General features: G+C 42.2%; 1 protein-coding gene across 13 annotated transcripts; it reads right to left on the reverse strand.

The window, feature by feature from the left end:
• Positions 1-12,570: 12,570 nt before the first annotated feature.
• SHLD1 (shieldin complex subunit 1) lies at positions 12,571-108,280 on the reverse strand. Of its 13 annotated transcripts, none has more exons than XM_078444247.2 (6): positions 100,096-100,134; positions 94,099-94,154; positions 92,829-92,894; positions 91,443-91,617; positions 90,327-90,511; positions 12,571-15,239 (listed from the first exon to the last, which is right to left on the reverse strand). In XM_078444247.2, exons 5-6 carry the CDS (start codon positions 90,502-90,504, stop codon positions 14,797-14,799), a joined length of 621 nt encoding a protein of 206 aa, XP_078300373.1. In that variant the 5' UTR covers positions 90,505-90,511; positions 91,443-91,617; positions 92,829-92,894; positions 94,099-94,154; positions 100,096-100,134; the 3' UTR covers positions 12,571-14,796. The 13 variants fall into 13 exon arrangements, 12 of the variants coding, with proteins under 12 accessions (XP_078300373.1, XP_060468632.1, XP_060468641.1 ...); XM_060612649.3 differs by having other exon boundaries at positions 92,795-92,894; XM_060612658.3 differs by lacking the exon at positions 92,829-92,894 and having other exon boundaries at positions 100,096-100,142.
• Between the last annotated feature and the right edge of the window lie 26,614 nt (positions 108,281-134,894).

Genomic DNA, 134,894 nt, shown 5'->3' on the forward strand with positions numbered 1-134,894 from the left:
GGTAGAGGTTCGCAGGGAAGCAAAGTTATTTGGTAAATGTCACAGGCTACAGAAGCCACAGGGATTTGCTGTTGTTTGTCTTATCCCCCATGTTCTCGATTTCACCTAGAAACATCATTTCACTTTTGTCTTAGCTGACAAGTCCACTTATATGCCTAAGGAGGCTTAAATGAATGTGGCAACCTGAGGTGCAGTTTGGTAGTTTGGTCCAGAATCCGAGGTCTTTTAACTATTTAGCTATAGGTAAAGCACTCAACCACATAGCATCAGCCGTTTCCCTTGTCCCAACTGCTTGTGTTCCAACCAAGATCAGTTCAGGTTGAACCAGATGTGATCAAACCATGTCAAGTTATCGGCACTGATTGCTCTTTTGAGAAGTTATTCTGTATCACGCTGTTATAGACAATAGTGTCTGTACCAGATGAACCTCTGATTCTGGAGACTGGCAAGCAAAGAGAGGGCATGGATGAAATTCATCAGGCACAAGCTTAACTTCTCATTTCAGTCCAACTCAAAATGGAAGCCTCTTTGACTTCTACTAGCAGAAATCAAAGTTGTCCTTTGAAGCCAGGACAAAGCCAGTAAAGAGCTCATGCCTCTTATACTTTAAGGAGTGTGATCAGTAATGGTCGACCTCTGTTCCACTCACATTTTTGTATGTGGCCAGAGGAGGGGAGAATTAAAATTCTCATTCTGATGTAACAAATAAGCTCTGAGCTGCTAGTTAGATATACAGGTACGTGTAGAAGTAAAAGATGTACGTCACATAGATGTAGATGTTGTATATGTTCAAGTAGGTGATGTTGATGTAGATATTGCAGATGCTGTGATGTGATGTAGCTGTCAGTGACACAGATATAAATGCAGATGTAGCTGATGTCAATATAAATATAGATGTACATAGAGTAGATGTCAATATAGATGTAGATGTGATTGGCATAGCTGTAAACATGGATGTAGTTGATGTGGATAATGTGGATTAGGGTTTCTCAACCTCAGCACTATTGTCATTTGGGGCTGAATAATTCTTTATTTTCAGGGACTGTCTTGTGCATCATAGGATGATTAGCAGCATCTCTGGCCTCTACTCACTAGATTCCAGGGGCACGCCTTTCCCGCCCAGAGTTGTGACAATCAAAAATGTTTCTGGATGTTGCCAAATGTCCCCTGGGTACAAAGTGGCTCTGGTTGAGAACCACCAATTTAGACAACGTAGATGTAAATCGAGGTAGACATTGATGTGGATGTGAGCATAGATGTAGATGATGTAGACGATGAACAAGAAAGTGTAGCTGTAGGTAATATAGACACAAACATAGATGTTGGTAAAGAATATGTAAACACAGACAGAGGAGATGATGTAAGAGGAAATATAAATGCTATTGGTCTAAACATAGGTGTGGATGACATATTTGATATAGCTAATGTTGATGGTCTAAATGTAAATTTTATGATCTGGGCAGAAAAATGCTGGTGTTGATGATGCAGATGACATAGATTAGGTATAATGAAGAGTTTAGGTATATGAGATACATATCTAGATAGATCAATATAAAAAGAATGTTCCCAACATGAATTTAAAATTTTGAAGATGGGAATCATATCTATATATTCATATCTCCCAGAGTAATTTGGAGGTACTCATTAACGATCTGTTGATTGTTTCATTAGTTCTACCCCTTAGGAGCCATTGAAGTTATCTCTTATATTCAAGTATATTTTCAATTGTGAAAACAGATTGTCTTCAGGAAAGTTTGTGGTTATTTAAATCTCCAAGTTATAAATAAAAGTACGTGGGTAGACACTTAAATACTCAAAATATATCCTGCATATATTTTCCTAACATTTTGTTGTGAAAAATTTCAAACATACAGAAGACTTGATAAAAACTTACAATTAAGACCTTTATACCCACTGTTTAGACTTTACCATTAACATTTACTATACCATTAACATTTACTTTACTATACATATAACATTTACCATACATTTGCTCTACTATGTCTTGTGTCTTCTGTCTGTCCATCTATCCATCCATCATTCCATCTTATTTGTTGATGCATTTCAAAGCAAATCCTACATGTTTTTCACTGATTCTCTAGAAGACTAAATTTCCCCCAAATACCACTTTTGACTTCCTATAATTATATACTGTCATTAGCGTAGGATGCTCATAGGTCACTGGGATGTTTTGCAGAATATCTCTTTGTAGGATTTAGGAGATCATCATGACATTTATTAAAAACATGAAGCAAAAGTTCAAACAAAGATAAGCCCAGAGTTTATTAAGGAGAGACATTGAGAACAGGCGGCTGTGGCATTTCTCCCACTTTTCTTTCAAGAGAGTTTTCAGACCACACAGAAGCAGCATCCTGTCAGGAATCGTTTAAGTGTGATGTTGCCTGAAGGCAGAGAAACTGCCTCGTGATCTTTTAAGGTCCTTTCGATAGAGCCAGCTGATTCTGAGATCTCTCATTCTCTACCAAAGACTGATACTCAGATTGAAAAAAGAAAAAAAATGATGAAAACCAGAAAGCCGTTACTTCAAGATATAGGTAGCTTCATTAGTACAAGATCACATGACAAGCCTCAGATGGTCTTACAACTCAACTCATTCAGTAAACCACAGTAGGATGTTCATACACCAGACAACAAGTGAGTAAATGTTTCTGCTTTCCCGACGTCTTTGCCTTTCTCACAGACATTTCCAAGTTGCCAGCTCACAGCTGGCTGAACCACAGTTGAAGCAAGTGCTATTCATAGTCCTGAGGAACCTGACCTCTTTCCCTAGAAACGAGCAACATATATTCTTTAGAATCACAGTTCTTTTTTTTTTAATTTTTTTAAAAAATGTTTTTATTTATTTTTGAAGGAGAGAGAGACCGAGCGTGAGCAGGGAGGAGCAGAGAGAGAGGGAGACACAGAATTTGAAGCAGGCTCCAGGCTCTGAGCTGTCAGCACAGAGCCCGATGCGGGACTCAAACTCACAAACTGTGAGATCATGACCTGAGCCGAAGTCGGACGCTTAGCCGACTGAGCCACCCAGGCGCCCCTAGAATCACAGTTCTTTATACACCCCAAACTCATTATGTTTAGCAAATTGTAAATCTCTCCAAAACATCAAAGCTGACGAGAACCTACACAAAGTACATTGGCTGTGGACTGCAGTGATTCCAAGTATCCAAGAAGATGTTCACTGAATGGAAGGGTCAGTCTGTGAAGTTCGTTCAGTTGTTGCAGGGCCATGGTCAGTGTGAGCTGCTAACACGTTACCAGGCAGGGTTAAAGAGGACTAGATGCAGAATGACCCTGTGACATGTGTGGAGAGCTACCAAATAGCAAATGGTGAAATAAATAATCTGTACCAATTAGAAATTTGGTTTGGGGTGGCAGAGGAAGTGCATCCCCTGTTTGATTCTGGGAGAGTTTACTTTGGGCTTTGAATTGGTGGGGAACAGAAAGTTTGCCCACAAGTCTGGAGGATGAGAGAACACAGAGTAGCAGATGCTGTAGATGCCCTGGCCCTATCTCCTTGGGCTTTGACGTTGCATGTATACCAGCCTGACTTCCAACGGCCAGCATCTGCCCTCTTTACTGGAGGGCTCTGTTGGGTGGCCAGGGTCTGCTCTGCCCATAGACACAGCAGGCCAGACATGCTGGAGATTTAATGCCTTCCTGGTTGCTGCCTTTTACCAAAGACTGATGGGAACTGGTGCTTACAGACCCCCACACTCTCTCTCTCTCTTCTGGTGCAGGATAACTGAGGCTTGCGTTCTGCCCTGGCCCCCTGAGTTCTGCGGTAGGATTGAGTTCCAGTTGTGCACAGTAGCAACTTGCTTGATAATGTACCACCTATTGGCTTGCTTTTCTCCCATCTCAGTTCCCCACTCCTCCACTCAAATAAACTACTTGCACTTGAATTTGTGCCCCAGAATCTGTTTCTGAGGGGATCTAAAACTAAGCCACATAGGCAGTGGACAAATGCTCTGAACGTCCCTCTGGCTCATTATTTTCCATCTTGTAATCCGTCAAGGCAATCAGAAAGCAGAGAAGATAGGGCCTGCCAAACACTCTTACCTCAGCCCAGAAAACTCAAGGGCATCTTTTCCTAGTAACAAAGAAATCCTGTGCCTTTGGGAACAGCTGTCACAGTGTCAGCTCTGGCTTCATATTACTTAACCACACACCACTGCTTCCCATTATGGAATTTGAAAGCTGTTAGAAATACTGAGGGAACAGAGGCAGAATCCTGGCTGTTGCCTGAACAAATCTCCTATGTCCCAGTTCATCTTTGCCCCAGTCTGATATGTAGCAGCATGGGATACTTTCAAGTGCAAGTCCAGTCACTAATGGAACTCGGAGAAGTTTTAATGCCCCTGGAAGCCACTGTGATTACATTGAGCATCTGAGTGAAAGTCGAGTGGACAGATTGGTCTTTGGCTTCCCCCCCCAGAGATTAGGCCAAGAGACAATCACTGAAACACCAAGGCACAGAAGAAACTGTTAACCTACCTCTTCAGTGAGGTTAAAGACTTTACAAACTCGGTGCTTAAAAAAGTGCTGTTTCTCTGACAATGTAATCCATTTTGGAGGGTAGGAAATCTCTCCGTATTTTGTTGAAATAAAATAACTACTGTTGTCTATGTCTATATACTAACAGAAGTCCACATGGGGAGATGGGTGGGCCATTTGCTGTTTTCAGGGAATGCTTAGCATCCTAATTCCTTTCCTCTATGATGTGGCAAATGGTGAGAAGCAGGATTCACCCCCTACTATACAAGGGAGCCACACCTGATGGCCCTTTCCCTGATCCCTGACTGCTAGAGGACAGTCACATGATCCAGCCTCAGCAAATCAGATGTTCCGACCCAGGGCTTAATTTAGACTCGAGCACAGTGCAGAATTTAGTGCAGCAGTGGCACCTAGGCTCCTGGCCACAGCTGCAGTCGTGTCCAACAGCCAGAGTGGCAGCAGGGCCAGACTTAGGAACATTCCATCCAGTCTGTCCCTGAAGTATGACCTCAGCTGTGTTCCTGCTGCCCATCCTCCCTCAGATGCTGCCCATTTTCAAAACCTGATTATCCAGACTTCTGGTCAATTCTGTTTGCCACCCATTAGCCAACCTTCTACTAAAGGCAGCTAGAGTCCACTTTTGTTGTGTGCAATCCAGAACTCTGACTGCACAGAAAGTGATATCTCTTAGTATACAGAGTCACCCCTGGAGGTCAGAGACCTGGGAGACTCTTGTCCAGGGGGCATTTAGATATCTAGATAACTAGACAAAGGGGTCTTTATCTCCTTCCCTGCAAAGGGCTTGACTACATGATTGCTGAGTTTCCTTTGCTGTTCAAAGTCTATGATTTTTTAAAAATGTTTTTAATGTTTATTTTTGAGAGAGAAAGACAGAGTGTGAGCAGGGGAGGGGCACAGAGAGAGGGAGACAGAATCTGTAGTGGGCTTCAGGCTCTGAGCTGTCAGCACAGAGCCTGACGTGGGGCTCAAACTCATAACTGTGAGATCATGACCCAAGCCAGTCAGACACAACTGACTGAGTGAGCCACCCAGGCACCCCTCAAAGTCTATGATTCTAAGTGAAGTGTTGACGAGTAAAGAACCAAAGCTACTTGAGTTTCTGCATCCTTAGCGATAGGGAAAGTGTGTCTGGAAAAAGATGCCACTCTGAAACCCACAGATAGATCTGGTCCAAATCAAATAATCAAAGAGTATCTCAAGCCACTATCCTGTATGCACAGGTCCCCAGAGAGGTGAATGTATCTGGTAAACACTGCTTTGGGCATGTCAAGGCAAAGAAAATCCATGGTTCACTTAACACTATTCACAAGCGTCTCCCACTGGGGACAAAGAAAATCAGAGGGAAGACAGAGTGATTGACACTTTTGTGTATGCAGTAATCTAAATAATTTTGTAGCCATGAAAACAAGTCTGGGGCGTGGGAAAGGTGGTCATAACAATCCATAGCATAGATTATGGATTTTTAGGGGGAGAACAGAGTTCATTTGTTTTGAAGCCCTTTCACACTATAACAAATGCAGGAAAAAAACCATTTGAAAATTAAGGGTCAGGAAAACTTTTGCATTTAATGATAAACCAATTTATTTGGATGGTAGTTCCAAATAGTTTTTATGAGAGAGGGAGGCTAGTGTAGATTGAAAGAGGTTTAAGAGATACAAATGCAGGGTGCCTGGGTGGCTCAGTTGGTTAAGCGTCTGATTCTTGATTTCAGCTCATGATTTCATGATTCATGGGATCCTTTTTCTCTCCCTCTCTCTCTGTCCCTCCCCCCTTCTCAAAAGGAATAAACTTTAAAAAATTAAATTATAAAAAAAGATACAAATGCAATCGTAGATCCTTGTTTTAACCCAGATTCAAATGCTGTAAGAAGGCATTTTTGAGAAAGTTGGGAAACATTGAACATGGACTGAATATTAATGGTCATGTGATGCTTTGTTTTGTTTTGTTGAGTCCTTATCCATTAGTGACAGATGTTCAATTCACAGGTGAAATAAAAGAATGCCCTGGATTTGCTTTAAAATACTGTAGCGTAGGGGCACCTGGGTGGTTCAGTCAGTTGCATGGCTGATTCTTGATTTCGGCTTAGGTCATGGTCTCCGGGTCATAGGATGGAGCTGTGCATTGAGCTGAGCATGGAGACTGCTTGGGATTCTTTCTCTCTTTCCCTCTGCCCCTCTCCCCCACTTGCACACACCCTCTCTCTCCTTAAAATAAAAATTAAAAGCAAAAACACTCTAGTGTAGTACTACTCAAGTTGTGGTCTGTGGATCAATGCCAGTTTGCAGATTGTGTGCTATTGGTCCGTGATAAGTGCAGACATTGACACTATGTATTTAGAAACTGTTACAACACTTTGTGTTGTCATAGCCATCCAAGCAGGGATTAGTGTCTCATTGGCCTGGGAAGAGCCCAGTCTGGGTATTGTTGAACTTGCATGGTGAGCTGCGTGTGCATGAGTACAAGCTGTGTGCTTGAGTGGTCCATGAGAGACTGGAAATTAAGCAAAAAGTCCTTTGCCATTGATAGCTTCTGCAATGCTTTAGCACACACACAAAAAGCAGGTGGAGGAGATTGATGAAAAAGAATGGCAGAAAGCTAATGGCTGTTGAAGCTAGGTGATGGGCACATAGCACAATTCTCTCTACTTTTGTGAAAGTTGGAAAATCTATATCATTTGATTTAATAAAAAGTTTTAAAAAATCTAGCCAAGGGAGATATTTTAAATATGTACATTTTCAATACATCTCATATACTTATATCTAAGCGTATATAGTACCTATACAATATGTATGTGTTTCAAATAAAATAATACGGAAATGACCCACAGAATACATAGTCTGCATAGGGATTATATGTAATGATTCAGGTCAAACTTTATTTTACAGAAGAAGTCGTGGGTAAACAAACAAAGCAATTTGCTAGATCATGAGCTTGGTGAGCTTTTATTATATAATAAATTCTGATTATATAATAAACTCCTTGAAGCCAAGGTTCCTGTGAGATACCACTCTGTGTCTCCACAGGATTCAACACAGGGTAAATGTTGAGTAAATGGTGCTTAAAAAATACTGGCTGATAGGCTAAACTCAGGAAATAAATTGCTATGAAAAACAGTTTAACTCTCCATGCAGTCATGCTATACAGCTCAATCAATTTGAAAATCAGTTTCCCGAATCCACCCTTGTGGAGGTTTGTCACAGAATGTTTGAGCCTGAGAGGGACTTGGAGCTTTGCTAATGTCCTCATTTTGCCAATGGAAATGAGGCCTGGAGGAGTTTGAACTCCTGGAGGAGTTCCTTGTTAATGACAGCATTGTTGCCTCTGATGCCTACAACTGGACTCTCTCTCCAGCCATGATGTTTCCCAAAAGGGATAAAGCCACCTCCTATTCCCTGTCCTTTACTCCTGGTTTAAGATTATATGGTTTCAGTTGCAGGAAAGGGAAAGAGTTGTCAAGCTGGCTCTACCAGGAGGCTAAACAGAAGAAGAGACTACAGAACAAGCTCATTTCATAATCAGTATTTACCCAGGACTGGTCTGTGTCTAGTCCGGCTAAGAGAAGCTCCCTGACCTTTAGGAACTTCCCATCTCTTTTGGGAAAGAAGATGTATATATGTTAATAGCTACAGGGAGGTCCTACTGTGTAAGATTAAAGTATAAATGAGTGGTTGGGTAGAGCCGTCAGGGCTAGAGAAGGGATGGGATATTCTGGAGGCCATGGATCTTGGGTATAAGGTCTGAGGGCTGAGAAAAGGGCAGAACACCTAGGTTAGAATAGTATGGACCTGGTTTGTGCTTCACCCTGCTGGTATTAAGGGCCTTGGGAAGTTTCTGTGGGAGGTGGGATGGGATCCAGTGTTGACTAGATTTAGGAAGACCAATATGGTAGCAACAGTGTGGGGAACGGCTGAAAACAGGAACTTTAAGGAGGTCCTTAAGGAGATGAAAGCTTGGAGCAGGCGATGGCAGTGAGAAGAGAAAGAAGAGGCAAATGTAAGAATTTCAATTTTTAAGCAACCCCTCACCCCCAAAAAACCAATGCTACCTGCTGGGTGCTATTCTAAATACCATAACAAATCTGAATTCATGTGAGTATCCTGAATTAGACATGATTGTTATTTCTGTTTTACAGATGAGGAAACTGAGGCACAGTTAGGTCAAGTAACATGCCCAAGGACACATGCTAATAAATGGTAGAAGCAAGATTCATATCCAGGCAGGGGAGCTCCCAGGTCTCAGTTCTTAACAACCACTGTGTGCTACAGTGGAATGTTTAGAAGTAAAAGTCATGATGAATCCAAAGTTTTTCAAGCCTGAATGACTTAGCAAACGTTAATGCCATTGATGAATTACATGCATCAAATAGGAGTATTATTAGCCTGTGGGAAAGAAGATACCTTTGGTTTTTTAATACATTTTGTTTAAGGTGACAAGGATGCATCTGAGTAGAATGTTCCATGGTAAATTACAACAGGACAAGCTTGGGAAAGATATGGCTGCCAGTTTTTTTTTCTTTCAGCCCTTGAAAATGTTGTACCATCTCCTTCTGTCCTCCATGATTTCAGATGCAAAATCTGTTCTTATTTGAATTGGTGTTTGCCTATAATTAAGGCATGCATCATTTCTCTCTGATTGCTCTTAAGATTTTTTTTTGTTAGTTTCCAGAAGTTTAATTATGCTGTTTTGATGAGCATTTCTTTAGATTTATCTTAGTTCAAGTTCACATAGCCCTTGAATCTGTAGTTTTCATCTTTTGCCAAATGGAAGTTTTCAGCCATTATTTCTTTGAATATTTGTTTAGCCCCACAATCTTGCTCATCTCCTTCTGGGATTCTGGTGATAGCCATGTCACTATCTTTTATTACTGTTTCACAGATTCCTTTTCTTCCCCCAGTCTCTTTCCTCTATGTTTGTCAGATTGAGTACATTTGATTGATCAGTTCTCAGTTCAGTGATCCCATCTCTTGTCATCTCCACTCTACCACTGAACCCATCCAGTGAGGGTGTTTTTGTTTGTTTTTTGTGGTTGTGCTTTCAGTTCTGTAATTTCCACCTGGTTCTTTTTTATAACTTCTATTTCTTTGACGAGGTTTTATAATTTTTCATATGGTTCAAGGGATTTCATAATTATTGGTTGAAACCATTTTAAAATGCTTTAAAGTCTCAACCAGATAGGGTTCCCTGGGTGGCTCAGTGAGCTAAGCGTCTGATTTCAGCCCAGGCCATGATCTTGCAGTCTGTGGGTTCCAAGCCCGTGTAGGGATCTGTGCTGACAGCTCAGAGCCTGGAGCCTGCTTCAGATTCTGTGTCTCCCTCTCTCTCTACCCCTCCCCAGCTCATGCTCTGTCTCTCAAAAAAAAAATAAAAATGTGAAAAAATAAAATCTCTGCCAGATAGTTTCAACATCTGATTCAACTCACTGTTGGTGTCAGTTGACTATCTTGTCTCACTCGTATTGTGATTTTCCTGGTTCTTGGTAAGACAAGTGATTTTTTACTGTGTTCTGAACTTTTGCATATTACGTTAGGAGACCCTTAATCTTTCTTTTTTTTTTTCTTTTATTTTAGTGTTTATTTATTTTTGAAGGAGAGAGAGACAGAGGTGAGTGGGTGAGGGGCAGAGAGAGAGGGGGACACAGAATCCAAAGCAGACTCCAGGGTCTGCACTGTCAGCACAGAGCCCAATGCAGGGTTTGAACTCACAAGCCATGAGGTTATGACCTGAGCTGAAGTTGGACACTTAACTGACTGAGCCATCCAGGCATCCTAGGAGACTCTTAATCTTATATAAATCTTCTATTTTAGTCGGCAGCCACCCTGTTTTTGTTTTTAAGGTTTACTTTTGTAGTCTGTAGTTTCAATGACAACTTTCTGAGCCCTTGCAATGCTGTTCTGGTCTACTATGTTCTGGCTTTGTTTAAGCTCCCACCAGATCCCTGCATGTGATGCCTACATGGGTATCCTTGGGCAGATGTAGGGGGTGCCCTAAGTCACCATCTGTCATTGCATGGAGGGCTGGGAGACACTGGGCCTGAAGCCACTACTAGTGCAGCTGCATGTATCTATAGCATTCATTTTTTATTCTAGAATTTTATGATTTTTATCTTTTTACCTTGAAAAAATTTGGGGGGGACACCTGGGTGGTTCAGTCAGTGAAGTGTCCAACATCAGCTCAGGTCATGATCTCGTGGCTTGCAAGTTTGAGCCCCGAGTCAGGCTCTGTGATGGCAGCTCAGCACAGCGAGATTCTGTGTCTCGCTCTCTGTCTCTCTCTCTCTCTGCCCCTCCCCAGCTCACACCCTCTCTCCCTCTCTCTCAGGGGGAGAGAGAGAGAGAGAGAGAGAGAGAGAGAGAGAGAGAGAGAGAGAATCCAAAGCAGGCTCCACACTGCCAGAGTAGAGCCCCATACAGGGCTCAAACCCATGAATCGTGCAATCATGACCTGAGCTAAAATCAAGAGTTGGAAGCTTAACCAACTGAGCCACTAGGTGCCCCTTACTTTAAAATTTTAATCCACCTAAAATTCATTTGGATATCAAGAATGAGGCGAAGAATTTAGCCTTTTTTTTACTCTCCTCCCCCAGTTGGGGAGCCAATTATTCTAAAACCATTTGCTAAGGGGCACCTGGGTGGCTCAGTCAGTTTAGCATCCAACTTCGGCTCAGGTCATGATCTCGCGGCTCGTGAGTTCAAGCCCTGCATCAGTTCCCCACTGACAGTGCAGAGCCTGCTTGGGCTTCTCTCTCAGCCTCTCCCTGACTTGCATGCTCTCTTTCTCAAAATAATAAATAAATAAACTAAAAAAATAAATAAATAAATAAAACCATTTGCTAAAAACTCCACCTTCCCTTGCAAATTTGAAATGTTACCTTCATCAAATACTCCATTTACACGTACTTTTAGGTCTATGGGCTGAATGCTTTTTCTTTGATTTGTCTACTTTGGTTTTGTTGTTGCTTTAGTTACTGTAAGTTAAAAACGTCTTCATATTTGACAAGGCTAGTCCCTTCTCTTTAATTTGCTGGCTATTCACATCTGTTTGCTTTTTAAAAGGGTTTGCAACACAGCTGCAGGGTAAAGAGAGGCAAAGGATAGGGCGCCTGGGTGGCTCAGTTGGTTAAGCAACCAGCTCTTGATTTTTATTAAGGTCATGATCTCACTGTTCATGGGATCGAGCCCTGAGTTGGGCTCTGCGCTGTGTGAGGAGCCTGCTTGGGATTCTCTTTGGGCCCCTTCCCTGATCATTCTTGCTCTCTCAATAAATAAACATTAAAAAAAAACTTAAAAACTAAATAGAAGCAAAGGAAGATGTGGGTTGACCTGATGGAAGCTTCCTGCAGTATTCCCGGAGAGAGACGGGGGATACAGAAGGTAGAATAGATTCTCTCTCCCCTTATATCCCAAATTTCAATCATTTCCTGGTATACCACCTTTATAATTTTTGACATATCTGTATATTGTCGACAGCATTAACTTTTTCACTAATTCACTTTAAAATTTTAAATATATTAGGCTTGTCCTACATGCTGTCTGTAAAAGCACAGATTCAACGTGGTAGTTATATATTTTTCTGACACATTAAACAAAATAGATAACCATGAAGATAAACATTGTTCGTCCATGTGGCACCTACAGTTATTTTGTATACTACCAGCAGCTTTGGAAACGAGTAGTTTGAGCAAACCATCCCCATCTGTTCTCCAGATGAAAATTCTCTCTCAGCAAGGAGCCACCTGGGCTGGCTGGTGATCTCCATATTGTCTTGTGCTAATTGCTGGTAATAAGATCTACAGCATGTGTTCTCACGTAGGTCATGTAAAGAAACGACTAGTGAAGTAACAGTCATACACATACAAGACACTGGTAGCAGTTTCTCTTCTTTGGAGTTCTGATGTTCCTGCGAGCAAATCCTCCCTCGCAGAGACCTCTGAAAAGGGCCACAGATGATATCATAGGCCAGTGAGAATGTTCACGGGATGATAAGACGGTGAAGTGATCAGGAGGGCAGAGACAGACAATAATGCCAAAGGCCAGAGCCTTAACACCCTTATCTCTTAGTCTTTATTAAAGGTAAACAGGGATAAATGGAAAATGCCATCCCAACGTTGTGAAGAAGATCAAATTAGAGAGCGAGACTGCAGGGAATCAAATATCTTGTACTGACCTGTCACAAGCACTTACTCAGATACAAGCAAACACACACCACACTCTTTTTTTCCTCTTTTTTTTTTTTTTTTTCCTTCACCCTAAGGTGATTCTGGCTTCCAGGTTTCTAAATGCTCTGGTTTCAGGATCTACCTCTTTTTACTGAGCACCCTCAGCACTGATGATAATAAAGGTTACAAAATTACCAATACTAAAATCTCGGTGCCAAACAGAAGCGGCTGCTTCCGGCATGGAGATTGGAATAGCTTCTATCTTCTGTGTTATAAAAACAGTATAAAATAATCCAGTTTCCTTCTGTTGGTGGCCATGGAAACTAATCTCCAATATTCCTTTCAGTGAATGAATAATTCTGAAATCTACAGCATTCTTCAGTTGCGTCTATTAATTTGCTCCACCTTAAAAAACAATAAAACTACGGACCTTAAAATTCAACCTGCACATTTTCAATTGTAAGGCCCACTGGTTTACGAGTAATTTGGGGGTGTTGCATAGGAGAAGCTCCTGGGGAAAGACTCACATGATTGCTTGTCAGAGGAAAACGCAGAGTATTGTTTCCTTCAGTATCTCTCAAAGACCTCCCCATTTCCTAGTTCCTATCATTTAGGTCTCTTCCAAGGGGCTTCTGCACTGCAGTGTGAAACACTGTTTCTTACCTCTGCTCTTCCCGGCACTGGAAGCCTTGGTATGTAATCCCTGACCTTTCAAGCAAAATCCCCACTCTTGCTCAGAGAGTCCCCAAGAGACCTGCCTGAGAGGGCTCACTCACTCTTCATGCGCGCCTCGAGGCCGATCCGTTTGCAAACTCCGCTTTCTGGCAAGCTTATGGAGCCTTAGGCCAATGAAATTTCACCTCGAGTTTCTCAAAATCTAACTGCACAGTGTTCCCAGCCTCATCTTGTTGTTCCCCCAAACAAACGATAGCCCTCTTTCTGCCAACGTAATTTATTTGAAGGGCTGTCGAGGCAGGGATTAGCACGAGGCCTCCAGTTACAGCTTCCAAGAGCTCGGTGCCAGGTGACGTCATTCTACCACCCGAGTCTCAAAGGGGGTTTCAGGACACGGCCGTGGAGCAGGGCCTCTGCCGGCGCAAGCCGCGCTGGCTATTTAAAGCCACTCCCTGGCGGAGCAAGGACGGGACAGGGGTGAGGGGCCAACTGTTCAGAGGGTGACAGAGGGTACAGGCAGAAGGCAAAAATGACAGGGAGGAGTCCACTTGGGCAAAGGATTCCTTACTCTCTTCCACCACAAACTGCCAAGGCCGCGTCCCGTCAGCCTCGAGGCGCGTCCTTCGGTAGGTGGCGCACATTTGTTTTCTTCACACCTTCCACACTGCCAATCTGGTGGAGACCGAGAGCCCCGCCCCCCCTTCTTTTAATTTGCAAATCTTAGCTCTTATTTTAGATGATCCAAATGTTCCTTCCACACCCTGTTAGAATGACAAAACAGGGAATTCTGGCTTTGGAGAGGCAAGGGTATGAGGAAGATGTGATGCACTTTTGGGAACCGTATTTAAATCTTTATGTTATTTTGGGAAATACATGCGCAGTCACATGGTCTCAGTTCTACAACTTGGTACAATTCTTATACTTGCTTTGGCGCAGAGCTTTAAATCCTTTAAAAAACTCATGTAACAAAGAAAGCCTGTTCCCTTAGGTTGGGTTCTCCCAGAAGTAGATTCTGAATCAAGGATCCAGGTACAAGAGATAATATTAAGGAAAGGCCCCTGGGAGACACCAGTAGATGAATGGGAGGACAGGGAAACGGCAGGTGCTGAGCGAGGGAGTGATTTTGTGTGAAGTCCCAGTCTTGGCCTGATCCAGAGGGGAGCTCTGGAGAATAATTTATGCCTCAGAGCATGTCCTTCCTTCCTTGGGGCAAGGAAGATGTGCTTCTGGGCTCCACAATCAGTCAGTCACTGGCCTTAAGTCAAAGGGAGTGGTAGGGTGGGGTGGGAGGTGGTGTGGACACAGGGGCCAGACACACAGGGGGCTGGACACACAGAGCCGGCAAGAGGGGCTGGAGGGGAAGTGGGTGTGCACTAACAGCGTTGGCCACCGGACCACCCTCCACACTGCCTGCTCTTACCACCAGGCACTACTTAGAGGTCTTTCATCACATTCTGCTGCAAGAGGAAATGAATGATATCTTTTGAAAGTCCCGGGGTTGGCTTTTCATCATCCAGAGACACACTTCCTTCTCCCGATGGGTAGAAGTGGACATCCCTGGAATGCCTCTGTAAGACCGAGCAGCCATCCCGGTTGAAGATGACCCGGGCCATTTGGAAACTGCGGAGGGCATACTTTCGGCTCTCCTGGCCCTTCAGTTCGTTGATTTTCTGAGACAGGCACTGGCAGACTGCTGCGGAGAGTGCATTTCCAGAGGCCGGCTGTGGACAGCCAAACACTTCGTAGAATCTATCCAGGGATTTCCGAAGCCCATCATCCTCTGCCTTGGTCTTCACCTGGCCCTTCACAGAAGGGTCCAGCCAGAAGTTCTCAGAGGTCCAGGAATCATTTTGTTCGGAATTTAGGTTACTGGTATCTGCAAGACAAAACACATTCCAGTACTTGAACACACATTCAAAAAGGCCAGAAGCAGATGATGTCTCTTCAAGTCACCTGCTGCTCCTGGGTGACTGGTACTGGGCAGGACTGGCCGATTTTGGGATCGATCCCCACCATCCTGGGGGTTATGCCACTTGTTTGCTCCAAACAAGTACATCTTATGTGCATGTTTCAGGAGTTCTTATCTATGGTCTTTGTACAGAAGTTCAGGGTAGTTGTGAATTTGGGTAGGGAGAAAACTTGTATCTTTATTTTCACTACCCTCACCTCGATCAAAAATTAAGCATTCCCTTCCATAATAAATGTAAGCAACAAACCTACTAGCAGCAGTACGTATGACTTTGTTGCCAATAGCTCACAGCTATTTTCATACCACATTACAGTCTGCAGAAGATGTTTCAAAATATCATTTATGCCATCACTATGCTCTGGACTGAAGTGTGGCCTCCAAAATTCACAGTTGAAGCCCTAGTCCCTAACGTGACTGGATCTGGAGATGGGGCATTTAGGAGGTTACTAAGGTTAAATGAGGTCATAAGGGGTGGGTGCCTAATCTGATAGGAGTGGTGGCCTTATAAAAAGAGGAAGAGATCTCTCTCGCTTTTTTTCTCTCTCTTGTCTGTCCAGGTGCAAGACTGGGGAAAGGCAATGAAAGGACACGATGAGAAGGTGGCCTTCTCTAAGCCAGGAAGCCCTTCCCAGACCTCAACCATGCTGGCACCATGATCTCAGACTTCCAGTCTCTGGAACTCTGAGAAAATAAATTTCTGTTGTTTAGGCCACCCGGTCTATGGTATTTTGTTATGGTGGCCCAAGTACACTAAGACACAGTTATTGGTCCTGATACTAGAACTTATTATTTAAACATTAATTAAAAAATATTCATTATAATATTGTAAATTTGTTCTTTAGCTAACTTAATAACTACATTTCAATATTTTTCCCTTGATCATCCCATACATTTCAATTTTTTCACTTAAAACATTATCTAAGAAAGGGTGGGAAGGCTTCACCAGATGCCAAAAGGATCCATGGCACAGATACAGTAAAGACCCCTAATAATATAGACAGTGCTGGGCATTTACACAGTTCAGACATTTTCTTTTTCTACTCCTTACAGTAATCCTATGGACTCTTTCTCTCTCAATTAAAATCACCACCTTTCTGTTTTTTAAAGGAGTAGCAAATAAACTGATTTAATAATAGACAATAAGAAGCCAGAACTGGAGCCAAATCCTAGTCCGTGATCTAACTTTCTGTACCTCTTTGGGAACCTTAATTCTTTCTTTTTTTTATGTTTATTTATTTTTGAGAGAGAGAGAGAGCGTACATGCACATGTGTGCAAGCATGAGCGGGGGAGGAGCAGAGAGAGAGGGAGACAGAGAATCCCAAGCTGACAATGTGTTCTGGAAAAGATTCCCCACAAATAATTTACAGAATTCCTTATACACCAACCAGTTTTAATTTTTAAAATTGTATACATTAAATCAAAATATATTTTCCTTTTTTGCTCTGATATAAGCTTTAATAAATTACTAGCTTTAATTCCACACATACACCCCTCACCCCATTAACTCAACTAGTAGCTATGATAAAAATATTTGCACTCACTAACGATTAAAAAAGTTGTGTGATGCAGTGGATGGTTATAGAAAAAGAGAAGAGATTTACGGTTTTGACTCCAGTTTTGCTACCAGCTAGACACCATACCACCTTGCTGAGCTTTGGAGTTCTCATCTACAAGAGTTTTAGTAAATGATCTCTCTTCTAGAACTTCTATGGTAAGACAAGGAACAGAGGAGTAGTTAATCCAAAGCACCCAAGAAGGATGTGGACATATGGTGTGAGACACACGCAGCCCACACATGGACAAGCATTCACTGGTCCACCACACAAGTAGCCCCAAAACAAAGCACTCAGCCACCTTGAAGAATGGCCGATTCCAGGCTGATTAAGGACAGTACAAGATGGGCCTGGTGCATCTTACTATCTAGAATGCTCAAATATTGATGGAGGCTTGTCAAGGGGGAGCAGAGGCCAGCTCCAAAGGGATCACCTGGCCACATCTGGAACAACTTAAGCATCAAAATAAATTATGAGAGTACCTGTAACTGATGGTAACCCATTTATTAAAATATAAAACCATAAATCCATAAAATAATTGCAAGTTTGCTGAGGAACAGTCTCAGAGCACTTCCCCATAAAATACTTACTAGTTACAAACGGGAAAAAAATAACTTCAGAGTGGAGAATCATGGCACATATCACCTTAATCAAGTGACCTAAGTGAGTATCACCAGTAATGGGACAAATCGAAACCCTGTTGCCACCTGACCAGATGCAGGAGGAAGACCCAATACCACTTCTCTGATAGTCCTGCCGAAGGTGCAGCCCCTGAACCCAATTATGAGGGAGCGACAGATAAAACCAAACCAACAGATGTTCTACAAACTGACTGGCCTGTACTCTTCAGAAGTGCCATGGTCATGAAAACCCAGAAAAGACGGAGCAAAAGACGGTACACTGAAGAGTACCAAAGAGTCATGACAACTGAAAGCAACACATGATTTTCAACTAGATCTTTTTGCTATAAAGAACGTTACTGGGATTGCCTGAGTGGGGCCTGAGGATTAGATGGTAGTAATGTACCCTGTGAGCTTCCTCATTTTGATAGTTTCATTCGGTTATGTAGGAGAATGTCCTTGTTTATTGGAAAATCAGGGTGGTGGGCATCGGGCTGGCAACTTACTCTCAAATAATTCCAGAAAATAAAAAATTCTTTGTATTATACTTGCAAATTTTCTATGAGTTTGAGAGTCTTTCAAGAAAAATAATTAAATAATTACAGAATTATTTAATTAAGTCATTAAATTCCTCCTCTGGAAGAATAACTGTTAAAATTTCCTTTGGTGGCCTACTTTAATACTAACACAAACAAACAAAAGCCTTAGCCCAGGGCTTGGTGAACAGTACTTGCCTAATAAACGGTACTATTGGAGAACCAAGGGGAGAAGGGGGTGGGCAAGGGGTCCCACAATGGCTAGATGAGGTGTCCCTTCCCACTTGCTTCCACAAAGATGATCTGGTCCTGGGGAAGTAAGGCAGGAAGACAGGGGCTGAGAAAGGTCAATGTGAAGAGTGAAAGAGAGAGGGAAGGTCCTCAGCAGTAACACTGAAAAGGCTGGAGAGTTCCTGAAACTGTCCATCGAGGTAGCCATTTATACAGAACCCTCCAAGTAGCATAGCATGTACTTATTAAGGAACTGGTCAATAACTTTGATTTGAGCCTAAAGAGCCTAAAAAACTAGTGTGGCTCCTCTGTTTTTCATGTAAATATCAAGCAGGTTGCAACTCATCTTAAAGAAACCCTCCTTCCCTTTTCCAGAAAAGCAATGACAACATGAGTTGAGTTATTTACTCTATCAGTTCTTTTGAACACTGTCTCCAGCTCATTTCAGTCTTTGATTTCCTTTTAAAGTCTGCTTTACCAACAACAACAAAGCCATCTCTCTAATCATGTGGCTGTTGTGGCCTTTCTGATACCTGGGATTTCTTTTCCAGCAAATAGAGCTAATCGCTTTTCTTTTCCTCATGAACCTACATGTGTACAGAATGATGATCTTTGATAACTCAGTTCCTGCTCAGTGGTGCATCCTCACAGTTATGTTCAAACTTCAATCTTACATTAATAGTTCAAACTTACATTAAAGTTCAAACTTTAATCTTACATTAATACAGGCCAGACTTGTAAGGCTCTCAACTTGGGATGGTAATATCTACTCTAGGGACAGTCTGGGGATGTTTTTGTGTTAGTGATTGGAAAATGGTTGTACTTAATGAGTGGGATCAAGGATGGAAACATCCTGTAATGCACAGAACAATCCCATACAACAAAGAGTCATCCTCCCCAAAATCACAATTATGCCTCCTATCCCTTGAGAGGAACAGTGGCTCAAAGGATGGATTCTGGAAAGAGTGGGAAGTGAATGGTGAATCCCACTGCATTGTAATATATTGAATTGCGTTGGGCTTCCCAAGGCACCTTTGCTATTGATCCCTGCACAATCAATGCCTTTCTTGCTGGCATCCATTTGTACCATGCATTCCTCCCTTCTCAGACCTTGAGATGGCATTTTATTTTTCTCAGCAAGGGCCCCAGTCCCAATCATTTTGGCATTGTCTAAATTGAGTGGAATTTCCCTTTTTGTTCCCTTTTTGTTCCAATTTCTTTAGGAATTGACAAGAAGAAAGGGAGGAAGGTGGCACTTGGTATGGCCATACTTTTGCATGCATTTTCAAGGTCACCTATCTACCAGAGCATCCATTTGTTAAATTCTCTTTTGATGAGAGAGAAAACAGATAACATAGATGTTTAAGATTCTTACAAATCTAAAGCCATTTTTATATGTTTAGGAGTCATAGATGGCAATTCTAGGCAATCAATTTGCATGAGGATTTGAGATGAATGGTTGCATTCTGTGAGATGCCATCAGCTTTTAGAAACCCAGATGTTTAATGGGGGTTTCTTCCAGAGAATCTTCCACGACTACTTCTGTGGTTGATAAATGCACAGCAGGATTTTATCTCTGTGAAACATTTAGCTTTCAACTTTAACAAGTTTTTTCCTAAATGGATTTGATATTTTGAATTCTGTCTCCCTCATGCATCAGCCTCAATAGCCGCCCACTCTGCCTTATTTGTTCAGACTCTCTTTTACTAGTGACTACTAATTGGGAGGATCTGTGGTTTCAAGGCTGCACAGAGCCAAAAGAAATCGAAGGCTTTATATTTAAAAAAAAGAGAATTATCAGGATTTAAGGAAAGAAGGAACATGTGGTTCATATAGTCTCCTTTCATGTTGCTCAAAGGGAAAGCAGCCCTTTTTCAGGGCAGTGCACAGTCTGCTAAGAGTGGTCCTTCTGCCTTGGTTTGTCTGTTGGAGGTTCCTTGGAGTCTGTGTGGCTCTAAGAAAGTCAGGGGTGTAAGAACAAGGTGAGTGGGGAAGGGGCGTGTCGTGGTTATTAGTGCTCACTGATTAGCACACTTTGGATTCACAGACTCATCTCCTTTATGACAGCAGTAAGACTTCAGAGGCCTCACAGGCTCTCTATGTGGGTGACACTATGATCTATAATATATGAGTGGCTAGTGCCCATGATCTGGAGCCCTGCTCTGCTAGGTTGCATCTCTCTGCCCAGATCTTTCTTTTCCTTCTTACCCTCGTCTGTCCCTATCACTCCTGCCATTCCACTCCATGCTCTGCAGAGATAAAAAGGAGTGGCAGCATCGCCAGGTGAACAAGACTAAGTCCTGTCTCCAGCCCCACAGGGTGCATGAAAATCTGACTGGTGCAATACCTCTGCATCATTGCCTTGAGAAGTCTGGCTTCGTTTCTGATCCTTGCAAGCTCCCTCTTCAGAAGCTTTGCACTTGCTGTTCCTCTGTGTGGAACATGCTTTCTCTACACATCTGTATGATTGGTTCCCTCACCTCCTCAGGTCTCTGTTCAGATGTTATCTTTTCAGTGAGGGCTTCTGTATCAGTCAGGTTATGCTACATAACAAGTGAGTGCCAAATCTCAGGGGCATAAAAGAACAAAGGATTATTTCTCACTACTTACAGCTCTGTGTCATACAAGCAGGTCTGTATCATCCTTGCCTTTATGCCAGACCCTAGGCCAATGGAGCAGCCACTATCTCAACATTGCTTAGTGACTGCGGCAGAGGGAAAAGAGCATGACAGAGCAGGCGGTGACTGGGAGGGCTCTGTCACTTCTGTTCACATATCATTGGCCAATGCTAACTAATCTCAAGAGAATGAGGATGCAAAATTCTCCCGTAGGAGGCAGAGAGTATTGGTGAACAATAATTCAGTCTACCAAACCATCCCTGAGCATACAACTAAAAATTGCATTTCCCTACAAATCAAAACCACAATGAGATACAACCTCACACCTGTCAGAATGGCTAACATGAACAACTCAGGCAACAACAGATGTTGGAGAGGATGCGGAGAAAGAGGATCTCTTTTGCACTGCTGGTGGGAATGCAAACTGGCGCAGCCACTCTGGAAAACAGTATGGAGGTTCCTTCCTCAAAAAATTAAAAATAGAACTACCCCTACGACCCAGCAATTGCACTACCAGGTATCCAAGGGATACAGGTGTGCTGTTTCAAAGGGGCACAAGCACCCCAATGTTTACAGCAGCACTATCAACAATAGCCAAAGTATGGAAAGAGCCCAAATGTCCATTGACGGATGAATGGATATATATACACAATGGAGTATTACTCAGCAATCAAAAAGAATGAAATCTTGCCATTTGCAACTACGTGGATGGAACTAGAGGGTATTATGCTAAGTGAAATTAGTCAGAGAAAGACAAATATCATATGACTTTACTCATATGAGGAATTTAAGATACAAAACAGATGAACAGAAGGGAAGGGAAGCAAAAATAATATAGAAACAGGGAAGGAGACAAAACATAAAAGACTTAAATTTAGAGAACAAACAGAGGGTTGTGGAGGGGTTGTGGGGTGGGGGATGGGCTAAATGGGTAAATGGGTAAAGGGCATTAAGGAATCTACTCCTGAAATCATTGTTGCACTATATGCTAACTAATTTGGATGTAAATTAAAAAGTAAATTATTGATAAAAAAAGAAAAGAAAAGAAAGAAAGAAAATTCTATTTCCCTTACTCCCCTAGGCCCTGGCTGTCCCTGTCTCCCTTATCTGCCTTATATTTCCATATAAACATACCAACATCTAATAACATGTGATTTGTTTATTGTCTAGCTTCTGCTCATGGATTTTTGTTTCTCTTGATACCTGTTGTACCCTCAGGGCCTAAAACAGTGCTAGCACATGGTAGATGCATTTAAAATTTTTTGATGTTTTATTATTTAATGAATTTCATTTTCTTTTCTTTTAAAAAATTTATTTTATTATTATTTTTAAATGTTTATTCATATTTGAGAGATAGAGACAGAGTGCAAGCAGGAGAGAGGCAGAGACAGAAACAGAATCTGAAGCAGGCTCCAGGCTCTGAGCTGTCAGCACAGAGCCCAATGTGAAGCTTGAACCCACAAACCGTGAGATCATGAGCTGAACCAAAGTTGGACACTTAACCAGTTGAGCCATCCAGGTGCCCCTAAAGATTTTATTTTTAAGTAATCTCTACACCCAACATGGGGCTTGAATTCACAACCCCGAGATCAAGAGTCACATGCTGCACCGACCGAACCAGACAGGCACCCCTGATGAGTTTCATTTACAAAGATGTAAATGTGCATGATTACTGGGTGACCAGTACTCACTAGGGTGACTAGGAGGTTTGCCCAGGACGACCCCAGTTTATGCCTGTTGTCCCAACTAATTATTAATAGCACCTTCTTTCACTCTCAAAAGGGCCCTGATCACATAATTCATTACATGTATACGTGTATCATGATACATCACATATAAGTTCCTGTCATACATCCCTATGTCACAGGAGGGCTGAGTTTTGATGCCAGAAATAATCTGGTCTGTGGGTTAATAATAAGATGCCTACACACTTTTGTTTTTCTCCTATTTTTTTTTTAATTTTATTTATCTTTTTTGAGACAGAGAGTGAGTACAAGAAGGGAAGGGGCAGAGAAAGAGGGAGACACAATCCCAAGCAGGCTCCATGCTGTCAGTGCAGAGCCCAATGTGGGACTTGATCTCAGGAACCAAGAGATGATGACCTGAGCCGAAATCAAGGGCGGGCTGGTTAACCAACTGGGCCACCCAGGTACCCCCCTAAACTTTCTATTCTCCTGTCCTCCGAGACAGTCCTCCTTTCCTTTCCCTCTGCTTCCACAGGAATCATTTTTCACCTACCCCCTGGCTGGGCAAGGACCTTTTGGTTTCGGCCCTGCGAGTGATACGGGCCTCAATTTACTTCATCCCATCAGTAATTCACTTTGATATCTTTCTCTGGTTTTATCTGGCTTTCCACCACTGTACAGTAACAGCAGCCCTGGAGTTCTAAGGTACCTTACTCTCTGTCTTATTAATAACATAAAATTAATGACAAAAAAAAAAATCAGTAAGCTTACGCCTCCTTTTGCCAGATAGCAGCCTGCCATCTGCGGTTTGTGCATTTTAGAATCTGCAACTGTTCCTTTAAAGGACAAAACCCACAGACTCACAAAGGGGTGTGGGCGGGGTGTGGATATCAAGATATTTAACCCAAATGAACACTTCAAAAGATGGATGATACTGTCAGGTGTTTCCGAAACCTCAGCCTAAGTCTGTACTTGTTTATATCTGAAAGCTAATCCTGATGAATCACCCTGAGAGGAGGTGGCCTATGCTGTCACCCTTCATCCTAATGACGAACAGATGCAATGGGAAAAAGCTAGGGTCCTCTAAAAGGCAACTGCTGAGAAAGAAAATAATGCTGGGGGAAAAAACCCAAAAATTTGTGTGATCGGCAAAAAGCCCTAAAATTAAGTGCTCAGGGCAATTAAGAAGGCTCATCTTTGCTGTCTGATCTGTCAGCTGCCTTACTTTTACCTTGGCATTTTATATTTGTCTTAAGAAATTAAAATGTTCTGAAAATTACACAGGAACTGGAATATCCAAATTCACGCCTTTAACATATTGTCATATTTGCTTCAAGTCTCTTTTCTTATTAAAGAAGGAAACATTTTAGGGATGGGGTTTAAGGAGTGCATTTGTGATGAGCACTGGGTGACATAAGGAGTAGCTGAATCACTATATTGCACACCTGAAATGAATATAGTACTGTAAGTGAACCATACTGGAATTACTTTTTTTAATATAATTTATTGTCAAGTTGGTTTCCATACAATACCCAGTACTCATCCCAAGTGCCCTCCTCAATGCCCATCACCCATTTTCCCCTCTCCCCTACCCCCCATCAACCCTCAGTTTGTTCTCTGTATTTAAGAGTCTCTTATGGTTTGCCTCCCTTCCTCTTTGTAACTTTTCCCCCCCTTCCATTCCCCCATGGTTCTGTTAAGTTTCTCAGGATCCACATATGAGTGAAAACATATGATATCTGTCTTTCTCTGACTGACCTATTTCACTTAGCACAATACCCTCCAGTTCCATCCACGTTGCTGCAAATGGCCAGATTTCATTCTTTCTCATTGCCAAGTAGTATTCCATTGTATATATAAACCACATCTTCTTTATCCATTCATCAGTTGATGGACATTTAGGCTCTTTCCATAACTGGGCTATTGTTGAAAGCACCACTGTAAACATTGGGGTACATGTGCCCCTATGCATCAGCACTCCTGTATCCCGTGAGTAAACTGCTAGCAGTGCTAATTGCTGGGTCGTAGGGTAGTTCATTTTTAATTTTTTGAGGAACCTCCACACTGTTTTCCAGAGTGGCTGCACCAGTTTGCATTCCCACCAACAGTGCAAGAGGGTTCCCGTTTCTCCACATCCTTGCCAGCATCTATAGTCTCCTGACTTGTTCATTTTAGCCACTCTGACCGGCATGAGGTGGTATCAGTGTGGCTTTGATTGTATTTCCCTGATGATGAGTGACATTGAGTATCTTTTCATGTGTCTGTTGGCCATCTGGATGTCTTCTTTGAAAAAGTGTCTATTCATGTCTTCTGCCTATTTCTTCACTGGATTGTTTTTCAGATGTGGAGTTTGGTGAGTTCTTTATAGATTGAACCATACTGGAATTAAAATAAAAACAAACAACAAAAAAAGAAGTAAATCTTTTAATTAAAATTGACCATTTCTATATAGAAATTTATTCCTTCATCCCATGTTTAAAATGTTTTAATAATTTTTTAAAGACTTTATTTTATTTTTTAAAGTGTTTTTTAGTGTTTATTTATTTATTTTGAGAGAGAGACAGAAAGCATGCACAGGGGAGGGGCAGAGAGAGAGGAAGAGAGAATCCCAAGCAGGCTCTGCATTGTCAGTACAGAGCCCGGCATGGGACTCCATCCCACAAACTGCGAGATCACGACCTGAGCCAAAATCAAGACTTCGATGCTCAACCGACTGAGCTACCCTGGTGCCCCTTAAGATTTTATTTTTAAGTAATTTCTACACCCAACGTGGGGCTTGAACTCATGACCCCAAGATCAAGAATCGCATGCTCCACCAACTGAGCCAGCCAGGCACCCCTTCTGGCACATTTTTATACTTTATACCAATGTTCCCATAATACATGTGTGAGTATCACCTTAATTTTACTTCCCATATACAAAGTTTTGCATTTTTTCACTTAACTTTGACTTTTTACTTCAGCCATTGTTGATATTATGTATGAATCTGCTTTACAGTATTCTAATATAAGAACATACTGCATTGGGGCATCTGGGTGGCTCAGTGGGTTAAGCATCTGATCATGTCATGATCTCGAGGTTTGTGAGATTGAGCCCCACCCTGGGCTCTGTGCTGACAGCACACAGCTTGCTTGGAATTCTCTCTCACTCTCTCTCTCTGCCCTTCCTCATCTCTGTCTCTCTCAAAATAAATAAATAAACTTAAAAAAAAAAAAGAACATACTGCATTATTTTTCGTCTATTGCATTCTCTTGCTGGTAGACACGTAGATTGTGTCTGATTTTTTCCCCATCACAAACAAGGCCTCAGTGAACCCCCAGTGCCTGCCTCCCGGTGTACTTGCAGAGACACTCTCTGGAATTACATCCAGTAGCGGAACTGCTTAGTCCAAGGGAACGTGGGTGTTCAATTTCACCAGAACCTGCCAAATCGCTCTCCAACTGGCTGTGGCAATCCCCCCAGCAGTATCTGTTGTATTTTCCTGTTTCTCCACAGCCTTGCCAAACTCTGATACTGTCAGGCATTTTAAATGGTATCTCCTTACTCAGATTCACATTTCCCTTAACACTCAATGTGGCTAAGCTGCTTTTCATACGCTTCGTGCCCACTTCTTTGCCATTCATATTCATATTCTTTACCATTTTTCTACTGGGCTTTGTCCCTTTTCTATCTTCTTTTTATTTTATTTAAAAAAAATTTTTAATGCTTATTTATTTTTAACAGAGAGAGACAGAACACCAGTGGGGGAGAGGCAGAGAGAGAGGGAGACACAGCATCTGAAGCAGGCTCCAGGCTCCGAGCTGTCAGCACAGAGACCAATGTGGGGCTCGAACCCAGGAACCGTGAGATCACGACCTGAGCCAGTCGGATGCTTAACTGACTGAGCCACCCAGGCGCCCCTCTACCTTCTTTTTAATGGCACACAAAATAAATTACAGAGAAAACAATATCTTTGTTTGACTTTTCTCCACTTGATCTCATGACTAGATTATCCCTGTCTGAGGCTGGACAAAAAGATCTTGAGGTTTGTTTTTGCTTTAATGGCAGATCTCAAGTAAAACAACTTTCGCAGTGTCGCTTCCAAAAATAATACTGTGTCTCCACTCCATTTAGTAAAAAAAAAAGTCACGCACCAAGCTGGATCCAGGGGCAGGGAAAACATCTGGCTTCCGGAGTCTCATTTGCCAGGCAAGAAAATTGAGACAAAGACCAAGTCTCCAGAATCACTTCATGAAGGGCCTGGAAAATAGACCATGGAAAAGGCTAATCTGCTTATTAATTTTCTTAATTAAAACGCTCTTCATGTGGCTAACATTTGCCATAATTAGGAACAATGACAGCTTTACATGTTGGCCCTGAGGAGCCAGTCAGGGGAGTTCGAGGGCCTCCCTAGATGATTCAGGTAATACAAATTTAGGAATCACAGGCCTGGATCTTAAAAATGCTTAACAATTCTCTTCTTTCCTAGAAGATTAAGGCTTAGCCCGAGGCTTGATTTAAAACAGCTTGGTTTTGCATTTTGTTAAGTAATAACCAAATTAAAGGATCAGAACCTGAGCCCCCCTTTACAGTAGAAAAGCCATGGGGAATTATCTAGACTTTGAGGACCACAGTCTGATAGCTAGAACTGGAACAAGAACGGCGATCCCCCGACCCTGTCCAGGTTCTGGGGTACTTCACCACCCAGAACCCCAAGAGGGGACTGAGTGGTGAGGCTGTCAGACAAGGGAACCTGAGAGAGAATCTCCTTCAGGAGCCACTGGGAATTAGGAGCTTCCTGTAACACTTAAAGCAATCATTTAAAAATGTTTTCCCCCCTAAATATTTTCTTTTAAATCTCATTTTACACGGGATGTTTCTGCAGATTTGTCTCACATCATGGCCTAGATAGTAAGGTACAATCGTGAGCAGAAAAGAAAATCAAACGATTCTGATCTAGGTTGCTATGGTAACATTGCTATTTTGAATACGACTGTTTACTTTGGCAGAGTTAAGTTGAATGCGAGCAGCTAATTAAGATGAGGCTTGAAACTTTAACCTTAACCTTCACTGTAAGAAAAAAAAAAAAAGCACTTTAAAAATGATGCTTGAAGTGTTGCTGGAGACATTTTTAGCAGCGGGATCATCTCCCTTTGCTGTGGAAGCAGCAAACTGATTTTTTTCCTGAAGAAGAATGGGGGCCTACTCACAATCTGTCCAAATCCACAAGTTAGTATTTCCTAATTTGAAGATATAAAGAGGAACAGAATCCTATCAAAACAGAGCCAGTTCCAGTGTTGACATCAGCAGAGTTTATAAGACTGTGATAGACAAGGAAAGTCTGATGTCTTTCTAAACACAGTAGTATTTTCCTTAAATGCATATTTGTATAAACAGACTTCACATCAAATCAATTTATCTATGAAGTAACAGATTGAACTGTAAACAAATACAGCAGAATGTGAATATATAGCTGAGTGCTCTCCCCTTCAAACTAATCATCCTGGGAGGCCAAGCTCTCATTTTCAAAATGCTGACATCACTGAGAACATGCTGGAGCCTCCTAGGAAGTGTCTCCACTCCCCCTGAAAGCTTCTTCTGAATGTCCTCATTGGTGGCAAATCTCCATCCTCAGAGGACAGAATTACCTTTTTGGAAATTGTCAAAAGGTATTAGGAGTAAAATCTGATAAATAATGTAGGTGATCAAGTAGGGTAACATGGAATGGAATAAAAAGCAAAGTTTATCTCCAAAAAGAAATCGCTTGGGGCGCCTGGGTGGCTCAGTCGGTTGGGCATCCAACTTTGGCTCACGTCATAATCTTGGGGTAAGTTCAAGCCCTGCGTCGGGCTCTGTGCTGACAGCTCGGAGCCTGGAGCCTGCTTTGGATTCTGTGTCTCCCTCTCTCTCTGCCCCTCCCCTGCTCATGCACTGTCTCTGTCTCTCTCTCTCAAAAATAAATAATAAAATAGTTAAAAATTTGTTTTTCTTATGTTTCACACACTGGCTCTGAAAGCAGTTCTTACAAAGGACTCCAAAACCAATGGTGCATAATGGCAGGCAGCATGGTGTTATACACTTTCAAATTTGTTACTTTAAAGGACATAACTGGTTGCAACAGCCTCTCCTCTGCTGTCCTGCCTGCCGCTCCCTGGAGGTATATTCAATGAATTTCTATCTTTTTTATAAATAAATATATAAGTAAGTAAGTAAGTAAGTAAGTAAAGGACAGAATTAACGTGAATTTAAGTTCTGGCTTCTGTAAAACAGCTCATAGTCATAGATCAGAAATCTGACTGTTTCTGTCCTGATAGATGAAATGCTTATGAGCATGGGCTGGGTTTAGAAGGCTTGCGTTTGAGTCCCAGCATGGCCACTTACTGGCTGTGTGACCTTGGGCAAGTCACTTAACATCTCTGAATCATCATGTCCTCATCTGTAAAATGAGGATGATAATGGTCATGCCTTGCAGGACAGTTGTGAGAATTAATGATTTATTAGCATAAAGCCTAGCTCACGGTTCACACTCAGGAAATAAAAGCTACTTGGTAATTATTATCATAGTGACAAGAGCAGCACCAGCAGCAGTGATGTTACATGTAAATATTTAAGAAATTTGTCATTTAACATCCAAGGTTTTAAGAAGTGAATTGTAAATGCTCTTGTATGTCTCCGTGCAGTGGCAGATACATATCACAAGGAAAGTCCAGATAAACAAGCGTTCATTCCTGACTGGAAGGAACATCACCTTTATCAACAGCCTGTGCCTCATCCTGGTATCAGAGTTGCTGGGATGAATCACAGTAAACAGTACCCATCTCACGGTTAGGACTGACTACGGAGAGGTCCCAAGTGCATGCTCTACAAAGCAAATATGATCCCAGTGTGGGTGGAAACAGCAGGTTCCTCAGTGTGGGGGAGTGTCAAACACAGAAGCCCAGACTGGGGGGGGGGGGGCGCCTCCAGCTGTCCCCTGACATGTCTCCCCAAGGGGGACCAGCACCAGGGTGTGGGTGGGATTGTAGTGACTCAACCTCCAGGGGCCTGATGGCAGTGGTGGTTTCATAGTTGATAGAAACTATGAATCAAGTGAAAAGCTTCAGGGAAAAGTTTAGGTTAGTAAATATATTGAAGAAGGAGAAACAGACTGCATCAAAAAAATTAAAAAAAAAGAGATCGGGAAATTAGGCAGAAAAGATCTAATGTTCACAGAATGACTGCTGGCTGAGTCAGAATTGTAGGGCTAAGTTAAAGTTTAAAAGGCAAGGTAAGACTGGGAAATACACTGAGAACAGTCACAGGAGTTAATCTTTCCCTTTCCCCCTGCACTCCCCCATTTACCGTTGAAGTTGAAGAAGGGCAAAGCTTTGAGCCCTCTTTTCTGGAGCAAATAACATCAGAAAACATAGAAAGCTCAGAAACTGGGGAAGCCATAGGGGGCGTCTGTGTGGCTCAGTCAATTAGACTCTCGGTTTTGGCTCAGGTCATGATCTCATAGTTTTGTGAGTTCAAGGCCTGCATCAGGCTCTGAGCATGCTTGGGATTTTCTCTCTCCCTCTCTGCCCCTTCCCCACTCGGTCTCTCAAAATAAACAAATAAACTTAAAAAAATTAAAAGAAAAAAAAAAGAAGAAACTGGGGAAGCCATAAACACTTAAAAACAGCATGACTGGAGTGCCTGGGTGGCTCAGTTGGTTGAGCATTTGACTTCGGCTCAGGTCATGATCTCATTGCTTGTGAGTTCGAGCCCCTCATAGGGCTCTCTGCTGTCAGTGCAGAGCCTGCTTCAGATCTTCTGTCCCCCTCTCTCTCTGCCCCACCCCCGCTGGTTTTCTTTCTGTCTCTCTCAAAATAATTTAATTTAATTAAAAAAAACCAGCTGTGATACAACCTATGCAGAAAAGGCCTTATAGACAGTAGAGAAGTAAAAGCTGGGGCTGACTGAATGACAAAAATAATAGACATGAGGGGTTTAGGATGTATTTGTGTTGAAAATGTTTCTAGCATGAATTATTAAGAGCTAGTAGTGGAGGCAAATATGGAATTGAATTTCTAGCTTTACAAGGACATCTCTAGTAGGACTGCAGAGATAGTTACATATTTTTGACTAAAAAAAATGTGGTGGTAACAAAATCCTTCTTACTAAATATCTAAAAATTCTGGGTAAATTTTCTTTTTAATCTTTTAAAATGCATGACTGAGCTGGAATAAAATAAAGGAAAACCTCAGAGACCAAAAGCAAAAGAAATCCTCAGAGACCAAAAGTCAAGATGGGGTGCTTGAAAGGACATCACTGCATAAAGCTGAGAGCCCTGAAGTCACACACTTGGAGAAAAGATGAACTAGGAAAAAAAAAAAAAAAGCTTTGCAAAGGGTCCCAATAGGAAACTTGTTTGTCTTGGCTTTGGCCCTGGGTACAGAAAACTAAAAAAAAAAAAAAAAAAACAACAAACATCTTTCTGGAGATTTAACTATGAGCCAGACCTCACATGTGTTTGTGGCCTAAATTGAGACTATTTTTGTGGTCTAAAGACCTCCAAGTCAGGAATTTATTTTAGTATATTTCCAGAATAATGTGCCATTATATGTTTAGAAAAGCAGATGAGAATCCTCTCCAGAGGAATGTACCTTCACTCAAATGTCATAAGAAACCCCTCAAATAAAATTCCACTGAATAGGAGCTCACAATAAAAACGGTACTCACAAAATACACACTGAAAACAAGGCACTGGAGCCAGCCTCAGATTGAGACTCACAGAAACTTTGGATACCAGTTAATGGTCACAGAATATAAAACAAGTACGTTTACTATGTCAAAGAAATAAAATAGGGGGGCCCCTGGGTGGCTCAGTCAGTTGAGCGTCCGACTTTGACTCAGGTCATGATCTCGCGGTTTGTGAGTTCGAGCCCTGTGTCGGGCTCTGTGCTGACAGCTCAGAGCCTGGAGTCTGCTTCAGATTCTGTGTCTCCGTCTCTCTCTGCCCCTTCCCTGCTCATGCTCTGCTCTGCTCTCTCTCTCGCTCTCTCTCTCTCTGTCAAAAATAAACATTAAAAAAAAAAAAAAGAAAATAGGAAATAGAAAGTTTGAGTTAAGAACAAGAGACTACAAAAAAATAAGCAGGTAAATTAGAAAAAGAAACAAAAATAACTTAGAAAACTAGAAAATTATAATAATAGGTATTTATCCCTCTGTAGATGGGTAAAACAGATTAAACACCAGTGGAAAGAGAATTAGAGAATAGAAATCAGATTTGAAGATATTACTCAGAATTTAGCAGAGAGAGACAAAGAAATGGAGAAAACAAAACAATTAAGAGATACATAAGTCAAAGTGAAATGGTCCAACATGCACCTAATTCGAATTTCAGAGATAAGAGAGGGAATGGGGGAAAGACAATGCACAATGAGTTAATGGGTGAAGATGTTTTACAACTGGTGAAAGCATGAATTGTCCAGTTTAGCAATCACAGGGTTTTGCAAGCAGGATAAATAAAAAGAACCTTATTGCTAGGCATGAGATAAAACTGCAGATTATCAAAGGCAAAAACAAAAATTCTAAAATCACCCAGTAAGAAAAGACAGATTGCCTATAAATGAATGACAATTAAGTTGATGGTTGATGTCTCGACAGCAGCAATAGAAACAAGAAGGCAGGGGAAGTTCTAACCTAGGGTCACTAAGGAAATGGTGAGGAAATTAAGACATTCTCTTACCTGGCCAGATCAACAGAATAATAAATGTCATAGCCAGACTGCCTTCCTGTCCAAAGTTTATTCTTTTAAGAATGCTCAAAATGGACAATATTCATATCACCTAAGTCAATTTATGGAGATTTTTCCTGAAGGCAGAGAAATGAGCTACATAGAATCTTCATGTTTTCTATTCCTTTAGTGATGGGAATAGGGTCCCAGCTATCCTTGGGTCCCACTAATAGGGTCCCAGCTATCCTTGAAACAGGGTCCCAATGCTAGACCTTGATCCCAAATCACACGTGATCACCTTAAAAGTATAATTCATGTCCACCTTATATTTTGTTTCTGAAAGTTTCATTCTGTAATGAGCCAATTATGCAAAACAATTCAACATCAAAGTTGTTCTAGTTGGTTTTATAAAAAAAGGCAGATGCTCTCAATGTTTTGCTGATGACATTTTCTCTCTCTGTAATCAACTATTTCCATTTGCTTTTCATATAATTACTAACTTTATCTTCCTAACTCAGCTCATGCCTGCTGCTCTAGTGGCCTCAGCCTTGCAATTTTAATTATGCAGTCATTGGCTCCAAACACTCTTTTGAAAAAAAAGGAAAATAATTATTTTTACTTTCATGATATTCACTCTCTTGGAAGAGATCACATGAAAGAAGCTGTATAGGTTAGTTTTAAGAAAGCAGTTAAGCTTTCTTTTAGTCAAAAAACTGTGCCAATCACTTATAAGAAGATAAACAGAGTCAGAGGTTTTGAATCACAAAGTTACCACTGATAATATTTACTGCCTTATTGATATTTTGCGATTTTCTCTTATTTAATTAAGTGAAATTAATTTCACTTCATGTATAAACGAAATCGTTTTCTGCCATAAATCTAGAAAGGACAACAAACTTGTAGAGGACTATGAAAAATAAAAGGGAAAAGTAACCTGATTATACTGATTATTCCAGAGGACTAAATTTTTTTTGACCTCTGAGTGGCAAAATCTCAAATGCATTTGAAACTTCAGCTTCTAAAAAAAGCTCCCTCAAATCCATACACACAATAAATCTTTCATGAACACTTCTGTTTCTCTGTATCTTGACCTGGGTAGTGGTTAATTGGGTGTATACATATGGAAAAATCCACCAAGCTATAACACATAAAATTTGTGTACTTTACTTTATGAAAATAATATCTCAATTAAGAAAATATCTACACACACACACTCCCTGTCTCCAGTAAGTCCCAGAGGTGGCACAGAAATTAAGTTTTTTAAAAAATGTTCTCAGATAGGGGCACCTGGGTGGCTCAGTCGGTTAAGCATCCGACTCTTGATTCCAGCTCAAGTCATGATCTCATGTTTCTTGGTTTCAAGCCCCAAGTTGGGTTCTGTGCTGACAGCACCGAGCCTGCTTGGGATTTGCTCTCCCTCTCTCTCTCTGCCCCTCCCACTTCACATGCTCTTTCTCTCTCAAAACTAAATAAACATTAGGGGCATCTGGGTGGCTCAGTCGGTTAAGCGTCCGACTTCGGCTCAGGTCATGATCTCGCCGTGAGTTCAAGCCCTGCGCCAGGCTCTGTGCTGACAGTTCAGAGCCTGGAGCCTGCTTCAGATTCTGTGTCTCCCTCTCTCTCTGCCCCTCCCCCACTCACACTCTGTCTCTTGCTCTCAAAAAAAAAAAAAAAAAAGATTCCCAGAAGGTTCTAATGTTCAGTTAGGTTGGTAACCACTATCCTAGGGCAGCTGGGGCAACTCTTGATTAGCATAGATTTTCAGCAAATATTTGTTTCAATGAATGTATGAATGAATGAATGAACGAACCAACAAGCTAATAAATATCTGGTTATTATGGTTGTAGGTGTACCATTGACTAGGGCCAGAAAAAGTCCTAGGCACGTTTAAAAAAGAAAAAGCACACCAGATGTTCTAAACACTGTAAATGCTTTCTTATTAACTCAACAACTCGATAAGGTAAGTGGACTGTTCTTACTCTTCAGGTGCAGCTGATGTAAATCACTTTGGCTACTTAAGAAGTATACCAGGGGCGCCTGGGTGTCTCAGTTGGTTAAGCGACCGACTTCGGTTTAGGTCATGATCTTGCAGTTTGAGCCCCGTGTCGGGCTCTGTGCTGACAGCCAGAGCCTGGAGCCTGCTTCGGATTCTGTGTCTCCCCCTCTCTCTACCACTCCCCTGCTCATGCTCTGTGTCTCTGTCTCTCAATAATAAATAAACATTTTTAAAAAATGAAAAAAAAAAGTATACTATAGTATATATTGCTGTTGGAAGGGCTGCACAAATGGACTCTAGGCTGAGATTTTACAAATTACTACTCAAATCAGCCAAAGAGGCTGCTGGCTCTATCATTATTTGAAAGCTAAACAATTAGAGAGCTGCTACAGATGCTGCTCCAAGTTAGTTTCTGCTACAACCTGGAAGCTTCCCAATCAGGAAGCCATCACTAAAGTTGCTAGGTCCAGACCATGCTGCCTCTGCCATTACCCACCCCAGCTAAAAATGAATGTCCCATGCCCCATCCCTCTTCCCACATAATCTAGGTCTGAATCCACATGTTTATGGGAATGCATTTGATTAGCAGATCTAACTCACATCCAGAATACTAGCTATAAGAGATTGTGAAAGGGGGAACTTCCATACTCTGTAAGAAGAGGAGGCTGGAATAGGCATTGAGTGAGCTAACTGATACGCTCATGAAGAATGACACTGAGGCATGAAGATTAAGAAACTTGGTCAAAGACACAGAGCTAGTAAGGAGCAAGATCAGGATTCAAACTCAGGAAGTATGGCCCCAAACACTAAGAAGGCACATAAGAGGATAATGATATGGTGCACAGGCAAGCTCATGGCTGTGGGGCCTCCAGTCTTGACGTACAAATTTTCGTGCTTATGTCACAACGAGCAACTTTCGATCGACTGTACTCATTGATCCTGACATCACCTCTAGAATTTTAGGTCTCAAAGTTTCTCATCTTCAAAATTCAAAAATATATTAATTTACTTGACCATTTTATTTTTGGTTTGGGAAGTGTTCTCAAGTGTTGACAAGGGAGGGTTGTCGAAAAGTTTCTATGACCAAATAGTGACCTACGACATCCATACCCAGGCTTCAATAACCGGGCTTCCAGCTGCAGCTCCTCACATTAGTTCCATGGTACAAATTAAAAGAACATCTACAAGTATCCTGAAGTTATTTCAGGACTTTCTAATGGAACATCTTGTTAATTCCACTTTCATCATAAAGTCTGGGAAACTATGTTGATGTCATAGAATGATGGTTATTTAGCCTCTTCTTGGAAAGCTACTACATAGCTCTTATGAAGTGGAAATCTTAAGACTAAAGCTTGTGATGTGTTCTCTGTTATCTGAAACTGTATTTCCACACACGCTTAGTACAGTTTGGCCTCTCAGTCTATCTACCTATTTATTTATCTATCTACCTACCTATCTATCATCTTTCATCTATCTCTCCATCCATCCATCCCTCCCTCCCCCTACTCACCCATTGCTCTATGCAAATGACCCAGATAACAGAATAAAAACATTAAACTGTATCCAAAATAAATATATCAATAAATACAAAGATTGAGAGGAGTGAGAAGGGTCAGTTCCAAATAAGATGGAAATGTTGAAAGCTCCCCACAAAGACAATGTGTCAGCTATTTTTAAATGATTATAATTTTGAACAGAGATCCTTCTAGGAGCAGGGGAAAGAGAAAATGCTTCATTTGACATGACAAGCTATAAATTGCAAATATGCCAGTTTGGGAAGGGTAAATATTTGCTGAAGATTAAGTGCATGGCAGAGGGATGTCATTAAACCTACAGTAATTAAAAAGTTCAATTTAGTTCCACGTGCATCTACTCCAGTTTTAATGAGCATACAGCCGCAACAACCCCGAGCCATAGTCCAATCTACCTCCATGGTGTAGAAAGAAATGATAAATGTCTTCAGCATGACTTCCAACAAAGTGAGTCTGAGTTAATTACTCTGTGTGCAAGTGAAAATGGACTTGGTTAAACAAATGGCCCTACCAGCCAAGGACATCAGCCACATGCTGGACTAAATTTCATATTAATCAAATACACATCAAACTCTATCAGAGACATGTGCACAGCCAGAGGGCTGCTTGAAGCTTATATTTTAATTCCTAACTAATTTTTGGTTATCAAAGTAATATATGCTCATAGCTTTCAAAAGTCAGATGAGGCTAAAAGTCTTACAATGAACAATAGTGCTCTGTCTCCCCCAGCCTCCTTCCCATTCCTCAGTCTACGTCTCAACTTGCTATTCCCTCTCGTTTTAAAAATTCTGTATATCTAATTAATATAACAATAATGTAGTTTATCGGTTTTAGACGTCCTATGTTCATATCCACATTCTATGTTCATATCCTCAGGCCTCAGGTGCACACTCATACACGCACACGTACACAGAGGCTTACCTTCCCCCATTCTCTAAATACAGCTATGTCGATTTTTTATTAAAGCCACAGTCAGTGTTTATGTTATTATAACTATATAAAGTTGATCACTGCTAAATGTAGTAAGAGAATGTTTCCTTTATTGTACAATATTATTGTTTTTGTAGTTAATAGTTCTTTTTTTCTGCATTTGCTTGTTTGGCTTTGTAACCATCTCTAACTCTACCCACACCCTCAAAGAGCCTCTTGGTATCATTTTTCCTGTGTCAAACTGGCAGGACAGCCTCTTGATTCCCCAGCACTCCTGATCACCTCCCCCTGAGAGCCCTCCACCTTTCTGCTGCCATTGACTAGGTTGCTCTCCAGGCCTGCTCCCCAGCTATTGGCTTAGGTGTCCCCTCTGTCACTCTCACTCTCCTGAATTACTTGTATTATTTCCATGATGATTTCCTCTGCCCCATTTTCTGTTTTGTGCATGTGTACATGTGTGGGTGTATGTATTTCTTCTGTTTCATCATTGTCTCTGTTTCTTCCAAGTTCTTCATTTCTTATTAGTCTGAGTCTCTATGTGTTATGATGGAGGATTCCTGCAAATATCTGGTGATTTTTGGCTATGTGTTCATAATTTCAGGGTGTGGCATGAAAATCTAATGTCCAGCTTATAGGTTGGTGGGCTTTGTATAAGATGACTGATAATTCATTCAGGTTTTCCAGAGAGGGATCCCCTCATCTCCAAACTGGCCAGAACAATGAATGAAGACACTGTTTTGTTTTGTTTTTCAACTTTTTAAAGTTTTATTTATTTTGAGAGAGAGCGAGCATGAGCAGGGGAGGGGCACAGAGAAAGGGAGAGAGAGAGAATCCTAAGCAGTCTCTGCACCGTCAGCACAGAGCTTGACGTGCGGCCAAACCCATGAACCATGGGATCATGACCCGAGCCAAAACCAGGAGTTGGACACTCAACCGACTGAGCCACCTGGGCGCTCTGAAGATCCTGTTTTAGACAGGAAGGTCCAGAAAGTCCTCTTGGAAGAGGTGGCGTTTAACAAGAGCCATGAATGCAACAAGGAAGGAAGCAATGCCAGTATCTGAGCAGCTAAGTTCCAGACAGAGGAAACAGAAGATCCCTGAGATGGAAACAGGTTTAACAAGGATAAGAACCAACCAGGAAGCCAATGGGGCCGGAGCCCATGAGCAAAGAGGAGACAGAAGGAACCATGTGCATTTATAATGTATGGAAACAATTTTCCACATAGACCTTGTTGCAGACTTTAAAAGCCTAATATTAAAATATTTAGCGATATCTTATAAAAATGAATTTGAATCATTTTTACAGTATTTGACATCAAACAAAAAAAATCACTATGACTTGCCTTTTGTGTTTAATCAGGCAGGCTAACGGTTATGTGAAATTATTTATCACTTTTCAACCCTGTGAAGACTGTGGAAAACAAAAAAATCTATACCTCATAAACACGCTAGAGACTCTGAATAAGATAGAAATCTGTGCACAAGTCTGAGCTAAATCAAAGGAAGCAGCTCATGTTGTTGAGAGAAATCAAAAGCATAAAAAAAAAAAAAAACCAAGGAGTTGCCAAGGCAACGAAAAAATCATTCGACAGAAAATACAGTTTCCATCTTAAGCACATTCACACTGAGAAGCCAAGTACCTTCTGGCCCTGCTTTGGGGGTTTTATGTAACCTTTATCCAGTCATTTGTGGAGATGGGGCAAGACTTGAGAAGCCACCGCACTGGGACCTTGGTCAAAGCTGGACAGGCGGGCAACTCACCAGTAAAAAGCCAGTCAGGAGAGTGATGGTAAACCCAGTGGTTCGCAGACTAAGGCACGAGAACCCTTTTCTTCTCTTGAAATCATTCTGTCACTTTTCCTATATCCTCCAATTTTACAGAGCTCCCATTTATGAGCTAGACCCAATGGTTATTGAGAGACTAGAAGGTCACAGATCTGGCTGGAGGGCTTCCAAATCCTTCCCCCTGAATTTCTGTAATTTCAAAGAGTGACTCAGAGCTGACTTTAAACACCATCTGTGCTCCTCACTGGGCATCCTGCTCAAAGCCTGGCCACTTGCACACTGCCAAATATGGTCTCAACTCTCCCTTGGCTGGCCTTCTCTACCTGGAGACTCCACTGCTCCTGGGGGACCCTGTGCCCATGCCCCTCCCCGCTGTTCCCCAGGTGGAGCTGGCTGGGCCCTCCCCCAGGGCCCACAGTGCTCAGGACATGGTATTCGGCGTCTCCTTCCTTGCACTACTAAAAGCTTGTGTGTGGCTGTTTTCATGTCCGATTGTGACTTCCTAGACATGGGGTCCCTGTCCTATCTTTAGTGGGACACCAGGGCTGAGGCAACTGGTTTTAGTGAACCAGAAAAAATGAATTAATATCCTGCTCTAGGTTTTAATGTGGAAGGACGCATTAAATCACCATCAACACAACTAGCATGAAGCGTCTGAAAGCTGGTAGGTGGTAGAGGGAGGCAGCGTGTCTGGTCCCAGTTCAGGCCCTTGCTGGTGAGACCACTGACCTCTCCTTTTCCGAATAGTATCTGCAGAACACCACCTGCGTCCTGAGAGATGGCAGCAGGTGTTCATGAAAAGGGGTACTTGGTTTTCAATAAGTTCAAGATGGGAGGGTTGAAACATTAACCGGATTTATTTTGCCATAGACCTTTGCACAGTGGTACCTCACCCACAGAACTGGAGGAGGATGAAATGAAGCAAAATGGGGAAGCACGACTGAGTGCTTGATAAATGCTAACTGTTGTTTTCATTATTGTTACCCTTCTCATCCATCTATACTCAGTAGATTTTTCTTCATAATGACTACACATTACTTTTAATTTAAAAATGAGAAAGCCGGGGCGCCTGGGTGGCGCAGTCGGTTAAGCGTCCGACTTCAGCCAGGTCACGATCTCGCGGTCCGTGAGTTCGAGCCCCGCGTCAGGCTCTGGGCTGATGGCTCGGAGCCTGGAGCCTGTTTCCGATTCTGTGTCTCCCTCTCTCTCTGCCCCTCCCCCGTTCATGCTCTGTCTCTCTCTGTCCCAAAAATAAAATAAAAAACGTTGAAAAAAAATAAAAAAATAAAAAATAAAAAATAAAAAAAATAAAAATGAGAAAGCCAAAAAAAAAAAAACCCCAAGAAAGCTATTTTACTCAAAGAATTAGTCAAATTAGAACACAACCCAGCTGGATAAGTCTGTAATATATATATATATATAATATATATATATATATATATATATATTTTTTTTTTCTGTATCATGATAGAAATGATCCCGTTCCCAGTTATTCCTCTGTATAAAAGTTATAAACTGTTAATTTCTCCATCAAAAATTTTTTTTAACTTCAGAAACTCATGTTTGAAGAAAAGGACTCACAGGATAGGAGAACCACTCACCCAGAGGCAGAAAGGCTCCACCATACATACACCTCCCTCCTGGCAGGCAGCTTGGTTCTGGGCCTCCAAGAGAAGGCTCGGACATGGGTGGGAATTGCCCATTTGCTTTCCCAAACGTTGAGCACTGCCTTTCCAATACGAACATAAACATCACGTCTTGAACGTGAACTTGCCCTCAGCAGGTATCTGCATTCCAAGGGTCACCAACTTGAAGGGTATCAAGTATAAACACATGTGAAGTCCTGTCTCCTCAAGGCCGAGGACAGCAGGGGCATCTTATAGGAGGATTATAGAGCCACTTCAGGTAACTGAACATAGGCCAAGAGTTAGTCAAGATGGAAACGGTAAAGGTGCAAATCCAAACTATGTCCATTCTCTTCTCTTTTCTATAACTATTTTGGTAACTAGATTTTCTAAAATTATTCTCTCTCTCTCTGTTTCCTGTCTCTGTCTCTCTGTCACACATGCACACTATAGAGCAGGGGACTCCCTTTAGATGGATTCTGATCAGGACAATCATTTATAGCAACACAGTTAAGTACAGGCTTAGATATAATGCAAATGTCACATGGAGTCCAACCAGAGCAGAGCTGAACAAACAAAACAATGTGCCTATTAAGCTGTTTTAAAGGTCAAGAGAAACAGACTGTCAGTATTATGGGGGTGGTTTTTCTTCTTACCAATGAATAATCTCATTTAAATGAGTATTATTTAAATACTTCAGGATTCTAAAGAGAAACTAGGGACAAAGCTTTGAGGAGTCTGGAGGAAAAGCCGGAAGTCAAGAAGGAGAGAAGCACAGGAGTCTATTTTAGGAGAAAAAGCAAGAGTGCAAACACCACATGGCGTGTGTACCCGGGCACATGACAGATGGGGAGCTCCAGGTCATGACAAGGAAGACAGGCGTGTCAGCCACACAGAGCTGATGGAGGGAAGGTGATCACCCTCTGGTTCCAGAAACAGAAAGAACAGCTCAGCCCAGGACAAAAGCCCAGAAATGGCTACCTGGAGAGGCAACTCTTTTGTTCAGATTCTCAGGCAGAGAAATAGGATTCATGGGATTTTCAGGGTTTGAAAGATGTTGAAGTCTAAGACATTTAAAAGCTCTCATCCTGCTTTTGGGATGAGATTGAGGACAGTAATATTAGTAAACATAATAGTTCTATCCTGGAAAAAACTCTAAGTTCTTTTTAGAGATTTGGAGTATAATGCATGCACCAGCCAAGCTAATCTAAAAAGCTTAAGCAGGGGATAAGAGAAGCCTGAGTTACATCTTCTGTTATATTATTCTGTAGCAAGGCATGAGAGCCCGGCTCTTAAGCTAAGTCACACTTTCATATATGGAGAGTAAGGAAAACTGAGGCAGTAACACACCTAGTTTCTAACCTACCTGAGTACCGTTTAAAAATGTGAAGCAGTAAAAAAAAAAAAAAAAAAAAAAAAAAAAAGTGGAGCAGTTTCTATCCTGGATTCACTCCCATCCCTCTCCAGAAATGAAAGAAAGCAGCGGGGAGGGGAGGGAGCATGAAAGCAATGGCATTATAGCAAAAGCAAAAGAAAAAACACAGCAGAACAGTAAAAGAGTTTTTCTTCAGAGTAGGAAGTATTATGGGTGTTTCTCTTTTACTTCTGTGTGCTTTTTCATAATTTCCAACCATGTAAACAAGAAAATGTTAAAGAGAGAGAAAAAGATATCAAAGGGATTTGAGAAATCAAATTGAGATGATTCAAAGCAACACAATTATTGCCACTTAATCTACCCCCAAAACCAAGAGCACACGGTACACACTGTATGTTAGCCAATTTGACAATAAATTATATTTAAAAAAAAAAAAAGCAAATGCTTGCTCTGCCTTAGGCAGAGCCTCTGTTCATCTTCTTGTGTCTTCAAGAGCAATGGTCATTTGTCAGATATTTATCAAAGGTCCACAAATGCCTGACCCCGGATGGAGAAATGAAAGGTGGAGCTGGTGGCCTTGATAAACTCGCAGTCAAGAAAGAATCAAAAGAAACAAAACGCCTAGAGTACTATTGACTTCTAACCCAGTTCCGATGGTGGCTGTGATCAGAGCTTATAAGAGAACAGAGGTCAGAGGTGCCATAAAGATTTCCCTGAACTGGAACACCAGAGCTGGCCCCTAAAGGAACTGGGGGTTTGGATAAGCTCCCATGGTTCTCCGCAAACAAAATCATGGCTAGGTTGAAGTGTCCCATTCACTTGGTTTCATTTGGTAGATAATATGGTTCTGCCTAAAGACAGTGCAGTACAGAACTTGTGTGCCCTTGAACCTTTGTCAGAGTTGCACTGTATACTGTGCCTTTCTAATGAGTCAGCTTGGAAAATTACAGCAATGTCCAATTTGCAAGTTGATATATTTGTAACTTTTTATTAAATTATAATATCATATAAAAAAGTGCCTAAATAATGGCTCTGCTACTTTTCACAAACTGAACAGACCCAGTTTAACCAGCACCCAGATTACGAAACAGAGCAGTGCCAGAAGCCCAGGAGCCCTTCTCGTGTCCCCCTTCTGGCAACTACCCTTCCAACAGTTACTGCCTTTTTGACCTCTAACACCTAGATTGCTTTGTCTGTTTTCTGCTGCAAGCAGATGGAATTATACAGTGGGTACTCTTTGGCATCTGACTTCTTCCACTCAACCCTATATTTTTGTGAGACTCATCTCACTGTTATATAGGGTAGCAGTTTGTTCATTTTCAACGATGTATGGTATTCCACCACATGAATACATAACCACTTATTTCTCCATTCTACCGATGATGGGCATTTGGGTAGGAACTAATTATGGCTGTTATAACTGGCACCACTATGACTGTTTCAGGGCACGTCTTTCCATGAACATAAGAATGCATTTCTGTTAGGTATGTTATCTGGGAGCAGAAATGCTGGATTGCAGGATATCAATGTTCGGCTTTTGGAGATATTGCTTATCTGAGTATTAAGGGCCCATCACTGCTTTTGCCTGTTTCTGGCTCTAATTAGGATGTTCTATATCAAACCTGGTCCAAATCTGACCTTCTGTCATGTAAGATTGAGAGCTCCCAAACCATTTTATTTTCATCACCTTAAAAATATTATCTTCAGGGGTGCTTGGGTGGCTCAGTCGGTTGAGCATCTGACTCTTGATTTCAGCTCAGCTCATGATCTCAAGGCCATGAAATCAAGCTCTATGCTGTTAGCGCAGAGCCTGCTTGGGATTCTGTCTCCTTTCTCTCTGCCCCTCCCCCTGCTCATGCTCTCTCTCTCTCAAAATAAATAAATAAATAAATTTTAAAAAATTATCTTCAAGATATTGCCTATGCGTATTTTTTTCCTAAAGTAAAGGCTGATAACCAGAAGGGTGGAAGAAATTATATTGTAGTTAAAGGCAAATTATATTATGAAGGACAAGCTGTCTAGTAAAACACAACTTAGAACTGCAACTATCTTCAAAATAAATCAATCATTTATATAAAACCAACCACTCACTGGTAAATTAATGAAAAATATAACAGTGTTGAGCTTTTAATTGCTTCTGTCACAAAACCCCCAAACTTAAACGTCCATTATCAGGCAGAAAAGAGGCAACTAGTTTACAACAGAAGCATCAGTAAAACCTGTTACAACATGGCCCCACAGTTAATATTCTCCAAGTTTATGAAGTACATCTGTCCAATTTTTTCAGGTTTTCACTTTAGACAATCCAACTTAGTCCCTCTAAAACTAACCGCTTTTTTTTTTTTTTTTTTAATCAGGATCTTTTTCTAATATCTCCAGTATATAAGCTTTGTAAAGAGTCCTGTTATCTCAAACCTCAAGTTTAATTTCCTCTCCAGAACATTTTTTTTTTCAGAATATTAAACGTCAGAAAAACGGCAGATGAAAAGATTACTGAGCAATGATAGAGCTTAAATAAATTAAGGCTCCCAGGCTGTGTTGCTACTTCCCGTTTCCAAAAAGTAATCTTTTTTGAGGATATTAAACATCATCATTTGTGACCTTTAAAGAGAACTCCCTGAAGTCATTCATTGATAATAAAATCTGGTTAGACTGTCACAATAGTCAATAAGATAAAATGATGCCAATTTTCAATTACAAGACTTGATAATGCCCTATGACACATTTTCAAGAATAGGTTTGAAATGGCCCAAATAACAATCAAATATATTTTATTTGGCACCATCAGATTAATAAACTACAAATAAACACAATCAGGGGAGAAATGAGAAATAGGATAATTTCAGAAAAAACAATTCCCCTGAACACATTATATTCCCTATGGAGTTTGAAGGAAAAGGGAATTTGCCCTTGGTACAAGACTGCTCCTGTACAAGTGGAAAGGGTGGCTGCTGTAATGATGAGGGGGGAGGATCATAAAGAAATGACCCCTTCGAGGCACAAGAAATGACTTGAAGGGTATGAAACTAGAATCCCCACTCTGCTGGACTCTTGAAGTTATGACATGTCATGGGTATTATGACCAACACATTTATTCATTCAACAAACATTTGTGAAGGATCTAGTGTGTACCATATACTGTTCTAAGGTTTGGAGATGTTGTGAAGAACAACACAGATATGGTCCCTGTCCTCATGGACCTCAAGATCTAGAAGATCTAGAAGGAATAAATGACTACAAAGATAAATTCTAAACAGTGACGTATAGGGTGCCCCCAAAGAATATGACAGCAACTAAAGCTGGATGCGGGGACAGGGGGTCAGAGAGTGACTTGGTTATGCACAACATATGATACAGTTAGCCAGTGTTAAATATGTTGAATCCAGGGGTGACTGGTGGCTCAGTCAGTCAAGCGTCTGACTCTGGATTTTGACTCAGGCCATAATCTCACACTTCCATGGGATCGAGCCCCATGTCAGTCTCTGCATTGAGAGCACAGAGCTGTCCCTCTCCAGCTCGTGGGTGCTCTCCCTCTCTCTCTCTCAAAAATAAAGAAACTTAAAGAATTAAAAAAAAATCTGAATCCATTATTCATAACTAACACCACCTTCAGCCGCGTTAAGTGGTATTTATTGCATCTTTCCAACTAGTCGTTTCAATGCAATTGACTTTTTGAGCATTTTTATTTCAACCACTTGGAGGCACCACAAAGGAATGCAGAGAAGAGTATGGCACAGTCTCTCCTCAAAGAAAGGGTGATCTAGGGGCACCTGGGTGGCTCAGTCGGTTGAGCGTCCCACTTCGGCTCAGGGCATGATCTCACAGTCCATGAGTTCGAGCCCCACATCAGGTTCTGTGCTGACAGCTCAGAGCCTGGAGCCTGCTTCACATTCTGTGTCTCCCTGTCTCTCGGCCCCTCCCCTGCTCATGCTCTGTCTCTCTCTGCCTCTCAATAATAAACATTGAAAAAATCTTTTTTAATAAAAAAAAAAGAGAGGGTGATCTAGTCTATAGAGGAGGCAGTCCCACAGGTAAGGCTCTAAAGCACATGCAGTGCAGCAGGGATACATGCAGAGCCAGCCTAACAGGCAACCTAACAGGAGGCAGTGAAGACTGCAGAGAGCAAGGGTATCTGGACTGGATACTGTAAGCATGCTGCACTTCTCCAGGCCTAGAAGGAGGGAAGGGCACCCTGTGACAAGTTGAAGAGCGGCACAGAGGTCGGGTGTGTTTGCTGAGCCGCCTGCAGACTGGCCATGTGGCAGGGTTAGAGACCACAGCGGTAGGTACCGGGCAGAGCTCCACGAGGGGCGATGTATGAAGGCCAGACCGCCGGGGGCCATGACTCTAGCTGAGTGGGGGCCGCAGACCAGGGCCTCAGGGCAGTAGGCTGGTATTTTCCCCCTCTCCTCTGGTCTAAATCCACTCTCCAGCTGGCTCTGCCCTGCTCTGCCCTGCTCTGCCCTGGGAGGTGACTCCATGCACTGCAGGCACGGATGAGTGTCTTTGCTCTCCGTCTTGGAGCTGAGAACGAGGGGGTGGCGCTTGGCAGGAGAATCAAGGAGAGAAAAAGGTGAGGTCAGATTCCTTACCTCCCTGCTTGTCTTCCAGGGCGGTTGCCATGGGCTGGCTGCATCCTTCTACCAAGCTCGCTGGCCCCTGCCAGGCAGCCCTCTCCACACAGCTCCTGTGAGCATGCTCTCTCGGGGTTGCCAAGGCCTGGGCATTGTGCTTCCCCTGTGGTCTCCTCATGCATGCTCACACCTTTGCCCGTGCCCTCTTTATTAAGCTTTCCTCAAATTACCTGGTTGGACAGTGTTATCTGTGCCGCCCCTAGGACCTGAACAGAAACAGTCACGCAGCGAAGATTTCAGGGAGGAGGTGCTGGTGGAAGCATGAGAGGTAAATGCAGACAGGGAGTTGCCTGTGGGAGAGATGGGGAAGGGAGTTCGGAAGGTCATGGTGATGGGGGAGGTGGTGTGACAGACTAGTCACAGACTACAGCACTTATGAGAAACCTACCCCGTGCCAGGCGCCATTCCACAGGCTTTAACATAACTCACTGAACTCTTGAAACTTTCTTGTGAAGCATCCCCTTGAATGGGTGAGGAAAATGAGGCCCAGAGAGGCCCAGTGATTTTCTCAAGGTTCCAGCTACTTATGTGGTGGAGCTCAGATTCAAACCCAGGGAGGTCTAGTACCAGAGTCCAGTTCTCAGCCTCTGTGCTAGACTGACCACTCTGGCTGGGGCAAAGAAGGGGCCTTCAGCATTTACGACTTTGCAGAAGGCAAGACACTGGTGATGAAATTCTTGGGACAGACACATGTGTAGATTGCTGAAGTAAAGCTGTTTGAAGAAAATCTTGCTACCCTACACAAACTCTGCCTCAGTGACAATGCAGAATCATGTAAAGGTATCAGAATAGAAGAAATCCTAAAAAAAAACAAAAAACAAAAAAAAAACCCAAAAAACAAAAAACATACCCAAACAAATTACAGTCACTCATGCTATAAAATTACACTTATATTCCTAAGAAACATTATCAAAAAATATCTACAAATAGTTACTTCAAGATGGGAAAAGGAGGGCTATGGTTACAGAGGATTGATAAAGCTAAATAATTTTTCCTGTAGGAGCTTTGATAACAAAGAGTTTAATTACTTTTTGTCGCCATCCGAAAATAATAAATGGCTTGATCACAGACCAATAAAAGAGAACCGTGAACAGCACAGAAACATAACCTGCTGCCAAGTTCACACCCACCGACGATAAAGAAAAGCCCAGGGCTCCCTCCGATGGTGCCTAAATCACAACCCCTAGTGGCCCAGAAAATGCAAACCATGCTTCCCACATGGACAGGTGCATAATAACCAGTTCTTGAGATGAAAGGTTCTGCCACAAGGAAAATATCCATCAGTGATGTTTGTACAAGGTCTCTTGCAGCAGATAAGATCATGAAAAGCACAGTGTTCTGGAAAATGAGGAGCACCAGAGACAGGTGACAACAGCACGTGCCTCCGTTATGGTTTTAAATGGCACCTCACCTTCCTAACTGAGGCTGTCTGTCTTCCTTTGGCCAGCCGAGCCAGGCCATCATGTTCCTATGAATATCAGAAATAGCTTCCACAGCAATCACTTTCCTTTCCTTCAGAAGAAAGACAGGAAGGGAAACGCTCCCTGAGTCAGACTCCTATATTTTTCATTTGCACCGTGGGCTGCCAAGCGTGCCAGCCCTGCCGAGGCTGTATTGAGGAATCTGATAACAAGCTCCTAAAACATCGGCTGGGGGCCTGCAGCCACACGGGGGGGGGTGTTGCATAACAGCTACAACTGTACTGACCAGCCCCTGCCTTATTCCGTTCTTCCTGAATATCCTCTTGCTGGGTCCCACGCATGGTAGAGACAGGACTACAGAGAATGGTTCATTTCCACAGTTGGTCACTCCACATCCAGAGCAGGCTGCCGTGATTGTGTGGATGCTCAGCTTTTCCATGCAAGAGGGGTGGCCGGAGAGGACACTTGTTAATCAGTGACGTTCCATCAATTCGTACAACAGGAGCCAAGAGAAGCTGGCGCTATGGCGAGTATTTATCCTTTCATTTGTTTTAAAGGAGTGCACCCTCTCTTTTGGGTACAGCAGAAGGAGAGATTTGATGAAGCACTTTGGAAGGGACGTGGCTTAGCTAAATGTGCTGTTAATTTTTGTAAGTTCCCATTTTTCTGATGCCTCAACACCCCCCCACAAGCATGCTGTGAGCACCTGCCCAGGCAACCAGGTACACCAGTGTGATAAAGCTGGTCCCTGCTACAGCTCCTCTTCTTGCTCCCCCCTGACTCTGACCAAGTGACACTCAAACACACCAGTAAAATGCCCTCCCACCTTTGCTGGTCGACCCCTCCATGACCACCACAAAGGCACTTGCCCTGGGGTGTGCTCCCCCACAGCCTGGTTGAGTCTTCTCCCTGGCTGCTCCTCCCACGTGGCTCCCCTTCCTCTAGGCCCTGAGAGTACAATAGACCCTTTCATCTCATAGGCCTCTCTGTAATTTCTGTGGCTGGAATCATCCTTAAAGACCCCATAAGAGAGAGGAGCCTGGGTGACTCAGTCAGCTGAGCATCTGTCTGGCATCTGTCTGACTCTTGATTTTGGCTCAGGTGACGATTGTAGGGTCATGGGATCGAGCCCCAAGTTAAGCTCGTATTGGGCTGCATGCTGAGCACAGAGCCTGATTAAGATTCTCTCTCTCTACATCTGCCCCTCTCCCCTGCTCATACGTGCTCTTTCTCTCTTTCTCAAATAATAATAGTAATAATAGTAACAATAAAAAGATCCACAATGGGAGACTTACTCCCCCACTTAGTCCAGTGGTTTTGGAAAGGAAGCTAAGGCCTCTGATGACCGTGAAGATGGAGATATGTATACAGGCCACAGGGATTGATCCACAATTTTTGGTTTGAAAAATGCAATCTGAACATTAGGATTTGGAAAAGGCAATCTAAATTTTAGGATCTTCAAATAAAATTGGAAAGACACAAGCTCCAGTCCACATTGCAGAAAACTGGAGATTTCATCAGAAAATTGTTCCTGGATACTAGATACATTTTTCCCTTAAAAAATGCAAACTTCATGGGGCACCTGGGGGGCTCAGTTGGTTAAGCCTCTGACTCTTGATCTCAGCTCAGGTCTTGATCTCAAGGTCCTGAGTTCAAGCCCTGCGTTGGGCTACTAAAAAAAAAAAAAAATGCAACCTTCATGACAACTGATGAACCAGCTGTACTGATATATTAGGTGCAAGTTGTAAAGCAAAATAGCTATGTGTTGTGCTTGGTTAACAATTGTATAATTGTAGCCCTTTCGCGTGATCGAATTCAAGCTGTTTTATAAAAAACAAAAAATGCTAGTGGAGAAAACTGCCTTCCTGATAGAAATATAGAATAGCAAGGTTGATGGATATCACAAATAAAGAATCCAATTCTTTACATAAAAACAAAAAAAGCAGCTTTCATCTTCTGAAGTCAAGATCGGAAGCCAGCCGCCGAAAGCACCTTTGCTGGTCTGCTCTGCCCTCCCGCTAGACAAAGAGCAGCCCTGCCCCTGCGGGCTGGGCCTGCGCTATTCATAGCCGCCGTGTTCTTTACATTCTTCGGTTAAGGTTCCCGTGGAGGAGAGCGTGCATTCACATCCGGCCCCATTGAACTGTGCGTAGTGGCTCTGAAATAGTTCCCTCTTCCCCCTCACATTGCTCTACCTGTTCCCCCACCCCCAATCCTGTGTCCCCTTCTCTGAGCACACAGCTAGGCTGCATTGCCAGCCTCCTTTGCTGCCAAGTGTGGCCACATGACTTAAGTTGGTAACAGCAGTGGTGGAGTGTATGTGGGGGCGGGGGTGGGGGGGAGGTGGTGGTCAGTGGGCAGCGGGGAGTGGGGAGGGGAGGCACTAGCCTGGCTGGGGGGGATTGGAGAGGAATTGGGAAGGAAAGAAGGGAGAGAGTGAGTATGGACAAATTAGACACATCTTTCACAGCCCTTTGCTGGAAAAAGGAACAGAGAAGTGGGGCAGGAGCCCAAGAGCAATATGGGGTCAAGGGAGGACTTCTTTTTTTAAGATGAGGGACATTGCAGCATGTTTTGTGTTGCTAAGAATAAGCCAGTCAAGAGGGGAAAATCAATAATGCAGGAGAGAGGAGATAAGTGGAGGTGTGATATACGTGACTGGGAGAGAGGAGATGGGGACAGCATACCTTAGGAGGGACCAGCCTTAAATAGGAGCAGAGACAATGTACTCACTCTAACAGATGGGGGCCTATGGGGACAGGGGCAGGTGTCAGGGCCATGAGAAAGTTCTTTTTCTGTTGCTTGAATTTCCTGGTAAAATAAGCAAGAAGCAAGGTTTGGGGCTCATGGGGTGCTCCTGAGAAGAGGTAGAAACAGGGGCGCCTGCGGGGTTCAGTTGGTCAAGTGTCCAGCTCTTGGTTTTGGCTCAGGTCATGATCTCAAGGTTTGTGGTTGAAGCCTCACATCGGGCTCCATGCCAACAGCACAGAGCCTGCTTGGGATTCTCTCCCTCTCTCTTTCTCTCTCTCTGTCTGTCTCTCTGCCCCTTCCCATCTGTCTGTTTGTTTCTCTCTCTCTCAAAATAAATAAAAAACCTCAAAATCAATTAAAAAAAAACAAAGAGGTAGAAACAACCCAGTTTCCTCTAGGCCTGGGCAACAAGCAGCTTCGGGCTGGACCAGTGGGGGCACCAAAGCTCACCCTGAGGCCTGCTGAGCCATTTTTTCTTTCCTTCTCTCTTTCTCTCTTTTTTCAAAAATTATTTATTTACATATCGTCACTGCAGGTCACATTCATGTCGTAAACTGTGACTTAGTTTCAGCAAAACAATATAATGCATAACATTAAATTAATGCTGTTAATTTACTAGTTTTGTTGTTTACTGTCTTGGCTTTATAGCTGTATAAGCACCAGAAGCCTAGGGCATTTTTTGATCTTAAGTGTTCTCAACATACACACACACACACACACACACACACGAGTTAACTACTTAAGGTGATGGATGTGTTAATTACTTTGATCTTGGTAATTATTTTACAACAAATCATCCTGTTGTACACTTTAGATACATACAATTTTGTCAATTGTTCTTCAGTAAAGCTGTAAAAAAAAAAAAAATACTGAGCCCATTTCTAAGGAGAGGAAACAGTTGGGAGATCGCAGCTTAGAAACCAGGAGGGGATAAAAGAAGGCAAATCTCTCCAGAATCAAGACTAGGCAGAGAAAACCCACCAATCTTAACAGTGCTTAAAAAATGAAAAATCCTTGATCCAGTCACTCTCAACTTTCCTAGGAAACTCTTCCCACTCCATGAGAAAAAGACTAATGTCCCGATAGGAAATATAGGCTGAGGACATTTTAAAAGAATTGATAGGTGAAGAAATGTGAATGGCCAATACATATGAAAATATTGCATTTCATCCATACAGGCAGAAAATAGAATGTGGATGCCGGGGGCTGGGGAAAGAGGTATGGGGAGTTAGCATCTGATGGGGACAGAGTTTCAGTTTGGGAAGATAGAAAAGTTCTGGAGATGGATGGTGGTGATGCCTACGCAATACGTAAATGTAGTCTAATGCCACTGGTAAATATGGTAAATTTTATGTAATATGTGTATATTGCCACAGCTTTTAAAATATTACATTTCAGGGGCGCCTGGGTGGCTCAGTCGGTTAAGCGGCCGACTTCAGCTCAGGTCATGATCTCGCGGTCCGTGAGTTCAAGCCCCGCGTCGGGCTCTGTGCTGACAGCTCAGAGCCTGGAGCCTGTTTCACATTCTGTGTCTCCCTCTCTCTGACCCTCCCCCATTCATGCTCTGTCTCTCTCTGTCTCAAAAATAAATAAACATTAAAAAAAAATTTTTTTTAAATATTACATTTCATTATAAATTATTTGCAAATAAATGCAAATTAAAACAATGAGATGACACTTTGAACCCATAGGGTATTCTCAGTGAGGACACACAGTGGGCATCAGTACTGGTGGAATGAGTAAATATTACCAGGATGTGGGGAGATGAGCCCCTTCCCAGCCTGCTGGGTGGGGGATAACCAGGTGTCATTTTCCCAGAGGGCCAAGGGACTCAGATACTTTAATCCTGTAATTTATCTGCCAGGAGTCTATTCTCAAGAAAGAATCAGCAGACAGGCTCAGAATCCCCAAGTGCACACCTGTCAATCCACTACATGCTGGAAGGCGAGGAGGGCACCTCCAGTGGACAACTTGCAGGAAGGCCAGCTAGAGCATGAAACCCAAAGGTGCCACATACCCACACTCCACCCAGCTGAAAGAAGGTGGCTCACAAAAAGTGAGTTTCCCAGCAGAAACCTGAAATGATCCTACAGTCAGAAACATGAGGAGGTGGAAGGAGAAAGGGTGGGGAAAGGGGCTGGTAGGAGGTGACATCTGGCTGGGTGTCATTTAAAGGGATTAGAACAGTTGAGCCTGGTTGCTCCCTAACACATAGCACAAACCTGCCTCTTCTCAGAATTGTCAGCTCTGGTGTGTGTGTGAGCAGGGTGCAACACAAAACACATGGGACATTTATGTTCACAGTGGCACTGTTTGTAAGATGTGCATGTGACATGTGCATGCCCTTCAAAGCAGGCATTCCACTTCTAGGACCCTATTCTACATAGGGAAAAAGAGGCAGCATGCAAAACCATACAGAGAGTATGATCTTTCTTTGGTGAACAATAAAAAGCTACTAGTAAATCACAAAAATGGGAACAATGATTAATGATTACCTCCAGGTTTTAAACAGGAGACTGTGTTCTCCTCTGCATTGCTTTTTAAAAATATATGAAGGGGCACCTGGGTGGCCCAGTGGGTTAAATGACAGACTCTCCGTTTCGGCTCAGGTCATGATCTCACGGTTCTGTGAGTTTGAGCCCTGCATTGGGCTCTGTACTGATGGTGCAGAGCCTGCTTGGGATTCTCTCTTTCCCTCTCTCTCAAAATAAATAAATAAACTTAAAAAAAAAAAAACAACATATGAAATATCCAAATGAGCAGGAAACAATCAAAAGCAAATACAGCAAACCAACCAGAGTAAACTAACGTGAAGTTTTAAGACAGTATATCATTAGATATATTTGAACACCATCCCAACTTCTTTCCACCCTTTTCCTTCTAGAGTTTCTTCTTCCTAAGCTTTCTTCTTGAAGTTTTTCTGTATTTACAATGAAAACCTATTATCCTCATTACAACCATAACCCTTTGGAAAAAGCATTGAGTGCAAACAGGCAGATAGCTTGCACATTGCTCAGGATGTCCAAAAGGTTCTGGTAATTCCCCCTGACTACTTGTTATTGTAGAAACTGCTATTATCAGGTACCTCCCCTCGCATGCCATAAGACTGGCTCATTTAAGGCTCTGAGTTGAAATAAAAGGCCGTTTGGGAACCAGTAGCTTTCACATTTGAATGCCCAGGTGATTCTTCATTGGAACAATAGCTGGTAAAATGCCAGTTGCAACATGACTTAGCCACGTACTGTACTCATTACCTTTCTTTCTAGTCCTACCACTTTGGTACTGTTACAGAATTTAATACAGAGCAAGCATGTGACTTGCTCAAGACCAGACCTCAGGTCTCCTATGGGGGAGAATAAAGGAAGGGCTCCACGAACAAGATGGTACTGGGTCCCTTTCTTTCCCTTTTGGAAAATGAGCACTGAAAGGAGCACAGACCATGGCCTGGAGAAGGTGTTTCCAGGATGTTGCACTGAAGAAAGGTTCCCTCCTCAGATTTCCTACAACTTAAGCCTGGTCAGTGCCCCCATCAGTGAACAAAACAGATGGGGCTTCTCCTTTGTACTGGATCACTGGTCTTATTCAGGTTGAGATTTATTCACGCAAACTCGAAAGTCTTTTGGTGATCAATTCCTGCCTCTCAGGTGTCAGCTCTTTGGCCCTATAATATGACAAGGAATTGTACAATTGGCTGAGACTTAGGGACATACACACACACACACACACACAACCCCATGGCTCTGGGTTTTCACTTTTATATCTCTCAAGAAGATACAACCAACATGATAGACTTTTAAATGGAACTTTGCTGAACTGTGGCACACAGTAGGTGCTCACTGAATATTGGAATTTACTTTCCATCTTAACATAGCCCATGTGGTAGCCAGCCTCCAAGATGGCTCCCAAGGATGGCCCTCTCCTGATATGCACACTCTTGTGTAGTCTCCTCCCATGCTGTAGTGGGATTGGTCTGTGTGACCCATAGAATAGGCAGACGTGATGGTCTGTCACTTCTCAGATTAGGTTTTGAAAGGCACTGTGGCTTCTGTTTTGAACCCCTCCCCCTCCAAGTCTCTCTCCTCACTCAGGCAGAAGTCAACTGTCATGTCTTGAGGACACAAGCCTGTGTCCCGTGAAGAGGCCCATGTGGACAGCCAAAAACTCCAGCCAAGAGTCCCATGAGTGAATCTTCTTGGAAGCAGATTCTCTAGCTCTAGTCAAGGCTTCAGCTTGATTGCAACCTCATGAGACCCTGAACCAGAACCCTCCGGCTAAGCCACCCAGACTTCTGCCCCCAGAAGCTATGAGATAATAAATGTTTATTGTTTTAAGCCACTGAGTCGTGGGGTAATTTGTTATTACTCCCGATAGATACCTAAGCTCCCTACCCATCAATATCCAGCATGTTATAACAGTAACTATAGTTTTAGTAAACTGTATTTTAGAGGTTAAAAAATGTTGGCTACAGATTTTCAATAAATTTTAAAGCCCCTTACTTAATATATTCATAATTAATGGATTTTTCAGTTTTCTCTGTTGATTGAACTCAGATAGTAAAAGAATTTTCAAAGGCCTACAAATTGCTGCCATAACATCCAATACCCAAGCAAATTGTGTATTTCAAAGAAGGATTAAGAAGGTCTTTATTTTACGAGGCTTTAGGGAAGCTGCCTTCCCAGCGGGCTCTCCCTGAGCACCTGCTGAAATCCTCTGTGCGGCTCTCAGACTGCTCCGATCTAGGACAACACAGGGGCTTTTAGGTAAGGCCTGGCAGGCTTTGTCATCCCTGGTCTCTTTCTCTAGAACACTGTAAATCAAAGGCTCTGGCTAAAGCTTATACATCAAACATGGAGATGAAAAGAAGACAAGACCAAAAGAGACATAAATAAAACCTTTCCCTGTGAAACAGTATGGCAGCTGGCTAAGCTATCACTGAATGTCAGCCTCAAGTAACATTTTCCCTTCTTTATTTTATGAACTTAGCCTGATCTTTCACAACTATTCTTTTTTAAGCCTACCCATGACAAACAACTCCAAGTTTGCCTAGTAAAAATACCACTGTAGGAGAATGTCTTTTAATGGGAACGTTTCAGAGGCTGATTTCTTGGGTTTTCTATTGCTAGAGGGTAAGTTCCAAGATAGAAGAGACCGTATCTAGCTCACACTTAATTTCCAGGAATTAGCACAGTGCCTGGCACACAGTAGGTGCTCACTGAATATTGGAATTTACTTGCCATCTCTGAAGGCCTATCAATCAATCAAAGGGTATCTGTTGAGTGGCTATGGGTATAGCACAGTGCAAGGAGCTGTAAGGACCACGAACTTAACATAACATATACATACCTGAAGCACCTAAAGAGACTATCAAGTCCTCATTGTGTATCCACTGGAATCCAGTAGTTCTTTACACATAAACACAAAGCTCTGACTTTCTTAACAAGTTACGTGACGTTTTAAATATTCTATGCAGTTCCTGTGGTATCTGAAATCAATAACATTCACTGGGTACTCACTGATGAAAGCGAAGGTGAGTATTTCAGTTAATAAGCCAAGTTTGGGACTGGAAATAATTATACGTATAAGGGTGAGAGTATAGATGGCTTTTTTTTTCCCCTTCTAATGTTCTGTATATTATCTCCTACAATTAACATGTATTAGTTTAAAGTCAGAGGAAAATAAATGTACTCTTAAAGGGGTGGAATGAGGTGGAAGGAGGAAAAACATCAGGCAAATCAACAAGTCAGGGAAAGGCAACCTGTGATGAAGAGCACAGGCTTTGGAGTCTGCAGATCTGGGTTCAAGTCTCAGCACTGCTGCAGTCTCAGCTGTGTCTCTGGGCAGAGAAGAGCCTTTCTGAGCCTCAGTTTCCTAATCTGTCAAATAAGGATAATAGTGTCTTTTTTGGGTAGAGCACGAAGATAAATGAGATAATATTGAAAGCTCTCAGCAAAATGGTAAGGAAGCTCTCAGCAAAATGGTAAGGAAGGAGCCAATGGTGGCTATTATTTCTATATTGTCATGAGTGACAGTGAGTGATATCTGAGGCAACTCTTGGGGTAACTGTAGAAGCCCCAATTTCTACCCCGATAGACAGCTAAAGAACTTTCCTCTCCCCGCGCTTCCACCACTGTCCTGTTTTACCCTTTCTTCTCTTTTCTCCACTGCTTTGGTCTCTGCCTGTAACACCCACTGGCATGTGTCGGTCTGCAGGTGGGATCTAGGTTAGTGAGGCAAGGTTGAGTCATGTGATCCAGGATCCTGCCATCCTACCAACTCTGCGTGTGATTTCAAGCCTCTTACGCACTCTTGGCAACTCTGTGTCATCTAACCTATAAAATGGTGACAGGACCCCTGCCTTTACTTACTGTAGAAAAATATTAGAAGGAAAAAAATCCAAGTAAACAGTCTCCAGCAATGATACAGTAACTGGTACCAGACCTGCCCTTCTGCTGTAAAACAACTGGAAAGCTGGACAAAACAACGTTTTTCAGTTATTGAACACAGGGAGTTCAGGAGAGAGAAGGGAAGCAAGTAAAATGTGCCTACGACTGCCCCAACTTTCTGCGTGGAGTCACTGTAGGGACCACAGTGCAAGGAGGGGGAATCCAAGCAGGGCACAGAGATTGGAATTTGAGGTGCCTGAAATTTATGAAGCCAAGTCCTGTAGAGGAGGGAGCCACACAGAGATAAAACTCCAGAAATAAGCATAGAGATTATTCTTTTGAGTCTTTCACTGGACACTAAGCTGTACATTAAAAAAAAATTTTTTTAATGTTTATTTTTGGCAGAGAGACAGAGCATGAGTGGGGGAGGGGCAGAGAGAGAGGGAGACACAGAATCCGAAGCAGGCTCCAGGCTCTGAGCTGTCAGCACAGAGCCCAACCCGGGGCTCAAACTCACGGACTGTGAGATCATGACCTGAGCCAAAGTCGGACACTTAACCGACTAAGCCACCCAGGTGCCCCTAAGCTGTGCATATTTAGAGCAAAAGTCTATAAAGCCAGGCAAAGCCAGGGCCGTTATGACCTGGCCACCTTTTAGAACTCACACAGGACTGGGGGACACAGCCAGAGTTTTGACAGCCAGAGTGGAGAGTCCTTGTTGAACAACTGGGGTATTCAATAAGAGAGCCAGAAAGGGACACACCTCGGTAGGAAGCCAGACTAGCGATACGTAAAGGCTGCCCTAAAATCTCCCTAACAAGCTTACAAACAAGCCTTGAAAGGATCAAGTTTACCAGCAAGTAATCTACCAGTTACGCCATTACTTTTATATAAAATAAATTCCTGAGTATAGGAAAAAAAGTGGTGCATGGGTCCTATAAAGTGGGATATTACTAAGAAGGGATTTTTCAGTGGTTATAGGGAGCTTTATCAAAAGTCCTTTTAGAGCAGGAGTCAGCAAATTTTTTTCCTGTAAAGGGCCAAAAGGCTATGCAAAATCAGCCCTTGGGTCAGATTTGTCTGGCAACCTCTGCTGTACAGTCTTACTCAGGTGTCCCTGGTCTTTGCACGTCATACTCGACTGAGTTAGAATCTGCACTTTAACCAGATCCCTGAGTGACTGATACACACATTACATTTTGAAAAGTGCTGCACTAAAGCAGGGGTTTTTAAAGCTTGGCTGCATATGAGAACCACCTAGGGAGCTTTTAAAAAATTCTGATTTCCCCAGGCTGCCCTCCTTACTTATTAAATCAGAGCTTCTAGAGGTGGGTCCTAGACATCAGTATCATTAAAACTCCGTCCAAGTGATACCAATGTGCAGCTAAGGCTAAGAATCAAGGTTGAAAAGGCTTACTTAGTACAGTCAAACTGTCAAGCTCATCTGCTAGCAGAGAAAGCAGCCTCCCTCTTAGAGACAGATGGATTCCAGAATCACAGAAACTCCCAAGGAGCATGAGTGGTGAAAAAGAACATTAGAGCTAATGCTTTTTTTCTTTTTTTTTTTTTAAAGTTCATTTGTTTATTTTGGGGGAGAGAGAGAGAGTGAGCAGGGCAGGGGCAGAGAGAGAGGGAAAGATTCACTTAACTGACTGAGCCACCCAGGAGCCCCAGATACTTTTTTTTTTTTAATTGAAGTATAGTTGACATACAATGTTACATTAGTTTCAGATGTACAACATAGTGATTCCACAATTCTATACCTTATGCTATGCTCACCACAAGTGTAGCTGTTGTCACCATACAACGTATTAGAGCTAGTTCTGGATGTCTCTTTCCAGTCCTCTGATGGTGAGTGCCACTAAAAAAACATAATCTTAGAGGGGTGCCTGGGCGGCTCAGTCAGTTAAGAGTCCGACTTTGGTTCAGGTCACGATCTCACAGCTCGTAGGTTTGAGCCCTGCATCAGGCTCTGTGCTGACAGCTCAGAGCCTGGAGCCCGCTTCAGATTCTGTGTCTCCCTCTCCCCTCCCCCACTCACGCTCTATCTCTCAAAAATAAATAAACACTAAAATTTAAAAAAAAGTAATCTTGGAAGTGCAGAACGTATTTAAAAAGATGTTACCAATTTCAGTCTCAAAAGTTAAACGTTTAGCTAAAAGTAGACAACTTACTAATCTTTTTTGACTTTGGGATTATGTTAAGGAATCAATTCTATAGGGCTGAGTTTAGAGGCATTTTAAATTCAGTAATGTTTAAGAGAAAATATACAGATATTCCTAAATAAACCACCAATGAGTGTTCAGTACTTTTCTTCAAGATTCTTGGGTCCCAAACAACAATTTCACAGATGAGACTTACTTTTTCCAGTGTTAATAAATATTTAACACCTTTAAAGATGCTTTCTGGATCAATACTCAGGATGCCACGAAAGAGAGGCAGTAATAGGTGTTTTGAGAAAAGCTGGCTCATTTCTTGGTATAAAGTCCAAAACAACCATTTGACTCAGTTCTTTTTGTTTGTTTCTCTGCCTTTTCCTCTTCTGAGGAAATAGTGTCATAAATATATGATTCTCTTTCCAACTGCTCTTTTACAATATTTGCATTTTCTCCCACCCATAGGAAAGTACAGAAGCTCTTTATCCCATAATTACAAGCTTATAAGCAAGAAAAATGTATTAATTTACTCCATTAATACTAAAATTCTTCCAGACTCTCCTCACAAGTCACCTATCCAAGAGGCCTTTCCTGGCCATGGTGCTTAAATCACACCCCCATCTCTTACATTTCATCCCCTTTCTTCATAGCACCAGCTGATAGATTATTTGTTTTGTTATCTCTCTACCCCTTGTGTACCCCCTCCAATCATGAGGGCAGTAACTAGAGTAAAAGCTCCTTGAAGGCAAGACCTTTATCTGTTTTGTTCACTGTGTATCCCCAGGGTCAAGCACGGGGCTTGGCACATAGTAGGTACTCAAAAATCATTTCTTGAATGAACAAACAACATCCACTGCATTTTTAAAGAGCCTAGTCCTCAGAGGTTCAGGTAAACAACCCAATTCAACATGGAGAGAACTGAAAGAACTCAGTATATTGCTGAGGCATAATGCCTAGTGAGAGTGACGCATAGGGCATCGTTGCCTCCCATCGGTGTAATGATTTACTCTGAAAGGCAGAGAAACGGTGTAACTGAGCTTGAAGCTTGATATAATCTACTAAAAATATGATCCATAAACTCTACAAAAATCTCTCCACCAAAGGAAACTTTTAATACACAGAAAAGAATAGCCTTGCTGTCTTACAAGAGGCCATCCATTCACTTGTTCAATGATACCAGAATTTTCAGAAATGGAAGGAAGGGCTCTTAAATTTCATGCAGCATCGTCTCTAAGCAATAGTTATGATTCATACTACTACCATTTTCCAGTTGCCTATTAAGCATCAGGGAACTGTAAGCAGTGCTCTCTGCACTATGTATGCCAAGCATCCCAAGCACTGGCCTCTGACTCATGGTAGGCCATGATGAAATTCTCACCAGTCCATGGCCAAGTGAGAAAACTAGCAACCACACGAGGCTGATCTTTCTTTGGGGATTAGGTCCTCCTTCTATTTCGGAAATTAAATTAGCTTTTCTTTTATGAAATGAAGGTAGATTTGTGGAATCAGTGGTATAGGCTGCTTTCAACGTGTTTCCTTGGCAAAATAAAAGTGGGGCCAATCTATGTTGGTCCTCAAAAAAGGAGGGGAGGGAGAAGGAGGAGGAGAAGGGGAACCAAAAATGTATCCAAACATTGCCAAACATCTCTAGGGTGAGGAGGGCAAAATCACCCCTGGTTGAGAAATGTGGTGTAAATACTTGAGTTACCTACACAAATGAGGGAGGATGGATGCAGTTGCTATCAAACACGATAGTGGTAGTTAGAAAACTTGTCCGGGCTGTGGCTGCCGATGCCAAGGGCCAATGGCACTGACTCATACTTGCTGGAAGAATGGCACTCCACTCAGGTGTATGCTGAGCTGTGGAACCGGGGACCCACTCACTCAAGGCAAACAGCATTTGCTACATGGATGATGGCAATCAGACACCTGATCACATGCGTGTACCTTTAAAGGGAAATAGGGGGCGCCTGGGTGGCTCAGTCGGCTAAGTGTCCAACTTCGGTCTAGGTCATGATCTCACCATTCCCGAGTTCGAGCCCCATGCCGGGCTCTATGCTGACAGCTCAGAGCCTAGAGCCTGTTTCAGATTCTGTGTCTTCCTCTCTCTCTCTGCCCCTCCCCAGCTTGCACTCTGTCTCTATCTCTTGCAAATAAATAAACATTAAAAAAAATTTTAAGGGAAATAGGGAGGGGTGCCTGGATGCCTCAGTCGGTTAAGCGTCTAACTCTTGGTTCCAGCTCAGGTCATGATCTCACAGTTTGTGAGTTCAAGCCCCACATTGGGCTCCATGCTGACAGTGCAGAGCCTGCTTGGGATTCTCTCTCTCCCTCGCTCTTTGCCCCTCCTCCACTCTCTCTCTCTGTCTCTCTCAAAATAAATAAACTTAAAAAAAATTTTTAATAAAAAAAAAAATAAAGAGGGGCGCCTGGGTGGCTCAGTTGGTTAAGCGTCCGACTTCGGCTCAGGTCACGATCTCGCAGTCTGTGAGTTCGAGCCCCGTGTCAGGCTCTGGGCTGACAGCTCAGAGCCTGGAGCCTGTTTCAGATTCTGTGTCTCCCTCTCTTTCTGACCCTCCCCCATTCATGCTATGTCTCTCTCTGTCTCATAAATAAATAAACATTTAAAAAAATTTTTTTTAAATAAAGAGAAATAGGGATTTAACTGTGAATTCAGAGCAAATCAATCTAAGAATGTACTTACAGAGAGCTATATCTGTTAATGCCATCAAGATGGACTCTAACCAGTAAATATTCATTTCATGGAATCAAAATGGATTGCCTATTTTTGTGCAAACATGAACATTCAGATCCTTTCTATTAAGCATACATCTAGTTCTTTGATGACTTTTTAAAAGCTGTCATTTTAATCACTTATGAAAACTGTTTTAGAAAGAAAAATCCACCCCCAAAATTTCTCACCTCCTCTTATGAGAAATTATTCTGTTTTAATTCCACCTATGGAAGCGTATTCTAAGGATGTATGTGCCACAGTGCTGTATCTGCCACTATGGCAACTCGTTAAAAAATGCCACCCCCTTAAATTCCTTCATGGCGTATTAATTTGATGTTCTAAAACAAATATCTTACCATGAATTAATTCCTAGTGAATAATAAGATTAACCTAACTAAACTGGCTTCTATAACACTTCCACTATTTGTAAATGTGTTTCTTGTACTTTTTAAAAAATATTTTTTAATGTTTATTTATTTCTGAGAGAGAGAGAGACAGAACGTGAACGCTGGGAGGGGTGGGGGCAGAGAGAGAGGGGGAAGACACAGAATCCGAAGCAGGCTCCAGGCTCCAAGCGGTCAGCATAGAGCCCAAGGCAGGGCTCGAACCCATGAACCGTGAGATCATGACCTAAGCCAAAATTGGATGCTCAACTGACTGAGCCCCTCAGGCGCCCCTCTTGGACTTTTTTAAGGAGATTTTTTGCCAGGCTTCATTATAAATATTCTCTGCTAAAATCTACTAAATCACTAATACAGGTATCCCCTACTTTTCCAAAGTTCATGTCTCACCACTTTGCTTTTACAAAAGACCTTCATTAGTACCTATTTTCACTAACCAAAAGAAATCCAAAGAGGGTTTTCACTTTGATCAAAAATGGCAAAATAGCATTCACTGCTTATATACCGAGGCAGCTGTACCTGAGAAGCCAGAGTGGCCCCACCAAGCTCCTTCCTGGGAACTACACTCATAATCTCTGCGTCGAGCCACCATAACTTTGACCTGTGTCTGTGGACATCTGTACTTCATCTCAATTTATTATGTGCATCTGTTAACAAGGTGTGTCCTAAGGTGTCAGAAATGCCTAAAAGAGGTTATTTTTGGAGTCTGGGAAAGCTCAAAAAATTTTCCATATAAATTAATGATAATTGCATCTTCACTTTATGCCATTTTGGCTGATGAAAGCTTTCACAGGAACACTCTACTTATGTACATAGCACAAGAAACCTATACTTAAAATATAGCAATATAGTTCTCAAGATGTGATTCAACTAATGAGAGTATGCATTCACCAAATGCACTGGGTAAGATATCACTGAGAAAACCCACTACAAGATTGTTTGTGAGACTAAAAGAGTAGGAACCACCTCAACATCCATCAATAGACACCACATTAAATAAATTATGGTCCGACCATACAACAGAATACGACGTAGCCACTAAAAATATGAGATCTGCGTGTACTAATATGGCAAGATGCCTTGATATAGCATTAAGTGAAAAGAGTAAGATACAAAATGGTAGGTACAATAAAATCCCATTTGCATTTCTAAAAAACAGATACATGTGCTGTTTTGTGTGTGCAATATATGTGTATATGTACGTATGTGTATGTATAGCTATATCAATATTTATGCTTATAATTGCATAGAAAATATCTAGGAAGATACACAAAAGTTATTCACAATTACCTCTAGGGAGAAGCACTGAGGAGACACAAGACTTTTACATTTCATTGTGTACCTTCTGTACTATTTATTTTCCTAAACTTTTCTTTTAAAAGGATCACTACTGGGGCGCCTGGGTGGCTCAGTCTGTTGAGTGTCCGACTTCGGCTCAGGTCATGATCTCAGTTTGTAGGTTCGAGCCCCATGTCAGGCTCTGTGCTGACAGCTCAGAGCCTGGAGCCTGCTTCAGATTCTGTGTCTCCCTCTCTCTCTCTGCCCCTCCCCTGCTTGTGCTCTGTCTCTGTCTCTGTCTCTCTCTCAAAAATAAATAAACATTTAAAACAATTAAAAAAAAAAAGGATCACTATTGCCTTCATCACAAGGGGACCTGCCTTCAAAGACAAGTTGCCCTAAGTATTCAACAAAAAGAAAGATATGGTTTGGATTTATTCTCTATAGCTCTTTGCCTGAAATCCCTAAGGGCTTCTAGGGAACATGAATCCTGAAGCCTACAAAGAAAGGCTATATCCTCAAAAAGGAAGTCTAAGGGGAGCCTCTTTTCCAGCAATGTTAAAATAATTCTAGGGCATGTGACTTGCCAAAATGGGAACATTCCACAAAAATAGGACTCTAACTTACAAAGCTGCTTTGAATAATGCAGTGTTTTATATATATAGGGATATATAGGGATGGATATTATTTTCGGAAATATTTTCGGAAGTCAAGAGTTTATATTATATTTCTGGATTAAAAAATTTTTTAAACCAATGATATCATCGTGCCAGTTTTGAATCACAGTTCAAGCACAATCAAATGTGGCCAAGAGCTGCCCTCGGCCCAGCAGAGGAGAGGGACAGGAGGCAAAGGCTGACTGATGAGAGGCACAGCCCCGTGGGGCTCCAGCTGAGAGAGGTGGGCACTGTCCTGGCACGCAGCTGCCAGCCAGTGGATTCCTAAGCCAGTGTGTTCACGAGCAAAATGAGAACTCTGGACAGAAAATCACCGGGAATGGCTACAAGACCACTTACTCTCAGACACTAAAAGCAAGTCTTGTAACAGAAAGATACAATAGGGGCACCTGGATGGCTCAGTCAGTTTAGCGTCTGACTTCAGCTCAGGTGACGATCTCGTGGTTCATGAGTTCGAGTCCCACATCAGGCTCTGTGCTGACAGCTCAGAGCCTGCAGCCTGCTTCGGACTCTGTTTCTCTCTCACACAAACACAAAAATAAACATTACCAAAAAAATTAAAAAAAAAAAAAAAAGAAAGATACATGTGGCAACCATCACAGCCACCACTCTGCACCCTCCCCTGCCCCAGGTTACCTAGTTCACATGTCCTGCTCACACCAAAACACAAGCACGGGCTGTGACAAGGCATGTTGGTATCTGGACTCAGCAGCATGTCACGGGCAGGCCAACTCTCCCATCATTCTGCAGTGACAGGGAGATGCTGAATCTCCCCGTCCGTGGCCAGAAGCAGAGGCCAGTAATCTCAACCAGTCCCTGGGACAACGCCATGCTTCTCCTAATCTAACTCCTTCAGCACTTGGGAAGTAGTTTACCAAAACTGTCTGCCTGACTGTAAGAGTGGAAACAGACTGGGGCACTTATTGCAGAGAATCTGTTTCCTCACAGTAATACAGGAAATGATCACTGCTTCTTAATCATCATAAGGGATGGGATATAGGAATGGAAGAAGAGGCAAATTTTTTCATTTCCAACGGGGAGGAAGAAGATATAATCTGTAAGTGCATACATCATAGACCACCGAGCCTGATGCTTAAAGAGTTTAAAGTGTGGGGTGGGACTGTCATGTGTGACACCTTTGTGTGCCCAACTCCCTTGGGTAGGTATCGTTATCCCCACAAAACAGATTTTAAAACTGAGGCTCAGACAAGTTCTTTAACACACCTAGGGACACCAAGTAAAAAGTCACAAAGCCCTTCAAACCCCAAAGGCTGTACTCTCTCCCCGTTCGACGGAGAAACGGAGGCCACCCAGGCCCAGCCATGAGTCCTACCATGTTAGACCCACCTCTGTCTGATCACAAATTTATCAGAAAGTTCAAGTACTTACATCCCTATTTTGTTGTCTGTCCCAAATAATCTACCTTTTACCCTTTTTTTTTTTAAGGAATTGAACGGATGTTACCTAGACTTCTTACGGTGATCACTTTGCAGTGGATACATATACTGAATCATTATGTTGTACATCTGAAACTACTATAACCTTATATGTCAATCACATCTCAATTTTTAGAAAGGTTTACATAAAGGGGTGCCTGAGTGGCGTTAGGCGTCCAACTCTTGATTTCAGCTCAGGTTACGATCTCGTGCTTCGTGAGATCGAGCCCCACAACGGGCTCTGCACTGACCGCATGGAGCCTGCTGGCTTTCCCTCTCTCTCTGCCCCTCCCCTGCTTGCACTCATTCGTGCTCCCTCTCTCTCTCAAAATAAATAAACTTTTTTTTTTAAAAAAAAAAGATACTACATAAAAAAGAAAGTGATGCAATGTACTGCTGTAGAAGGGCCTAACATCTTAAACAATGCAAAAGGGGGCCTGGGGCACTGGTTGATAAAGAAGAGAATGAAGGGGAAACACCATTACCACCCTGCAGCTTCATGACAATTAGACCCAACGTTAGGCACTAAGGTGCAGCTTTCTGAGCTTGGGACAATACTATGTTCCCGGAGGGAACAAGGGCATTCGGGGTTTGCGTTGTTAACATTTTGGTTTTTCTCTCCGCAGATCACCGGAGCATCGCCTGGGTTCCCACTGCCAGGACTCCACCAAGAACCCCCTGCGGGGCACAGGCTTTAGCTCGCCACCAGCACGCAGCCCTCTCCAGCAAACAAACTGCCAAGGAGTCTTTGAGTAAGTGGGAACTCTTGGGTTGTTTGTTGTCATTTGCCCCACGCCTGCAAACACTTCCAGAAGTCAACAGGAAACCTCTTGTGCCAAACTGAACAAAACCCTGCTTCTCGACACAAATTCCTGTTCGATGCACCAGCAGGTGTTTCCATGCCAGTCACAAAGCGTCAAGTGGCACCGGGAGACAGGACTAGGTGACAGGGATGGCTGATGGGCACCTTCATCCTGGGAAACTCCCCCCATGACATTCCTGGGGTACCCCTTATGTCAGGCCGAGACTGACATGTTCTCGGGCAGCCACAGATCAGCTCTAACAAAGCAAAAGGTTACAGACCTGGAGCAAACAAGCTGGCCTGCAGGAACCGTTGAAGTCACATAAAAAATACAAAGGAGACAGTATAAACTGGTCATTTTTTTTCTTGCTCTGTGCTAATGTTTTGCATTAATTTTATGAATCCAGCACGGAGGCCAACAGCGTCCTCTTTTGACTGAGGAGGCAGGAGACAGGCTCCCAACACCCCAACGGCAAGCCCACCACCACCTGCTCTTGGGATTCTTGTTTTATTCCTTTAAATGTTAAATTTGAGGCCCAGGCTTCTAGGGAGTTTCCCTGAAACCATGCCACATTTGAAGCTCCCTACCTTTTTTTTTTCCCCCTGGGGAAAGCTTTTTATTCTATCAGATTCTCAAAGAGATCTGCAGTTGAACCAAGGCAAAGCAAAAATGCCTTCAAGCTTTCAAGAATGTTGTATTAAAATACAGCCCCTCTTGGGGCCCCTGGGTGGCTCAGTTGGTTAAGTGTCCGACTTTGGCTCAGGTCATGATCTCACGGTTCATGAGTTTGAGCCCCACATTGGGCTCTGTGCTGACAGCTTGGAGCCTGGAGCCTGCTTCAGATTCTGTGTCTCCCTTTCTCTGCCTGCCTCTCTCTCTCTCTCTCTCTCTCTCTCTCTCTCTCTCTCTCCCTCTCTCTCAAAAATAAACATTTACAAAGATTTTTAAAACATTTTTTTAAATAAAATAAAATACAGCCCCTTTTGAGTTGCAAGTGTTATGGGCTTATGGAGTATGTGCTGAGGACGAATAAATCTGCAAAGTGAGAAGGAATGGCCAGGGCTGGTAAACAGGCCAAATGGGAGCCTGAGCAAAATGTAACCCAATTCACGTTGTTTTGGCATGGGCCCTGGCCCTGTAGCATCCTGACAGAGAATTTTAAAGGAATCACCCAGTTAAGCAGGGAACAATGTTGCAAGTGGTGATCACTGATCAAGCTCAGGAGAAAGGATGCCTACTCCTACCACAGCCTCAGTTAAATAACCTAACTGGGACTCAGTTTTCTCAACTGTAAAATGGGGCTAAAAATAGTATCCTCCCCCCCTCCCCCACCTTTGCTTACTGGGATAAGGCCAAGTAAACAGTAAATGTCAGGGATCATGACTGCTAGTTAGAGGAGAGGTTACACTCCTTTTGTAATCATTTTCATGTGTGACCTTTGCAGTGAACCCTTCCTCAGGGTGAGAGATTTATTGTCATCTCTGTGTTAATTCTTCCCTTTAAGAACGTGTGGTCACATGTTTTAAAAGCATATTCTCAGCTCTGCCGCTTGACTCTTTCACAACTTCTCTCTTGAAAGGACCAAAGCAAATGTATCTCCTCCACATTTTCCGTACATTCTATTTTCTGTAAATATCACATGAAGTCTACAATGATTTGAACATTTCTAAGCTCAACAGACAAAATTACAGAGTGGATTTTCCAATCTCTGCCACTTACTGACTAAAAACGTCTTGTGTGTGTGATGCTTTGAACCTCTTCCAGCGCTTTCATAACTACTCTTTATTTTATTTATGTGCTTCTTTATTTATTAATACCTGTACCTCTTCCCATCAAGGACTGAAGGTGGCTTCAAGGACACACAAAAGTTGACAAGTTGGCATAAAATAAAGGCAGAGCCAAGGAAAAAAGAAAACCAAAACCCCTGGGAAAGGGGAAGAAAAAGGCATTATTTCTGTTTCACAGAGAAGGAAACCAGGGCACAGAGCCATGTAATCCTTTTTGAAGCAATGTGGGTTAAAAGCTAGAAATAAGCTGACACGAAGCCAGCCCTACAAATGATATCCTGGGACTCTGAGGCACTGGAAAATTGACTCAAAACAAAACCCACCAAATCAGAAAGACCACCATGCAGCTCAGCGAAAGTGGGCAGAGAGATGGGGATCCCTCCCGGGAGAAGCCCTGGGAGCTGGATGGGAACAGAGCTTGGAGGAAATGTGGCACTGACAGCAACGATGATGACCCATAGCACGGATCAGGTATTACTAAGGGCCAGGCACCATTCAAGAACTGTCACAATGTCACCTCATTCACTACTCACCACAGGGTCTTACGACATAGGCTAGTATTACTCAAGTTTTGCAAAGGAGGCCCAGAAAGCTTAAGTAGGTAACTTGCTCAAAGTCATAGAGTGGGTGGAAGATTTGGACCCAGGTGGTCTGACTCCAGAATGCACTTCTAACCCCTGTCCCCAGAGACCTGATGCAGGCAGAGGCCATCAAAGGAAAGTTGGGTGACCAGCTGAGAGAGTGGGAGAGTGAGGAAAGCAGTCATGGTGGGTGGGTCAAGGAGGCTGCAAGGAAAAACGAGGACTCAGCTAGGAAACCAAGGAAGCCAGGATCTAAATCCCCGTGGTGGACATGCCTTTTATTTTGATGCTGGCAGCTTGATGGAGGTATTCCTGAGTGACCTCATGAGGAGCCAGGACACTGCCTTGCTTCCAAAACCAACCTGATCTATGAGACAGGATAACAGGGTGCTGTTGTTGTTGATGTGGATGCTGCTAAAGATATATGATTATTTAGGAATCCTTTCATCAACAACAATAGCGTCTGCTTTAGCGTTGCCATTCAATTCAGCTAATATTCGCCGAGCACATACCATGTACCAGGCACTGTAGTAGGCATAGTGATTTTGAACACAGGACTTTATAGACTTTATGTAATTTCCATAGCACATCAGGTATTTTTAAGCATTAAAAAATTTCTAAATTTTAAAATAGAGCCTTCCTGATTTCTCTGTTTCCAGGATATGAGTGGCTGCCAGCCTCCTAGGCTATTCCTATCACAGCTCTAATTAATTACTTGCTTTACTGTACAGGGTCCCCTCCCCCTCCCTATACCTTCAGGAGCCACTACTTCCTCCGGTTTTCCTTGGTGCACACTTTGAGCTGTAGCTTCTTCCCTCTGTCAGATCCCTTCCGTCCATGTTGGCCTTTGAGGGGGGTCAGTAAACCTATATGCCAAATATTTTTAATTTTTCCGCTCCAGGCACTTACAGGATTGCTCTTCTTGGTTCCTTTGTGGAAATGGGGCCATGTCAATAGTTCTGGCAACGAGTTGTGAGCAGAAGGGGTTCTTGGGGCTTGTCCCTTTAAACTGCCAGGGCGACGCCCTCCAGAGTTCTCTTTCTTCCTCCACATGACCAGGGCAACTTTTGAGAAAGGCTGCCAACCATCCTGACCGCCCGAATGAACATGCAGCATCAATGAGAAATCAACTGTGCACTCTCCAATCACTTAGATTGGGGGCTCTGTTACCACGGCATAACCTCACCCCTTCTGGCTGATATAGCCTTTCAAAAAGGCTCAGTATTTCTGGCCCATAGTGACCACCCCTACTTTTCCAGAAGATAGAGAGAGATAGAGCGATAAAGACAGAGATAGAGATAGTGATGGAGATGGAAATAGAGATAGAGACATAGACACAGACGGATATAGACACAGATGTAATTTTTTCTTGTCAGTTCTTGAAAGTTTGAGGGGAAAGAAAGGTAGGATGTGTGGACTACCAGCCACTTTGTTCCAGTCTCTGTATATAAATTATTTACATACAAAAGTAAACAGAAGTTGCAGCGGGGCACCTGGCTGGCTCAGAGGAGCATGAGATCTTGGCATCTTGAGTCTGAACCCCGTGTTGGGTGTAGAGATTACTAAAAAAAGAATTAAATGAACTTAAAAATAAAAATAAGTTGCAGCTTTTGAGAGCCTTTAGAGAAATCTCACAATTTGAATCTGGAAATATATAGATACGAAATTTCTTCACAAGATGAAAGGCACAAATGATGCCTTGGAGTATAAAAAGCAGTGCACTCTGTATGAACTTACAAGGCAGTCTAGGAAGAACCTTTGCTCCAGCTCAGGGTTTCTTAGCCTCAGGACTATTGACATTTGGGGCCAGAAAATTCTTTGTTGTGAAAGATGGCTGTCCTATACGTTGTAGGATGTTTACTGTCGTCTGGTTTCTACTCACCAGATGGCAGTAGCACTGCCTCACATCCCAGTTGTGAAAACCAAAAATGCCTCTAGGCATTGCCACACATCCCCTGGGGACAGGTCACCTTCAGTTGAGAATTACTGAGCTAGCTATAATCACAAATGGACTTAAACTTTCTCCCACAGAACTGGATATCAATTTTCCTTCCTTGAAGATTAGTGTCATGTTTATATACTGACACAAGTGTTGCCCCAGTGCCACAGAACTGGATCCAAGACAAATCGGTCTGGGTTCCGAAGGTTAGGCCACCTTTTCCAGAATTACTTCCAGGGCATGAACCTTGAGCCTGTGAGTGTCCTTTTAAGAGACTTAGACTCGGGGCATCTGGGTGGCTCAGTCTGTTAAACATCTGACTCTTGGTCTCAGCTTAGGTCATGATCTCACAGTCGTGGGATCAAGCCCAGTGTTGGGGCTCTGCGCTGTCAGCTTGGGATTCTCTCTCTCCCTCTCTCTCTCTACCCTCCCCCTGCCCTATCTCTCTCTCTCTCAAAATAAATATTAAAAAAAAATTCTCTCTCCCTCTGCCCTTCCCCCACTCACTCTCATTCTCTCTCTCTAAAATAAAAATAAATAAATGATCTAAGTCTTTTAGTTAATAACGAAATAATAACTAAATAACTGAAGACTTAGTTTTTTAGTTAATTATTTTATTTATTACTTAACTTTAGTTAAGACAAATTTAAAGGAATGTGGTATTTACTCTATAGTAAGATGGCCACGCATTAACCCCGTCCTCTCCTTGTGTGCATGTACCATTCTTGCATTAAGGGTGGAATCGATTCCTTCACCCCTTGAATCTGAGCTGGTCTGTGACTGCTTTGACCTACAGAATAAACCAGAAGTGAGGCAAGCCTTTAAAAGACTAACAGTTTCTGCTTTTCTTCTTTTGGAAGGCTCCCTCTTGGGATCCTCCCTTTAGGAACTCAGCCACCATGCTGTGAGAAGCCTGGGTCATGAAGAGGCCACGTGGAGGTGTTCCAGTAGACAGCCCAGCTGAGCTTCTGGCTGATGGCTAGCATCCACTGTCAGCGATGTGAATAAGATCTTGAACATTTCAGACAACTCAAGCTCCCACGTGATTGCAACCCCAGCCAACATCACACTGGGCATAAGAACCACCCAGCGGAATCAAGTCAACCCACACAACTGTGAGAGTTAATAAAATGGTTGTTGTTTCAAGTCACTATGTTTTGGAGGAGTTAGGCTGCAACAGATAACCCAAACACAATCTCAGAGAGAACCACTGTTGGTGACAGCGGCCTGAAGGGGCAAATATTGGGGCGCCTGGCTGGCTCAGTCAGAAGAACGTGCAACTCTTGATCTCAGGGTAGTGAGTTCGAGCCCCACATGGGGTATAGAGATAAATAAAAAACTTAAATAAATAAAAAAACTTAACAACAATAACAAAAGAAGGGTCCAATGTACATGTGTGACATGCCAGGAGTCCAAGGAGTAGCCCAGGAAACAGGGAGCAGAGAGGTCTCTGACAATGGCAGAGTCTTGTCACATGGCCAGGGGTGTATAATTCCAGAGAGGTCAGTGATATCAAGTCATTGTAAGTTCATGAGTAACAAAGTCATTGTAACGTGACTTCTTAAACAAATGTAGATGTGCCTTCAGTCAAATACTGTTTCCTGGAACATACAATTTTACATGATCATCATGGCAGATACTATTAATAGTGTGTTTAGTGTGCGTGAACATGGTGCTCGGTGCTTTCCATGCATTGTCCTTATTCCTCAAAACAGTCTTGAAAAATAAGAATATTTATCTCTCCCCCCCAACCCTCTTTCCTTCCCTCTCTTCTTTCCTGCTTCCTTCTTTCATCAGAAAAGGTAGTTTAAATTTTTTCTAAATCACATCATACATTGTTAGATGTAAGAAAGCTTCCTGTTAAACTTTGAGCAAAAAATAGAATCCAGAGCTGTTTTTTTTTTCCTTCCCAGTTCTTTCTTTTTTAAATTCCAATATAATTAACGTACAGTATTGGACTAGTTTCAGGTGTACAATGTAGTGATTCAGCAATTCTATACATTACTCAGTGCTCATCATGATACACATACTCTTAATCCCCTTCACCTATTTCACCCCTCCCCTCCTCCTCTCTGGTAACCATCAGTTTGTTCTCTATAGTTAAGGGTCTGTTCATTTCTCTCTTTTTTTATTTTGCTCGTTTGTTTTGTTTCTTTTTTTTTTTTTTTTTTTTTTTTTTAAACATTTTTATTTTTATTTTTGAGACAGAGAGAGACAGAGCATGAACGGGGGGAGGGCCAGAGAGAGAGGGAGACACAGAATCGGAAGCAGGCTCCAGGCTCTGAGCTGCCAGCACAGAGCCTGATGCGGGGCTCGAACTCACGGACCGTGAGATCGTGACCCGAGCGAAGTCGGACGCTCAACCGACTGAGCCACCCAGGCGCCCCTCGTTTGTTTTGTTTCTTAAATTCCACGTATGAGTGAAATCATGTGGTGTCTTCCTCTGACTTACTTATTTCACTTAATATACTCTAATAATATACTATAATACTAGTATATTATACTAATATTATATTATAGTATATTATACTATAGTATATTATAATTATGTAATATACTACTATAATATACTAGTATATTATACTAATAGTATATTACATAATTATAATATAATAATATACTATAATATACTCTAATAATATACTCTAATACTCTAAGCATAATATACTCTAGCTCCATCCATTTTGTTGCAAATGGCAAGATTGCATTCTTTTTTATGGCTGTTTCTTCCCAGTTCTTAATATGCTGAAATGAATTCAATATCCTTCCTACTTCCTGGCTAGTTGCAAACAACTTCAACTTCTCACGCCTGTTGAAGGTTGAGTTAATATTTGAAAAGTGATATGTAGGTTTACAGCCTACTACCAGCAGAGACCAGTTACCTTTCAGTTCACCTCCCATGTTCTAACACCCTGGAAATGTTTACGGAGTGTCCACCACATGGGTAAATGCCACGTTACCTCCTCGGTAGATGAAATCAGAAACAGATTACAAGTAGGAAGATTCTACCTGGATGGACATACTGGCAGTAGGAAACTCATTTCCTTTCCACCATTCTGTAAGGCACCTGGATAGCCAACAGCAGGCACGGTATTCAAAACAGAGCATGCACTTACTCAACGCTTACTGGATGAATAAAAAACATTAAATAGAGAGTAATATGAATGTCTGAAAATAATGTTAAACAGTGTTCACTGTGTAAAATAAGTAAGGTAGGATTATCTGATATTATTGGTTCATACTGAGCCCGCAAAATGCATCAAATGCATTTGAATGCATTAAAAAATTCTCATTTACAGCATTATGTAGATAATTCCAAATTTGTTTTTCCCAATTTCTAAATCTTGCCATTTCATACTTTTGCTCAGGCTGCTATTGCCTTGGACCTGTAGGAAGTTACCACATAATCTATATTCATGAAGTCCAGATTTGAAAGACAACATATTTCAATCAACTCATTCTTTGAAGAAAGAAGGCACAGACTTGGTCACAAAGACCAATGATCTTCTCATCTTCACAAAGTAGCTCAAATTCAAATTTAGGCAATTAGCTGAGAATTTATAGCCAGAGATAAAGCAGTGGGAAACTGTAGGGTACTTCTCAGATGCATCATGAAAGGAAAAATTCCACAGGCACCAGCTGAAATCACAAATGAGCAACTCCCTGTTTCTTATTATGACTATTTCTCTATATCTCATTAATAATATATTAATAATGTTATTAATAACTATGGCTGACAGAGCAACTTTAAAGCATAATTTAAAACTCTACAGGTTTAAAAGTACTGACAATAAATAAGGAAACTCTGAGGTCTAGTAATAAATGGTTATAAAAAATGTTTCCTCCAAGATCTGATTAAATTTTGTATTATTGTTCTTCTCTGGGGAACTGTAAATGTAAAATAACATGTTAATTTCTATTCCTTAAGTAATATTTCTCTAGCATCCTCAGAATGTAATAGCTTCAACAGCTACTCTTTTCATAGAGAATTCTGACATGGGAAATAAGATATCTGCTCTTTCCTGAAGAGATGTTATTTTCTTAAATGAGTTTGTTCATTCTATTTATTTGTTCTGTGAAGCTATGATACCTACCCTGCCTGATTTTGTTCCTCTTATTTTAAGTTTGCATATTTTATTTTCCCAAGTAGCCTCAACTCCCTGCATACAGAAATCATGTGCTCCCACACGATTTCATGTTTTATGTCACCCTCAACCTAGAGCATGGTGATAGATGCAAAGAGGACAATAAAAAAATGTTTCACTGACTGGTTGGATAGACCTCTAACAAACATGCCATAAAGGCGCCTGGCTGGCTCAGTCGGTAGAGCATGCAGCTCTTGATCTCAGGGTTGTGAGTTTGAGCCCCACGTTGGGTGTAGAGATTACTTAAAAATAAAACCTTTAAAAAAAAAAAAGCATGCCATAAAACACATTCTCACAGACGTGGCTCTGCTTAAAGCCACCTGAAATTAATGGGGATCCTTCACCATAAGATGATTTGTGGAAACTGCACGGAAGCCTCTTCAAATACAAATCAAAGCACTTTGCAAATGAGAAGGCATCCGTTGACATCTACATTTGCAATGAAGAGATTATATGAGAACAGGGTTAGATAATTTGCCTACAACTATACGCTGAGTTAGCAGAAAACATCTATACTAACAGCAAATTCTAGGAAGTAATTCTGTGGATACTTTGGGTCAGTATGAATCAGAATAACTTCCCTGTAAAGGCTCTGTGCCAGTACAAATCATTTTTTTTTTTTTTTTTTTTTTTTTTTTTTGCCCCTTACTGAGCACCATAAAGGGTAAGGCTTATAGTTGCTTCTTGAAAGGAGTTCAACAAAGAAGTAGAAGTCTAGAAACATCCACAGGGGACTACTAGCTATAACAGCAGCAACAGTAACGACCACTAGCCTTTACTAAATGTTCTAAGCTCTGTTGCCTCATTCAGTTGTCATGACAACCTAAGAAGCAGGCAATATTATCATTTTCATTCTACAGATGAAGAAATTGAACAACGCAAAGTGTAGCAACTTGCCCCAGGTCAGAATCAAGGTCAAACCCAAACCAGTCTAGCTCCAAAACCAAAAATAAGAATGCAGAATATGATCTTTTTTTTTTTTTTTTAACATTTATTCGTCCTTGAGAGACAGAGAGAGTCAGAGCATGAGCAGGGGACGGGGAGAGAGAGACACACACAGAATCCGAAGCAGGTTCCAGGCTCTGAGCTGTTTGTTAGCACAGAGCCCGATGCGGGGCTCGAACCCACGAACTGCGAGACCATGACCTGAGCCGAAGTCGGACGCTCAACCGACTGAGCCACCCAGGTGCCCCAGAATATGATCTTTTTAAGTGAAAATGATACAATTAAATAAGTAGCTTTAAGACAACTGGCTCCCATTGAGAAAATAATAAAGCTATCACCCTGCCTCACATTCTACACCAAGAAACACATTTCAAAATTAAAAAAAAAAAAAATTTAAACTGTAAAATTACCAGGAGATACCTAATTTATATAATCTTGGGAGGGAATGATTTTCTAAACATTATACCAAAGCAGAAGCATTGATGGATAAAATTAACTATGTAAGAATTTAAAATCTGTACAACAACAACAACAACAACAACAACAACGAAACAACACATTTACTTGTAGTAGCCAAAACTGGGACACAAACTAATGGCCATTAACAGGGGGACAGTGAAAAAGATTATAGTGTATTTGTACTCCAGAATACTACACAGACCTTTGGTTGAGCTATTAACATCTAAAGTTGATTGTGATAGAACATGGAATTTTAAAAGGTGAGTTGGAGGGGTGCCTGGGTGGCTCAGTTGATTAAGTGTCTGACTTCAGCTCAGGTCAACATCTCACAGTTCGTGAGTTCGAGCCCTGTGTGGGGCTCTGTGCTGACAGCTCAGAGCCTGGAGCCTGCTTCGGATTCTGTCTCCCTCTTTCTCTCTGCCCTGCCCCGCTCATTCTCTCTCTCAAACATAAACATTTAAAAACAATAAAAAATAAATAAATTTTTAAGAAGGTAAGTTGGAAAACAGTATGTTTTTGTTAGAGATTTCTGGTTTGCTAAAATCAAACACAAACAGAGACCAGACTTGAAAATTCCCTGAATGGACACAACCAGTTAGTCATACATGTAAAGTAAAGCTTAATTTAGTTTACTTTGCAAGATAAGAGAGGCTAACTTGACCTGGGACACTTCTTGGTTATGTGTCTGAAAATCATAAGCAAAACTTAAATTGTTCCCCCAAATTCATAGGAGGTAACCACTAACCAAACCCTTACATTTAAGAAAATTCTAATATTGTAACCAATTACTGCAAAAGCCAGTCACTGCCTCCACACTACATAAGCTGCTTTATAACAATATACCTCTGAGCTTCATTCTGTGATTTGGTTTGACCACTCCCAATTTGCAAAGTGTCTTTTTAGTGTATGCACAATAAACTAATTACTACTTCAGTGATTCATTGGTTTTACTTCTGTTTTCTTTTTTTTTTTCCCTGAACTTTGACAGGTTAAAAGCTATGCATAATCAACCGTACTAAAATACACACATTTACATGCACAGTTTACCAACACTGAGATATATATATTTACGGTACACTTCCCTAAAAATATACACAACACTACTGGTTACCACCAGGAAGTAGAAAGGGAGGGGAAGAATAGAGAATGTTCTTTTTGCTTCCTTTTCATCTGTGGTATTTTACTTTTTTTTTTTTTAATGTCTATTTATTTTTGAGAAAGATAGAGAGAGAGCACAAGTGGAGGAGGGATGTAGAGATGGAGAGGCAGACACAGAACCTGAAACAGGCTCCAGGGTCTGAGCTGTCAGCACAGAGCCCAATGCGGGGCTTGAACTCATGAATGATGAGATCACAACCTGAGCTGAAGTTGGAGGCTTAACCAACTGAGCCACCCAGGCGCTACCTATTTTACCTTTTTTAAAGTACCCATTACTTTGGTCATTTTAGAGAAAACAAATTTCAATCAGAGAGTGTATAAAAATTAAAAGGCAAAACTGGGATGAATTATTGCAAAAAATGCTAAAGAGTTAGTATTCTTGATGTATAAAGTACTCTTACGAATTAGTAAGAAAAGATGACAATTTTAATAGAAAACAGGCAATTCATAAAAAAGAAAATGTCCAAGAAAACACAGTATTTCTTTACACTATAATCAGAGAAATGCATATTAAAACAAAAGTCTTTTTCCCCCCCCATAATTAGCAAAGTTTCAAAAAATTATAATATTAGTGTTGAGAAGAGCCTTGGAAAAAATGGGTTTCTTCCCTTTTCTGGAAGGACAAACTAGTAATACATGTCAAAAAAAAGTTTTAATGTGATAGAGCAATTTTTCTTATAGGAATTTAGCTTGAAGAATAATTTAAGATAAATACATGGGCTTAACCAGAGCAATTTTTCTTATAGGAATTTAGCTTGAAGAATAATTTAAGATAAATACAAGGGCTTAACCAGAAGGATGTTGAACACAGCCCTTTATAACAACACCACATTAGAAACAATGAAAACGATCAAAGCTAGGGAATTGTTTATTGGTATAGCAATTTTTACAGTTGTTTCAGAGAAAAATGCAACTATTTCAGAGAAACACAAGAAAAAAAAAGAAAACAAAGAAAAGGTGAGCTTACAAGCATTTAAAGAAAAAGGGCCAGGATTTTTATGATGCCCAACAGATTTTTTGGTTGAAAATTTTCTTGAGATATTTAAGACTCCCATGCTGTGCTAGAGATCAATGCAGACAAATCCTGTGAACATTTCCCTACTTTCCCTCAATGTACTTCCAACTACAGAATACTGGCATTGATAAATCCAACGATCTTATTCCGATTTCTCCAGTTTACTTGTATGCATTTATGTATGTCTCTACAATTTTATCACGCATCTGGGTTCACCCATCCATGACCACAGTCAAGATACAGAACATTTTCATCATAAGGATCCCACGCATTGCCCTTTTAGAACCACAGCCACCTCCCTTCTGCCCACCCCAACTCCAAACCCTGACATCTACTAGTCTGTTCTCCAATTTCTAAAAATGTTTGCACTTCAAAAATAATGTGTAATGGACGACAGTACGTCAAGTTTTGGAATTCACTTTTTTCCCCATGAGCTGAATTCCCTGGGAGATTCATTCATCCAAGTTGTGTGTCTGGATGGTTCATTACTCTACTGCTGAGTGGTATTCACTGGCCATACCAGTGATGCACCACAATCTACTTAACGATCTCCTGATGAAGGATATCTGGGACATTCGAGTTTTCGGGTGTTAAGACGAGACCTGCTACGAACATTCATGTATAGGCTTTTGCACAAATGTGACTCTTCATTTGCCAGATAAATGTCCAAGAGTATAAATGCCAGGTGGTCATATGGTAATTCCATGTTTAGTTTTACAAGAAACTACTAAACGTTTCCCAGAGTAGCTGTGCCATTTTACACTCGCAGCAGCAATGCGTGAGTGGTCCGGCTTCTCTACCCCTTTACCAGCATTTGGTGGTGTTATCCTAGCCATTTCTGTAGGTATCGTTATTGTTTTAATTTGTACTTTCCTGATGGCTCCTGATGTTGGACATACTTTCACGTGCTTATCTGCCATCTGGATACCCTCTTCAGAGAAATGTCTCTTCATGTCTTTTGCCCATTTTCTATTTGAAGTGTTTACTTTTCTGCAGCTGAATTTTGACAGCTCTTTTATACTCAACATACTAGTCCTCTGTCAGATAACAGAATTGCAAGTATTTTCTCCTGGTGTGTACCTTATCTTTTCATCCTTTTTATGTGGGCTTTCAGAGACCAAATTTAAAAAAAAAAATTTTTTTTAATGTTTATTTATTTTTGAGAGAGAAAGACAGAGAGAGAGAGAGACAGAGACAGAGCGTGAACAGGGGAGGGGCACAGAATCTGAAGCAGGCTTCAGGCTCTGTCAGCACAGAGCCTGATGTGGGGCTCGAACCCACGAGTGGTGAGATCATGACCTGACTCAAAGTCAGAAGCTTAACCAACTGAGCCACCCAGGCGCCCCACAAATTTAATAAATTTTGATGAAGTCCAATTTATCAATTTTTTGGCTATGGTCTATTTCATTTCCATCATTTCCATTTAGGTTTTTTTATAACTTGTATTTCTTTACTGAGTTTTCTATTTTTTCATTTGTTTCAACAGAATTTATAACTGATTGCTGAAGTGCTTTTATGGTGATTGCTTTAAAATCCTTAGCAAATTCCAGTGTCTGATTCATCTCAGGATTGGTGTCTGTGACTGTTTTCATTCATGTTGTGATTTTTGGTTCTTGGTATGACGAGTGACCTTGGCGCTATTTAAGTCCTGTACTTTAGCACACATCCATCCTGTTCAGGTTTAGCACGCAGGTTGTGGCCTACTTTTGCATGGTTCCAATGACAGTTTAATTTTCAGAGCCTCTGCTGCTTATCTTGGTCTCCTTGGTTTATCAGGTACTGTTGAGGCTCCCATAGCACCCTGCTGGAACTGCCTGCAGGACTGACCCAGCCCGTGGGTGTCTCTTGGTAGGGGGTTGATCTCAGGCCCCCTGGGAAGAGGAGGTTTTCCAGATGGGCTGCTTGTTGTTGTGGGATTTCCCTTTTCCAGTGCCTCCAGCTGCCCCAGTGAATGTAAGAAGGTAGGGAGCAAGGGGAATCTCACGCCCACAAAGACAAAGGGGATTCTCGGCCCAGGTCACTACTTGAGTTGGCAGAATCCCCTCACTTGTGCTTGCGGGCCGCCTGGGTCTGGTTTAGCAGAGGAGTGAAGTCTCTGGCCCAATGGAGGAGAGTGCTTCCTCTCGCCGCTTACTATGATGGGTTTTGCTATAGATGCCCCCTTGTTGGGTGCTGGGCTCTCCTAGTGATGTGGGATGACCCACTGGTCAGTACTGTGGAGAAATGAGCCTACCCAGGCCCCTTCTTGTTGCTAGGTTGCAGGCTGAAATGCACCAAGTTCTGGTCACCTTCTTCTGGTGGGTGGGAGAACAGAAGACACTTTGCCTCTGTGTTGTTCCTTCAGTCCTGGGGCCTGAAACCAATTCCTCTTCTTTCCACTGCCCACTATTCCTTGATCACCTCTCATGTTTCCATGGTTTATAGTTGTACTTAGCAGAGAGTCATGGGTATGCCATCTTATCAGATCAGAAATCCCGAAAGATTTTTAAAATCTCATTACCCTTTAATGCTACTATAATTTCATCAAATAAAGCAAATTTAAATCCTTTGGTCTTATCTTTGCAGAAGAACGCAACTTTTTCTTGGCAAATGCACACGCAAAAAATCAGATATTATTTTTATGTTTACATTTTCACCTGCAATCAATCAAGCAACATAAATGAAAAGGTGTCCTCAAATTATATAATGCACTTGCAGTAACTAGACTTAACACTGGTGGCCTTAAGACAAGTTAGCGTCTCAGATTTCGAGTAAAAAAATCTCTAATAACTTGAAGTTTTATTTCTAGTAGGCACAAAAGTTCTGCAAAGAATGAATTATAAAGGCTTAACACATCTGGTACACTGAAATTCTTGTTCTCAGTAACGCTCAGGAATATGTAAAAAATAGTCACTAGAGGGCAGTAGACTCGAACGCTGCCCCATGGCAAGCAATTGCCAAGCACCATCTCCAGGATCTAGACCCGGAGCAGCTGTTTGGGTTTTGCTGGCTGAAAACACAGAATATTATTTTAACCCATTCTCCCTCAAACTCATGTTCTAAAATGGCATTGGCCCACGGGTAACTTCTTCATGTTTTCACTTGCACTGCGCTTAACATTCCCTAATGTTTTCGAAGAGTTCTTTACAGAAGAAAATTCTGGATCTAACGACTGAATATATTGCGAAGAAACAGGGTTAAATCTCTTGGCTTGTTTGTCGGTTTTTAGAATTTATTTAAAATTCCCACTCAATTCCATTATTTTGCGAGCAGGAAAATTCAGAATGCTATAAAATGTGATAAGAGTATAGTTTTCTTGGGGCACCTGGCTGGCTCAGTCAGAAGACCATGTGGCTCTCGATTTGGGCTCAGGTCATGACCTCATGGTTATGAGATCAAGCCCCGCATTGGGCTCCGCACTGAGCATGAAGCCTGTTTGCGATTCTCTCTCTCTCTGCCCCTCCCCTCCCCTCTCAAAATAAATACATGAACACTAAAATTTAAAAAACCCTGTGACTATAGGCAAAGTACACAGAAGTAAACAAGTCTCTTCTCCCATAGCAGGTGTTCTTGAAACTCAAAAGTGAGGAGCAATGAGAGATGTCACAGATGGCAAATAGCATTCTTGAGCCTTTGAAAAGAACTCTCCTCTTAAACTACTATCTCTAACGACTATTTAAGGTTATCTACAATTTGGCAGTCTAAACTAGAGAAGAATATTCTTCTATTTTCAGAAAAGGGATAGAAAAGTCACAGTTAGAAGTAGTCTGTAGAGAGGGCCACCTAAAAATAGAAGTTACCAGGTTGCTACGTGACCTTGGGTGATTTTCTTCATTATCCTGGGTTTTGACACTCTCTTGCAGAAAATGACACATCTGGGTGAGCTTGACAATTTTCAAACTGTTTGGCCCTGACATCCTTTCTTCCAATGACTGCTCATCTAGAAGCCTATGATGCAAATAAGTTGATATGGAGAGCAAGAGTGGAGAGTCCAGGGCCCCCATAAGTTCAGTCCTGACCTTATAGCTCCTAAAGGGATGCTTAGAACACAGTTTGAAAACCACCGGCCCAGGGGCTGTAACATTCTGTAATTCTGTGGGCCTTAGTCATATACACGGAGAGTTTATCCTTCACTGCTTGGGCCACACAATTAGGACGCACTGCTTCCTTCCAATAGTAGCAAGCAAAGAATTCAACATCCTGTTTTGGACCTGAAAATGAAGCCTACAATGGCTGAATCTGTAGAACTCACCCCAATGAGTGGTAACAAATCAGAAATGCACTGGCATGCAGGACACTCAAACTTTCCAAATAAAACCCATCAACTGGACATGGGATAGTAAGCACCAGATTTTGTTCTCTGATTTCTCAGAGAATTAGTTCCTCAATCTCCTTCTTTCCCTTCCTCCCTATATCTCAGGTCAGGTTTAAAGGGTGCTGGGTCATTAGCTGCTAGGATGGATGTTACTTCTAGGTTGGATGTCACCTCTAAGAAAAATGTCTTTACCATTATTTACATGTGTAGAATATATCCTGACTCCTATTTAAGATGGCAACACCACATTCAGAATTCTGTAATTATTATATATAAATTCTATTTTGAAATTTTAGATTTAAGAGCTTAAAGTTTCTTTTTTATAATTTTTTTTTATTAACGTTTATTTATTTTTGAGACAGAGAGAGACAGAGCACGAACGGGGGAGGGTCAGAGAGAGAGGGAGACACAGAATCGGAAGCAGGCTCCAGGCTCTGAGCCATCAGCCCAGAGCCCGACACGGGGCTCGAACTCACGGACCACGAGATCGTGACCTGAGCTGAAGTCGGACGCTTAACCAACTGAGCCACCCAGGCGCCCCAAGAGCTTAAAGTTTCTTATGGAAATAAAATTTTCCAGAATTACAAATAGATACCATAGGAATCATAGAAAGGAAAAAGGACACATTTATCTATTCTTAAATCGCAAATTCCTTGTATGAAATGCCTATATATTTATATAGGTTACAAAATGGTCTTTGAAGATTGGGATTTTGACAGATTCCAGAAGAAAAAAAAGAAGACATTAAATCACTATTTACTTTAGACATACAACTAGGGCTACCAGCTAGGGCTTTTAATCATCAAGACTTAATCATCAAACATTCAGTTTGTTGTTCACATGCAACCGGTTTTCTCAACAAATGCTCTTAGAAGTCAAAGTTTGAGGAAAGGGCTCAAAAAGAAACATTTACCAACTCCATATTGCAACGTCTAAGCCAAACAACTCCAGAGCAACTCTTTGTCCTGTATTAGAAGGCATCTAATAGAATGCATCTCCAGAACAGAGGCTGCAGAGGGCCCTGATGAGATCAGCCACCGATCTCAGACTTTTCTCAACCTATAGCAGTACACACAGAACTTCACTCCAGGAAACCCTGGTGACCTTGTTTTTGAGGGGTTTATCCGAGACCACTGACCATCTCACTTGGCACTTGCATTCTGTTTATGCTTTTCTCCAGCCCAGTAACAAAAGAGAAAGGAAACAAGTATCTAAGAGGCAGGGAATCCAAGCCCATCGCTAAGTGTGTATGGGGGACTAATTGACGGACTCAGCTCAACAGTTTCTGGAGTGGCCTGGAGCTGACCAGGAAGGAAGGAGCACATTTCAAGGACAGGAACAATGCAGCTGAGGCATTAAGGCCTGACTCAGCATAAAAACAAGCCCAACAGGAGTAGCAGGCCTGTGCTAATGCGTAGTTAGACACCAGCAGGGGCCTGCATTCGGCTGGCATGCACCTGTATGTTACCTGGTGCCTTGCCAGTTACTAAAATATTGCAAATACTGCTGAACTGGCTGTTAAATATCTTGAACAGGGGTGCCTGGGCGGCTCAGTCAGTTAAGCGTCCGACTTTGGCTCAGATCATGATCTCGCAGTTCATAGGTTCAAGCCCCGCATCAGGCTCTGTGTTGATAGCTCAGAGCCTGGAGCCTGCTTCAGATACTATGTCTCCCTCTCTCTCTCTCTCTCTCTGCCCTTCCCCCACTCACACTCTGTCTCTCTCTCTTTGTCTCAAAAGCAAATGAACATTAAAATAATTTTTTTTTTAATCTTGAACAAATGCTTTGGACATGAGATTATGCAGAGCCCTGACAAGGAGGCACAGGAGCCTTGTTTGGAGTTGGAAGGAAAGTGGGGGTGTACAATGATATCTCAAAGGGATTTAAATAGAGGAACGTGATGGAAATGCTGTTTCAGGAAGACCTCTTTGGCAGTGTGGCTCTTCTGTCAGATCTCACCAGGAAGAGAAGGGAGGGAGTTCTGCACTCCTATGCCTGGCTTAGGTGACAAGTTGTTGTTTGTTTTACTATTACTTCATAAGAAGTAGCTAGACAATGCTTGCTCAAGACACCAGTTCGAGACAGAGGAGCGGTGTTTATCTAGAGAGACACAGCCCAGACTCACCCGCTTTTGGGTACCCAGACTGAAATGACCAAGGCTTTGAGGTTTTCCTGACTAATACTCTCCGATTCTTATCAACTCATTTCCTAGAAAGTGCTCTGAACTCTCATGTCCCTTGCTGCTAATATCCTCCTCCAGGGCATGAACAGTGATATGGCAGTTGGGCATACGAGATTAGGGCAGAGAAGTGTCCATTAGGTTTAGCTCCTGGGCAAAATCACCAGCATCTGAGCAAGGGCGGGCTTAGTCTAGTGGGTAGTAGGGGTGAAGGACATGTGCCCAGAATTGAAGAACAATCATAAGAGGAAGTAGAATGGAATATGGGCAACCCCTTCAAAAAGCCTGGCTGGGAAGAACAGGTCAGTGATGGGCAAAGCCAGAGGCAGCTACATGGTGAAATGGGGGATCCTTTATAAAAGTTAGGCGTCAGCCCAGGTCCCTGTCCTTAAAACCTGGTTTTTCCAGTGGTCTCTGCCATCTCCTAAAATTGAGGCCACTCGTCCCTTGCCTGCTATTCTTCCAGAGGTTACAACTGTGATGCTGTCTCCGACCTTGAAGTTGGGACCTTCCCACTCACTGATAAGCCACCTGCACACTGCCTGCCACTTGCTGGGATTTCTGGGTACTCTCATTGCATTACCTGTTGCAGGGCTGTGCTCTGCTACCAGTAGGCTATTCTATACCATCACCGTGGACCCCATCTCCTTGCTAACTGTGTGTCTGAATTTTAACCATAGGTTTTGACAACTGGGCTAATTTGACTAAATCTTAAGGGTCTTAAGGGTCAGCTCCTGGCTCCTATTTCACCCAGTAGCTAGAGAAGCCAGGTCCTGGGTTCACCCTCAGACCTCTGTAAGCAACCTGCCATACTCCATCAGTTCTTGAGGTACTCAACCATATTCTGAGGTAAGCACAGGCTATCTAAGTGCAACCAACAGTAAGGGAGTACCAGGGCTGGGTGCAGCCCAATGCTGAGATACCTTGGGTGACTATCAGCTGGAAAACTTTGACTGTGTTCACCAATCTCTAGAAGATCAACTTCCTTACAAAACACAACAGCAAACAAGCAAGTCAAGAATGCAAGTTGGCTTGGGAGCTGGATATGTTAAAAAGCAGAGCTAGAATAGTAGCCATCAGAACACCAACGGAGACCAATGTAAAGGTAGGCCATGTCTCTGAGCAAACAACAGATCCAGAGTTATCAGAACTAGATTAAAATGTGGGCAAAATCTGCTGAAGGGCTGTGGGGGAGAGAATCTATAATTATAACTACCTATGAGCATGCAGTGAAGGGAAGGAAAGTGGATCTTACTTATACATACTTCTTTAAATTTTAGTTTTTAAATGTTTATTTATTTTTGAGAGAGAGAGAGAGGGAGAGCCAGGCAGAGGCAGAGAGAGAGGGAGAAAGAATCCCAAGCAGGCTCCATGCTGACAGTGCAGAGCCCAACACGGGGCTCTAGCCCATGACGAACCATGAGATCATGACCTGAGCCAAAATCAAGGGTCGGCCCTGTAACTGAATGAGTCACCCAGGTGCCCCAGATCCAATTTATTTATTTATTTATTTATTTAAGATTTTATGTATTTTTTTATTTTTTTTAATGTTTATTTTTGAGAGCAAGAGAGACAGAGCATGAGCGGGAGAGGGGCAGAGAGAGGGAGACACAGAATCCAAAGCAGGCTCCAGGCTCCGAGCTGTCAGCACAGAGCCCGATGCAGGGCTCGAACCCACAGACCGTGAGATCATGACCTGAGCCAAAATCGCGGCTCAACTGACCGAGCCACCCAGGCACCCCCCCACCCCGGGTCCTCCTTATAAATAGAAAATCAAAACTCAAGACCATAGACAGTTTTGAGAAACTGGAGGTGCAAGATGGGTCAGCCAAGAGCAAATCAGGCTGGGTGGTTAGGGCAGTGATTTCCCCCACAGTGTAGGACCGTCCACCTCAGCCATTTCACTGGCTGGTAATGGTCGGATTACCAGTGACAATCTTTCCTAAATTTACTTAGTAAAAATCTCTTTCTCACAAAAGGCAACTCTGAAATGTTTACAACAAAATAAATAGCTTCCCATGCTGTGTAAATTTCACTTAGTGAGATCAGAATTAAGTTCCTTTTGTGGTGGATACACCTGAGTGCATTTATTCCTGCCTACCATAAGCTATCCGCTACAAAGCTACTAAATATAAAGGTGGCTGCCTTCCATTGGATCCTAGTGTAATCCCTGCTCCCATCATGATATCTTTCGGATATCATTTCCACTCAGTTCTTGGGAAGCTCTAGGTGATCTGGTTCAATTTTACTTTATTTTATTTTATTTTTTAATTTTTTTTGAATATTTATTTTTACTTTCAAGAGAGAGAAAAAAAGAGTGCAAGCGGGGGAGGGGGAGAGAGAGAGAGAGAGAGAGAGAGAGAGAGAGAGAGAGACACAGAATCCAAAGCAGGCTCTAGACTCTGAGCTGTCAGCACAGAGTCTGACGCAGGGCCAGACTCACAAACTGCAAGATCATGACCTGAGCCGAAGTCAGACACGTGACTGACTGAGCCACCCAGATGCCCCGATCTGGTCCAATTTTAAGCAACCATAACAAGTATCGTGAGTAATAAATGGTATAGCATACAAAAGTACTGCAGAATGGTGGACTGCACCACAAAATTAAGATTGCTTTTAAATATGTAAGTCTGAATAAAATAGTATCAAAAACTTAATATTCCTCCCTAAAACTGCCCCCCTCCAAAAATGAGTTGTTTGCTGTGTCAAGCGAACAAACTTGCCTAGATTCATTTCTGAGCAATTCCTTATCTCAGTGATATCATCCATTTGGTTGTTTTCCAGGATAGAAAAAGCAACTTTTTTCCAATAAAAATGTGATTGAAAACAGTGCCTTTGGGCTCAGCCCAGCTCCGCCATTTATTAAGTAACACTGGGCAGGCTTCCTAATGTCTCCACATCTACATTTCCTTATTTATAAAATAGGGTTGCTTTCTACTTCTCAGGTTTGTGGTAAGAATTAAAAGTAGCAATCTTTGTGAACCACTTAGCATGGAGCCCAACAACAAAAAACCTGACAGGCAGCCAGGCTGCCATAAATGGGAGTGATCATTATTCCTGTATTCTAAGACATTCCGATGTCTAGCTCTGCAGGGAAAAGTAACCACAGAACCTTCGTTGGGGTAGTATATGCAAACCAACATTAGTGTTTTAAACACATGCTGCAGATCAGGAGGCATGGCCACAGGGAAGAAGGAGGAGATAAGATTCCCGGATGCTAGGAATGGCTCCATTTGGAAAGGTCAAATTGGGGGGTAGGGTGCAGAGGGGGGGTGTGAGAATGTGTAGGGGTGAAAAACATAAATAGGATGCATTTTAGGAACATCAGACAGACAGAGTTTCCCAATCTCTCTTCTACCTATCCTCGATTCCTGAAATTAAACCATTCTTTAAGGTTAAGGCTAGGTATTCTTAAATGAAGACCATCCCGGAAAAGCTGACACTTGAAGCTATTTGTCTCTGAGTCCAAGTTTCAAATCGTCTTTTGGGGATGCTCTGAAGGGTGACATATGAAGGCCCAGGGCACGTAGGAATGGGGTGGAGGCCCAAGCAAGGAGAAGACAAAGTGAGAACTGGGCCTCCAGTTGGACTGGACCCACTTGGGTTTGGGGTGCATGTGTTCTATCCTAGCAGAAGTGGCTCAGGATTTATATCACTGCACAATAGTTGATAACGCACTTTGCACACGTTAATGGCTGACAGTTGGGCCATGTCTCCATCAATTACACATTTTGACTTTTCTTCTGGGAGGCAGATGCAATCTGACAATCTCCTCCAACACGGATTGTGCTATGGGGCTAAATTCAGGCTTCACCTGATTCAGTGCTGCCTATGACTCCCACTCCTTATACATGGAACTTTCCAAAGTTACTCCTAACCAGCCTTAAGCTACATGTGTGGGCAGTGGAGAGGGGACCAGAGATGTTTTTACGTTGGGATCAGCTTCAGCCCTACCTCCATACAAGAATATCTCTTAATGAATGAAATACCAATAGCAGTTAACATTCACCCATTCATTCCTCATACAAGTATTTATTGAGTACCTGCTATCCTGGAATTTATATTCCAGGAGATGAATCAATTAAAGTCAAATCTAGGGTGCCCAGTGGCATTCCTGCCGAGGCAAAGAATAAAGCCAGGGAAAGGTACAACAAAGAACGTCAGCAGGGAGGAGGGTGGCTGGCTCTTAGAGGTGGGAGGCAGAGGCCCCGCCCAGTGAGGACAAGAACAGTAGGAGGTCAGGGCAGAGACGTGGCAGACCCAGGGCCCAGAGGGCATGGGTGCCATAGGACTTTGGCTTTTGCTCTGAGACAGATGAGAAGCCATGGGAGTTTTGCACCAAGGACTCACATGATCTGATTTGCATTTTTAAAAGGATCTTCTGGTAGATGTGTTGAGAAGAGAGTGTAGGAGGTCAAGGGCAGGTATGGAAAGAGCTGGTTAGGAGTTTGTAACAATAATCCAGAAGACAGGCAATAGTGGCAGCAGAGGGGGTGGCAAAACGGTTTAGATTCTAGATCTTACTCTGGCAGTAAAGCTGACAGTGATAGACTGGATGTGAGAGAGGTTGAGGATGACTCCAAAGTTTGGGCCTAAGTGAATGGATGGGTAAAAATGCTTTTTAGAGATGAGAAAGGGTCAACGAACAGGTGTGTATATACAAGGGGAAATGGACTGGGGAGAGGGTGGAGGAATTAGCAATTTGATTTAGGATATATCAAATTCCAGAAGTCTAACAGAAATCTAAGTGATGATGTCAAGTACACAGAGCTCAGAGACATTAAGAAACATGCCCCAAGTCCCAGAGCCAGTAAGTGGGAGAGCTTTGGGCCCAGGTCTGTGGACCTCCAGGTCTGGACTGGGCAAAGAATGGGAAAGACAAGGGCTTTACAACCAGAGATGGTCAGTAACTACGTCAACAATCATCATTAAGCTTAAATAATAAACTTTTTGGCAATTCAGTGAGGGAAACTTGTAGAAAAGTTGTTCCCCAAATGCAGAGTATACTCTATACGAGGAATACTGAGTGCCCTACTACTGTCACCTGTAACATTTAACAGGCCCACATTACTGCATTCTGAAGTTTTAGTTTTTATTTTATTTTTTAATTTATTTATTTATTCTAGAGAGAGTGTGCATGTGCTCATGCGAGTGTATGCAGGGGAGGTTCAGAGAGAGAGGGAGAGAGAAAATCCCAAGCAGGCTCCATGCTGTCAGCACAGAGCCCAACGTGGGGCTCGAACTCACAAACCATGAGATCATGACCTGAGCTGTAATCAAGAGTCAGATGCTTAATCCACTGAGCCACCCAGGCACCCCAACTTTCTGAAGTTTTAAAAGAACAAAACAAAATTCAATTCCACCCTCTCCCTGTTGAGCCTCTGAATGCAGTTGGATGGAGATGAGAAAGGTCCTCAGACAAAAAGGCCTCCAGGAAATAGCTCCTTGTGGTTACACCAGGGAGCTTGTCCTTTGAAGTCTCTCCCCACAGTTGTGCTTAGATAAGATGTTTTTCTACCCGAGACAATGAATCATTCCTCAGAGAGGTACTATTGGAAAAGAGAGAAACAAACAACCACATACCTGTATGTATGGGGGGGGGGGGGGGCGCGGGGGTGTCAGTGTTAGCTTATTTTAAACCCTGTTTCTTACCTGGATCTGCATCAGAAGAGCAAGGACTAGAAAGGGCTTCTACAGAACTAAAAGCCTCACTGTCGGCCTCTTGGTGGGGTCTCTGCAGCACATAATCTCTTATGTCATAAACTGTTGGCAAATCCAAGGCACTGCTCTCCTCGGACTGGCTGCCTGGAGTCGCTTCCTGGGTCGCCATAGTCCTGCTGTGGAAAAAATAATTCAACACAAGAGGCATTGCCTAAGAGGACGCCCCCATTTCAGTCACAGCTTGAAGGACTAAAGTCCCAGTGCCTTAAAGGCCAAACAATACTTTGGCCAGAATACTTTCCCATCAGTAACAGTCTTCCTTGTGCTTACTTTAGACCCAGTATTTGTTTACCATGTTTCTTCATCATGAGAAACAAACACTCTCGACACAGAAAGATTAACAATTTCAGCTGGAGAATAAACCGCATGTCTGATAAGGATGAAGCACTGTGCAACACGATAATCCAAGGACTACAAGAATATGTAATGAGAAGAGAGACTGTCTATGATGCATTACGTGGAAACAAGATTTTTAAACAATAGGTAGGGTTTGATCCAGACTTTATAAAATGCAGAATCATGTGTGGGGTGTGTGTGTGTGTGTGTGTGTGTGTGTGTGTGTGTGTGTAAGTGAGAAATACACATATCTATAGCTAGAAAAAAAGCATCTGGAAGGATAAATCCCAAATAAACTTCAATGGTAATTAATTCAGTGGTTTAATTGCTGACTAGTGAGATGATGGGTGACTTGTATTTTTATCTGTGGCCTAGTCAAACATGCATTCAGTCAATGATTTAACACGCCAGGCCCTGGGTATACAAAGGTGAATGTAATAGACCCTTCCTTCAAGTTGCTCACAGTTTGGGATGATGCAAACGCACCAACATACCATGTAAACACAACGACAAGACAGAGAAGAACCCAGAAAGCAACAGTAAGTTTTCTGGAGAAGGTCGTCTCCAAGCATGGGGCAGGCCAGGCCAATGCCTGGGGGACAGTGCAAATGCAAGTAGAACCAGCTTGGGCAACCCAAGTGCCATGGGTGCTGGGAGTTTAAAGTGAGAGTCAAAGAACAATCGCACATGGGTAACTGGGGAGAGACAAACCTTGTGGTTTCAGCTGGATGGCTGTGGGGCTCTTCTGTTCCCAGCTCTGGAAAGGACAGCGAGGCTTGGCTGTTGATAGCCACTTGGATGCACAAACGCTCCGGCTGAGCTTTCGAGACCACAAAGGTGCTTTATTGGGTTCATCACTTGGACATTTCTTGTCACATTGGTGTTCCTAAAAAAAAAATAAAATAAATTAAAATTAGGTGTTCCTCATCCTCCCTCCCCAGGTAGACCCCGATTTACTTGTGGGTACTGGATTCTCTGTTGGAAGGTTCTTTACAGTGCATTCAGCTCTGCCCACCTCTCTATAAAATAACTACGGGCCTGGGGAGAGCCTAAACCCTCTGCAACTCTCTGCCTCATAAATTTCTGTCATCAATAAATCATATTGTAGCCAACACTACGCGTCATGACTGCCGTGGGCCGCCACGTGCCATGCAGAGGAGTTTACACGGTCAGATCTGCAGATTTGGCAGCTGGATGGGAAATGACTTTATAGGGCTTCAGCCCAGTGGCCAGCAATCTTAGAAGCAACAGGAATTCATTCAGCTGCCATGGTCCTCGTGAGAGACAAGGAGCATGTGAACTAGGGTAGGGTAATCAAGAGCAGGGGGCAGATTAAGAACATATGTAGGAACTAAAATGAGAGTAGAACTTCATCACTGAACAGGTAAAGGGGCTAAAGAGAAAGAGAGTCAATGAGGAATGGCAGCTTTAATGACTGGGTTGCTTTATCTAACTGCGTTAGAGAAGGAATAGTTTTCGGAGGGGGTGGTATTCCAAATTATGGAATACTGTACAGCTGTTAAGATGACAGTTGGAACCTGAAAGATCTCAAAGACATATGTTTGAATGAAACAAGCAATTTCAGAATAACAGGAACAGTATAATAATAAGGGTAGATAACATTTATCCAGTGCTTGTTGGGTGTCAAGCACTGTGTGAAGAGCTTCATCGGCAATAGCCCCATGAAGCAGGCAATCCTACCACGACCCTCATTTACAATCAGACAGTCAGACACAGAGAGAAGTCGAGTAACTTGCCCAAAGAAACTTCATCTAGAAAATGCCAATCTGGAATGAACCCACCTCCCAGACCTCCCAGCCTCCTGTGTCTGCACAGCCCAAAGGACCACCCTATCAGGCAAAGATAGGGTGTGTATAAAAACATATCAACAGAAAAGCCTGGCAAGATTCTTCTTGTTTGAGGACAACGGTCGCATGCTGTTGTGGACATTCACCCATGCAGAGAGTGAGCCAAGAGAGCAAGCAGCTGATTGCTTCTGAAAGAAGCAGAGGGATCAAGGTTCCCAAAGAAGCAAGAACATCCTGTCTCTTCACACATATTACATTAGCCAACCAAGCCTGAAGTTTCATCAAACACCTCCGCCACAGGCATCTGTGTCTCTTCCTTCTCCCCTCGTGTTAACAAACACTGCTCTGGAGGCTTCTGGAAGGGAAAAAATAGTTCAGTGAAGGACAGCAGTACATCCTGCCTGCCTGAAAAGGAGCCTTGACATTGACCATCAAGCAAGAGTGTCATTAGTGATACAAGCAGCAGACTGATGTGATATCTGTCTTTCCTTTTAGAAATCACTGGTATTAAATGTCAAATGTATTCCAAACTGGGCATTTGAACAAAACAAAACAAAACAAAACAAAACAAAACAAAAAAGGAAGAAAGGAAGGAAAGAAAAGGAAGGAAGGAAGAAAGAAAAAAGAAAGTCTACTGAAAGGCAGAATCTGGTTTATTGCAAAGTAAGAAACTGTGCATGCAAAACATTCTTTGGAATTCTGAAGTTGCCCAGGAGAAAGCAAGTAATAGGTACAGATGAGACCCTTCCTATGGCCTGTAACCACCTAAGCTGACAAGTACGATGCAATGATTATCTCTGCCCTAAAACTTTTAACATGGGGTTCCACTTTCTTCTCCAGAAGAGCTTATTTTCCTCTCTTAAAAGTACTTGGGGTGCCTGGCTGGCTCAGTCAAGAGAGCATGTGGCTCTTGATCTCAAGGTTGTGAGTTTGAGCCCCACATTGTGTGTAGAGATTCCTTAAAAGGATCTTTCAAAAAAAAAAAAAAAAAGTGCCGAGGCACCTGGGTGGCTCAGTCTGTTAAGGCCTCCAACTCTTGGTTTCGGCTCAGGTCATGATCTCATGGTTTCATGGGTTCAAGCCCCCATCGGGCTCTGCGCTGGCAGTGTGGAGCCTGCTTTGGATTCTCTCTGCCCTTTCCCTACTTGCCCTGTCTCTGTCTCTCTCAAAATAAATAAATAAAACTTAAAAAAACAAAAAAGGCTTTAATTATACAATCTAAGTGTTCTTTTCCAATACCATAGGGGCACAGGCACAAGACGTCTCTCGGTACATCAAAACCTGCTTACCGAGAGAAGACAGCCATTCTCCCATGACTACAGATTCTTACCAACCTGTAAATCCAACCTATAAATCCAGTCAGGGTCCTCAGATAAAAAGCTGTTTAGCTTCATCTCTTTTTTCAGCCAAAGGTCTTCCCTCCCTTCATGTTTTTACAGTGAAAAGTTTCAAACATAAAGAAAACTGGAAAGAATTATCTGATGAACATTCCTATAGCTACCGTCTAGATTTCACAATTAACATCATACTATGATTTTCTTTATCATAAAACTATCCACCTGTCCAAGTCTTTATTCATCTGTTAATTCTTCTTTTTTTACCTATTTCCAGTGACCTGTAATGAAAGGTTCTGAGTTAGTGCCCGGTACAATCAATTTGCATTTCCAAATGCTCACACTGTTAGCTAAGTGAAGCGTGAGTCAGAGGAGGGTCTAAGTGGAGCAAGGAGCATAGCTGGGAAGCTCTGCAGAGCAGTCCAGAGTTACACAGGGTCTCTGAAGTTAGAGACTCACTTTTTAGCTGTGTCACCTTGGGCAAGTCACTAACGTCTGTTTCCTCTATCGATAAAAATGGCTTGATGCCTGTGCTTACCTGATAGGGTTGTCATAGGAATTATATGAAATTAATGGATGGAAAATACTCAGTAGAGAATGCAAGCTCAATAATATCTAGATCCAATAAGTCAAATAGTAATAATTAGAAAACAATTTACAGGCTTCCATCTTCCCAGTCTACCTCCTATCCATTTGCCCTTCTATTTCCCATTCAGTAGCCATCTTACTTCTTTCATTCTTATCCAGTGTATTTTATAGTCCATTATCTTGTCAGTACCCTAAACTTCCCTTCCCGAACCATTGTGTTCTTTTATCACACCCGTTTGGCAAAACCCTCGCCTAGATGAACTCAGTTTATCTCCCCACTCTGCAGGGCTAGACATGAGTCACTGAATAGAGCAAGCTGGCTCACTCTGACTGAATAAACATCAACTAGAAATGGGCTGTTTGGCCACATGAATCTTGAGATGTTTATCTCATTACTTCCTCTTCCCCTCTCCTTGACTCTTGTGCTTTCTCCTGTCTTCTTCAACTCAGACGCTTCCCATCTGTCACATGCCTTCCTGCTCTTTTCAGTAGATCTGCTCACTTCCTAACTGACAAAGGAAACAGAATCCAGCAGAGAGGAACTTCCTCCACCATCCGTCAAGCAGAACAAAGTCTCCAACGTCTGCACATTGTTTCACTCCTCTTCACAACACAGAGCTATCCCTCCTGTGGCAAAGTCCAACCCCTCCACCTGCACCTTAAATCCTGCTCTCTAGACCCTTCAACAAGCCCTCAGTGACAACAACCCCTTCTCTCACTTCTCTCCCACTGGATCTTCACTTAGATTTTTCAATATGCCCAAATTGCTCCCATTTTCAACAAAACCTAGTATGTAAGAGAATGTCCTTGTTCTTTGGAAATGCCACTCAAACATTAATTGGTAGGGGGAAAGAGCACTCTCAAATAGCGCTGTGTGTGTGTGTGTGTGTGTGTGTGTGTGTGTGTGTGTGTGTGCGTGTGTGTGTGTGTATGAGAGAGAATGGTAAAGTAAATTGATGGGGCAAGTATAGACAGCTGGTGAATCTGGAAAATGCTATTTGGGAGTTCCTTGTACAAGTCTTGCAATTTTTTGAAGGTATAAAATCATATCAACATTAAAAGTTGTCAAGAAGTGGTGCCTGGGTGGCTCAGTTGGTTATAGCGTCTGTCCAACTTACAGCTCAGATCACGATCTCATGGTTTGTGAGTTCGAGCCCTGCATGGAGTTCTCTGCTGTCAGCACAGAACCTGCTTTGGATCCTCTGTCCCTCTCTCTCTCTCTTTCTCTGTCCCTCTCCCACTCCTTCTTTCTCCCCCTCTCTATCTCAAAATTAAATAAACTTTTTTTTAAAAGTTGTCAAGAAAGTGGGGTGCCTGGGTGGCTCAGCTGGTCAAGCAACAGACTCTTGACTTCAGCTCTGGTCATGATCTCATGGTTCATGAGTTGAGACCCACATTGGGCTCCACGTTGCTTGCTTGGGATTCTTTCTCTCCCTCTCTCTCTGCCCCTCCCTGGCTCCCATGTGCAAGCACACGCTCTCTCTCTCTCTCTCAAAAAAAGGTTGTCAAGAAAGAAAGAAAAGTGAAAAGGAAATCTTTGACACCTGCACTCCCCACAGCCAGTCTCCTCTCCTATCCACAAAATTCTCAAAAGTCTAAATTGGTTCATTTCCTCATCTCCACCAACTCAATCACTCTAGCATATGACTTCTAGAAACTCCTTCTTCTGCCATCCTTTGTTTGCTTTCCAGGGAACCACTCTCCTGTCTTCCCATCTCTTTGCCTTTGTTCCTTTCATCCTGCTCTGTGGCTCATCCTCCATCCGCAACTGGACTTTCTCCATGTTTAGCCCAAAGCTCTCCTCTTCTTTCCTCCTCTGAGACATTAATCACCATCCAGAAATTTCTCTCTAGCCCAGATCCTCCAATGCCAGGCCCCACTGCTTTCCAGGCTTCAAGCATAATGGCTTTTCTTCAGCTTCTCCAATAAGCCCCACTTCCTCCCACTACACTTGTCATTCCCTTCCCTAAATAACTCTTCTAAAAAATGGAAGAGGAGCAAACACTTCCCAATTTAGTCTAAGCTCAGCATCAGCCTGATACTAAATCAAGACAAAGGCACCACAAAAAACTACAGGCCAATACTATGAATACAGGCACAAAAATCCTTGACAGAATACTAAGAAACCAAACCCAGCAAAATAAAAACAGGATTAGACTCCATGGCCAAGTGGAACTTACCTTAGGAATTCAAAGTTGTTCTAACATCTCAAGATGAATCAATGTAATATACTATATTAGAATAATGGACAAAAAGAATAAGGGACAAAAACCACAACACACACACACACACACACACACACACACACACACACACACACAGCATTTGATAAAGTCAAACAGTCTTTCATGATCAAACCACTCAACAACTAGAAATAGAAAGGAACTTCCTCAGTCTGATAAAGGGTATTTTTTGGGAAAAAAAATGCATAGCTAGCAGCATATTTTGTGGTAAAATGTTTTCCCCCTAAGATCAGGAACAAGACAATGATGTCTTCTCTGATCACTTCTACTCAACATTATACTGGAGGTTTTAGCTAGCACAATTAGGCAAGAAAATGAAATAAAAGTCTTCTATATTAGAGAGAAGTAAAACTATTTCTATTAGCAGAAGGTGTGATCTTGTGGGTAGAAAATCTCAAGGAATCCACTTAAAAAACTGGTAGAACCATGAAACAAGTTAAACAAGATTACTGGATACAAGATCAATATAGTAAAATTATATGCAAATGATTTTACACTGCCAATAAAAAATATCTAAAAATACTGTGTAAATATTTACATACACTAGCAATAAATAATCCTAAAATTAAATTAAGAACATAACTCCACTTACAATAGCATCAAAAAAGATTAAGGGGCATCTGTGTAGCTCAGTTGGTTGAGTGTCCGACTCTTCATTTCGACTCTGTCATGATCTCACAGTTTGTGGGACTGAGGGCCTCAAGGGGCTCTGTGCTGACAGTGCGGAGCTTGCTTGGGATTCTTTCTCTCCCTCTCTCTCTGCCCCTCCCATACTCACACTCTCCCCCAAAAATAATACACTTAAGAAAAAAAACAGCATCAAAAAAGAATAAAATACTTAGGAATATAGTTAATAAAAATATGTGAGACAGGCACAATGAAAACTGAAAAAAAAAATTTTGAAAGAGGGGCTCCTGGCTGGTTCAGTCAGTGGAGCATATGACTCATGATCTCGGGGTTATAAGTTTGAGTTCCACGTTGGATGTAGAGATTACTTAAAAATAAAATCTTTTTAAAAAGAGTTGAAAGAAATTAAAAATCTAAATGAATGGAAACACATCTAATATTTTAATATTTTAAGATGGCAATATGGCTTGGATTGATCTATAGATCAATGTAATTCTTAGTTGCATCTCAGTTGTGTGTGTGTTTTTTTCTATTTGCAGACATTGACAAAAGTACTTAAAAAATTCATACAGAAATTCAAGGGACCCAAAATAGCTAAAACAATCCTGGAAAAGAACAAAGTTGGAGGACTCATTTTTTTTTTTTTTAATTTCAAAAGTTAGTAAAAAGCCACACTAACCAAGACTGTGAGTACTGGCATAAGGATGGACATATAGATCAATGGAATAGAACTGAGAATCCAGAAGTAAAATGTACAGTTATGGTCAATTGATTTTCCACAGGGTGCCAAGACATAGGAAAAGGAAAGGGCAGTCTTTTCACTGAGACAAGTGGATATCCACATACAAAGTTGCCAGCACTTTGGAAAACAGTTTGGTAGTTCTTCAAAAGGTTAAACGAGGTTACACTTGGACCTGGGAAGTCCACTGCTAGGCATATGCTCAAGAGACATACAAACATATATCCAGGGGCATCTGGGTGGCTCAGTTGGTTAAGCATCCAACTTTGGCTCAGGTCATGATCTCATGGTTCATGAGTTCAAGCGCTGCATCGGGCTCTGTGCTGACAGCTCAGAGCCTGGAGCCTGCTTCAGATTCTGTGTCTCTCTCTCTCTCTGCTCCTCCCCTGCTTGCACTCTGTCTCTCTTTCTCAAAAATAAATAAACATTAAAAAAAAAATTTAAAAAAACATATGTTCACACGAACTTTACACAAATGTTCACAGCAGCCTTTTTTTTAAATTTTTTTTTTTAATGTTTGTTTATTTTTGAGAGAGAAACAGTGTGAGCAGGGGAGGGGCAGGGAGAGAGGGAGACACAGAATCGGAAGCAGGCTCCAGGCTACGAGCTGTCAGCACAGAGCCCAAGGCAGGGCTCAAACCCATGAACCATGAGATCATTGAACTGAGCCCGAGTTGGACGCTTAACCAACTGAGCCACTCAGGCACCCCTCAGCAGCTTTATCCACAATAGACAATAAATGGAAACAATCCAAACGTCCACCAATTGATAAATGGATGAATAAAATGTAGTATATGCACACATGGAATATTTTTCAGCTTTATAAAAGAATTAAGTTCGAATACATGCCACATGTATACTTAGTGATAAAAACCTAGTGTTAAAAAACAAGACAGCAGATCCAAAATGGTTTTGCTTGTGCTAAACCCCACAACCAATCAGGAATCGCCTCATCAGCACTAGTTGGGTAATCTGCCAGATAGAACCTTGCCATCCCCTAAAGAGGAGTAACCATGCGATAACCAACCTGCTTTTTTGGCCTAGTATCACTTTCTTGTTCCTGCTCCCTTCTGCCTATAAGTCTCTCATTTTGTTCAACTCCTCAGAGCTCCTTTCTATCTGCTAGACTGGATCCTGCCCAATTCAAATTGCTTTTTGTCTCAAATTAACTTAGAATTTTAAATATGCCTCAGTTTATCTTTTAACACTAGTAAAGAAAGACCACATGTTGTATGATTTTATTTGTATCAAATGTCCAAATTGACAAATCTATAGAAAGTAGACTAGTAACTGCCTAGAACTGGAAGGTCAAAGTGAATGGAGACTGCTAAGGGGCATTTCTTTGGGGTGATGGAAATGTTCTAAAATTAGATTGGGGTGGGGGTGGGGGGTGTGCCTGGGTGGCTAAGTCAGTTAAGCATCCGCTCTTGATTCTGGTTCAGGACTCAGGTCATATACAGGTCATGATCTCACGGTTCATGGGCTGGAACCCCTGATGGGCTTTGCAATGACAGTACAGAGCCTGCTTGGGATTCTCTCTCTGCTCCTGCCCTCCTTGACCGTGCACTCTCTCTCTCCCGCTCTCTCTCTCTCTCATTCTCTCCAAATAAATAAACTTTAAAAAATAAAGATAAAAATAGATTGTAGGGATGGCTGCACAATTCTGGGAATATATGAAAAGCCACTGAATTTTACATCTTAAACAGGCGAATTTTATGATATGTATTTATTGCTTTAAAAAGCTGCTTTTTAAAAAGGAGAAGAACCCAAGGGCATCCGGTCACACTGCCTGCAAATTTACGGGGTTTCCCCAAAGAGGTGTCTGCAGAGGCCATGTGTTGTTGGGGTGGAGGAGGGGTGGTAGGGGAAATTGGAAGTGTGCCAGGGGAAGCCGCCATAACTTCCCAACTATGAGACTGATCTGATACATTGCCTAGACCCCCTGCCGATTCCCAATCCCAGGGCACTCCTTGTTCCACGGAGACAACTGATAGAGAAAAACTGCAAAATCCCGTTTACACTCACCGACCGGCAACAGCAGCACATCCAAATCCGGAAGCGGAGGCGCCATATTTGTTATGGGAAAAGAGGGTTTGAAAGGAAGTCACTGGAGCCACCTTTGCTGAGGGCAAGTAAGGGCAATAGAATGTAGCTACCGCCATCTTGGCTAAGGGCATTGGCCAAGCCAGTGAAATTTTGCGCCCTTGACTGAACTTTACCAAAGGCTTATTGGTAAATGCTCTTGGTGGACGTTGAAGAGAACAGGAAACATTTTTAATTTTAAAAATTTAAATGCCTACGTTTTAAAAAACATAAAGAGTAGAGAGAAATTGACAAAGAGAATGAAAATATTTTAGTATGTTGCATGCGACTTAGCCATACACCAGTGCCAGAATTGCAGGACCACAGAAAGGAGACTGAAGGTCATTGTCCCATTTCACCATCTTCTTGAAAGAGTCCTGTACACTCATATCGTCCTACAGATTCCTATCTTAGAATAGAATCCCATAATTTAGGGAGTCCTTCACTTGAGAAGAATTTTTTAAATAATGCTGAGGTTTGGCCAACCACATGCTGAATTTGAAGGCAAATAAAAATAGAAGCAAAAGTAAAAACATATTCAGACAAACCTAACACAGCAACTGTAAATTTCATTTTTTCTTCCAGCATTGCTAGTCAAAGTGTATAGATTCAATTTTCACCCTTTCTCATGTAATATATCTTATAAAATATTATTATTATTATTATTATTATTATTATTATTATTATTTGAGAGAGAGAGAGAATGTGTGTGAGCTGGGAAGTAGGAGAGGGAAAGGGAGAAAATCTTGAGCAGGCTCCATGCTAAGTGTGGAGGTTGTGGGGAGAACTCCATCCCAGGACCCTGGGATCTGACCTGAGCTGAAATCAAGAGTCGTCGCTCAACCAATTGAGCCACCCAGGTGCCCTAAAAACATTCTTCTAAAGTAACACAAATTGTGATTAGAGAAAGCCTGGAATAATACTAAGTTACTTTCCTGTTTGTTTCATAAAATGACAAACTCAAATATAATTAAATGAAATTATCTGGATTATTATACAACCATTAAAGATGATAGAAAATACAGCAAAAAAAAAAAAAAAAAAATCTGAGATCATGCATTGCATTCTCAGTTTCCATGTTTCTTTGGTCTCCTCGAATCTCCATTCCTCAGTCTTTTTTGTATTTCTTGGTGTTGATGTTTTTTAAGATTCCAGGTCACTTATTTTGTGGAATGTCCCTCAACTGGAGTTTGTCTGATGCTTCAGCCTGGTTTCCAATGGCATTGAGCACTGTTGATCATGCCTTCCCTCTGGAAAATGTTTTTTCCTGGGTTTCCCTGATACCACCTTCCTATTTTTCTTTTTCCTCTTTAAAAAATTCATTTAAATCTCCTTTATAAGCTCTTCTCTCTCTTCGTTGTGGGCCTTTCTCAGGATTCTGTCTTGAATCTTCTCCTTCCCATCTATGCTCATGATTCCCAAACCTCTAAGCCTCCTGAGAGGCTCCTCCTGAGATTCAAATCAACATATCCTTCAGTCACCTTTATTTCAAACTTCTCCCACCTCTCAGTCAACCTGCTCCTACCCCAGTGTCTCCTGTCTCAGTGAGTTGGACTATTTAGTTGCCAAAGACAGAACGTTTTTTTCCTCCTTTTCAGCATGTCCTGTATACAACCATAACCCTGCTGATTCTTTCTCTTAGAGATCTACTGACTATCTCTTAATTCTCTCCATCCACACAGCAACTTTCTGAGTATAGCTCACTGTTATCTGCCACCTGGATGACAACAGCTTTCCAACTCTCTTGCAGCCAGTTGTTTGTTTTGTTTTGTTTTGTTTTGTTTTGTTTTGTTTTGTTTTGTTTTAATGAAGTGTAAGCACACCACTCCTTTACGCTGGGGCTAAAGCTCAGACTTCCTTACTAGATTTAGAGGACCCTTATCCCTTATCTCCCACCACTATCCTCCAACCCTCCACCTGTACACTCTTTTCTTTTCCTTAAATACTCTGTGCTTGCCTGCTTTCACCCCTGAGCTTTTTACGTAGACAGTTTGCTTCCTTAGGGACACTCTTCTTTGGTCTTTCTCATCTTTCAGATCTCAGCTTTAGGGAATTCTTCCAGGAAACCTCTGACTTTTCAAATGAAAGTTAGTTATCCCTCCTAAGAATCCCTGCATTCCTCCATTTACCATGATTAAATTCCTTTGCCCTTTCTGTTTCTCCCACTAACTGTAACTGCCTTGAAGGCAAGGACTGTGTCTATTTCATATTTGTAGTCCAGATCCCAGCCCAGTGACTCAAAAGCATTTTTATATGCATGAATTAATAAGTCTCTTCCCAGGTGTCCTGCATTCCCCACTGCCATCTGACTCAACCCTTATATTCTCCAAGAAGTCTCAAAAACATACCTTCTTCCTGACCTGTTATCAGTGAAACAAACCTTGGAACATTTTGCCATTGTCACCCTTTCCTTGAAAAACACATTTGTTAGGGCGCCTGGGTGGCTCAGTCCGTTAAACGTCCGACTTCAGCTCAGGTCATGATCCCACGGCTCATGGGTTCCAGCCCCGTGTCGGGCTGTGCTGACAGCTTGGAGCCTGAAACCTGCTTCGGATTATGTGTCTCCCTCTCCTCTCTGCCCCTCCCCTGCTTATGTTCTCTCTCTCTCTCTCAAAAATAAATAAACAAAAAAATAATAATAATAAAAGAAAAAACATACTTGTTTGCTTATAAACTAATTCTTCTTTATTCTTCTGTGGCCTTTCCATAATAAGTTTTATCTTTCTGATGGGCTTCCTGGAGCAAATTTCTGAATTCTGAAATGACTTGTCTTTGCCATATAGCATGCCTCTGACCATCCTTTCTTACCACTTTCAATTGGTTAGTGCATAAGAAATGAAAACTAATTGAAGTCATCATCAAAACAAAATAGGGACTTTAAATCTGTGGAGACAGCAAAATAGAGATTTTATTGCATTCCAAAAGTAAGGTATAAGTTATTTTGGTCCCCTGCTGTTTTGCCATTGATTATATAATGGCTGTAAAAAACTGGGTTATGTCACAATCTTATGAAACCTTTATATTTCATGGTTGATTTTTCTGCCATCAGCTAAGCTAGCTGCTGCCAAATCTCTTTCAGCAGAAAGAAGTCACTTTAGGTGAAAGACCAGAATAGCTCTTTCAACGTGGGATGATTATGTTTGCAGTTACCTTATCTGTCTTTGTTATTCTGAACCTTGATCTAATTACTCACCCATCTGGGGATTTAGCTTTAAGAAGAAAGAAAGAAAACCTTACAAAAGTTCAAGGGTTAAGTAATTGATGAGTCTCAAGGCATCCTATTTCTTTTCATTCATGCAATATTATAAACCCATAATTAAGCAACAAATAGATGCCCAAGGAAAAAAATACGTATCAGATAGACTGTAAGCTCCTAGACTGGACCGGAAGATCCATGAAAGTGAAGATGTGGGTTTTATTTGCCAATAGATACCCAGCACTTGGACCATGTATATTTATCATGAACATAAGCTTGGCCCTTAATTTCTAGAGTCAGTACTAGCACAATGGTAAAGACTGTCTGACCTATAACCCAAAGCCACTCTGGACTATCTATACTCAGAGGTGAAAAAACAAGATCTCTTAGTGTAGAGTCAGGAGGCTGAGCTTCAGTCCTAGCTCTCAATAACCAATTATGTGGCTGTAGCCCTTTAATCTCTGTGAGCCTCAACTTCCTTGCCTGTGAAAAGGGAACAATAAATGCCTTCCAGGACTACTTAGAAAAAAAACCAAAATTGCTTGATGGCATCATTGACAGACTGATGGCTAGCAATTCTAAATTCACTTTCCTTGCAAACGAGTGATTTGAAGAACACCAGGTATAATGAAAGTATGATGTCAGCAGGGAACAAAGGCAGTTTGTAGAGAACATAGATGAAAACATTGATGATATTTATAAATACTAAAGAAATAATTTGATTCCTATACCTTTATTGGAATGTGATGTCTGAGGTCTTAGTAGTTATTGCAAAGCTTTGAAATCATCAGATATAATAGGGTGATGAAGATTTTTATGTGTTTATATTCTTCCTACCTCCAAGAACTTTTAAAGGAAGTGAATGAGCATTTTACCTGGGGACAATACATAATATATTCTATTTACTATGGCTGCATGATAAATTACCCCAAAACTTTGAGGCTTAAAATAACACTTGATCTTTTATTATCTCTTATGCTTTCTGTGCTTCCGTTATTTGGCAGTGGTTTGACTAGATGGTTCTGGCTGGGTGTCTCTCATGAGGATACGGGCTGATAGCAGGTAAGGCTGAAATCTTTTGAAGGCTGAACTGGAGTTGAAGACTCCGCTTCCCTGCTGATTCACTCATGACGAGGAAGTTTGTGTTGGCTCTGGATGGGAGGCCTCAGTTCCTCTCCATATTGGCCTTTTCATAGGACCACCTGAGGCCCAGGGCACTCCAGATAAGTGTGTTCACAGCAAGCTGCCTGCATTCCTCAGATCTGGGGTGGCAAACTTTTTCTGTAAAGGACCAGACAGCAAATATTTTAAGCCCTGTGGGCCACCTCCAGTCTGCCACATATTCTCCCCTTTTTAATAAACTCTATTTTAGGAGTACCTGGGTGGCTCAGTTCGTTGAGTGTCCAACTCTTGATTTCAGCTCAGGTCATGATCCCAGGGTCATGGGATCAAGCCCCACATTGGGCTCCGTGCTGAGCCTGGAGCCTGCTTAAGATTTCCTCTCCCCCTGCCCCTCTACCCAGTGCACACGCTCTCTCTCTCTCTAAAAAATAATAATAATAATAATAAAATTTAAAAAACCGTATTTGCTTTTTTGTTTTTAAGTTTATTTATTTATTTTGTAAGACAGAGAGAGACAGCATGAGCCAGAGAAGGGGAAGTGAGAGTGGGAGAGAGAGAATCCCAAGCAGGCTTTGTGCTGTCAGTGCAGAACCTGATGTGGGGCTCTGACTCATGAACCGTGAGACTAAAGACCTGAGCTGAAGCCAGGAGTCAGATGCTCAACCAACTGAGCTACCCAGGTGCCCCTAGAAAACTATTTTAAAAATAGGAGGGGAGCCTGGGTGGCTCAGTCAGTTAAGCGTCTGACTTCAGCTGAGGTCATGAGTTTGAGCCCCACCTCTGGCTCTGTGCTGACAGCTCAGAGCCTGGAGCCTGCTTCACATTCTGTGTCTCCCTCTCTCTCTCTGCCCTTCCCCTGCTCACGATCTCTCTCTCTGTCTCTCAAAAATGAATAAATGTTAAAAAAGAATTTTTTTTTTTTTAAATAAGAAAGCCACTCTTCGCTCACAGGCATGTAAAAACAATTTGCAGGCTGGGTTTTGCCCATTAGCCCTAATTCCAGTCCTTGTCCTAGAGTAAGCAATCCAAGAGACCAAGATGGAAGCTGCCATATCTTCAAAAACTTAGACTGCCAAGTCACACACTATCCCCTCCCATGTGTTCTATTAGTCATTCAGGGCTTGATTCATTGTGGGAGAGGAGTACACAAAGGCATGGAGCATCGGAGGACACTGCTACACCGTGCCTTTAAAAATAATATGTCTGAGCAGCACACCAATTGATTAACATGATAGAGCACACAGAGAATTGTCCTTATCTCAAAATATAAGATATTCTACTCCTAATTGCCTGGTATTTTTCTAAATTATTCCCTAAAAAGTCTAGAAAATAGGAAGAATATAAATAACTAGATTATGGGTGGAGACTATCTTTTTATCTTCAAAAATCCCACACAACTCCTAACAAAATTATTTTGAAAGAGTGGGCCTCATATTTTTCAGCTAGTTCTGCTGACTTTACATAGACACAGTATGTGTTTACTAAGAAAAAAAGAAAAATGTAGGAAAAACATGAGTAGCGAAATATTTATGGAAATACCTCACTGTCGAAGATATAGTAATCACTCAAAATTTTTTTTCTTTTTAAATATCCACTTGTCTTTTTGGAAAATACTCTCAAAGATAGTGTCTCAATGCCTGGATTGCAGAATGCGGAGAACTTGACAGAACTTGCCAAGAGCTGCTGGCTTCAGCTGGCTTTGTTGGTAATTTTTGAGTCTCCAAATGATTTTGCTGTTATGATCTTTGACAACAACCTTCTGAATTGAAATAAGGTAAAGCCACTTTCTTACACTCCATGCTGCTTAAATCACAGGTTGAACTACATTGAGCACCAAATTACTGACTTCTCCCCCCCATTCTTTCCACACCATGACCTCTAAAAAGCCTGCAGGTGCCACGAAGAGGCTGTGCAGATTGGAAGATGTCTTCATTCCTGTATTTCTCATCTTTAACTGAAGGTAGCATTGTCCATGACACATAAAAGCAGTTCAGTCTTTGAACTTCTCCAGTAAAAAGCAAAATACACTCACACTGATGTGTAATGTATCTTCCAAAATTTCTCTTGAATTGTGCAAGTCTTTGTTTTGCCCTTCCAGTTCTGGGAAGTGTATTTCTAAATGCTGGTCCCTGAGAAGGTCTTCCTACGCATTGTACATACCCCAGAAGGTGTAAGGAAAGAGCAAGGATTTGACTGCACAGAAATGTGCAAAGCTGACCTAAACACATATCAGAGCCACAGACAAATCGGGTGAGGAGCTAATACCCATCTTATGTAAAGAGGGGGCTCCAGGGAACCTGCTCTGGAAGGATGTCCATGGCCAGTTGCTAGATGGCAAGCAAAGTTCTAAGACAGCGCAGAGAAAAACTGCAGTCGATATACAGTGGCTATCTCTAGAAAGTAGGACCAGGTAGGGCTGGTGAAGAGTGGACACAATTACTCTTTACTTTATAAACCTCCAAATTCTTTGGATTTTTTTTTTTTACAACAACACACATTACTTCTGTAATTCAAAATAATTATAATATGCTAACAATAGCTAAGTTTGGTAGAGCACTCTAGACGGTGCTGAGGGCATTAATGACATGAATTTCTTCATGTAATTTTAGTAATAATGCTGTGGGTAAGGTACTATTATTATGTCTGTTTCACAGATGAGGAAACTGAGACACAGAGACAAAGCTCGTAAATGGCTAAGAGGATTTTAAAATATATAAACTGTAAAGGAATACAATTATCCTAAAAAGAATCAGTGATACTATTCCTAGCTTTAGAAAATAAGTCAAAAATAATTTATAATTTAGGGAATGATCTAAGTTTTCATTTAAACTAATGAACCGGAGCACATTGAACTCATAAATTATTTTTTAAGAGCATTATTAAAATAGAGCAGACACAGCCTTATACTGGATATCTGTGACCTAAATCCTTTGTGTGTTTTAGAAATATCCTTTGTGTGTGCTATAAAAACCCCATGTCAGAATGCATGGTTGCTAAACTGGCTTGTTTATAGGCCAAGAGAGGGCAAATCACTAGCAAAAGCATAAACGAGGAGAAATGTGTAATTACAAAGCTCAAATGCTCCAAACCAATTGATGTAGAAAATAAAAATGTGAAGACAGCCCCTTCGTTGGGTTTATTATCTTAAATTGGCTGCCTCCTTTGTTGTGGATAGCCAGACAGACTCATGAGAGAGGCAGAGTGCTCACTTCATGTCTGTGGTGACACTCTGAGAGTTTGCAGCCTCAGCTCCTGGGGTTCCTAATATTCCTGTTCTATAAAAGAAGGTAGTAAAATCCACCTCCCCACCATACCTGAAGACAGCATGTAAACGTACTCTCCCTTTGCTATCAAAGTGATGAGAAAAGCACTTACCTACTGTCCACTGATAATATCAAGTTATAAATACCCATTATCAGTAAGTCCTTGGAGTGAACTGAAATCCACTAACCTTTGAGAAAGACAATGAGCCAGATGTTTCTGAAGTTCCAAAGGGCAGAGCCAACCTCTCAAGAGGGTAAAGTAGGAGGCTACCTAGTCGATCATTTGAATAGCACAAGGTAGAGCATCCTGGCCGAAAACATCTTTGGACACTTTATGTACCTGAAGTTCCACCATTAGATATTCATTCCTTTGTATTGTTAGAGTCTTCCTTCAGAATGAAAGTATCTTCACATCACCTTGCCACATGGGCAGTTAGTTCAAAGTTGGGTCATTGGGAGTAACACCTAGAAGGTCAATCAGTCCTCAAGTTAGGAGGTTAGGAGGGGCCTGCCCAGGAGAGAGACACAAAAAGATGTTAATATAAACAAACTGCAAAGAATGTGATTATTCTAAAAGGAATCAGAGTTACTATTCCCAGCTTTGACCACCCCTAGGACTAAAGGAGCTCTAGTCCTTCCCAGGTCAGTATGTCCCACATAAACAGGGCCAGGCTGGTAATCTAGTTTCCAACTGCACAAATGCCTCCAGCTTTGGCTGGGTTCCCTCTGAAGTCACCTTCCCAGCAAAGAGCTAGACTTGGTGACTCACTGGCGTTATTTCTCTCTTGTGCTTTGAGACTCTGTAGACACACAGAGCCGGGCTATGGGCAGTGCCTAGATGCAGACACGATCTTTCCAAGATGGATTCCTGACCCCCAGAAAACTGGCTTTTTTGTTTTTGTTTTTAAATTATATTGTCATCATGGATTTTGTAATCCTTTCCATGGAGAATGAGTCTGTATTCTGCTCTGATTAAGGATCTCAAGGTCCTAGACAGGAATGCTTTCCCCCCCCCCCCGTAAAAGGAACTCACTACACTCACATTCTTTCTCTTAGCATATAACCTACCATCCCCTGAGTGCCAGCAACACTAAACTAAGGGCCATTCCCACCAGCCCTGGCTGTGAAGAGGTTGTCATAACAGAAAACTCTTAATGTCTATTTAATCTGCAGACAGCATGGAACTGGGGGGAGGGAGGAGTGGCAAGCAAGGAGGAAGGAGCTAGCAAATCGCAGAGACAGACACACCCTATGTACCATCCCCTTCATAGAACCATCTCAGAAATTAACTCGAGGAAGTGTTAGGACTTTGAGCTCTGAGCAAGGGTTTCGTCACTCATCCACAAAACAAAATGCAGTGAGAGCAAGCTCTGAATTAAGGTGATAAGATAAACTTACCACTAGTCTTCTTCTTAACAGTTGTCCTTAACATTTCTCTCAGAATCTTCTGAATTTCTCTGCCTCTCTCCAGGTCTCACATTGCTCACTGTTTTACTTGACAAACTCAATGAGTTAGTCAAAATATTTTTCATATAAGTTAAACTGCTTCTTTCTGAGCCTCCCTTCATTTCCTCCCTCTTCCTGGATCTGTAGGAAAAAAATTCCCAGGATGATAGAGTGGAATCAGGAGGAAGTCCTTGCCCCAAGAAGACAATAAAAAGTCAAATAACTCAGCTCTCAAGGACTGCCAGGGAAAAGCCACTCATGGGGCACAATGGCTCCTTTGTAAGTTCACCTCCGCCAAGTGCACTCATTCAACAGGCTTTGGTCTTTCTGGGCATTTCTCTGGTCAGTGCAGGCTCCTGCCCTCCACCATGATTATTTTAAATTTCTCTCCTCTCTCTCTCAGCTGCTAACTGGCTTCCTAATGTTATTAAACATCTAGCCACATCCAGATTATCTTCCTGTCGATTTAACACAAGTTGCTGGCAGTCCCTTTTTGTCTTTCTATGCCCTATCCTCTGTCCTGGACTGTTCACAGGACACTCACACTATTGATCTTCTCTTCCTCTTCCCTTCCCTTCCCTTCCCTTCCCTTCCCTTCCCTTCCCTTCTCTTCGCTTCCCCTTTCTTCTCTGGCCAATTATTCCCTCTCCACTGGTTCTTTATATTTATATCTATATCTATATATCTATTGCTTTACCGGTAATACGCATAATATATATAATGCATGAGGCAAATATTTACCCCAAGAAGACAAAAGTTTGTCATTTGCCTTTTAACTTTGTTTATTTTTTTTTAATTTGTTTGCCTCCTTACTGTGTTTTGTGTTGTTCTTTTTTTTTTTTTTTTTTTTTTGGCATGCAAAGGTTTCTTTCTAAATAATAACATTTATCAAACACTTCTTTCATTGTATCTGGATTTTGAGTTAAAAATACCTTTCCCTTACTAAATACATACATACATACGTACATACATACATACATATATACATATATACATACATAAAAGGGGTGCCTAGCTGGCTCAGTCAGAAGAGCATGTGACTCTTGATCTCAGGGTTTTGAGTTTGAGCCCCACATTGGGTATAGAGATTACTAAAAACAAACAAACAAACAAACAAACAAACAAAAGCCTTACCCCACCCTCAAGATATCAAGGAATTCACACGTTTTCTTCTAGAATTGTATGGTTTCATTTTTACATTTACAGATCCAATTCATTTGGAATTTACTCATATATGATATGAGGTATAGATCCAATTTTAGAATGTCCAAATGGCTATTCAGGCATCCCAACACCATTTCATAAAAAGTCTTAGCCCCAGAGATTTGAGATGCCACTTTTATTATGTTCTAAATTTCTGTGTGTATTTGAATCAATTTATGGATTTTCTATTTATGAATCTACCATAAAGAGAAACAAAAAAGCCCTCAAGCCCACATCCTTCTCTAGCTTTTGCCCTAGTTCTCTCTTCCACTTTGCAGTCAAACTTTTCAAAATAATTATCTATACTCTGCCTCCATTTCCGTACCTCCATTTACTCCTCAATTCCCTCCAGACTGGCTTTCACCCTTGTCATTCCATCAAAACATTTGAACTTGAATCGTCACCATGACACTGGATTCCCCAGGCAGATTTTGGGCCACATCTTATTCATTCTCCCAGCAGCTTTTGACATTGTTGAACGCTCCTTGAAATGTTTTCTTTGAGGCACTTGGGTGGCTCAGACAGTTAAGCATCTGACTCTTGATTTTGGTTCAGGTCATGATCTCACAGTTTGTGAGTTTGAGCCCCACATTGGGCTCCACTCCCAATCACAAAGCCTACTTGTGACTCTCTCTCTCTCTCTCTCTCTCTCTGTCTCTCTCTCAAAATAAATAAATAAACTTAAATAAAATGAAAACAATGCTCTCCTGACTGGCCTACAAGTCTCTACCATCTCCGGCTTTTCCTCCTTTTCCTTAGCCAATTCCTACCTGGGCTCCTGCTGCCCTACCTGGCCACCCAGCCCTGGTGTTTCTCCACTCACTCCCCACCCCCTGCCCCCTTAATGCCCACACACTGCCTGGGTTGTCTCATCCCTGCCTGTAGCTTCAGTTTGAACCGACCCACAGGTAACTCATCATCCCTCTCTCCCACCCAGGTCCCACTCCTAAGTGAATCTAGACCCATTTTTTGACCCCCTTCATGACATTTTCACTTGAGTATTTCAAGGGCATCTTAAAGTCAGCATGTCCAAAACTGGACTCAAGAAAGACCTGTTTCATTTTGCCCTCATCCCCAAATCTGGTTCGTGTTCTTCCCTGAATAATAGCATCATCCATCAGGTGAAGAAACCCAAACGCCCAAGTGTCCTCCTTGACTTCTCTTTACTCACATCCCAGCTCCAAACTATTGCTAAGTCCTCCTGAAGACTTCTCCTATCAGTCTCTCTCCCCCCACAGCACACCCTTGTCCAGGCTATTCTCACCTCACAGATGCATTCCCGTCATGGCCACCAAACTGGTCTCCCTGCTTCCTACTCTTTCCTCATCCCCGTATTTCTCTCTTCACTTGGCAGCCCGAGGGATCTGTTTGAAAGCAAACCACTTCACTTGCCTCCTGTTGCTCTTAAAATAAGCCAAAGTTGTAATGTGGTCTACAGGAGCCTCTGCAGTCTGGCGCCTACTTACCTCTCCCATCTCCTCTTACACCACGTTCACTTCCCCTTGCTCTCTGAGCTCCAGGAAGTGAGCCAACTCTCAGTGTCTTTGTTATTCTCTCCTGTTAATCGCCTTTCCTCATGCCTTTGCTAGGCTACCTCCCCTCCCCAGCCCACCCCCTGCCATGTTTTTCCTGTCTAGGACCAACTCTCCATCATATCCTCTCTGGACCTCCCTTTGGAAATGTTTTCATCACAGTTAGCACTTGATGTTTACATGGGAGATTTATTTTTAATATCTGTGAGGACAAGACCACATCAGTCATTTGTTTCAATTTTATCTCAACATCTACCTCGGGCCCTGACACTGGGAAACAAATGAATAAACTTAAATCAACTCCTACTTCTTTCACAGCCCTTGTTTTCTTTTTTTAAACTTTTAAACAAATTAAAAAAAATTTTTTTAAGATGGTTTTATGAAACTTGGAATCATGGCTTAGGGTGGAGTCTGATACAAGGACCAGAATATTGGTAATCAGGAAATTTTAGTTCTAAATCCAGTCTTACAAACCACAATGGGAAATTTAGGAAAATATTTCAAATATTGCCTACTTTTCCAAAACATGCAAAATATGGCTGCATCACTTCTAATTTCATTATTTTAGTTACTTTCATATTCTTCTCTTGTGCTGGGTGGTCAAGTTCTTGATGGGATACCACACTGATTTTTGTGTCTCTGTGAAGTCCATCACTTCAAAGTACATAGAAAGTGTTCAAATCAATGTTGAATAAATGAGTTAATAAATGTGTAACACAGGATGGCATGATTTTTTTTTTTTTGTAGCACGGTGAAAATAATGCACTACTAAAAATAGTTGAGTAAGAATTGAGAGTATTTCCCCTTAGGTTTAATCAGAAGTAAAATATAAACAGAAGTGCCCAAATGTGGTAAGTCTTTGGTCAGAGATTTGAATAAGGAGAGCTGATGCCAGGTCAAAGCATGTAGTAGGTGTTCAAAAAAGACCTTAGAAGAAACTTAAATAGGGAGTTGAGAAATATATAGGCATCTGGAGTTGACAGAATATCAGTGTAGGTGAGGCTCTTCAAGAGAGCAGTGAGTATGGAAATTTAGAATTAGTTTCATTTATAGAAAACAGAAAATGTACTTAAATGTGATAGAATATTTTTCTTCATGTAAATGACTTTTGGCTAGTAGCTAGTCCAGTGCTGATATATTGGCTCCGTGATCATTTGGGACCAAGATCCCTTCTATCTTGTTGCTTTGCCATTTAAATGTGTAGCTTCTCCCTCATAACCAAAAATAGTTGCTTGGGTTCAAGCCATTATATCTGCATTCCAACCAGAGAGAAACAGGAAGAGAGAAAGATGGCCATGCCTAGTCCTTTAGGGACACTTACTGGCACTCATATCCCATTTGTCAGTATTTAGTCAAGTGGCCACAACTAGCTGCAAGAGAAGCTTGTGAATGCAGTCTTTGATTGTGAAAGCCACATGCCCAGTAAAACTTAATAATCAGAAAAATTAAAAGAAGAGTTTGTGTTGCAGGAAATGAAGTTAGGAGGAAATCCATGGAGTAAGCCAGTATTCACATTGCTAGTTCATACACATAGACTGCCAAGTGCTACACAGCTGGCACAGGTAGTGGCCAGATGAGTGATCATCAAACCTCAGATGGATCTCAGCATCCCAGTGAATCCCACACTGGTGCCCGGTCAGCTCCCTCCTTCACGCCCATAGAGCCTGTTCCAAAGCTTTGCTACTCTTTTAAAGCCTGTCTTCTGCCTCTTGGATCTCTGACAACCCAGAGGAAATGGATGCTGTCAAGCCTGGGTACCTCAGTTTCCCACTCCCATATCTACAACCTTGTCTCTCTCATTCACCCCCACAACGCCTACCCTCTAGTTTTGTGTTTGTTTTCTTTCATTCTGTGTGTTATGGCGTCCTTTCCCCTGATTAAAAGAAACCCTGCCTCTCAAGAAACAAGTCCCAGTGGATATTATGGCTTTTCTTAATATCCTCCCTATCCCAACACTTTCTAAACATTTTCAAGCCTCCCCTATCTTGAAAGACAAAAAGAAGGTTCAGGCCTCCCTTGACTGTGTGGTTTCATCAAGCTACCACCCCGCCCCCTCTCCCTCTATTTGCTTACACAGCCCAGACTCCCAGGAAAAACAGTCTACTTCCCACCTGCTGCTTACTCTTCAACCCATTGTAATCCTATTGCAACCTGACCTCTGGGCCCTCCTGTCTCCCGAAACTGCTCTGGTCAAGATCTCTGATGACCAATCATTAATTGCCGAATCCAACATTCTCTTTTCAGATTTCATCTTTCCTAATATTTCCTTGGCACATGGCACTGTTGATACTTTTCTTCTGGAAATTGCTCTTATGAGCTCTATGCCCGTTTCTTTTCCACCTCTCACTGGTGCTTCTGAGGTGCCCCAAGGCGATCTCATCCCTTTTCACAACTTCAAATATGTACTCCCTCTACGCTGATAACTCCTGCATCCCGATCTGCAGCTTCAGATCAAAAAGTTCAGGTACAGGGCACCTGAGCGGCTCAATTGGTAGAAGTGTCTGACTCTTGATTTCGGCTCAGGTCATGATCCCAGAGTTGTGGGGTTGAGCCCCAAGTCCTGCTCCATGCTGACAGTGCAGAGCCTGCTTAGGATTCTGTCTCTCTCTTTCTCTCTCCCTCTGCCCCTTTCCCCTGCTTGCTCTCTCTCTCTAAAATAAAAATTAAAAAAATTAAAATTAATTTTTTTTAAGTTCAAGTAGTTCCTGGGAAGTTTTCACCAGGATATTAATTTGCTCATATTTCTTTGAATAGCATTTTGGGCTGGATTCAACTGGGCAATTCTGCTGATCTCACCGGAGTTCACTCATGAAGCTATAGTCTCTGGTGGTTCATCTTGGCCTAAAAGGGCTTCATGTATCTGGTGGTTGATACTAGCTCCTGGCTGGGGCACTTCAGTTCTCCTCTAAAGGCTTATGCACATCATGGTCTCAGTGTTCCTCCTCTGGTTGAAAGAGATCAGGCTTCCATGTATAAGTGCTTTTCAGGGCCCTGCTTGTGTTACCCTTGCTAATGTCCCATGCACCAAAGCAAGTCCCACAGCCAAACCCCAACTCAAAGGGTGAAGTAAATTCTACTTCTTGATGGTACAAATAGCAGTCTAGGGATGCCTGGGTGGCTCAGTCAGTTAAGCGTCTGACTGGCTCAGGTCATGATCACACAGGTCTGTGAATTCGAGCCTCATGTCAGGCTCTGTGCTGACAGCTCAGAGCCTGAAGCCTGCTTCTGATTCTGTGTCTCCCTCTCTGCCCCTCCTTGCTGTCTCTCTCTCTAAAATAAATAAAAACATTTTAAAAAGTAGCAGTCTCATAACAAAGAGCTATATATACAACAGTGGATAGAATTATTGCAGTAGGCAATCTACCCTAATGTCCTTCCCATTCCAAACTTGTTTCTTCCCACCATGTTCCTATCCTACAGAATAGTGCCAGACTCCCCATATTAGCTGAAGCCAGAGTCAGTCTAGTTTACTCCTTCCTCCCTTACAGATGCTGTAGATTGGAGGACTTAATACCAACTTCCAAACCTCTTTCTCTGCCATGGAGATGCCAATGATAAACGTTTTTTCACACTACTTTGTAGCTATAGGTGGTCATGGGGTGCAGTTCTGGCCAATAACTAGAAGTCTCTGAATGATTTTACAAACGCTTTTGCTCCAGGCCCTGAGCGGTCAGCACAGAGCCCAAGGCAGGGCTCAAACTCAAGAACCAGGAGATCATGACCTGAGCCGAAGCCAGACACTTAACCGACTGAGCCACCCAGGCGCCCCACTTTTGCTATTTTATTGAAAGGAACAGACCCTGTCTTTCTTATTTGCTCCTTCCATCCCTGAATGCAAGCAAGACATCTGGAACTGCAGCAGCTATCTTGTGACCATGAGGTGACAACTATTAAGAAAAGGCCAAGAGAAGTAGAGAGACAGCAGCCTTGATATTGTTGAATCATGAAACAAAGGCAGCATTTGCCTCGGTCTAGACTTCTTGCTATGGGGAAAAATTAACTCCTCCGTTTAAACCACTCTAAATTGGGATTTTTTTTGCTACTTCCAGTCAAAAGAATTCCTGGCACACCTTCATCCCTAATCCAATCAGTCATCACATCCTATACACTCTTCCTCCTGTGGTTTTCCCACTGGTACTTCCCTCATTTCATCTCTGCGACCTCTGCCTTTGTTCACACTCCCATGGAGCTACCTCAACAACCTTCCATCTGGTTTCCTTCTAATCTTTTCTCCAACCTAATCCTGCTTATTGCCAGAACTTGATTCACCCAGAGTCGAAAAATTTCTGATTTCCCATCATCTAAGGTCTTAGTTACTTAGAATGGCCCACAATGGCTCTCTCAATCTAACCCCTACACATCTCTCCATGATTCAGCAGGTCTAGGGTGGGACCCAGGAATTGTTCTCCTAACAAGCTCTCTGATGGTGATGCTACCAATAGTGGGTAAACCACTTTTTGAGTAGCATTGGTACAGAGTTCTTTTCCTTCAGAGCATTTGCCTTCACTTGTAACGATAGGTTCCTTCATTCCTTAATTTAGTGGTTCTCAAACATGAGCCTGCATCAGAGTCCCCTGGGGGGCTTGTTAAAACACAGAACGCTGGCTTCTACCCCCCAGAATTTCTGATTCAGCAGGTTTAGGGTAGGGCCTAAGAACTTGCATCTCTAATGAGTTCCCAGATGACGATGATGCTGCCTGTCAGGAACCATACTTTGAGAATCACTGTCTTACTACAGGGTTTATCAACCAGGGCACTATTGACATCTTGGGCCAGATAATTCTTTACTGTGGAGGAGTTGTTCTGCACGTCACAGCACATTTAGCAGCATCCCTGGCGTCTACTCAATAGATGCCAGGAACAACCCCTCCAGTTGTGACAAAAACATCTCCAGGAGTTCTCAGATGGCCCCTAGCTGAGAACCACCATCTTGGACTGACTCTTTGATCTCTAACCATCTTTTTCTTTAATCTCTATGTTTCATAAAAGCAGGAGGCTGGTTTTTTTGTATTCCCAATGCCTGTTACAGCCACTCAACAGATGTTTGTTCCACAAATGAATCTAATTCCAAACGGATTTAAGGTCCTTTAATGCTTCCTTCTCCAATCCCTTTCTGGTATCTCCCTCTGATCACCAAAAAGCATTAAGAAAAAAAAAAAAATCTTTCTGCTGCCACCCTACCCTGAACAGCAAGGTAACGACGACATTTCCAGTCTTCTTTCTGTATTTTATAGGACATCTGTGCCTTAGCAGTGATATTCTAGAAATAATAGCTTAACCAGAAGAACAACCTGATAATGAGAATTTATGAATTGTGACAGGCTGGCAGATAGGGGATACTTTTGCTCCCTCAATAGCAGTATCATATGGGGAGCAGCCTATGACACCCACACATTAGGTGGCCCAGGAAGTAAAGACAAGAAAACTGAGGACTCAGAACCCTGGCAGGCAGTAAGTAGGGACCGGGGAGTTTGCAGAACTGGTGTCACAGTGTGTTCCTGTTCAAGCGTATTTGACTTTCTCCAACTTCCTCCTCCTATCACCAATCTCTAGATCGGGGCTCCCTGGTGAGCTTGTGCTGCTCCAGGAGAGTAATTAGGGAATAAATTGTTCCTTTCTGGGTTGTCTTGGACCACAAACACCTCGCTGTATGTGCCAAGCAGGTCTTTAGGCCAGATTTTGTAAATGCCCGAGGGTGGTTGAAGCTTTGTTCATTCACCCGTGGGGGATTAACAATCATTGTGCTTTCAAGCCTTCAAGAAGGAAATTCTCACAGGGAGTGTAGTGGAGCAGAGCTTTCTGGTTCGCTGAGAGTGTGAGTGTAATTTTACGATGATTTGCTGGGTTAATTGACTCTTTGATGGTATGTTATAGAAGTTACTTGAGCTACCTTGAGAGACAATGGAGAATTTATACCTATATTGTACCCATATCGGTATAATTCACAGAGCAGGAGCCAGGTGTAGGAGGGTTTTAGGAAGGATCTGGATCAAGAAGCCACATCTCTTCTCTGATTCTCAGGGCCATTCTCTCTCTATCTCTCTCTCTCTCTCCCTCTCTCTCACTCTCTCTCTCCCCTGCCTCCTTGTACCACCCCTCTGCCCCGTCCTGCAGACTGGCATTCTCTGCTTCCCTTACCTGTTGGTACACTTGCAAAGCTCCTGAGTTCATATGTGAGAGCCCTAGCCTCCTGCAGACACTGACCTATATCCTCTCTGTTCCAATACAAGATTCCAGGGAAGGAGAAGCTGACGGGTATAGCTTGGGTCCAGCTAGCCATGGGAAGTACAAGCAAGCTTGCAGGGGTCCACCCTGAAGATGGGGTAGTTCCCAGATATCATGCTCTCTCAGATCGGATCCCCTGAAGCAGACTCTAAATCAAGGATTTGAGTACTAGTTTATTTAGGAGGATATCGGAAGAACATATACTCCCACCTCACCCTTCTTACTCCCTTTGGTCACCCATTGGACACCTCTGCCAAAGTCTCAAGCCAGAAGGCAAGGAAGCCAGGGAGCCTATTGAATTGGCCCATGTTGGCCCAGCCTTCCAGGGCACAGAGCAGGGTGAAGAAGAGTATCAAGTAAATCTGAAGGGGCAAATGAAGACATGATTCAGACAATTCTCAAGAGAATCATGTTATTTAGTGGGTGGCTCGGTCGGTTAAATGTCCGACTTCAGCTCAGGTCATGACCTCGAGGTTTGTGAGTTCGAGCCCCATGTCAGACTCTGTGCTGACAGCTCAGAGCCTGAAACCTGCTTCAGATTCTGTGTCTCCCTCTCCCTCTCTTCCCTTCCCCCACTCATACTCTATCTCTCTCTCAAAAATAAACATTAAATTTAAAAAAAAAAAAAAACAGGGGGTGCCCGGGTGGCTCAGCCAGTTAAGCGTCCGACTTTGGCTCAGGTCATGATCTCACAGGTCTGTGAGTTTCAACCGCATGTGGGCTCTGTGCTGACAGCTCAGAGCCTAGAGCCTGCTTCAGATTCTATGCCTCCCTCTCTACCTCTCTCCTGCTCACGCTCTGTCTCTCTCTCTCTCAAAAATAAACATTAAAAACATTTTAAAAGAGAGAATCGTGTTATTTATGTACCCTAACAAAGATATGAAAAAATAAACTATTCCATTCTTTAATCAGGTAATTGTAGCAGTTAGCCATGTCTAATTTCATAGCATTACTCATGAGACTTGAATAGTCTATTGATACTTGGCATTTATCACTGTTTCATACAACCTGGGATCAGAAGTATCAATAATTTTCTAGACAAATTTTAAGCACATTTACATTTACATAAATATGATCCTGGATTGTCATAACAAACTTAATCAGTTAAATACAGTATGTTTGAAGATAATATGTTAAATACATATTTCAAATACAATATGTTTATGTTATACTCCATATAAATAGTTGTGTCCTAAGCAAGAGAAAAGTTGTTTTTAGAACAGTGATATCAGGGATGCCTGGGTGGCTCAGTCATTTAAGCATCTGACTCTTGATATTGGCTCAGGTCACTATGGGCTCAGGTCGTGATCTTGAGGTTCGTGAGATCAAGCCCCGTGTCGGGCTCCACGCTGAGTGTGGAGCCTGTTTAGGATTCTCTCTCTCCCACTCTCTGCCCCTCCCCCGCTCATGCTCATTCTCAAAATAAATAAATAAACATTACAAAAAGAGAACCATGATATCAAATTTTGTTCTTCTCTGTATCTTCCTGTGTAGCTTCTGGAAGCTACTGTTCAAGGCTTCATTCAAACTCCTTCCATATTGATTCAAACTCAGTCCATGCAGATTTGTAGAAACATTTCTTCCCCAAGCAGCTTTCACCAAAAGCCTCCTGTCGTGTCTGAAACAAATGACAACAAGAAAAATAAGTTGTCTATCTGTATTAGTTACCTACTGCTGCTATAACAAATTATCCCAAATTAGTGGTTTAAAACAAAACACGTTTATTATTTTATAGCTTTGGATATCAGAAGTCCAAAATGGGTCTCAGGATTGGATTTCTTCTGGAGGCTCTCAGGAAGAATCTGTTTTCTTGCCTTTTTTAGTTTCAAGAGACTACCTGCATTCCTTGGTTTGTGGCCCCTCCGACATCTTCCAGCAGTTTAGCATCTTCAACTTTCTCTCTCTATCTCTTCTTCTCTCTCTTTCTCTCTCTCTTTGACCTCTTCATCCATCATCATATCTCCTTCTTGGATTCTGACCCTCCTGTCTCACTCTTATAAGGACACTTGTGATTACATTGGTCCCAACCAGATAATCCAGGATAATCTCTCCATCTCTAGATCTTTCACTTAATCACCCCTGCAAAGTCCCTTTTGCCATGTAAGGTAACATACTCAGAGTTCTCAGGGATAAGGACATAGATATCTTTGAGGGGCCATAATTCTGCCTACCACATTGCTATTAGGGTCATTCCCTTCATACTGCAGTTTATAAATCTCCCAAAGTAATTAAGAAGGAGGACTTCTATCACTCTACACATTTTCAGGTGATGGTAGAAATATCCTAGTGTTTAAGGGAGAATCTCAAGTCTACCAGCAGAAACTTGAAAAAAAAATTTTAAGTTTATTTATTTTGAGAAAGAGAGAGGGGAAGGGAGGGACAGAGAGAGGAAGAGTCCCAAGCATGCTCTGCACTGCCTGCACAGAGCTGATGCGGGCTTGATCTCAGGAGAACCAGGAGATGATGACCTGAGCTGAAATCAAGGGTCCCTTAACCAACTGAGCTATGTAGGCACCCCCAGCAGAAATTTATAATACAGAAATGCAGTGGAGCGAAAAAGTGCTCTCTCCCAGCAATTCACCAGAAGTACGTGCATTTTTGGAGGTGAGATTGAACTTGGGATAATGTTGGATGCCAGAGAAAGCAGGAGAAGAAAAAGATGAAGGAGAAATAGGGGCAGAGAAACCTCTTTGGGTTGGCTGCAAAGAGCAGTTGCATTGAGCCTTCTAAACACCAAATTTGGTTCTGGGAGGGATGAAAGGATGTTAGACATAACCACCACATTAAACTCAAGGATTCATTTGCTAGTTTGGTGTTGATTCTCCAGAGAGACTCCTTGCTTCACTGATAGTTGGCTTTACCAAGTTGGGTTTTTTTTTCTCCCAGCTTCTCTCCAAGGCTTCTGTTGATCCTGATCAACCATCTTCTCCCACTCACCCTAACACTCTTGGCTTAGTTTTAGTATATTCTTGGGTTTCAAGGAGAACTCATGATTATCAATTAATCCCACTTTCTCTATCTGGTTTGTGTTATTTTCCCTCCTTACCAGTCTACAGAGAAAAGGACATGATTAATTGTGTTCAAACTAGATTCAAGGGCCATAGAGAACTTTATTCTCCACACTACCATATGAGAAAAATTAAAATATATTTTATGCCCAATGTGGCACCTTGTAGTCTGCAAAGATGGCCACAATATCTCCCTTCTCTCTCTTCTTAACTGGCACTCAGTATAACTGACATGGGAATATGTAGCCTATATTCTCTCCCTTTTAATCTGGGTGGGTTTGAGACTATGGTGGAATTGACACTATGTGTGACTTCCAAGTCTTGATCATAAAAGACAGCACAGCTTCACCCACGTCATCGTGGGATGCTCACTCTTAGAACCCAGCCACTTTGCGGTGAGGGAGCTCAAGCAGTGACATGGACAGGCCATATGCTGGTGCTCCAGCCAACAGCTCAGCTGAGTTCCCAGCCAACAGCCAGGATGGACCTCCAGACTTATAAGTGAACAGACCTTCAGATGATGTCAGCCTCAAACTCTCAAGTCACTCCCTGCTGTTTGAGTTTTCCCAAATGAAGTCCCAGATGTCAAGGAGCAGAGACAAGCTGTCTTCACTGTGCCCTCTCTGAATTCCTGACCCATGAGAACCATAACCAGAGTAAAATGATAGTTGTTTTACGTTAAGCTTGACGCAGCCTATGTCACAGTGAGAGTAACTGGAATATTTGGGTAGATACAAACGTCAGAGGACACAGTCATTCTTGCCAGCAAACACTATAACCTTAACAAAATTCCTGAATCTTACCATTTTTTTCTCTAGCTTGTTTATTAAGAATAACAAATGTCTCAACCCCATTAATCTAATCCAGAACTGGCCTTTCCTTCTTCCTCCAACGCGATTCATCTTGTTTTCCAAACTACTCATGTGGTCAGAGCTCAGTGCTCTAGAGATTTCATGAAACCTCATAGAAGCCGGAAACAAATCTCATCGAAGAGGATAGACTGAATCTTCTTCTTAAAAACAATTTTTGTAAAATGTAGTCAATAAGGCAACAAAGCAAAAAGGAAACCCTTTTCCTTAAGTGGGGGAAGTGGCATGGGATTGAGGGGAGAAGGGAAGAACCAGATGACAAAGGTTGAGAGTGAGGTTGCAAATGATCCCCAATCAGAAAAAAAAAAAAATCCTATTTTTCAGTTCTTTGTGGTTTCTGCATTCTGAGAATATTAGTAACCGTAAATCTATTCAAGCAGAGCCTTCTTTGGATCTACGTTGCTAAGTTAAATCCCCCTCAAATATCTGCTCGCCGTTCAAAAATATCTGTAGACTCAGAGTTCAGAGAGTAATCGTTTCCTGATAAAGTGTTTTGTGAGATCAGCTATATAGAGGAAGCTATTCATTATTTCATTCAGCAAATATTTGTGTTGGCTCTGTGGACAGGAGAGATGATAAGATGAGATGATGGTTGAAATGGGCATTTGAGGTGGGGCAGACACATGTTTCAATCAACCTAAAAATAAAGTCATATGATTTAATTAAGTGCTCCGATGCTGACATCAAGGAATTTGCTTATTCCTCTACAGAGTCATTTAAACTTCTCTTGATTTCTTTGAAACCCTTTTTAAAAACGGAAAGTAAAGAATTGGCTTATTTAATGCCTCTTGAACGATTACATCAGGCACTTATTCTTTTTAATATCAGCTATTCTTTTGAAAGTCGCTGCTTTTTGAAGGATAGCTCAAGAATGCCAACGCTGGCTTGCATGTGTGGATTGATGGATATAGACTGTGATTTTCATAACAATTTGTTAACACTTGACTTCACTTAAAAACACAACTTAGAAAAGGCTACGAAAACATGGATGATTGAAATCCTCTGACATTCTCTAAACCTCAGTATTGCCACTGACCACCTCCTTCCCTGAGCCTTATACCGCAAATGCAATTTGCAAATAGTCTGAGTACTATTTGCCTGCCCTCCTCTCCCTGAGCTGCTGTTGCTGCTGCTGTCACTCAGCAAGAAAAAAGGTGATGTCCCTTTTGATGATGACTAGGGACATGAATAATCATCTTCGTAACACACTGACATCTCTAAAAATGCTTCAGATTGTGTCTCATTGGTTCGATTTCAAGCAGGGGTCAGAACTCCAGAATTATTCACCCATTTAGTCCTTGTAACAATTACTGGGGAAGATACCAGGATTACACCCCATTTTAAAGAAAAGGAAACAGGCACAGATAGGCTGAGTAACTTGCCCGAAGTCATAGTGAGTGGGAAAGTCAGGATTTGAACTCTGAATCCTGGGTCCTGAGTTCACGGTCTTAGCCACTATACAATGATACTATTGAAAGTCTGTATCCTTCTTTATTTAAAAAGAAAAAACCAAAACTCCACAACAAAACTGCTGATGCATTGGTCTTTGTTCTAGACTCACCTACCCACTAATCGATAGAAGCAATAATTCTAAACTTTTATAGTTAATTTTGACCCAAAGAGCATTAGGACATATTGTTTTGGAGAGTCTGTTCTTGGAAAGGACAGCAGGATCTGGTTAGCACAACAGTTTCCAGTGACACAGTCTTTTTTCAGAAGCCGCCAGGGCTTCTGAAACAAAACCTGAGACAATGTTCTTACCAGAAATATGCAGAGAGCAGGAAATGGCTAACTTCTCACGAACATCTGAAGCAAACTAAGAGGGCTTCTTTGATCACTTATATCATTCCATCATATCTCTATTTATAAGTTCACATATCACCATCTTTGTGGTTGTGCATTTATTGCTAAGGTCAAGTGGGAGGTTCGAAGTAATTATAAGGTAAATATAGTTCATTTATATGGTCGACATATTACCTAGTAGAATTGCCTTGTCTACAATACTTTCTTTCAAAATCTCTACCTTCACACACACACACACACACACACACACACACACGCACGCACATATACACTGTCAGATTTGGGGAAGAAAAAATCGTAATATATTGCCATTTCCTCCATCAAGGGATGGAGGGGTTTGGCGGGTATCCCCGGCTGGCTCAGTCAGTAGAGCATGTGACTCTTGATCTCAGGGTTATAAATTCAAGCCTCACATGGGGTGTAGAGATTACTTAGAAATAAAATCTTTAAAAAGGGAGAGAGAGAGAGAGAGAGAGAGATGGGATTCACTTTTCCTCAAGTTTTTGGGTGACTTGAATCTGGGCTTGGCCATGTTACTTGCTTTGTGTATTAAGACGCTAGCAAATGAGGGGCACCTGGGTAGCTCAGTCGGTTAAGTGTCGGACTTCAGCTCAGGTCATGATCTCAATCAGGTCATGATCTCATGGTTCATGAGGTCAAGCCTCACATCAGACTTGCTGCTGTCAACGTGGGACCTGCTTCGAGTTCTTCATCCCCCTCTCCCTCTCCCCCTTCCCCACGCATTCTCTCTCTCTCCCACAAAATAAATAAACATTTATTTAAAACTAAAAAAGACATTAGCAAATGGGATGCAAACAGAGGCTTGAAAAATACATTGCACTGGGGTTTAACTTGTTGCTGGGGTCTCTTATGCCGTCATGTGAATAAGCCTTGGTTAGCCTGCTAGATGATGAGTGACGTGTGGCTAGTTTGTCCTCTCACCCCAGCTAATCTCAAACCAACATGTGAGTGAACTGCCTCTCCCTACTCCTCCACCCCCAAATCAAACAGCCTCACCAACCACAATCGAGGGAGGCCAGACAATTGAGCGAGGCCATCCTAGACCATCCAGCCCTACCTTAGCAGGCCCAGACAAACAACATGCCAATCTGACAAGTATAAAAAAGAAGCAGAAATGACAGATGGAGAGAAAATTCCTTGGTGGCATTTTAAGACTTAAGCATTCCTGATACTCTTGCAGCTGGATGAGTTAACTCTTCCTTGAGTTTCATGAGCCAAAACTTTCCACCTTTTCCCTAAGCAGTTAAAGTTGGGTTTCTATTACTAACTCCCAAATGAACCCTAACTGATATATTCTATTCATTTGCACACACAACTATTATTTATGCAATAAACAGATATATGATTATTATTTTTTTAAATAGGCTTTATGACCAATGTGCGGCTTGAATTTACAACCCTTAGCTCAAGAGTTGCATGCTCAGGGGCACCTGGGTGGTTCAGCAGGTTAAGTGCCCAACTTCAGCTCAGGTTATGATCTCACGGCTCAGCTCATGAGTTGGAGTCCCACTTCGGGCTCTATGCTGACAGCTCAGAGCCTGGAGCCTGCTTCAGATTCTGTGCCTCCCTCTCACTGTCCCTCCCCAACTCATGCTCTGTCTTTCTGTCTCTCAAAAATAAATAACCATTTAAAAAATTAAAAAAAAAAAAAAGAAATTAAAAACTTAAAAAAAAAAAAAAAAGAGTGCATGCTCTGCCAACGGAGCCACCCAGATACCCCTTGATGATTATTTCCATCCATATGTTGGGTAGCACTTTAAGGACTGTCTTGACTATCTCCTGTTATATAACAAACCACGTCCGAAAACGACAATGATTTTGTCATCTCTCATGGGTCTGTTGGTTGACTGGGATCAACTGGGTGGTTCTTCTGCTGGCCTCATTTGGGGACTCACATGTGGCTATAGTCAGTTGGTGGTTGGGGCAGAGTCATCCGAAGACTAAAGGCTCCATTAGTTGGAACATCCAAAATGGCTTCTAACTTACACAACTGGCATTTCAGGCATCTCTACCTGCCTTTATCTCCACACTGGCCACACCTTGGCCACAGTTTCTCTCTTTCCAGCAGGATAGTTGGACTACTTACATGGTGGCCCAGGGCTCTCTGAGCATGTTCTCAGAGATTAAATTTCCTTGGGACCCAGACTTGGAAGCCACACAGCATCACTGCCACCGCATTCTATTGGCCTATGTGTACCAGGCCAGGCACAAAGTCATTCTGGTTTCCAGGAGAGGATATTAGACTCTTATTTCTTGGTGATAAAAATGGGAAAGAGGGGTGCCTGGTAGGTGCAGTCGGTAGAACATGCGACACTTGATCTCGGGGTTGTAAGTTCAAGCCCCATGTTGGGTGTAGAGATTGCTTAAAAATAAAATTAAAAAAAAAAAGGGTTTTAAAGAAACTGCAGCCATTTTAGCCTACCACAATAACTTTGGGATTTTAACAGATGTTATTTAAATTTCAGCTTCAAGGTGTGTGACATTTAGAGATTCAAGGTATAAGAAAAACCAAACTTTAAAAAAAGTTAAAGGTCAATAAAAATAATTCTTCCTACAGCCTGGTATTTCTGTGTCTATGGATTTCATTCTAAAACCGGCACCTGCCTAAAAAGGCCATTCGGATTTTCTATTAAATATAACTTTCCCCCAAAAGTGAGTTATTTGTGTAACTGCACGTTTAATGTTGATCTCCCTTGCTAAACTATGAAGCTTGAGAAAGCAAGGACCACATCCCACTGGCACACTGTGTCTCCCCTGCTCTAGGAGGAGAAGCATGATGTCTGCCAAATGGTGAATGCTCCTGAAATATTTCTTGAATGGATGAATGCAGTGATTCCTACCCCAACGGTGATTTTGCTTCTTAGGGGATGATTGGAAAGGTCTGGAGACACTTTTGGATGTGACAACTGGACAGAGTGTGGCTACTGACATCTTGAGGGTAGAGGCCAGGGGTGCTGCTAAATATCCTGCAATGCACATTACAGCCCCCTACAACGAATAATTATCTGGCCCAAAATGTTAATAGTGCTGAGTTTAAGAGACCCTGAACGAATGGCTAGGAGGTGAAAATGATTGTGTTGTCATAGCCCAGTCTACTGGGAGTCTACTGGGCCATAGATTTCCCATTTTTTTCTGCATGATCCCAGTTGATTACCCCTGGTTTCCATATAGTAGCATGGTTCCATGGGATGGGGGGGGGGGGGGGGGGGCGGAGTGGATCATAGTCAGGACTGGAAGCCCATGCATAGTCCTTACCAGCCACCTCCTCCAGGGGTCCTCACTGTCCTCCTTCTGTTCCAGCTTAGGAGTGTTATCCTGAATTGAATATGTTGACCACATGATATACTGAGTATCTTACATTTGCCCCTCTGAGTCCAACCTCTGCCTTTCTCCTTTCTGTCCTGTGACCTAAAAAGCTGCTAGAAGTCCTTGTAAACTGCTTCAGAGGGACTTTTCCTTCTGGTTTCCCTTTGGATTCAGCCAAGCAAGGTGATGGCAGAGGGAGAGTAAGGCTGGAGAACTTACTGTCCTGGATTCTTCTGTGCTGGTGGCTGTGATTGGCTGCATTCTTCTCTTGGAAACAAGAGCTTCTCCCAGGAGGCTGCCACTCTCTTTAACTATAACTATGACTGCCTATTGATCCTTCAGGCCTGCAGTGTGCATGACTTCTCACCCTTGCTAATCTCACTGCCCTGCACCATCCATTGTGGTTTCCCTTAACCTGTCCACATCTTTGTAAATAGTCTATGAAACTCTCAGTTACCCCATTTGCATTTGACATCAGTTTCCTTCTGGGAAATACACTGGGAGTTGCAAGATAGCCACGTACATAACTTCAAGGAAGACTGGCCATCTATAAAGACATGTCCCTGGTTCTCACCCCTTGGTTTTGATCATCTTGGATACCAACATCCACCCTAAGCAAGCTGAGTACACCATGCCCCTTAGGATCATGAATAATCCATGGTGTTACTTCAGTGTGAGTTGAATCTTACAGTCCATCCTTCTCCCTTTCCTTACTGCCCACCATTGTATCTCAACACTTTACGTCCCAGGCTCAACCAAAATGAAGTTTTTCCCTCTACCCAAGGGTGTCATGCTACTGAGGCTGGCAAGCACCAGGATCAGCTCCCTGCTGAATTGTGATACATTGACTCTGAATGACCCAAGCTTTCCTGGGTCAGCTTTGCCCAGCTCTGAACTCTGGGCATCTGCCTGCTGGTGTGAAATGTGTTGCAGCTTTGCTAGGAATGACTATCTAGCCCCTGAGCCTCTGCCTCTCTCTGCAGCATATATATGGTGTGATACCTGTTAACGTTACTTTCCAATGTGTTGTCCTTACAGATTCCCAACATTATCAGATGCTTTCTTTGGTATCTTCATAGGCTATTCAAGTTTATCTGAGACAGGAAAGAAGAAAAGAACTAATTTCTATAGCCACGTGTCATATCTCGCTTTAACAATTACTATTGCTGCATAAAAAGAAGTATCTCCAATTTTAGCAGTTTAGAACAATGACTGTATTCTGTCTGCAGGTACCATGGGTCAGGATTTCAGGTAGAATGGGAGTGATTTGTCTGTTCTCTCTGATGTCTGGAGTCTCAGCAAGGAGTGTGACTGGACAGCTGGGTCTGGAATGATTTGGTGTTCCATTCACTCACCTGTCTGACTTCTGGGCCAGGCTGACTCAAAGACTGGGATTGCCAACCAGAAGGCTCATGTGTGGCCTTGCTATGTGCTACCCATGGCAGCCTTGGCATTGTCAGAATTCTTACATAGTAGCCCAAGCCTCCAAGAGTGGTTTTTCCAATGAACAAGGCAGAAAATGCATAGCCTTTTATGAACCAGCCTCAGAAGTCAAACAGCAAAGGAGCCTGGGTGGCTCAGTCGGTTAAGCGTCCAACTCTTGGTTTTAGCTCAAATAATGATCTTGAGGTTCAAGCCCCATGTCGGGCTCTGTGCTTATGGCACGGAGATTTTCTCTCTCCCTCTCTCTCTGCCCTGCCCCTGTTCGCACATGCTGTCTCTCTCTCTCTCAAAGTAAATAAGCTTGGAAAAAGAGGTCAAACAGCATCCCTTCTGTTGTGTGCCACTTGCTGAAGCTGCCGTAAACCTCCACCACCATCACCCCATTCACAGGGAAGATAACTGGACTGCACCTCTTGATGAGAGAGTGGTGAGGTCCCACTGGAGAGAAAGAAGTAAGACAGGAGGTATTGTTCAGCCGTCTTTGGAAAGTGCCATCTGCCCAAAGAACCTTAAAAGCAATTGTTTCTTTTAATCCAACAACTCTGAAAGACAAGTGGCAGTTCTCCCATTTTACAGACGAGCAAACAGAGTCAAAGAGGGTGAGGAACTTGCTCAAAGAGAAAGTGGCAGACAGGAATCAAGGCTGATCATTGAATTCTAAGGGCCACCTTCAAAAATATACCATGATTATGTGTGTGTATAAATATAAATATACACAACGTATGAATGTGTGTTTAAATTAGGATGTCTCCTGCAAAGCAGAAGCACTTTTGTAATACTGAAATCATGTTTAGGGGCCTTTCCCTGACTTAAATATAGTATTAAAGATCTAGATTTCCATGTGTCCCCTGGCTTCCTTTTCATGTACCTACTGGCAATTTGTATGTTTTCTTTGGGAAAATGTCTATTCAGATCCTATGCCCATTCATTAATCACATTGTTTGTTTTTTTGTTACTGAGTTCTTCATATATTTGGGGTAATAACTCCTTATCAGATATATGATTTGCAAATATTTTCTCCCATTCGGTAGGTTGTGTGTGTGTGTCTTTTCATTGTATGTGTGTGTCTGTGTGCGTGTAAGCAGGCTTCACACTCAGTGTGGAGCCCAATGTGGGGCTTGAACTCATGACCCTGAGATCAAGATCTGAGCTGAGATCAAGAGTCAGATGCTCAACGAACTGAGCCACCCACGTGCGCCATCTTTTCATTTTGTTGATGGTTTCTTTTGCTGTACAAGTTTTTAATTTCCATGAAGCTTCTTTATGACTGAAGGACAGAAATATCTAAATGGCAAGGTTGATTGACAGGATAGGAGCCAGTAGCAGATTTAACCAAGTAATACTGAACTGCCTCTCATCCCAGAGGACCAGACACATACACATATCTTTTCAAAGGTGATAGTATGAATATAGAAAGTTATACGTGCTTATAAGATGTGAAAAGAATCTAAGAAATTGAAATTTGAAGGTAACATACAAAGAAACAAAAATCTTTTAAAGACTTTTAATGTTTTTTATTTACTTTAAGAGACAGAGAAAAAAAGTGAGAGCACAAGCTGGGAGGTCAGAGTGAAAGGGAGAGAATCCCAAGTCAGCTCTGCTCTGTCAACGCAGAACCCAGGATGGGGCTCGATCTCAGGAACCATGAGATCATGACCTGAGCCGAGATCAAGAGTTGGATGCTTAACTGACTGAGCCCCTAGAAACAAATGTTTTATTATTTTTTAAATTGCTTAATGTTTATTTATTTTAGAGAGAGACAGAGCACAAGCAGGGAAGGGGCAGAGAGAGCGGGAGACACAGAATGGAAGCAGGCTCCAGGCTCTGAGCGGTCTGCACAGAGCCCAACGTGGGGCTCGAACCCATGAACCACAAGATCATGACCTGAGCCGAAGTCGGCTGCTCGGCTGCTCAACCTACTGAGAAACAAATGTTTTAAAAGTCTTTGCAGAGTGACTGGTGCAGGAATTCTCTCTCCCGCTGAGTGAGAGATCAGATCAAATGGTGAAGGATTTGAGGAGCTGTGGTTGCACGGATCTTCCATAGAAATCTGAATTTCTGATAATGTCAAAACACGTGGAAAATCATAATACTTCCTTATGTGGCATGTCCTATTAGGAATACTTCTATTTCTTTTCCTTGTTATGAGAGATGAAAGGAACAAAATTTTCGAGGTTTGCCTTTGCAATCAGCTCTGCTTTTAGTAGGCTACTCAATATACGGTCGGTCTCCACACAAAAACACGGATGAATCTTACACGCACCCTACACAGCAAAAGAAACCAGACACAAAATGGTGACACGCCAAATTACTTCATTTATATAAAATTTTAGAATAGGCACAATTAATCACTGATGATAAAAATCAGAACCCCCCTGCTTGCAATTCTCTAACACTAGCTTTCCAACAACAATTTGCCAGGGAGAACATATTTTCAAATTTCAAACTCTGCCTCGCTTCGGAGGCTTCTTAGTAATAGGGTTCAACTTCTTTATGGGAACACTCCAGGTTCCAGGGAAAATGGAGCTAACTGCCTGTTGTCTCCAAAGTGCTGGGTGGATATGGTATTTCCTCTTCCAGAACCTCTTCCTAGTTCTTGCAGATCAGTGTGTCCTCCTAATCCCTGCCTCACCTCCTCTCCAGGACAGACTTCCTTCCAGAGTCTCTCCACTCCAGTCTGCAGTGTGGACTGGCACAGCCAGAAACCAAAATAACAAGGGGCTATCGCAGTACTGGGAACACAGGAAGATCTGCAGCCCTGAATACCAACGGGCAGAACCTTAGGTTCAAATCACTTGCTGTCTGAAACATTGTCTCAGTCTGCGTTCTCCCCAAAGCAGACCCTGAGACTGTAACAGCACTGCAGCCAGTCTTTAAGGGTTAATTTGCTTCAACTTTGTACACTCCTTGCCAGAAGACCTAAGTCCCTTGATCTGTGATTCCCTTACTTTGACATTTGCAGCCCACTGGCCTTGAGGAGCAAAGGACCAAACTTTCCCAGAAGATAAGTAAGGCCTGACTACATGCGAAAACAGCTGCCACGGATGCCAGCATGTGTATTCAGGGTCATGTCGACATACGACTAACTGCCCAGATCCTGCACACAACCTCCCGCCCTTTCCCTGTAAAACCGTCTGGCTCCTGCTGGACAGGAAAGGGGGTCTTCCAGCTGTTAGTTCACCACCTTCCCAGGTTCATGAATAAAACAAGTTTCCCTTTCCCACTGTCACTTATCTCTCAAGTATCGATTTTGAGCGGCAAACAGCTGAACCCTTAGTCTGGAACCGGTTCTCTGCCCGCTAACAAAACAGGGTCTTGGGTGCAGGTTGTTAACTCCAGGAAGCTCAGTGAAAGGGGAGAGGGAAAAGCCATGAAAGAGTAAATTAATAAGCAAGTCATAACTTAGGGCAAACTGGGTTCAGTTCTACTGGGAACCTCCTAAGAAACTGGGCAGAACATGCCTCAAAAACAGCACGCTGAGGGAGCTGGGGGTTGTATGCACTGTTAACGGACAAAACATCCATATGACCCCCAATTCTCATGTTGAAGCCCTGGTCCGGAGCATAGCTGTATTTGGATTTGGGACTGGATGGAAGTAATTAAGGCTAAATGAAGACATAAAGGTGGGGCCCTGGTCTGATAGGATTAGAATCCTTCTAAGAGGGTCTCCTCTTAGAGCCTGCTTACCTGCTCTGTCTCTGTCTCTTTCTCTCTCTCTCCCTCTTCCTCTATGTACATTTGCTGAGAAAAGGCCATGTGAGGGCACAGGACAAAGGCAGCCATCAGCAAGTCATAAAGAGAGCCCTTACCAGAAATCAAATTGGCCAGAACCTTGACCTTGAACTTCCAATGTTCGAAATCGTGAGAAATTTTTTTTTGTTTTTTTGAAAAATTGTTTGGTTTGTTTTTAAATAGACTTTCCTGTCTCTAAAATTTCTGTTTTTTAAGCCACACACTCTGTGGTATTTTGTTATAACAGCCCAGTGCAGACTGAGGCATGCACTATCTTTCATTCTCAATGATTAAGGGTTGCTGTTGAGCGCACTGAAGGTGGCTTCAGGTGGGAAGTTTTGTAAAAGTATGCAAAACTTTCCATCCTGGCAGCCAGTGAACTCAGAGGTTAGCCAAGGGAATATGGAAAAGCCACACAGTATGTGCTATACCATTGTTTCCAATCTTTGACTTAGAAATGCTGCTGCATTGACTATCCTTGTACATATGCCATTTTGCAAGTGTTAAAGAATAAACTAGGGACAAATTTGTATAATCAAACGGCGTGGGCATTGTAAACTGTGATTGATATGACTAAATTATTCTCCCAAAAGATCATATCAATTTATATTCCACCTGCAATGTCTGTTTCTGTAGCGCCTAACACATTTTATCAGACGTTTTGATCTTGCCAGCGAAGTAGGTAGAACACAGTGTCTCATTGTGATTTTTCACTTGTAAACTTCTTTTGAATCAGTGTAGTAGAGTGTGAGACAAAGGTAGGGGAAGGAAATTTTCCTGCTTCATTGGCAACCTTAGTTCATATATCATTTCTTCACTGAGGGCATGGATCCGTCAGCAACCTCAAAGACTGTTGTGTCTTTGACTGGGTTGGGGCAGGAAGGAAATCTCCCTAAGTATACTCTGGTCCAGGTATCACTTGATCTTGGAGGTAGCCATGGTAACAATGACAACAGCAACAAAGGCAGCAGGAGTAGTTTCAAAGCATCAAAGGCCTTGGTGCAGATTAAAGCCCAGGAAACACAGTGAGGGTGGGGTTGAGGAGTGATTGTACATGCCACGCCAAAGCTATGTTTGTGAGCTAGCCTAAGTTACTCCAGCCCGCTGCCAGAAGAGATGAGATCAGAGACAGAGATAAGGCATGTGTGCTGTTACCTTGTTCCTGTATTTTTGTCTCTGCACTGGGTCCACAGTTATTTTGCCAGGCTTCATCAAAGACACTATATTCTTTTAGAAGACATAAGGACCATAACATTCAAGCAGTTGAAAAACATTATTTGTTGTCACCTCCACAATTCCTATAAACAAATCAGAAAAAGGATGGCCATATGGAATGCTGGGGAGATCATAAGGCTGGTTGTGGGGAATTTAGCAGTAGAAAAATTTGGGAGAAATGGGACCTATGGACCGAGGGCTATATATGGATAGAGCTGTACAGTGAGAATTCCCTCACAAAAGTTCTGGGCTAAAGGGGCGTCTGGGTGGCTCAGTCGGTTGAGCGTCCGACTTCAGCTCAGGTCTTGATCTCACAGTTTGTGTGTTTGAGCCCCACGTTGGGCTCTGTACTGACAGCTCAGAACCTGGAGCCTGCTTCGGATTCTGTGTCTCCCTCTCTCTCTGCCCCTGCCCCATTCATACTCTGTCTCTCTCAAAAATAAACATTAAACAAAATTTTTTTTAAAAGTTCTATGCTAAAAAATTATGCGACTTTGCTTCTGGTAGGTGTGGCCAGGTAATTCAAGCTAACTCTTATACTGTGCACAATTTGAAAGCAGGTTGGTATATGAATATACATTTAAATCATCGATGAGTTATCAACAGAGTAAAGAATTACTGAGCCAAAATCTAAGGTAAGGCAATAATCTAGAAAGGTAAGTGTGGTGCTCAGAACTATTTTTGCCTCTAGATCATTTGTTGATTTGAAAGTAACAGCCACAGGACTGAGCTGTGATTTTGACAGTGTCCAAGGGTGAGAAGAACAAAAGTCAAAGCTCAGAGGCTGCCCAAGGAAAGAAGAGCAAGTATAAATAAACATTCAACGTACGAAACAAAAATAATAATGTCTTGGGAGGTCTTAAAAATATAGAATTAAAATATAAAGAGAAACAATCGCTTTAATGGGATGATGGGGATTAGGTGTTCAATGATTTCAGATTTGCAATAACAAAGTTAGGCTATTTTAAATTGAAGCTTGGTTGTATTTATTTTTTTTTAAGATCTTTTTATTTTCTTATTTTTATTTTATTTTTTTAAGTGATCTCTACACCCAGCATGGAACTCAAACTTATGACCCTGAGATCAAGAGTTCCATTCTCTACCGATTGAGCCAAAAAGGACCCCAAGTTTGTTTTGTTTGTTTTGTTTGTTTGTTTTGTTTTGTTTTTAATGTTTTTACTCATTTTTGAGACAGAGAGAGACAGAGCATGAGCAGGGGAGGAGAAGAGAGAGAGGGAGACAGAATCCGAAGCAGGCTCCAGGCTCTAAGCTGTCAGCACAGAGCCCAATGTGGGGCTCAAACTCACACACTGTGAGATCATGACCTGAGTCAAAGTCGGACGCCCAACCGATTGGGC

This window comes from Panthera onca, chromosome A3 (assembly GCF_046562875.1).
Source record: "Panthera onca isolate mPanOnc1 chromosome A3, mPanOnc1 haplotype 2, whole genome shotgun sequence".
In the NCBI taxonomy this organism is placed as follows: Eukaryota; Metazoa; Chordata; class Mammalia; order Carnivora; family Felidae; genus Panthera; species Panthera onca.

Coding starts and splice junctions, on each gene's coding strand:
- SHLD1 (XM_078444248.2), bottom strand. CDS start 90,504: ATGGCGACCCAGGAAGCGACTCCAGGCAGCCAGTCCGAGGAGAGCAGT. Junction 15,240..90,326: donor CTCTTCTGATGCAGATCCAG/GTAAGAAACAGG, acceptor TTTGTCTTGCAG/ATACCAGTAACCTAAATTCC.